General features: G+C 39.8%; 1 protein-coding gene across 1 annotated transcript; it reads right to left on the bottom strand.

Annotated features, from left to right (window-relative positions):
- Positions 1–36,216: 36,216 nt before the first annotated feature.
- LOC148454487 (complement C5-like) lies at positions 36,217–82,801 on the bottom strand (the record flags this gene model as incomplete). Its single annotated transcript, XM_088460912.1, has 24 exons — positions 36,217–36,355; positions 39,306–39,444; positions 41,096–41,179; positions 41,907–41,996; positions 43,151–43,237; positions 43,463–43,568; positions 43,651–43,725; positions 45,867–45,966; positions 48,478–48,541; positions 48,937–49,015; positions 50,111–50,173; positions 50,861–51,013; positions 52,532–52,737; positions 55,085–55,262; positions 61,122–61,217; positions 62,956–63,115; positions 66,510–66,585; positions 66,669–66,881; positions 67,287–67,376; positions 75,719–75,779; positions 77,162–77,386; positions 81,788–81,927; positions 82,471–82,553; positions 82,711–82,801. Coding segments are annotated over 24 exons (2,798 nt in total), but the record flags the coding sequence as incomplete, so codon positions are not given.
- Between the last annotated feature and the right edge of the window lie 49,466 nt (positions 82,802–132,267).

Genomic DNA, 132,267 nt, shown 5'->3' with positions numbered 1-132,267 from the left:
CCCTGGCCCTTCCCCATGAGGCCATGGTCCTCTCTCAGGTGCACTATATTATGTCCCTATTTATCCCCAGCATCTCCTGGCCTCCCCTATCTCTTCCCTGGCCCTTCCCCATGAGGCCATGGCCCTCTCTCAGGTGCACTATATTATGTCCCTATTTATCCCCAGCATCTCCTGGCCTCCCCTATCTCTTCCCTGGCCCTTCCCCATGAGGCCATGGCCCTCTCTCAGGTGCACTATATTATGTCCCTATTTATCCCCAGCATCTCCTGGACTCTCCTATCTCTTCCCTGGCCCTTCCCCATGAGGCCATGGTCCTCTCTCAGGTGCACTATATTATGTCCCTATTTATCCCCAGCATCTCCTGGCCTCCCCTATCTCTTCCCTGGCCCTTCCCCATGAAGCCATGGCCCTTTTTTTGGGTGCATTATGTCCCTTTGAAAAATGAAGGGGGCGCCAATGCTCTTTGTGGCACAGGGCACCAAAAAGTCTAGTTACGGCTCTGCAGCCAACTACCAGTCAACGAAGGGATCGCACCTCAACTAAATAATTGCACCCGGACTGGTAGCCTGCTGTTCTTTCCCGCCACAGCAAGGTTCTCCTCATAGAACCGCCGCACCGACGGTGTATATACAAAAAACTACCCCAATAACACAAAAACCCTAACAGATCCTCGACACACAGTGACAAACCCTCCTCCATTAAATGGGCCCCATCAGCCCTATACAGATAACTGAAACGAAATTGAATTCCTATATGAGGAACCACACGCCCATCATTGGCCACCACAAATTTAGCCGCCGCAAAATAAAAAAATGTCCGGGCCTCGTCTATAGCAGGAAAATCCCTAACCCCACGCCACACTTGGCGAGGTACAATGAAAGACGAAGCAAGTCGACACGAGGGCCAGGCCGACAGCACTCGTGACAAATCATTGATGATATCGAATCGTAACTCCAAAGTGGACCTCTGCCCCAAGTCATTGCCCCCTAAATGGGCCACCAAAATATGTGGCACACCAAGGCATCTTGCATACTCCAACAGTCTAGGACAAAAAAAATGCCACCTCTTACCTCTGAAGCCTAACTAACGGACTCTGGCAGAATCCGCAAAGACTGGTGCTCGATCTGAAGCCATAAACCTAGAAGCACAGAAAATATACGAGTGTCCTCTTACCCAAATGTCACGAACATCAAAGAGCAACCCTAATAGTGGAGGAAAAGCAATAAAGAAAAAAAAAACATTAGTAAATGTAGGAAAACTCTGCCAAAAAATAAAATTTTGCCCTATTAGTTGCCCACTTTACTAATTAAAGGGCTATGACAAGCAAAAAGACACTTAGGGAAAGAATGGGTGAGGGGGAATTAGGAAAAAAAGAGGTAAAATAAAAACCTGTTGAGGGACAAACTAGAACCGAAAGTTCAGGCAAAAATGCAAAATCCCTCAAGACTCCCATTGCCAGCAATGGCGAGTAGCTAATCCCTGAGTAGGATGGACAAGGGTAACAGACAAGACAAGACAGTAGACAAAATTGAACAGTGGACCATAAAACAAGACCATAAACATCACAATGTCATACTGAGACATAACTTTATACATGTGCCACTTTAACGACCGGGCCTAATGTAACTTTTGTAGCTGGCCGATTTCCATCATCCCAGGGCCTTAATTTCCGACGCCGAGAAACCCACTGCTGCTGCTGAAGTTGCCGCGCCGATCCTAAAAGAGTGCGTTCCAAAATCCTGAGGTGAGAGGCTGATACCTAACACACGCTGCAAACTGCTACTTCGTAAGTTCAGTCCTGTCCATATGTCTGAGCCATGAACCAGGAACATCCGGCCGCAATAACGAGTAACGCGTAGCTAGGGCCACAGGGCAGATTATTCGTCTCTAGATGGACCCAATGAAATCCACCTACCCCTACCAGTTTGGTCGGTCTTCGACCGTCATATCTTACAGAGAACAGATCTCTCACCCACAAGGACATCCGATCGGAGCATGGTGGCATCAACCCATTTGGAAGATGCCACTAGCTCCGAAACCCGCAAGGCACCATGAAATGCCACTGAAAATGCCAATTGAATCAGAACCAACTCGTACGCAGAGAAAGCCACCCCTTGAACTGCCCCTAATACTGATGGAAGCCTCCTGCAGTCAGCTACTGGCTGGGAGACCCGCGCCCAACCTTTTAAAGCCTTCACAATCAGAAAACATGATGTTACAGCGCAAACATGTCAGAACCAGCTGCGCAAGCAAATGCAAAACTAGCAGTGAAGCAACACGTTGCCGATTGATTGCGTGCACAACGCCCAGGTTGTCCCACTTGATCACAATGCTACGATTGCGCAATCTTTCACCCCAGATTTCCAAGGAAACCATTATGGGAAAGAGTTTGAGAAGGAGCAAATCCTTAGTCCAACCCTTCCCCACCCAGTCTTCCAGCCTACGCTCAGCACACCAGGCGCCGTTGAGGTAGCAACCGAACCCCGTGGCGCCTGCTGGATCGGTAAACAGCTGCATCTGGAAATTGTCAGTGGCTGGAGACATCCACAACCGAACGCCATTAAAATCCTGTAGAAACGAGTCCCAAACAGACAGGTCCTGCTTAATCTCTGAGGATAAACAAAGCAAATGTCTCGGCTTAGAGACTCCAGCCGTGGCCCTCTCCAGCTTTCGCAAAAAAAACTCTGCCCATTGGTATAACCTTACCGGCAAAGTTTAAAAGGCCCAGGAGAGATTGTGCCTGACGCAGCGTAACTTTACTGGAAGCCGTGCACTCCGCTATGGCATTGCGCAACTTGTCCACATTATCGCGAGGAAGGCGACAAGAACCGGCACAGGTATCAATCTCGATACCAAGGAATGATAAGCAAGAGGAAGGGCCCCCAGTTTTGTCCGCAGCAACAGGAACTCCAAAATGAAAAAACAGCGCTTGCAACGAAAACAAAATATAATTGCATCTGTCCGAATCGGAAGGGCCAACACACAGAAAGTCATCGAGATAGTGAGCTATCCCATGATCACCACAAGAAAATTCCACACACCAATGTAGGAAGGTGCTAAAACGCTCGAAAAATGCACATGACGCAGAACACCCCATATGAAAACATTTGTCTATGTAATATCCGTCATCCAGGCAAAAACCCATAAACCTGAAAGTCTCTGGGTGCACAGGGAGTAAAGAAAGGTTGACTCAACATTTATCTTAGCCACTAGTGCGCCCGGACCATAACACCTAATCACGTCCAAAGCATCGTCAAAAGACTGGTACATCACCAAGGTGACCTCAACTGGTTTAGCATAATTTACTGACGAACCTGGCGGATAAGACAGATGCTGAATGAGCCTGTAACTACCGGGAATTTTCTTGGGAACCACCCCCACCGGGGAAAGAACGAGATCCCACGAGGGGGGTTGAGGAAACGGCCCAGCCATACGCCCAAGTCTAACCTCACCTGACACCTTATCTTTCACAATGTGGGGCAAAAACAGATTTGACATTCCTAAGTGTACCTGTGTCAACAGCCCCGTAGATCGGTAAACGAAAATGATAACTAAAACCGTCTCGATACGAACAGGCGATGGAGCCTTACTTAGCACTTGCAACTTTTGGCTATCCAGACTGCTGTTGGGCACCCATCCTGAAGCACTTGGAAACTGGGTGGTTGCCCCCACAACGCAGGCAGAGGTGACAAAACCTTTCAGCAGGACAATGAACCCAAGCACAACATAAAGGTGAATGTTCTAAAATTGCCAAGCCAAAGTCTTGATCTCAGGCCTTGATTCAGAGCCGGACGCTCTGACAGAGCGCTCGCTCTGAATCAGGGCCGTCCCTCTTAGTTTTCAGAGCGGCCTCCTGGCCGCTCGCATAGCTGTGGGTGCCCACCCACAGCTATAGCGAGCGGCCAAAAAGATGGTCGCGATGGTCAAGACCATCACGACCATCGGGCTTGCGACGAGACCCTTGCGGTAGGGTCTCGTTCCCGCAAGCCCTGGAGTGCTTTTGGCTCTATCAAAGCCAAAAGCACTCCCTCTGACATCACTTGTGATGTCAGTGGGGCCGGCCCCAGACGGTAGGCGTTCCCCTCCGTCTGAGCAGCAACGCCACGGCACGCCCATCAAAGGGGGCGTGCTGTCACTCACCATCGACAGCACGCCCCCTTTGGTGCGAGACCCATAGCGACGGCTTGGCCATCGTTATTCGGGTCTCGCGCATGCGCACGACGGAGCCACCTCCGTCGTGCGCATGCGCACTTGGCCAACATCGACCCGCTTGCGAGCGCTCAGCGCTCGCGAGCGGGTCTGAATTAGGCCCTCAGTCCGATAGAAAATCTATAACATTACTGCAAAATTACAGTCCACAAGTGTCATCCATCCAACCAGAGCAACCTGGAGCAAATCTGCAAGGACGAATGGGCAAAAATCACCTCCAAACAGTGCACAAACCTGGTAGAAACTGACTGCCCGACATCGGCTATGCGTGTAATTAAGGATCAAGTCTACTGTCTGGAACACTCGGTACAGGTGCCATTTGTAATACAGATAAATCTGTGGTCTTTTTAGGGAGGTGAACACTTTTGCAAGCCGCTGTATATAATGATTTCTAATTGTAGAGGAAAAGGTTTAGCGTTCATTCACCGGTTTAATTGCAAACACTCAGGCGAAAGTTAATATTTAACGTTTCTCAGGGAGATGTTGGTATCAACTTGATTATCACATTGCTTACAAACTGCTTAATCATCCTAAATCTGTGTATGAAGCCAGGCGTTATGTAATACTAGGCGTTATGTAATACTAGGCGTTATGTAATACGAGACATGTACACGACACTTGTACTTGTGTTCTATAACTTTGGGCTATTTATATGCTTGCAATACGTTTCATGATGCCGTTTACAGCTTTCAAGGCTGTGAAAGTTTTGGTCACCACAGTCTGCAAAATAAACGACAGTCCTGGAGAGAATTTCTCACATACATTTTGCTTTTCCACGACACAACTAAAGTTATCTTTTTGGATTGACCCCATTTATATGGTTGAAGTTGTAAATGATAATCCTCCTGTCGAAGTCAAAAATATTAAATACACTCATATCCCATTCTTTAACATTAACTGGCATATTCTCATGGCATATTTCAAAAAGCCATAACCTGTGTGTATTTCTGTGATCTATACACATACATCACTTTCTTCAAAGGAACCTTATTCCAAAATATATGATTTCTTATCTGCTGATATCATGGCTCCTCTTTTGACCCATACTGGACAATAGACATGTCAGTTTATAATTACCAAAGGTACAATACTTTGATCCTGATTAGAACTGTAGGCATACACCTATGCATACCACTATATGTGTGCATTTTAAGTGATCTAGGTGCCTATTCATCAAACACTAAATTAACGTTTTTAAGGACATTTTCCTTAAATAACGTTATTTTAGTATTCATGAAGTATCGCAGGAGATATCACTGATATCTCCTTGCTAAGTCCCCCTGCGTTAATTTCCACACTCCCCATACATTAGTACATTAGTATGGGGATGTGGAAATTATGGCATTCATCAAATTCCGAAAATTATGAATTTTCGGAATTTGATGGAGTTACTATTCGCCACTGTGAGGTGGCGAATAGCAGGTGAAACTTACCTGCTTCCAGCTGGACAGGTCCCCCGACGTCTTCTGCTGGGAGACCATGTGACAAACCAGCAGGACGGAGCCGGAGGCTGCTGCGCGGACAGGTAAGTGCGGGACGGGGGGGAGGTGAGCGGAGGGGGGAGGGTGGAGGGGAGGGTTGGGGGGGCACACAAACTTACCGCCGCTGTAGGTAGTACTGCGCATGCGCTGGGTTTACGAATGTAAGAGCACATGTCCAGCACAGATTCCAGCTGCAGTAAGTTAGTGTAGACAGGGATAACTATCTATTTCCCGAAAAGCTGTCATCACAAAAATGACAGCTTTTCAGAATAGATAGTTATGGAGAGGAGGCAGTGGCGTAACTACTGCCCCCGCAGCCCCCGCGGTGGCTTGGAGGCGCTGGGTAGCTTGGGGGCGACGGGGCAGTAGTAGTAACTACGGAGGGTGCAGGTCGCACCCCCTGCACCCTCCATCTGCCGGTCACCCGCTGAGTGTGTTACCATCGGGCGCCCGGCTCCTACTCAAACCCCCGGCGGCAGCCGGAAGGACGGAGCTCCCTCCGTCTTCCGGGTCCCGCAGGGCACTATGGGAGTGACGTAATGACGTCACTCCCATAGTGCCGAGGAGCGGACGCCGGGGACGGAGCTCAGGAGTGAGCTCCGTCTTGCGGGTCCCGCAGAGCACTATGGGAGTGACGTAATGACGTCACTCCCATAGTGCCAAGGAGCGGACGCCGGGGTATGGACGGCAGCAGCACTGGAGCGGGGATAAAGGTAAGTGTTTGTGTTTTTTTCTTTTGTGTGTGTGTGTTTGTTTGTGTGCGCGCGGAGGGGGGGAGCAACTACAGGCGGCTAACTACAGGGGGCTAACTACAGGCGGCTAACTACAGGGGGCTAACTACAGGGGGCTAACTACAGGAGGCTAACTACAGGGGGCTAACTACAGGCGGCTAACTACAGGGGGCTAACTACAGGCGGCTAACTACAGGCGGCTAACTACTAGAAGGGGCACTACAGGGGGCTAACTACTAGAAGGGGCACTACAGGGGGCACTACTTTAATGGGCACTACTACAGGAGGCCCTGCATAATGGGCACTACTACAGGGGGCCCTGCATAATGGGCACTACTACAGGGGGCATTGCATAAGGGGCACTACTACAGGGGGCATTGCATAAGGGGCACTACTACAGGGGGCAATGCATAAGGGGCACTACTACAGGGGACATTGCATAATGGGCACTACTACAGGGGACATTGCATAAGGGGCACTACAACAGGGGGCATTGCATAAGGGACACTACTAAAGGGGGCATTGCATAATGGGCACTACTACAGGGGGCATTGCATAATGGGCACTACTACAGGGGACATTGCATAAGGGGCACTACTACAGGGGGCATTGTATAATGGGCACTACTACAGGGGACATTGCATAAGGGGCACTACTACAGGGGGCATTGTATAATGGGCACTACTACAGGGGACATTGCATAATGGGCACTACTACAGGGGACATTGCAAAAGGGGCAATACTACAGGGGGCATTGCATAAGGGGCACTACTACAGGGGGCATTGCATAAGGGGCACTAGTATAGGGGGCATTGCATTTTGGGGCACAACTACAGGGGGCACTGTATAAGGGGCACTAATTTGATACACAGTTTAAAGGTTATAAACTATGTTCCCAATAATCTGGTTCTACACGGACATAAAAACTGTGCAACCTGTCTTGAGCTGAGGTGACAGACTGGCAGGAGCAGAAAGGAGGGTTGGTGAAGTAGATCTGTCAGGGTGGGATGTAATGGGCATTACTGTTTGGCATAATGTGTATTTGGCATTACTGTGTGCACAATGTGCTATTAGGGGCATTACTGTGTGGCATAATGTGTAAGGGGCATTACTGTGTGGCATAATGTGTTGTATGTGGCATTACAGTGTGGCATAATGTGAAATAGGGGCATTACAGCATGGCATAAATTTGTTATAAGCGCTTTACTGTATGTCATTATGTGTTATATGTGGCATTATTGTGTGGGATGTGTAAGGGGCATTGCTGTGTGGCATAATGTGTTGTAAGGGGCACTCCGGTGTGGCACACTGTGTTATAAGTGGCATTACTTAGTGTGTCATAATGTGTAAGGCACGTTGCTGTATCATGTAACCACACACCTTAAACGTAGTCTTTGGGTGTGTTTGATCTTTGGGTGGGGGAGGGGGGCGCCTGAAACTTTTTTGGCATGGGGGAGCAAAATTTATAGCTACGCCACTGAGAGGAGGAATGATGGATTCCTCCGGTTATTAGGTAGAACTCCATGCGAGTTCTAAACCTAATTACCTCCATCGATATTTTAAGGTATGATGAATAGGCCCCCTAAGCAGTAAAAACTGTCTCTTATACAATGACCCATAGTCTCATTGTAAAACAAATACATCTACATGCATGCTACTAAACATATGACATATACAGTATATTCAAACCTATTTAATCTATTTCTCACTTTAAAATATATATATATACAGTCTATCTAAAATAACAATTAATGATGTTTTAATTCAGTATGTATATATAGAACGGATCAGACATTTATATTAGAATTAATAGTGACATGTCCAATGTATTACACATATAGGGCCTGATTCAGAACCTGACGGTATCTGCAGTCCGTTTGCAATTGCCGATGGTTGCTAAGCTGCGCGTGCGCAAACTAACAGTGCGATCAGAGATCCCTCGCTCGCCCAGCACAGCCAGCCCAGCAGAGAGAGCGACAGGAGAGGCCGTTTGTGGGTGGTGACAGGGGCAGTCCAGTAAAAACGGGGGATTGGAGGTGCGAACACAGGCATGCCCGAGTATTTCAACGCCGTTTTAGTGGCATGCATAATTAATAGGCAGCGTCATAGTACACGTCAACCGGCCATTTTTTTCCTCTGTTTTCCTCGCAATGCTTGCGGTAAATAAAGCTACCACAAGCACTGCCTTCACATCCGATAGTGGTCGATGTACCAATGTTTTCATAAACTTCCAGGAGATGACGTAGGGCAGTGGGCGTCTCTGCATACACTAAGGGGAGTCTGCATACACAAAGTGAATGCTCGTACAGGTACGATGGGTGTGCTTATGCCTTGGCGAGCGATCGCTCCCCGCCGCGTCACTTTCAAATATTTGCATACGCATCATGCGAGCGTACGCTCATAGCGACTGGGTCTGAATCAGGCCCATAGTCCAGGGATGGAACCACATGTTAACATCGTGTTTGGGGTCATAATGTACAGAATTGTGTTAGCAGTAATCCGGTGTTTGCGAATAGATTGTCGTACATTGCGGCAAGCAGATATTAGCAATGCCGGATTTATGTTTAATATCGCATATAACAATGGTTGATTTGAACTAGCTTTTTGGAGGGAACCCAGAAGTGAACTCCTGTAACAGCATTCAGAGCCTAGGCATCGCCCACTGTTTGAACCAACCAATGACCCCACGTTTTGGATAAGGCCAAGACTCCTTTTTCAATATTGAAAGTAGCCATACACCTTTCACAATAAAGAACGTCTAGTACCGAGGTCTTCCATTCACTCAACGTGGGAGAAGATCGCGAAATCCAATGTTTAAGTATCAATTGCTTGGCTACTGTTACCATAACAATCAAGGAGGGTTTCCAAAGACCCAAAGAGGATTCTACCTCCCAGGTGGAGAAATCAGCAAAAAGAAAATCCTTTTAATATTTAACAGACAGAGGTAATCTAAGATTTCCGCTGTGTGTCACTGGAACGTTGCGGTATCCATTGTCGGCAATGGGGACCTGGCAGCAGCCGTTCTGGATTCAGCTAAGGCTTCCAGGCACTACCGGCTCCCCACCGGGTTAATCAGTCAAGCATGCGCGCAGACTGACCATCGCACATGCGCATTACATTTTTTTTTTTATCATACTGTACTGTGGGTTCTCACGTTCCCTCATTTAAGAGCCGCAGCCACCCGCAGCCGCCCACACCGGTCATTTATCATTTAGCGTCCAATACTTTTTGTGTTTAGTTTGTTACTGTACTTTCTCTACTTCAGAACAGTCTGGTCAGACATCTAGGAGTTGCCAATTCCACCTGCGCCAGAGCTGTGACAATAAACTTGGGGGCTCGCCGTGTCCAAATTCTGGCTCTGCATCAATGCAGCTTCCTACAGAGCATTAATGAATATTCTGGCTCCGGTGTTCCTTACATCTGGGTGCTACTTTTTGTGCTGCATATTGGTGTCTTTTAAAAATGAAGGGAAGTAAAAACTTTGGGCCTGATTGGAGGGGGGTGCAGAAGTGGCTGAGTCTGTGCCTATTGCTGGACGTCCGTTTGCAACTTTATGCTAGTGCCGCTACGAAGCTCTTCTTTGGTGTACATCCATGCGTATGACTGTGCAAGGGCTGTCAGCGTCTGTAGGCGCTGTATACCACCTGGTGCATCTTTAGACGCCATAAATTGCCCTACATGCAGGCCAACCTGACGGTGAGACTGACGGACCCACGGGAGCGCGCAATGCATGACATAGTGCATACACATTAGACGATTTTGAATGACATGTTGTTCTGATGCGCCATAATAGGGCATATCGTTCTAAAAAAACTCTAGTGTATAGGTACCTTAAGCTGTGGCCATGCACTATGGATAGTTAGCAACCATCCATGGTCTGACACCGATGGTACATAGGTTTACCATTGATATTCGCAGATGGCGCAGATCATGCTGCGGGAATCCGATGACAGCCAGTACCCACTGTCTGTGCATACGTAACTCCGGTCTGCACATGTGGAGCTGCGGCCTTGGCATGCACAACCGGTGACAGCCGATGGTTTAGCAATCAATAGTTTTCCCCGGTGGTTTGAAACCATTGGTGGTTATGCCATTGGTGAGTATATTAGGGGTGGCAGGGCGGCTGTTCTAACCCTTCAGCTGTGTCTGTTGCCATCTGCAGGGTCTGGGGCAGGAAAATCGCGCTACATTTCCCAGTGATTATAACCCGCTGCACAAGTAGGAAGGATACAGTAGTGTGTGGTGTCAGAATCTGGATGTCGAACCTCTTCATAAACTTTAATTAACTAGACATACAATGGAGGCCTCAGTGGTCCCCCCCCCCGTGGTCCACGGGTGGGGGCTTGGCCCACCTTGGAGGGATGCCAGTTGCACAGCCCTGTCTGATGTTTTTCCTCGGGCCTCCGAAATGATGCATTACACACTGTGCTCTAATTGTGATGAATCATCCGGTTTCTTGGAAAAGAGAAGTGAAATTCACTTACGACTGCTTCTCTTTCACTTTATAAAACAGGAGAATATTTCAAATGAAAAAACAAGCCATGAAGTCGTGTAACTTTAGCCGTATAGGGCGACGGAAAGCGATCGGCTTTATGAATGAGAATAGACTCCCGGAGCTGAAGGAATTCTACACAGCAGAGAAATAAGATTAAGATGTAAGAGTTTCTAGTATATAACTAGCTTCAATAAAGCCCTTAGGACCTCATTCAGAGTCGGTCGAAGTGGCCGCACGGTCGTACGCCACCGATGTTCGCTATACTGCGCATGCGCAAAGTTCGCAATGCGCGTGCGCAAACTAGCCGCTACGATCAGAAATTTCTCTCTCCTTGAACACAGCCAGGTCGGGAGTTTGAGTGACAGATGGAGGCGTTTGTGGGTGGTAACAGGGGAAGGTGCTTGAAAACGGGGGAGTGGAGATCCGAACGCAGGCGTGCCTAATTATGCGAACGGCGTTTTATGGGAGTGCATACGGATTATGGGAGTGCATAATTAACAAAGTAGCGTCATGGCACACGTGACATGGGAGGTTTTTACACTGACATGATCATAGTGCTTAAGAGAGGGTATGGTCAACCTTAAGCTCTACGACCAGTTCCGATGGTTCCCGATGGTCTCGATTAATCCTTATATGCCCGGAGATGACGTGCAATGCGTACGAGAAGGGGGCGTTTTTTTTTGTCTTCCGACCGCTTCCTCCCCTTGGTCGGCCAGCTACCGATCCGAACTTAGGAACGCAACTTGCGAGGGAATCATTTGCATATACGGCCCCTTATCGCGTACAACCGACTCTGAATGAGGTCCAAAATCTGGAAAAGCAGCTAAAAATATGCACATTAACCTTATGAGCACAGAGTTACATTGCCTTCCCTCTGTATGTTAGGTTTACAGGTAAGCTCTCCCCTGGCTAACAGAAAGTTTAGGCTCCCCATTTCTATTGAAAGCATTGGCATAATAGGCATAGTGTAAAGTGGAGGATTTATGGTGATTTTAGTACAGTTTAAATCTTACATACGGCGATTTGCACCCCGACGGGAAATCGCCCCCCAAAAAAGAAAATCGGAGTCTATTATGTGCCCGCCTATTGTGTAACCATAGTGTAATGTCTGGTACTGTTCTGTTATTCGGAGGGAAGGAATACATGTTATATATAGTTCTACTCAGGGCTTAAAGTGGTCCTGCACTGCCTCCTCCCCCCCCCAAAAGAAAACATGTTCTATATCATCAGTGTAACTCTTTATTATTTTTCATCCTCCTACATCTCTCCAGCATCATCCCCCTACATCTCTCCAGCATCATCCCCCCTGTGTCTCACCAGCTTCATCCCCCTTGTCTCTAATCAGCATCATCCCCCTACATCTCTCCAGCATCATCCCCCTACATCTCTCCAGCATCATCCTCCTACATCTCTCCAGCATCATCCTCCTACATCTCTCCAGCATCATCCCCCTACATCTCTCCAGCATCATCCCCCTACATCGCTACAGTGCCATCCCCCCTGCTACTCATCAGCGCCATCCTCCCTGTGTCTCACCAGCTTCATCCCCCTTGTCTCTGATCAGCATCATCCCCCTACATCTCACCAGCTTTATCCTCCATGTGTCTCCCCAATGCCATCCCTTCACCGTCTCTTCAGCACCATCTTCCTGTGTTTCACAAGCATCAGCTCCCCCCCGCATCTCACCAGCGCAATTCCAGTGTCTCTTCACTCTAACACCAGTGCCCCTGTGTCTCTCCCGGTGTCCCCCATCATCAGCTCCCTGCCCCTGTGTCCCCAATCAGCACCTCCCTGACCCTGTTTCCTCTCCCACCAGTAGCTTATCCCCCCCATTGTCCTTCTAGAGCAGCTCCCAACCCCTGTGTCTCCTCTCCCACCAGCAGCTTGGCCCCACAAGGTGAGTGACAGGAGAGGAGGTTGGAGGGCGGAGGAGGGACGGACGTGGTAGAGGTGGAACTAGTTCCACCTACCATTAGAGGTGATGGAAGTCAGTTCCACCCAGTTCCAGACCACTTTAACCTCTGGTTCTACTTTATTTTATTTGTTCCCCAAGTGAAATCCTGAGTGCACCGTCTGCACTGAGGAATAGAACTCGTTACAGGTTTAACGTCACATAACGTATTTTACTTATGTCAAAACATTATTTGGAGGCATTCTGGATCTGGAGGATGAGAGACCACTTCTGATTGGCTGTCTATATAGGCATACAAATGTGTACAAATGTCCCGCTACATCCCGGTTATACCCCTTCAGTGGCAAGTGGAGAAGCATTCGATTTGTACACAACTCTGCGTCACCGGTAGATGCGAATGCTTAGAGCATGCTCGGGGTGAAAACACGCAAGACGTGCTCTTCGTTCATTTCGTGAATCCAGACAGACCTGAGCCGATTGACGTCACGGTTCTGATCTTCCCGCTGGTTTTTGGGGGATTTTAAATCTGAATTTCAGGTTTTGAATTAGAAAAATTACATGATTTTACGATTTTAGCAATGAGTATAGGTCCCATCACGGTGTTTTTTCAACGGCAGTATGGATTTGTGCCCTATAATAATGAATTTGACCCAATTATAACTTCAGGCGATCAAAACGGCTGCAACATATTTAGTTTTTATTACTATGTTACTTTGGAATATACTGTAACTTCTAAGTAAATTAAATTTATATCATATACAATCTCCCATACGCCAACGTCCAAAACATTGTTATGATGATCTTACTTCAGCAGCAACGGTAAAGTCCCGACACCATTAAATAACAAAAACTGCTCTGTATGGCCAACGACCACAGATATTAGTGCGGTGTATAATACACATTTGGCCTCCTCTGCTGGTATTTTCCTTGCATTTGTGGGATTTACATATCTGCTTTAGCTCTCGGATACTTTCCCAGGATATAAGTGTATTTCGTATCTGGAGAAGGCCAGGAGAATTCTGCGCCGTGGGTATTTAAACCCCACACAGGATTTTGAATATTCCCGCACAGGCATCTCTTACCTGTTATCAGTGCAAAATAGAAAAGAAAGCATTAGGATTATTCCCCCTATCGACTTTAGGTGTCTCAAGAGTAAGCTTAGAAATTATTATTATACCTATTTAATGGAGGAGTGGGATCTGAAAGATCCCTCTCCGCTACCTGACAATGGCCCTCATTCAGAGCCGCTCGTTAGCGGCAGTACGCTCGTTCCGAGCGATGTTTGCACATCTGCGCATGTGTACGGTTTTTAGTACGCATGCGCGAACCAGTCAGTGCGGCCTAAAATCGTTTGTACGCTATATAGCGAGTGCCTGCTATTTTGAGTGACAGAATGAGGCGTATGTGGGTGGTAACAGGGGAAGGTGCTTGAAAATGGGGAGTGGAGATCCAAACGCAGGCGTGCTTAAAGGTCAAAACGGGCGTATTATGGGTGTGCATAATTAATTCAGCAGCGTCATTGACCACGTCACTGGGTTATTTTATAGCCAGAACTGATCGCAAATTTGTGGTAGCAAACACCAACCACAAGAATAGCGAGCAGTTCATACGCTGGTCGATGTACTCGATTAATCTAATAAATAGCGGACATGACGTAGGATGCGAGCGGCCAGGGGGCGATTTTAACAAATAAACGAGCGTATGTTTTGCTCGCTCGTTCAGACTTAGAGGCGTGAACAGACTACAATTTGCGAACGGATCATTTGAATAGCCACCCCTTGTTTTTGAACGAACGACCGCAAATAGCGAACGGCTCTGAATCAGGCCCAATGACCGCATCTGTGTAGGAAGAATGCCGGGTCCAAATCTGGATGTAATGTGGTCGCAAACGTGGGTGCCAGCCAGCAGAGGGCGCAGCGAGGAAGCAGCCTGCCCACAACTCAGCAAGGAAACACAACTCAGCCCCCTGCGAGGCCACAGCACACACCCAATGAACTGATGAGGAAGGGTCTCTGCCTGGCTCCTCCTCCGCCCTGCTCCCAGGACACTCCTCAGTAACAGAGGAAGTGGGGGGCGATGTGCAGTTGCTAATGGCGTGGGTGCAATGTGTTGGGGGCGCTATGCACTGGTGCTGCTTACTAAATTGAATAGGATCAGTCCACCACCGTACACTTCACAGCCACAGGCTCCCATCCGCGCATGTGGTTTTTGATACGTTGCCTGAATTCATTTCTTATTGCCGCAACATGTGGCGCTAAAAAGTTATAATTACTGAAACTAAATTGTGTTTGTAGATAATTATGCCCCTAAGTGTCAGCGCTGTCGTATCTTGGAAGGGCTCAGATGATCATAGCGTTTGAGTGCATGAAACACTGGAATGTTTTTAGAATAATCTTATGTTTCTCTCCGAATGTTTGGATTGCTGGGAAACACCTATATTGTGGGGCAACCTGCTTAAATTGCAGGGACAAATGCAGAATTAGTACTGGGGGAGGGGAGTTTCCACAGTGGCGTAACTATAAATTTTGCTCCCCCATGCCAAAAAAGTTTCAGGCGCCCCCCCCCCCAAAGATCAAACACACCCAAAGACGACATTTAAGGTGTGTGGTTACATGATACAGTAACGTGCCTTAAACATTATGACACACTAAGTAATGCAACTTATAACACAGTGTGCCACACCGGAACGCTCCTTACAACACATTATGCCACACCGCAATGCCCATTACACATGCCACACAATAATGCCACGTATAACACATAATGACATACAGTAATGCCCTGATAGCAAATTTATGCCACGCTGTAATGCCCCTATTTCACATTATGCCACACTGTAATGCCACATACAACACATTATGCCACACAGTAATGCCACATACAACACATTATGCCACACAATAATGCCCCTTACACATTATGCCACACAGTAATGCCCCTAATAGCAAATTGTGCACACAGTAATGCCAAATACACATTATGCCAAACAGTAATGCCCATTACATCCCACCCTGACAGATCTACTTCACCAACCCTCCTCTCTGCTCCTGCCAGTCTGTCACCTCAGCTCAAGACAGGTTGCACAGTTTTTATGTCCGTGTAGAACCAGATTATTGGGAACATAGTTTATAACCTGTAAACTGTGTGTATCAAGTTAGTGCCCCTTATACAGTGCCCCCTGTAGTTGTGCCCCAAAATGCAATGCCCCTATACTAGTGCCCCTTATGCAATGCCCCCTGTAATAGTGCCCCTTATGCAATGCCCCCTGTAGTAGTGCCCATTATGTGGGGCCCCCTGTAGTAGTGCCCCATATGCAATGCCCCCTGTAATAGTGCCCCTTATGCAATGTCCCCTGTAGTAGTGCCCATTGTGCAGGGCCCCCTGTAATTGTGCCCATTAAAGTAGTGCCCCCTGTAGTTGTGCCCATATGCAGTACCCCTATAGTTGTGCCCCTTCAAGTAGTGCCCCCTGTAGTTGTGCCCCTTCTAATGGTGCCCCCTGTAGTTGTGCTCTTTTTAGTAGTGTCCCCTGTAGTTGTGCCCCTCCTAGTAGTGCCCCCTGTAGTTGTGCCCCTTTTAGTAGTGCCCTCTGTAGTTGTGCCCCTTTTAGTAGTGCCCTCTGCAGTTGTGCCCCTTTTAGTAGTGTCCCCTGTAGTTGTGCCCCTCCTAGTAGTGCCCTCTGTAGTTGTGCCCCTTTTAGTAGTGCCCTCTGTAGTTGTGCCCCTTTTAGTAGTGCCCACTGTAGTTGTGCCCCTCAAATGGTGCCCCCAGTAGTTGTGGCCTCCCCAAACCTCCTACTTACCTGACTCCATGCGCTGTCATCCAGGCTGTCTCTCCCGCTGCCACGCTGACTGAATCTAAATAGATCAAGCAGACGCGGCCGCGCAGGTTCCCCAGGTCGCGGGTGACGTTATGACATCACCCACGCACTGCATTACTGGGAACGCTGGCCTCTGAAGTGATCGGAGGCTTCCTTAACCTCCGATCACTTCAGAGGCCAGCGCTCACAGTTGCAGTGGCGTAACCACTGCCCCCATCACCCCCAAGCTACCCGGCGCCTCCAAGCCACTGCGGGGGCTGCGAGGGCAGTAGTTACGCCACTGAGTTTCCAAATGCCTGGTTGTAGACCGAGTGTAACCAGCCCATGACGAGGGCATAATTAACACTTAACAAGCTGTATAGTCTGCCTCATACAAAGTACAGTGTATGTAATACTTCATATATAATATAACCAGTAGGAGACAGAACTGTGATTCTAAGCACACATTCTCCCACTTCATTGCAAAGTGCCTGCCTCTTCTTGCTGGTAGCTGCTCTCTAGCCTCTCAGATCCAGTGTTCTGATTGAGCGCTCAGACACACAAACACATACACACATACACACATACACACATACACACACACACACACACACACACAGCAAAGTTAGTAGGAGAAGCTGCTGCCACTGGGCATAAGCAGCAGCACTAGTGGTGTATCTACAATCGGTGCAGTGTGTGTCCAGGGGGGCCCCGCACCGCACACCCTGCACCCATTTTATTTTAAACTTACCTGTCCGTGGTCCCACGGCGGGTCTCAGCGTTGCTCAGAACACCAGAAAATGGCCGCCGCAACCATTTTTCCGGTGTTCTGCGCATGCGCAGTAGACTCTGGGCACACTCTAGTGTCCGGAGTCTACTAACGCTCCGGTGCCTGGCCAGCCGCATCAGTCGGCTGCCGGCCACTGCGGAGAGAGGAGGGGGCCCCGCACAGGGAGTGCACACGGGCCCCCTCCTCTGTTAAGACGCCCCTGAGCAGCACCATTCTAGCCCTTATACTGCATGGTGTGGCTGCAGCTCTACTTATTAGCAGTTATCATACACAACTGCTATTGTGGTCATGATTTGAGCCGTTGGCCAGGTTGGAAAAGGTGGGTGATTTCCAGGCAACTGAAACCCCCCCCCCCTCTGCGTTTGCCTATCAAATGGAGGTCATTTGTGTAATGCTACTTTCTAGCTTTTATTCAGACAATTGTTATGCCACCACAAGAAGAGGCACGGCGGCAGAGTGGCTGTGAAGGTGATGGCTAGAAGAATACGGGATGAATGCATGGGTTAGTCCCTTTATAAAAACTGCAATTACAATTTAACAGCTAAATTCTTTCTCCGAAACCCTCTCCTAGGTAATGGGGAATTTTCCAGGAACGTCAGATGCATTAGCCCAGGATTGTGTTTTATATGACAGTTAGATTCATGGGATGAAGAGACAAGAGACCAGTCACATATAATAAGCATATAAAGTGCTGGCTATTATATATGATACATATAATAGCCAGGCCATTGATGGAGGCAGATAAATTGCTCCTGAGTCATGGCTGGGAATTAGGGGAGGACGAATGTGTAGCGCAGTCGGGAACTTTGCTACGTTTTGTATTTCATGTCAGTACTGAGCAATAACTGGGGGTCTTGTTCACCCTAAAATCTGTTCATTTTGCACAGAGGTCTTAGAGCGACTTATATTCTGCACCGATAGAGACACAAAGCACAGCTGGGGGATTGTCAATAGTGACGGTTTATGGGATCGTAAAAACGAACCTACCGTATACTTCACGCAAATAAAACGCACATGTTACAGAGATGAACGGGGGAAAATAATTAAAATATGTTCCAAAACTGGATAATGCTGACATTATCCAGCTGCACTTAAGTAATATAAAATACAGGAAGCTACTGTAGGTGCGTCACTTGTTTTTTTGGTGTCTGGAGAGGCTTCATGGTTTTTTAAATTTTATCAAAATGACGGTTTAGGGCTTTATATTCCAATAATGATCCCACACAGCCCTCACCTCTGGACACAATGCTTCTCTAGTCCGTTAAAGGCTACATTCAGCTGGGATATGCACAATTTAGTAGTGATTATCCATAAAAAGTTAATATTGGTGTAATACAGTTACATGGCCTGCTATGTCACCAGTGGTCTTAGAGCAGTGGTTCCCAAACTGTGCACCGTGACACTCTGGGGTGCCTCGGGACACTTGCAGGGGTGCCTCAGGTTGGTGGCCCAGCACCAAATCAAATTATTTATGGTCAATTTAATGTAAATATGTGAACAAACAGAAGCACAAACCTGTCCACCACTGTATAACTGAGCCTAAGGATGACCGGTCAGCACAATTTACTTCGCTTTACTATTTTACTAAAAAAAAATCGGAATTTCTCAATAACAAACTTAAACTTTGAGGTGCCGTGAAAACAATGCTGATACTCTAGGGCGCCGTGATTCCAAAAAGTTTGGGAACCACTGTCTTAGAGCCTCTAGTCTCCGGCTAAGAATCAGTGACATCTAGGGGTAAATTTACTAAGATTCGAGTCTGATCGAGTTTTTATTTTTTTTTAAACTTGATTTGCGTCGCCGAAGCTCAGGTGATTTTCCCCATTTTAAACTCGCAAATTTACTAAGAAGTGAGTTTAGCTGAGAGTGAGTTGGCCGATGGTGAAGCAGATCGAGATTTCTCCTCCGAGTATCAAGTTTAGATGAGATGCGTCACCCGAGATTGCAGTGTCTTCCCTCGGCAAAACTTTCCCGAGCAAGGAGCCTGCACATATCAGTGAGATATGTGAAGGCTGTTTGTGTGTTGTACCTGTAAAAACGGGTTAAATGTAAAAAGAAAATGACGTAGCCCCCCCCCCCAAAGCATATCCAGCCCCGGACTGCGCATCCAGTCCTGGTTTCTAAAATTACGGGGAACAAAACGAGTAGGGTTCCCCTGGAATGTAGGAACCAGCACCTGGCTGCAAGGCCAGTACTGGTTTTAAATATAGCGGGGAAAAAATGTGTAGGGGCCCCCCTACATTTAAAACCAGCACCGTATCCAAACCAACCGGGGTGTAATGCCGCAGCCAGGAGACCCTATAACCGGGGCTCCATGGCCACAGCATTCACGCCCCAAGCCAGTCTGCCCAAGCCGGGGATCTCAGGGGAGGTGGGACCCCCCCAAGAAGTGGGTCCCCCCTCTCCCGAAATCCCAGGCTTGGGCTTAAGCCCGGGGCTCTTCCCCGCACCCCTGGAGCGGTGGGTAGGGGGGTAATAATGTTGTATATAGTTCAAAACTATTATAATTTATAGTGGAACTACAGGTGCCAGCATGCCTTTGGCACTTGTGGAACTACAAGTGCCAGCAGGCGGGCGGCACCCATACCTCCACTGTAAATGAAATAGTTACAAAAACACAGTACACACACACCATCTAAAGTAAAACTTTATTACACACCTACCTACCTCACTCACACATGCTTACCTGCAGCCAGCTGGTCGGTCCCCTTCTCTAGTATAATTCGTTTAGAGTACCTGGAATAAAGTTCCTATACTCACCTCCACCCTCGCGCTGGTCTCCGTAGCATCCAGGGGTCTTAGCAACATAAAAAAATGGATTTAAAAACATATTAGATTTTCAGTGAAATAAGAGAGTGACTTCTTTCAGACTCTAAAGGGGTAAATTTACTAAAATTCGAGTTTGCAATCTCACCTGAGTTTTACGAGTGAGAAGAGAGAAATCTCTCCCAATCTCACCCGAGTTTGTCTTTAGTAAATTTGCGAGATGAAAAACATGCTTAAACTCACCCGAGATTGCAATCTCGCCCAAACTCGAATATTAGTAAATTTACCCCCTAGAGTCTGAAAGAAGTCATTGTATAGTATAACAAATAGGAGAAGCAACTGAGCAATAACCAGAATCAAAACAATTGTTCTCTTAGTTTCACAGAAAATCTAATATAAATATTCAATTTTTGCGCTTCTTTATAACGATCAGGCACATTATGGTTATTTTGCCTGATCTGATCTTTAAGTAACACTACACTCTATTGACAATTGTGCACAGCACCACTCACTGGTTGCACATGGTACTGCACTTTCATTAATTTGTAGAAGAGTTGTTCAGTTTTCCATCTGATGTGGGCAAACCCAAAGGCCAGTCAGGGAAGTACTGTCAGTTATCATTTTGTTACATCTTTCTCAAACAGATAACTAGTCTGCGTCTCTCCCTGAATATTACATTTTCCTGGGGCTGATTCAGCAGTGGACGCTGATGGAGCTACTCACGCAGATTCCCGATTATCAGGAATCTGCGCCTGCACAGGATCCATTCTCCGAATGTACTGTACGGGTCCTTAGAGAGCGCACGCAGACCCCCCTATGCCCCTATGCCTAGGCAGAGGCGTTTATGGGGAGTTGCGGGGGCGGAAACAGTCATCGTTATTTTAATTGGGGGAGTGTCGCTCACGTTTTTGGCGAGGAACAAGTTCAGGGTCTGCGTCTATGGACGCAGACTTCCTGGCCTCGCAAGCCGGCCAACCTGTGTAAGCTGAGGCTTACTCAGCTGGCCGGTAACGCACAACAACCAATGGCCGTGATGGTGATCCGAAACTGCGACCTCAGTCGCCGCGCTGGAATTGCAGAAGCTGACAAGAGGCGTCTCTTCACTTCAGACGCATCCTGCGCCATTTGAATTTGAGCAGGACAGAACTGCAATTCAGCTTGTATGCGCCTTTGCAATTCCGTCCGCCGCAGAATCAGCCCCAATGACCCAGCTGAGCTTCCGGGGAGCAGACAGACAGAATATATCAGAATTGTACTTTCCTCCAAGCAGTTACACTGATGTTTTTGGTTTTCTTTAGAAAATGGGATATGAGCTTTGACCGTGGCCGTTCAGTCTGCAAAGAGTTTAACCTTTCAGGTGACCTGGACGCTGACGTCATGGAGAGAATTTTCCACTTAGAGGCCCAGGCACAATGTGTCACATTACAGGGTAAGGATTCCTTAATATTCCCTTCCCGGATGCTGAGAAACCTTTATAGTGATCGTGCTGGAGGGATCGGATCAATAGAGAGAGTGCAATAAGAATTTCCAGCTCTCTATTGTTGAAAGTAGAAAAAGGATTTAAAATGTCAAAGATTGAAGACAAATATAATTTATTTGCTGCAGAATTCAACAGTACACACTGCTATGATCAAGATACATGTAACTGCCGGCATCCGATCGGTCATACTGTCATACAGACTACACAATGTGTGCGATATATCGTTTAAATCCGTGTCAGAACGATATATAGGGTTAGGATACTAACACCTATCGGTAAGTATCCAAACCCTACCCCTAAACTTAACCTTCTACCTAAAGCCTAACCCCAACCCTCCCCCTAGCGCCTATGCTTACAGTTGAGATGCCGGCGTTGGGATTCTGGGCCTGATTCAGAGCCGCTCGTAAGCGGCCGCTCGTTCGCTCCGAGCGATGTTGGCACATCTGCGCCAACATCAGTGCGGTCGGAAATCGTGTGCTCGCAAAATAGCGAGTGCCTGCTAATTTGAGTGACAGGATGAGGCGTTTGTGGGTGGTAACAGGGGAAGGTGCTTGAAAACGAGGAGTGGAGATCCGAACGCAGGCGTGCCAAACGGTCAAAACGGGCGTTTTAAGGGTGTGCATAATTAACAAAGCAGCGTCATCGACCACGTCACTTGGTTGTCTTTTAGCCTGAACTGCTCGCATGATTGCGGTAGGAAAATGCTACCACAAGAATTGCGAGCAGTTCATACGCCTTACGATGTACTCGATTAATCTAATAAATAGCGGAGATGACGTATGATGCGAGCGGCCAAGGGGCGTCTTTACAAAATAGCGAGCGCATGTTTCGGACGCTCGCTCAGACATAAAGGCGTCAACAGACCGCAAAGAGCGAGCGCTCTATTTAAATATCCGGCCCCTTTTTCAGAACGAGCGTCCGCAAATAGCGTCCGGCTCTGAATCAGGCCCTCTGACTGGTGTCGGGATTCTGGCACCAGCTTTCTAAGCACAGGCATCCCGATCGCCAGGATTTAAACTGCATCCCCTGAACGTTCCTGTGCTCTGCTTTTTCTGAAGATTGTAGTATAAGGAGATGAAAGGAATACACTCAATTAAATGTGTTAATAATAAATTGATTTATAAACCTAAGGGCCATTAAAAAACACGCACATAGATTATCTACCCTATAGTCTCTCACTTAGGTAAGTATTCTACTGTTCAGTATGGAGTTGTCTGAAGGTCCCCCGCAGCCCTATGTCACCACCCTGCTCCGTGCCAGCCCACTCGAAGTCCAGATCCCAGGTTTTGGGTTCTCCATTGAATTTGTCTCCATTAATGGTCAATGGCAGCTAATGGCAGCTAATCACCACTGGAAACCACCCACAGATTGGGGCAGAGCATGCTTAAAGGAAAGGACACCTGAAAGAAAAACAAACCCCCGGGCAGCAAGGAAGCCATCAGGCCCCCACCACTGATGGCACATCCAATGGCCAATTGAGCATCGACGGTGAGGTGACCCATCAATGGTTGTCAATTATCAACGGACAATCCCATCTTAGCTCTGCTCTGCAGTAAATACTTCTTGGTCAGTGGGCTCTGCACTGAATATGGTGCCGCTCTGCACTCCAGGGGTCATATTTACTAAAGTGAGAGTTTTTAGAAGTGGAGATGTTACCCAGAGCAACCAATCAGATTCTACTGCACCTTCTAGAAGATAATAGGTAGAATCTGATTGGTTACTATGGGCAACATCTCCAATTCTAAAAACTTCCAGTAGTTATACCCCCAGACAACCTAAATCAGGAGTGTGTATTGTTTTTGTTTCCTTGCTCTCTACGAGTCCCAGAGTGCCGCCATCATTCCGTGTGACTGTATATATATATATATATATATATATATATATATATAGCTGGTATACTGATAAATTAAAGCGATTGACTGATTTACAAATCCTCTTTCATCAATTTTTTTTGTTCAATGTATTCATTTCTGCTGATTCCATTTCTATGTAATAATTATCTCCCAGTCACAAAATGTACAATAGTACATAATAGTACATAATAGTACATAATAGTACATAATGTAATTGCTAAACAAATGATGCAATTTCTCCGTCTGTAGTGATGAGAGCGCCTCATTTCTCTATCTCCCAGGCAGCCTGGGAACAGGTTACAGTCAGGATTTTGCATACAGCCGTTACTGCACTATATTAGCACTAAATAAAGTGTCACTGCCCCTGCGTGGCGCCATGTTACACACTGTGTGTACTTGCTGCAATCTTCCATCCTGTCGTGTTCTGCACACGGCTGACACATGGTCACAGACAGCTTCCAGTTACCACTGCATCAGGGCCAGATTATCAATGGGGCGGATGGAGCTACAGAACCAGGACTCCATATAGAAATAGGCCCTTTATCATGACAGCTTGATAATGACCAGCTGGCCACAAATAAATCATAGGTATTAACATTTTATTTCTATGGTGGAATATTATGCTTTTAGCGTTTTACCTATTTATGGAGACATTGGGGCTGATAGTGTAAGAGGAATACACGCCCACATGGCATTGGCCACAACCACACAGCACAGGTCACACCCACACAGCACAGGTCTCAGCCAAACAGCACAGGTCACCCCCACACAGCACAGGTCACACCCACACAGCACAGGTCATGCCCACATGGCATTGGCCACAACCACACAGCACAGGTCACACCCACACAGCACAGGTCTCAGCCAAACAGCACAGGTCACCCCCACACAGCACAGGTCACACCCACACAGCACAGGTCATGCCCACATGGCATTGGCCACAACCACACAGCACAGGTCACACCCACACAGCACAGGTCACACCCACACAGCACAGGTCACGCCCACACAGCACAGGTCACGCCCACATGGCATTGGCCACAACCACACAGCACAGGTCACACTCACACAGCACAGGTCACACCCACACAGCACAGGTCACGCCCACACAGCACAGGTCACGCCCACATGGCATTGGCCACAACCACACAGCACAGGTCACACTCACACAGCACAGGTCACACCCACACAGCACAGGTCACGCCTACACAGCACAGGTCACGCCTACACAGCACTGGTCTCAACCACACAGCACAGGTCACACCCACACAGCACAGGTCACACCCACACAGCACAGGTCACGCCCACAAATCACAGGTCACGCCAACACAGTACAGGCCACACCCACACAGCACAGGTGACACCCACACAGCACAGGTCTCAGCCACACAGCAGAGGTCACACCCACACAGCACAGGTCTCAGCCACACAGCACAGGTCACACCCACACAGCACAGGTCACGCCCACACAGCACAGGTCTCAGCCACACACCACAAGTCACGCCCACACAGCACAGGTCACGCCCACACAGCACAGGTCACACCCACACAGCACAGGTCACACCCACACAGCACAGGTCACACCCACACAGCACAGGTCACACCCACACAGCACAGATCACACTCACACAGCACAGATCACACCCACACAGCACAGGTCACACTCACACAGCACAGGTCACACTCACACAGCACAGGTCACACCCACACAGCACAGGTCACACCCACACAGCACAGGTCACACCCACACAGCACAGTTCACAGCCACACAGCACAGGTCACACCGACCACACAGCACAGGTCACACCGACCACACAGCACAGGTCACGCCCACACAGCACAGGTCACGCCCACACAGGACAGGTCTCAGCCACACAGCACAGGTCACACCCACACAGCACAGGTCACACCCACACAGCACAGGTCACACTCACACAGCACAGGTTACACTCACACAGCACAGGTCACACCCACACAGCACAGGTCACACCCACACAGCACAGGTCACACCCACACAGCACAGGTCACACTCACACAGCACAGGTTACACTCACACAGCACAGGTCACACCCACACAGCACAGGTCACACCCACACAGCACAGGTCACACCCACACAGCACAGGTCACACCCACACAGCACAGATCACACTCACACAGCACAGATCACACCCACACAGCACAGGTCACACTCACACAGCACAGATCACACCCACACAGCACAGGTCACACTCACACAGCACAGGTCACACCCACACAGCACAGGTCACACCCACACAGCACAGGTCACACCCACACAGCACAGTTCACAGCCACACAGCACAGGTCACACCGACCACACAGCACAGGTCACACCGACCACACAGCACAGGTCACGCCCACACAGCACAGGTCACGCCCACACAGGACAGGTCTCAGCCACACAGCACAGGTCACACCCACACAGCACAGGTCACACCCACACAGCACAGGTCACACTCACACAGCACAGGTCACACCCACACAGCACAGATCACACTCACACAGCACAGATCACACCCACACAGCACAGGTCACACTCACACAGCACAGGTCACACTCACACAGCACAGGTCACACCCACACAGCACAGGTCACACCCACACAGCACAGTTCACAGCCACACAGCACAGGTCACACCGACCACACAGCACAGGTCACACCGACCACACAGCACAGGTCACGCCCACACAGCACAGGTCACGCCCACACAGGACAGGTCTCAGCCACACAGCACAGGTCACACCCACACAGCACAGGTCACACTCACACAGCACAGGTTACACTCACACAGCACAGGTCACACCCACACAGCACAGGTCACACTCACACAGCACAGGTCACACCCACACAGCACAGGTCACACTCACACAGCACAGGTTACACTCACACAGCACAGGTCACACCCACACAGCACAGGTCACACTCACACAGCACAGGTCACACCCACACAGCACAGGTCACACCCACACAGCACAGGTCACACCCACACAGCACAGGTCACACTCACACAGCACAGGTCACACCCACACAGCACAGGTCACACCTCCTCCGATTATCACAATCATAGTTGCCAAGTCCGCTTATAAAAAGTGAAATTGGGCTTATTTTTTTTGCAAGTTGCTTGTTTTTGGGCTTGTTTATTTTGTGTGTATTGCCGAGGCGCCCCTGGAGGTAAGTAAATGTGTGTGTGTCTGTGTGTTTTTTTGCACTGGTAGTGACTGAGGGAGGGGGGAAGGTTGTATTTGGGGAATAGAGGGCAGTAGCTGGAGTACAGTGTGAAGTTGGAGGGGGCAGGTAAGAGGGAGAGGTAAACTAGATGATAGAAATGAGGCAGGTACAGGGGGGTGCGTTACAATGACTCAGGCTGTTATAGTGAGGGGATAATGGAATTAGACAGGTGACAGGAATGAAGGAGGTAAGGAAGGGGTGAGAGAAATGGGGAGAAAAAGAGTCGGGTAAAAAAAAGATGGCAACACACTAGACAATACGTCGCCTGATCCTGCTGATTGGGCTGACATATCGTCCACATCGCCCAGTATGTACCCACTATGTGTGATCCTGCGCACTCCTGCGGGTCGTCCATCGGGGTCGTTCCGTCCACTGATGGAACGACCAAGATGCCGACGCTGGCATAGTGAATGAAGCATATCGGGTATTCGGTCACCACATCGTGCAGTATGTATCTTGCCCCGATATATATTGTATGTTTCCAGCTGAAGACTGGCAAGGGAATGAGGTATGAAAAGAGGGAGGAGGTAAGAATATGGCGGCTGATGTAGAGGGAGAAAAGCAATATAGGCAGATAATAAGACTGTGCATACACTAACATATTTAGGTTAGAGCAGAGGGGGAATAAAGGAAGTTAGGCAGGTAGGGAGTGAGGACAAAGAGACACCCCCATACATTGGGCTTTTTTAGATAGGTTTGGGCTTGTTCTTTACTTATAGGTTGCTTGTTTTCCATTTCAGAGTTGGCAGCACTGATCACAATAGATTCTTGATCATTTCCAACCCCAGGCCCACGTGGCCCTTAATCCGGCCCTGAACTGCAAAGCCTCTGTGTATGATTTTACCAGTACAGAATATGGTCCGGGAATAATAAAGCAAGAAAGAGCCAGTAACTTTGCCCCTTGGTAACACCATGTTGCGCTGCAGATTTAGAGCATACTTGTCTACACTCCCTGAAGTCGCGGGAGGCTCACGATTTTTCGGGTAGCCCCCCGCTCCCCTGGAAGCATCAGCAGAGCTCCCGCATCCCACCCACGATGTGTTATATACTGTATGTGTGGGGGATTATAGAAAGAAGCCATTCTGGCTAAATCATCTGTCCCGGGGGCCAACCTCCAGGATGTTTATATGATTGTACTGCGCAGTCTGTCAATACTGATAAAAAGGGACATTTTGGGGTATAATAATTTCCAGGGGCAAACCTTTAAAACCTGTAAAGACTGACTGGTGTTGGGTGAAGGTTGCCTGGTCTTGGGCAAAGACTACCTAGCGCTGGGTACAGACAGCCTGGTGCTGGGCCGTGCCTGCTTGGTCCTATAATATGCGATCAGTCCTTGCACAATCAGACGCACGGGTGTACACAATGGAGCTTGTATCGGCAATTTGCACAAATTCGCAGGCGGGCGGCTGCCAATAGTCGTTGCTGTGCGCGCTTCTGAGTGTGACTCACAATCAGCCCAGGTGTCTCTAAAACACAGGTTTTCAAACTCGGTTGCAGGACCACAAACAGTGCATGTTTTCCAGGTCTCCTCACAAAATCAAAAGTGAAATAATTGTCTCTACTAAATAAATGAATACACCTGTGTACCTGCTGGGTGACCTGCAAAACGTGACCTGTGTGGGGTCCCGAGGACCAAGTTTGAGAACCACTTCTCTAAAACCTTCGATTCGCCTTGTTTTATTGTGCAGGAAAATATGTGTAACATAAATCTCCCCTACAGAGTATTATTTTCTCTGTAACATTTAACCCCAGTAACAATTAAGAAATGAATGACCCCCTGTAACATGTTATTATCCACAATTCGGTGTCAGTGGCCACGTAGGCCAAAGACTCCGGAATGGCGCGGCTGACTGAGAAAGATGATGGAGAGAAGAGCTAATGCCTGTACTTAATATTTCCTAAGCTGTGGTTATGACGAACCGTTATTTAATCATGGAAAAATATAATGCTGCCTATAGACCGATGTGTAAGTGTGATTACTAACATGTGTCCGGGTCAGTGTCTGGACCATCAAATCTGCTAAACGCATTCACTCAGACCCCTAATATGCCGGACAAATTAGTAAAGTCATCGTGGATTTGTGAAGCGTTCGTTTGCAAGAAAACAATGGGAAAAACATGTTTTACAATGTACAAAAATAAATGATGATTTACAGCAGTGGTTCTCAAACTCGGTCCTCAGGACCCCACACAGGTCACGTTTTACAGGTCACCCAGCAGGTGCACAGGTGTATTCATTACTCACTGACACATTTTAAAAGTTCCACAGGTGGAGCTAATAATTTCACTTGTGATTCTGCGAGGAGACCTAGAAAACATGCACTGTTTGGGGTCCTGAGGGCCTGATTCTGACGCGCTCCCGAGCGTTCGCAAGCGGGTCGATGTTGCCGTAGTGCGCATGCGCACGACGGAGGCTCCGTCGTGCGCATGCACGAGACCCGAATAACGACGGCCAAGCTATCATTATGGGTCTCGCACCAAAGGGGGCGTGCTGTCGATGGTGATTGACAGCACACACCCATTGGTGGGCGTGGCTGCCCAGACAGAGGCGTTTCCATGGGAACGCCTACCGTCTGGGGCCGGCCCCACTGACATCACTAGTGATATCAGTGGGAGTGCTTTTGGCTCTGATAGAGCCAAAAGCACTCCAGGGCTTGCAGCATCGAGACCCTACCGCTGGGTCTCGTCGCAAGCCCGATGGTCGCGATGGTCTTGACCATCGCGACCATCATTTTGGCCGCTCGCTATAGCTGTGGGTAGTCACCCACAGCTATGCGAGCGGCCAGGAGGCCGCTTCAAAATGAAGGAGGGACGGCCCTGATTCAGAGCGAGCGCTCTGTCAGAGTGTCCGGCTCTGAATCAGGGCCTGAGTTTGAGAACCTGTGATTTACAGTTTTCAATGTTTATTTTATTTCCTTTCCAAGTTACACGAGACGTGCGCACTTACTTGGCTTCATGTTATTTTTCTTTTAGCTTTACTTTTATTCTAACCCTCTCATCCTATAGTCGTGTCTACCGCCCCTCCCCACACACTCACACGTACGCATACACCACACACACTCACTCATTCACTGCTGACCCCTCTGTTCTGCTACAATTGAGTTTGTGCCTCATCCAGAGGCGCAAGTTCATCCCAGACGCCTGGCTGGCTTCATGGGGCAGCAAATACTAGTTTTTCTATATATTTTTTAAAGAGGTGTTGCCATGCCCCCTTACATTAGGGTATCTATGCCCCCCAAAGTACCCGGGCCCGGCACAGCTCTCTATGGGCCTGGAGGCTCCCTCTGTATTTAGGATTCTGTCTGTTCTTCTCTTGTCTATTTGGTGCATTTTCATGCAATGTTTTTCCTGTTCCTCTGGGCAAGTCCTCGTTATGGCCCCTTCTCTCTGCGATGTCGCTGCGGCAGTCTCTGCCCGTTCTGCCTGTCACTGAGAGCTCTCCTGTAGAAATATCTGTTACACACTCACAGCTGGACTCTCTCCAGGAAGAGGAGCGTAAACTTATATCTTATATTGCAGAAGACTCAGGAGGCCTCTCCAAAGCGTATTTCTTGGCTGGAGCAGTGCAGTCTTCTTGTCTGTCTCTTACATACCACGTAATGTTCTTAGGGCTCGTTCGGACAGTGTGCGAGCCTGTACGCCACGTCTCTTCTGCACGGAGAAAGCTCCAGTTATCCAATATCCCGTAATCCCTACACTACATGCGTGTGTGACACATTATAAAATATACAATGATTCGCAATATGCGCACACCGCGTGTTTATCGCAAAGTATCACCTGATGTCACAACTCATGATACAGTAGTTCCTTCTTCCAGGACTTTTTTATTTTTCAATACCCTGTAATTAACTGAGCAACCGGTTATAGAGCGGAAATATTTTTCCAGTACCTCTTAGTTATTAATGCAAGTGACACATGGCTTAAAGGACCACTGTTAAAGGCCTAAATTATCTGACGTATAATACATGGATCAGTGTTACCCTGTGCCTGAGATTCCAAAGCAGCTCTGTTATAATGTATTATTATCCCCCCTCTCCACTAAAGACAAGTGAATCTGCTCCAGCATTACTGCAGCACAACGACGCATCTGATATTTAAAAAACTCTAAAATAAAATAAGGCTGCAGTCATCTGAGCTGCTGTGACATGCTGGCTCCTACTCCCGTGTTCGGATCAACCAATCTCCATACTGGATTTCTGCAAAGCAAGCTGACAAAGCTGTCAGTCATCCTGTGTCTGCTCTGTTAGAGTTGACATATCTAGTTATCTATAAACACTGCCAGAGGCGGATCAGAGCTCCTTGCCGCCCCCGTGACATCACAGGAAGGGGCGGTGCTGCTGGCAGGAGATAGACAGGAGGCTCAAGGCAACACTAATGGCTGCAGGGTGCCGTTCTAGACACCTTGCGAGCCAGGTGGAGGGGCCGTGGGGCAGCGAGAATGCCGCACCCATGGCCCTGCGCCCTGGGCATCGGCACTGCTTGTACACCCCTCCCTACATCCCCTGCACACTGCAATTATTATATGTGTGTTATTCAACTCCCTAATACAGTCTGTGATTTATATATTAATGTCAAATAGAGACATTGCTTGCTCTTTACATTATATATAGTATTGGGTGGTTATCACTATTTTAACATTAAAATGTAATCTACTTTAGATGTAGGCCTACTGACCCATCTACAAAATGGCTGCCTCCGCCCTGGCTCATGAGGTGCCTCAAGCCGACCATTATAAGTTTAACCCGACCATTGTAAATGTATTTGTTTATGCACTTAATTAAGACAATTCCAGACTTAATGCTCTAAGACATCAAGCAGTGAAACAATGAAGTCCAACCAATTACTGCCTTGGCTTGAACACCTTTGCCCACAGGCTTGGAAGCCAGAAGAGTCATTCTTATTCATTATTACTATATCATACATTCTACACTTAATTTGACAAATGCAATTTTAGTGGCCCTTTAAGGGTAATCTCTTTAAAGTGTGGGTTGACCTTCAGAGCGTGATGTAAATTTGGATGTACAGTGCATCCGGAAAGTATTCACAACGCTTCACTTTTTTCACATTTTGTTATGTTGCAGCCTTATTCCAAAATAGAATAAATTCATTTTTGTCCTCAAACTTCTACACACAATAATACCCCATAATGACAACGTGTAAAAATTTTTTTTTAGATTTTTGCAAATTTAATAAAAAAAAAAAACCACTAAGAAATCACATGTACATAAGTATTCACAGCCTTTGCCATGAAGCTCAAAATTGAGCTCAGGTGCATCCTGTTTCCACTGATCATCCTTGAGATGTTCCTACAGCTTAACTGGAGTCCACCTGTGGTAAAATTCAGTTGATTGGACATGATTCTGAAAGGCATACAGCTGTTTATAATAAGGTCCCACACTTGACAGTGCATGTCAGAGCACAAACCAAGCATGAAGTCCAAGGTATAGTCTGTAGACCTCTGAGGATTGTCTTGAGGCACAAATCTGGGGAAGGGTCCAGAAACATATCTTCTGCTTTGAAGGTCCAAATAACCACAGTGGCCTTCATCATTCATAAATGGAAGAAGTTTGGAACCACCAGGACTCTTCCTAGAGTTGGCGGGCCGTCTAAACTGAGCGATCGGGGGAGAAGGGCCCTACTTAGGGAGGTGACCAAGAACCTGATGGTCACTCTGTCAGAGCTACAGCATTCCTCTGTGGAGAGAGGAGAACCTTCCAGAAGGACAACCATCTTTGCAGCAATCCACCAATCAGGCCTGTATGGTAGAGCGGCCAGACGGAAGCCACTCCTTAGTAAAAAGCACATGGCAGCCCACCTGGAGTTTGCCAAAATGCACCTGAAGGACTCTCTGGTCTGATGAGACAAAAATTGAACTCTCTGGCGTGATTGCCAGGCGTTATGTATGGAGGAAACCAGGCACCGCTCATCACCAGGCCAATACCATCCCTACAGTGAAGCATGGTAGTGGCAGCATCATGCTGTGGGGATGTTTTTCAGCGGCAGGAACTGGGAGACTAGTCAGGATAGATGGAAAGATGAATGCAGCAATGTACAGAGACATCCTGGATGAAAACCTGCTCCAGAGCGCTCTTGACCTCAGACTGGGGTGACAGTTCAGCTCTCAGCAGGACAACGACCCTAAGCACACAGCCAAGATATCAAAGTAGTGGCTTCAGGACAACTCTGTGAATGTCCCTGAGTGGCCCAGCCAGAGCCCAGACTTGAACCCGATTGAACATCTCTGGAGAGATCTGAACATGGCTGTGCACCGACGCTTCCCATCCAACCTGATGGAGCTTGAGAGGTGCTGCAAAGAGAAATGGGTGAAACTGCCCAAAGATAGGTGTGCCAAGCTTGTGGCATCATATTCAAAAAGACTTGAGGCTGTAATTGCTGCCAAAGGTGCATCAACAAAGTATTGAGCAAAGGGTGTGAATACTTATGTACTGTACGTATGATTCTTAGTTTTTTTTATTAAATTTGCACAAATCGCAAAAAAACTTTTTTCACGTTGTCATTATGGGGTATTGTGTGTAGAATTTTGAGGACAAAAATAAATTTATTCCATTTTGGAAAAAGGCTGTAACATAACAAAATGTGGAGAAAGTGAAGCGCTGTGAATACTTTCCGGATGCTCTGTATATCTGTTTTTGGGACCTAATACTCTGTACTGCTGTGTGCGCAATAAAATGCGGCCAGGTTTTAATCTGAGAGTAATTGCACATGCAGCCGCCTACACCTGTTACTGCTACATGTTTATTAGGTTTATACCCCCAGGAAATGCTGCCCTGTGCGGACTGGACTGGGGATGGCTTCTCACTATGACAAAGGTCCCCATGTTCCAGGTCTCCTTGGCACAGTGTGAGCATGGTGTGATGGGCAATCTTTACCCTATAAGGGCACATTATGAGTATTTTTTGGGTTGACTTAGTGATGTGACCTTTCAGTGCCACCTGCGTAACAGCTTCAGATTGATGAACACAGCTAATGGCAACAATACTGCCACCTAGAGATGACTGGAGGGGTATTGCACACACCTATAGGTACAGCACAGCTAATGGCAACAATACTGTCACCTAGAGATGACTGGAGGGGTATTGCACACACCTATAGGTACAGCACAGCTAATGGCAACAATACTGCCACCTAGAGATGACTGGAGGGGTATTGCACACACCTATAGGTACAGCACAGCTAATGGCAACAATACTGTCACCTAGAGATTACTGGGGGGGTATTGCACACACCTATAGGTACAGCACAGCTAATGGCAACAATACTGCCACCTAGAGATGACTGGAGGGGTATTGCACACACCTATAGGTACAGCACAGCTAATGGCAACAATACTGCCACCTAGAGATTACTGGGGGGGTATTGCACACACCTATAGGTACAGCACAGCTAATGGCAACAATACTGCCACCTAGAGATGACTGGAGGGGTATTGCACACACCTATAGGTACAGCACAGCTAATGGCAACAATACTGCCACCTAGAGATTACTGGGGGGGTATTGCACACACCTATAGGTACAGCACAGCTAATGGCAACAATACTGTCACCTAGAGATTACTGGGGGGGTATTGCACACACCTATAGGTACAGCACAGCTAATGGCAACAATACTGCCATCTAGAGATTACTGGAGGGGTATTGCACACACCTATAGGTACAGCACAGCTAATGGCAACAATACTGTCACCTAGAGATTACTGGGGGGGTATTGCACACACCTATAGGTACAGCACAGCTAATGGCAACAATACTGCCACCTAGAGATTACTGGGGGGGTATTGCACACACCTATAGGTACAGCACAGCTAATGGCAACAATACTGCCACCTAGAGATGACTGGAGGGGTATTGCACACACCTATAGGTACAGCACAGCTAATGGCAACAATACTGCCACCTAGAGATTACTGGGGGGGTATTGCACACACCTATAGGTACAGCACAGCTAATGACAACACTGCCACCTGGGGATGGCTGGAGGGGTACTGCACACACCTATAGGTACAGCACAACTTATGGCAACAACACTGCCACCTGGGGATGGCTGGAGGGGTACTGCACACACCTATAGGTACAGCACGGCTAATGTCAACAACACTGCCACCTAGGGATGACTGGAGGGGTACTGCACACACCTATAGGTTCAGCACAGCTAATGACAACACTGCCACCTGGGGATTACTGGAGGGGTACTGCACACATCTATAGGTACAGCACAGCTAATGTCAGCACTGCCATCTAGGGATGACTAGAGGGATGCTGTGAACATCTATAGAAATGGTGCATCTGTCACCTACAGATACAGGGGGCATACTGCACATCTATTTGTACTGTAGAACACTGCTATTGGGGACAACACTACCAACTAGGGATGACTGGAGGGATACTGCACACACACACACCTATAGTACAACACTACCAATGCGGACAACACTGCCACATAGGGATGACTGAAGGTATTCTGCACACACCTAACTATAGGTACAGTACAACACAGCTAATATGTACAACACTGCCACCTAGGGATGCCTGGGGTGATACTGCACACATCTATAGGTACAGTACAACACAGCTAAAATGGACATCATTGCCACCTAGTAATGACTAGGGGGATACTGCTCACACCTATCTATAGGTACAGTACAACACAGCTATAGTAATATGGACAACACTGACACCTAGTGATGATGGGGGAATACTGCTCACATCTAGCTATAGGTACAGTACAACATAGCTACAGTAATATGGACAACACTGACGCCTTGTGATGATGGGGGAATACTGCTTACACCTAGCTATAGGTACAGTACAACATAGCTACAGTAATATGGACAACACTGACCCCTAGTGATGATGGGGGAATACTGCTTACACCTAGCTATAGGTACAGTACAACACAGCTAATATGGACAACACTGAGGTCTGTGTCGGACCGCTGCACCTGTGACCGCCAGGACTCGGAATAAGTCTCTGGAGCCGCTAAAGCTGCCGGGAACAAGGTAAGTGTCCGCTGGGCCACCTGGGACGTTAGGTCGACATTCCACCATGTCGACATGCGACCCGTGTAGACATAATGAATATTGTCATGGTCACTGCTGACATGCTAAGCACATTGCCATGATAAATGTCGCCCTAACATAACACACCCGTGGTAACCATGGCCGCTGCTTCCCCACCTCCTATATTTCAATTATGTGTAATATTAATTTAATTTCTTACAACATTTCATAAAAGTATGTTACAGAAAACACAAGGAATGAGAAGACAAATGTATAAAAAAAACACAATAAACATTCATCATTATTATCTTTGTGTTATTTCCTTTACATGTTACTTAGTAATTACTATGACGTAGGAAGGGGATTTGTAATAGATAATACTGAGAATGATACATCTGGAGGAAAGATAAGATGGAACAGATTGGTGGCAAAGTAATTCACTGACATCCGTTTAATGTTACGTCGTCTAAGAAATCTTCCACGCCAGTTATAAACTGGTCACAATTTGTACCGCTGCAGTCGGCTGATGTCGGCCACCATTCCACCCAAGAGCTGGAGTCCAGCGGGTATTCATACCTGCAAATGGGAAATCAGGGCGTAAGTACAGACTGCGGTCATGACCATAAAGTAAATTAATATTAAAGAGGAGAAAAAACTGGGCGTTTCAGTGTTAATCTGTTGTGGGGTACAAACTGCAGCTCACCAAATGGGGGTGGCAAACCCCTATCAAATGCAAGAACAAAGAAAACAAATATGGGGGCGCTGTGGAACCAGTATGAATGTATGTAATGTCTAAAATACAAAATATAAAATATCAATGTGAGCACAGAAATAAAAAACAGATCCTATAGGTACAATATAATTATAGTAAATGTCTGACCTAATGGAAGAACTAAATAAGTAAGCGACAATGTGGCCACATAAAAATAAACCATAAAAAATAAATATTAAGTAAAAAATAAAAAATATATATGCAAAATAGTCCACACAGAACCGATGAGGATCGCGAATATAGCTCCACTGTACTCCACTGTCCCCTTGAAGAATTCTGCTGTGGACGAAATGCGTTGGGGGCCTGCGCCTCACCTGACTTTGTCCTCCGTATATATGAAATAAGATAAGCTTTTTATTTTTACAAAGCTCTGTATTTATCTCTATTTTTTATTTATTATTTCTATAGTATATCTCTTTTTTAAATAGTGTCATTCATGTCTTTCCATTCATGTTTTTATGTTGGTTGTCTTTATTAAATTTGTACTTTTATATATATATTTTTTATGGTCTAGATCTATTTGTTAGACATATCCTACTTTATTTATTTATTTATTTAATTAGCGGTTTTTGCACATTTTCTGCACCACAAAGCACTTTAAGGCGCTCTGACCTAATCACGCTGTTCTCACACACATATATATATATATATATATATATATATATATATAGCTTCCTTTTTTACACATTATAAAATATAAAATTGCAGAATGCACAACCGTAAACATGTGAATAATAATTTTAGCACAGCTGCAGCTAACCGTCATTTTGCAGCGAACGCGACCAGGGGGCGTGGCTTGCGCGAGGCATCTGAGAGCCGAAAAGTGAGGAACTAAATATACCGAATATCTCTAGTGGTTAAGAAATCCTGGTCGTCCTGGATCAGCTGTCTGTCACTCAGATTCAATAAATATCTATTGCGGAAACGAAACAATCCTTCTATAAAGCGATCTTTCTCTTTCTTATATATAAGATATCACAAATATCGGTGATTGTTGATTGTTAGTATTCTGTAGAAACTGGAACCTATGGATTAGTTATCACACAGCTATTTATGGTCCTGGGTCTGAGCGGTATGTAAGTCTGAATGTGGCCGCACATACTGATTTTAGCTGTGTGCGCCTCCTGGGCTGTACATGGATCTTACAGCACCTTACTAGCAAATCTGACTTCATATCTAAAGGGGCACATCCACTAGACGATCCACTCCCTGTCCAATCTCTAAACGATTTTCCCTTGAAATTTTATCTTTCAGTCTGAACGATTTGCAAACGATCTTTAATATATCAAGTGAAATTGACCTGCATGTTCGGTCGACTGACGAGAAGATCAAACGACCAGCCGGAGCGCGCATCGTTGATCGTTAACGACCAAACACTGCACGATTTATAAACGATTTTTAAACGATTGAACGATAACGACGTCGTTATCGTTCAATCGCCTGCTAAAATCGTGTAGTGGATGCCCCCTTTAGGCTTTTCTCAGTATTGGGTGGAAGGGCATTACTTGACGGGCAAATGGACGGCAAAGGGGTATTTGCACAAAAGAGGAATGTACTGTGGGCATGTAACTCTTCATTCGACAATGTGTTTTGTGATTTATTCTCAGAACCTATATAGCCAATAGCAGCGGAAAGTGAGCTCCCAGACTGTCCCCTAGAGACGATGTTTATTTGTTAATGTGCTTTTTTATGGGATGTAGTTAGGAAGCCGACGGTCTAAATGCTGACTGCCGGCTTCCCGACTGTCTAATCCCGGCAAGGTACTAATCACAGGCGTCGAAATCCCGATGCCTGTCAGTAGACCTACGTCGGTACGAAGGTAAGCCGGGCACCGGGAGCGGACAGCCGGGGGGATTAGGTTTTAGGGCTCCTGGGGGAAATTAGGGTTAGGCACCCCCCTGGGGGGGGTTAGGGTTAGGCATCCCCCGGGGGGAGGTTAGGGTTAGGCACCCCCCTGGGAGACTTTAGACTGCGGGGAAGGGGAGGTTAGGTTTAGGCACTTAGAGGGGGGTTAGGGTTAGGTACTAGGGGGAGGTTAGGTTTAGGCACTTAGAGGGGGGTTAGGGTTAGGTACTAGGGGGAGGTTAGGGTTAGGCACCCCTAAGGAAGGGTTAGGGTAGGGAGTAGGGTTAGCAGCACTTACCTTAATTAGCGATCGGGATCTTCGCCCCTGCCGGGCTTCCGCTGTCGGGATTTGAACCTCCGGCTATGCGGACGGCGGTAATACCAACTACACCCCTTTTTTATATCCTGAATAATAATACAGTATAATAACGCCGCAGTATTACACTATCTTACCTCATTTCTACATGGTCACCAAAAAATGTGAGCATGTAATCAGTCGGCTGGCGTTTGGGTGCAGCGACGGTGGGCGTTACAGAAGTCGGGAGGGGTGTCGGCCCCGTTTGCTGGGCGTGCTCAAGCCAGTGGCTGCATCCTTGGATGCAGCTTCACTGGCCCCGGCCGCGTGATTTTGCCGGACATCCTGACTAAGCTGAGGGTTACACAGATGTCCGATGGTCACGCAGTTGGTCCGATGCAGCGGATCAGCGAAGTCGGCTGTGGGCGCGTTTTTACTTAAGACCCCTCTTGCGGCTTTAGCATATATTAGCACGCGCAAAGACACGGTGGCTGTGCTCACCAGTATAATGTAAAAAGTCTTTATTGAAGATATATATATATATATATATATATATATATATACTCAATACTAACGTGACATCATATAGAATAGTTAATACTAGTGTCACTTACTGAATATCTGGGTCATCTCGGATCTGGGTGCCTTCCTTCCCCATAAACAGATATTGTTGTCCCTCATCTATAATAAAGTCTGTGCACATCTTCTTCTTAATGTAGCGGATGTGTTTGTTGACTCTCACGGACGACTTGCCTGGATGTGAAATAAGCATAGAACATGGTATAGACACATGTAGGGGTACAGAGGGTTGCAGGTTCCCTCAGGCATTGCGTGCGCCTTGCCCCTGACATTCCATGGCGGCTTCAGGTCTGCCCAGTTCTGCCTCTTCCCATAGAGGGGTGGATTGGCTGGATCAGGGGAACGCCGATCCATGAACAAAATGATAGAATTCTTTTTACGAGACATAACGGTTTAAACAAAATGGAAGAGGTGGAGAAGGGGGTCATGTAAATGTATCCCCACCCACAAATGGGCTGAACGGTTATGCAGTGGGAAACCAGCATTATCTTATATATTCCAACTCCCTGGCATATTTCATAGAGGACTAGGGGGTATATCAATTCAGGGCTATGTTAGGCTGTGCACATTGCCATATATTCCCGGTAGCCAAACATGGTTAATTTTCCTGTGCACCTCTATGGACTATGAGGGAAAATAATCAAAACTACTGGTGACGAAGAGCCTCCGTCCCAACCGTTCAGGAGGCTGGTCACGCGTCACGGTCATCGTTCTGAATTTAATTCCCCCTCTTCGTGTATTTCCGCCACTGAAGGAAAACATATAAAGGTACCACAGCGGCGTATAGTTTATTTAGGAGAAATAGAAGTGGATGAGACCACCAGTTTCCTATTTTAAGGCCATGTTAGGCGATTGCACTGTTCAGGTTGTGTCACAAAGGGTCTGACCGGGTGGAAACTCATTTTCCATTATTTGCGTTTCCACGATACTGTAATCCCCTTAAAACAAATTTTTTTCAATTTGTAATTATTCTCTATAGAGATAAGCGGTTCAGCCTTAGGGCCTGATTCAGACCGGACGCTATGAGCGTACGCTCGCTGGCTAACAGGGGCCGGCTATTTAAATCATGTGCTTGCACTGCGTCGCGTAAAGCCGCCCACTAAGTAATAGCGAGCGTCCGCACTATGCCCTCGCGCCTGTATAAAGACGCCCCTTTGCCACTCGCAACACACGTCATCTCCGGCAGTTGTAGGAGTAATCGGGAACATCGAGAGCCATCGGAGCTGCTCGCAGCGCTTGTGGTAGCCTTTTCCCACCACAACATTGCGAGCAGTTCAGGCTAAGATACAACCCAGTCACGTGTGTAATGACGCTACTTTGCTAATTATGCACGCCCATTAAACGCCCTTCTGACGGTCGGGCACGCCTGCGTTCGCACAACCACACCCCCGTTTTTAAGCACCTTCCCCTGTTACCACCCACAAACGGCGCTGTCTGTCACTCAAAGTAGCGGCCCGACTGCGGGCTACGGGCGAGCACTTTCCGAACGCAATGACTGGTTCGTCCACGCGCATTGCGACTCATATGCATGCACAGATTGCGAAAAATCGCTCGATGCGAGCGAGCGCAGCTTACCGTCCGGGTCTGAATCAGGCCCTTACTCCGTTCTTTTCCATCAAATTAGCGTAAGTTCGGATTTATATGGGCTATCCAAAACACGTGATAGCCGGATAGCTAATAAGATTAGTTTTTCAGATCCGAACGTAACCGAGCCAAAACCAAAAGGCTCATCTCTAATTCTCGGTCAGATTTCTGCACCCAAACCCCCTGTTTAGTATAACCGGCCTCTCAGCTTCGGACCCTTGTTCCTGCTTATGGCTCATACCTTTATTAAAGAGCTTAAGAATTTTCGCTGTGTATTTCACAAAGTCGCCATCTTCTTCCGACTTCACGATCTGCACTTGACAAGCTGTAAGGGAGATGACAAGGTAACTGCTACGTTCTCAGAAACCCAACTTTGTGCCCGGGTGTAAGTCCGGGTACACACTAGACTCTAAAATGGACGATTTGCTGATTTTAGACAAATTGGGAGGACAAATCGTCCGCATCGTCTATTGCGCGCTCCCGTGCATCCTCCATCTCACCTTCTGATCGGCTGATCAGAAGTTATCGCCTGCGGGGCTGTGTAGTATAATGAAGGACGTAACAAGTGATCGTTCCGCCGTTCATTACATCTTCTAGTGTGTACCGGCAATCTTGCATGGTCCGGGGCAAAGGTAAATCACCCCGAGCAACGGCAAGATTGCCAGGTCATCTAGTGTGTACCCGGCCTAAGTGACTAGTAATAACATAAAAGTTACACAAACCTCCTGCCCTGAGATAGCTGCTCTATAGTGGTCAATAGCTGCATTTATAAAATCAGACCACAGCCTAAGGAAAAAGTTGTACCAGGTTTAAAAAATATGATGGGACGGGAGCATCACAGTGCTGGGGAATAGGCGCAACGCAGACGATTTTAACATATTGGTTTGAGCGCGCCCTCCTGCAACTTTTACTGGGAACTTCTGGCTGCAGATGCTACTTATTACCTGTGCTCCGTCATGCCGTGTCCAAGTTTTATATTTCCTCTCTGGTCACCAGGCTGAGAATAATATATATTATTATAGAGCCGTATGTTACTGATCAGGTTCTCTCACCGTATACGATGTCGCTCTTGCACGCAACGCTCTTTCTGTCCTCTATTGTTGTCCCCTGATCCAATTTAGTCTTCAGTTTGGGGCATTCACCTGTACGTAGAGGAGACATTAATTGTTACAATGTGTCAGAAACAGATACTGTATTATCTGCACCCTCACGTCTGACAGTGTTATATCTTATGTACAGTATCACACATCACTGCGGCTGTTACAGTATAAACGTACAGGACCAAACATATATATATATATATACACGTCCACACAGGCGGCACTCTGTCCTCCAAATATAACAATACAAGAGGTGTAACGTATAACATTGGTATATACATTGGTGTATACATTTCACCTCTTGTATTGTTATATTTGGAGGACAAAGTGCCGCCTGTGTGGACGTGTACATGAGAGGTCATCTTCGGTTGACCTTTTCTTGGAGGGCACCTGCTACAGTATTTTTCATACATGGGAGTGCCACCCTAAGGAGGACTTTATATATATATAATTGGAGACAGGCCTGGCAAAAAGAAAAGTTAAGTGTTACTGTATGTTCATGATTTTCCTTATGGGGTGTTTTCATAATAATAATAATAATAATAATAATAATTAATAATAATATACGGTTTGTGCCATAGTAAAGCTCAAAGGACGGTATCACCCCTGGGGGAATCGGTATGATTTACCGATGGACGCATGTCCGACGGTTCAAATCCCGACGCCGGAAGACCAACACCAGTGAAGATCCCGACAGCAGCTAAGGTAAGTATAAAGTAACCTCACCTAACCACCCCTAACCCTAACCCCCCCTTAGGGGTGCCTAACACTAACCCCCCTCCCAAGTGCCTAACCCTAACCCCCCTCTAAGTGCCTAAACCTAACCACCCCTTCCCCGCAGCCTCAACCTAAGTCTCCCAAGGCGGTGCCTAACCCTAACCTCCCCCAGGGGGTGCCTAACGCTAACCCTCCCTTCCCCTAGCCTAACCCTAAGTCCCCCCCGGGAGCCCCTAACATAACCCCTCCCCCCGCGGCTGTCCATGCCCAGCTTACCTTTGATCGGGCTCTTGGAGTAGGTAAAATGACAGGCGTCGGGATTTTGACGCCTGTCATTAGACCCTTACCGGGATTAGACAGTCGGGATGCCGATGGTCAGCATTTAGACCGTCGGCATCCCGACTGCATACCCCCTGGGTGGCATGGGTTCTGGCATGGTGTTGATATGAATACTGTATAATGGTTACATGGTAAAGTACCTTCAATGCATCTACAGGCGTCTCCAGTACACACCCGCACCAGGTTGTAGTCCGTGAAAGGATTGTAGAATATTGTGCACTGTTCATCTGAGGGAAGAGAGATGAGGTTGTGAGACCCCCGGAATTAGCTACAGATTATTGTGCGGCAGAAATGTCCCAACTGCTGCTGCGGCTGAGAGCAACGCTCTACCACCCGCCCCTACTGACTCATATCAGCACAGACAGCCTTGGTGCATCATGGGAAATGTCAGCTGGAGAGACACGGCCATAACTGAATAACCACCCGGTGTCCCCCAATCTGGCTGGCCGTACCTGTTTCGTGGAACTCATAGACTTTGAATACTCCGGGGCTCATCATGCCGACTTTGAACATATTCCTCACCAGTATCGTAGTGCAAATATACTCATCAGCTGGGATCTGCGGTAACACAAGACAAGGAGGGTCATTATGGGCAACGGCCCGAGGCTAAGCCGCGCGTCACCATCAAAGGCCGCCATACCCAGTCGTAATGGAGGATGACTTTCCCGTCTTCTATGCTGTATTCCGTAACGTACTGATCGACTCTCGACACGAGCTGTAAAAAAAGAAGAATGTATAATGGAGGAGCAACGGTGAAAGCGTAGCGTCATATTGCGCGGTGTCCATAATGGAGGGAACTGACGGTAATGGTCCGGAATCTGACTCCGAATGCGCCAAATGTCACAATTTTTACCAAACTGCGCATTCGCCATTTAGAGTTGCTGCGCGCAGTTCTGAGTCGTTCGCATCTAGTTGCGTTCGTGGGCATCTAACTAGAGTTGGGACTTATTCTGAGTTGTGTTAATGCAGAGCCGCAGACACGGAGGCCACGTTCGGATGTATAAACTGCAACTGCCATAGGGTTGGCGCAAGTGTCGAAGGTGCGCCGATGGTGGAGTGCTCAGAACCACCGGCGGTGTTACGCCACGCATGGGCCGTGAAAGTGGGAGTCTCAGGGCTTGCACATTCCGGCACACGCTAGTACACAAGGGGGAGGCGGAAAATAGAATTTGCATATTATCGCCACCGCCACTCCGCCAGTATACGCACCAGTGGCTGCAACTGCGTCCACTCTGAACCAGCATCTAAGTATCGCTTTAATCTAACAAAATCCAAATCCAGGGACAGAGGGCCTAATTCAGACCCGCTCACGATCGCTGAGCGCTCGCAAGCGGGTCGATGTTGGCCAAGTGCGCATGCACACGACGGAGGTGGCTCCATCGTGCGCATGCGCGAGACCCGAATAACGACGGCCAAGCCGTCGTTATGGGTCTCGCACCAAAGGGGGCGTGCTGTCGATGGTGAGTGACAGCACGCCCCCTTTGGTGGGCGTGCCGGGGGCGTTGCTGCCCAGACGGAGGCGTTCCCATGGGAACGCCTACCGTCTGGGGCCGGCCCCACTGACACGTGATGTCAGTGGGAGTGCTTTTGGCTCTGATAGAGCCAAAAGCACTCCAGGGCTTGCGGCAACGAGATCCTACCGCAAGGGTCTCGTCGCAAGCCCGATGGTCTTGACCATCGCGACCATCATTTTGGCTGCTCGCGATAGCTGCGGGTGGTTACCCACAACTATGCGAGCGGCCAGGAGGCCGCTCTTAATTTCAGAGGGATGGCCCTGATTCAGAGCGAGCGCTCTGTCAGAGAGAGAGACCCCTACCGGAACCCGTCCCTGAGGTGTGTTAGTAGTTAAGTGATTAAGTGTTTGCAAATGAGATAACTACTTCCAGGTTTGAGACCCGGCCACGCTACTGCGTAGGTATGCGCAGTCATCAGACCACGTGTGTGTGAGCTGCCATTGCGATCCATAGTCCAGAGGCTTCAATGGCTTATGCATTCTAGAGTTGGTAAATTCACCATTTTATCAGCCCCCATAATAACCCATGGGAGCTGCTTTTGCAAAGAAAAAGGGGGGACCGCAGCCAGGGGCGTATTGAGAGAGGAGGGGGCCCGGGTGCAGTCTCCGTCCGGGTCACCGTCCTCTCTCCGCGACGGCCGGCAGTAGACACTGGGCACTAGTCTGTGCCAGAGTCTACTGCACATGTGCAGGTCACCGGGGAAATGGCACGGCAGCCATTTTCCCAGTGATTTCCCTACTGCTCCTGCGCAAAACGCCAGGAAAATGGCCGTGGTAGACATTTTCCAGACGATTTGTACAGCGATGACATCACCGACGCGGGACTCCGGAGAGGTAAGTATTGAATAAATAATTGCACGGTGTGCTGTTGGGCTCCCCTGGCCCCAGGGGCTCGCATACACCACCTACCCTGCACCCATTATAGATACCCCCTGATCGCAGCTAATCTCTCTGGTATCTGCTGCAGTCCCCAGGGGCCCGCGTATGGCGTACACCACATATCCTGCACACATTATAGATACCCCCTGATCTCTCTGGTATCTGCTGCAGTCCCCAGGGGCCCGCGTATGGCATACACCACATACCCTGCACACATTATAGATACCCCCTGAACCTAGCTAATATCTCTGGTATCTGCGTCCCCTGCTCATACATCACTCAGTGGATCCTTAATATGATTACTTTTGGGATATTTTTGGGGATAAATATTCCCCTAACACGATTAATGACAATTGAGACACCTCATTCTCAGTAGCAGTAAAGTGTTGTCTGTGATCCTACAATGTAAACCACACACAAAAAAATCCACAATTATCTACATATATTTACAAGCCGGTGGCGACCTTATTTAATTGTTTTTCGTCGGCTTCCAGTCCCGTAACAAGCGTGATCTCCATGGCGGCCTGGCCAGAGTTGGGCAATTCATTTTCTTTGGCTCTGTACCTACAATGGAAGGAAATGGTGCTTACTACAGATGTCACTGTACAAAATGAATAACTAAAACTTTAGGAATACCTGGATGAAACTTGCGTAATTGAAAGCTGGAGGCGCTATTTATTTATATTACACATGGGGCAGAGAAATGTACTGTGACATGCACCCCGGACCCCGGCTCCAAAATGGGGAGGGGAGGGGTGTGTAGAATACACTTGCTCCCGATGCCATGGCCCCACACTACAACACTGCATACAGCCGCCTATGTACAGGATAATGATGCCACTGCACTTTGTCCGGCGATAGGATTACCTGGGTAACTGTCAGTGCAGGTAACATACACATGGGTGTACATTCTATTCTATGCAGGCCACGCCCCCTCCATATGATGTCACACAGGGCGGGGCTACAATCACCAGTGATTACAGCAATGCCAGGAGCATCCTGAAGATGCTCCGGGGAGCTGTAAGGGCAGGGGTGTGACCGTCTGAAGCGTCCTAATGACGCTGCTGGTGGCACTGCTGCATAGATTCTGGCTGCAGGGTGCCATTCTAGTCACCATGCTTGCCAGATGAGGCTAGCAGAAACAAGCTATGAGGGCCAGACAAAATGATACCGAGGGCCTTATACAGCCTCCGGGCCTGAGGTTCCCCACCCCTGCTATACAGGCATAATGTATATAAGGATAAAATTCCCTTACTGTAAAAGATAATGAGTTTTTGACGTCATCTCAGTGTTGTTACCTGCTGCGATCCCTCCATTGCCGCCGGCAGCCGCCGCCCCCATAGGTTTCTATGGGGGATGCGATGCTGCCAAATGTATCAATATCGGGAATTTGACCCCAGTAGCTAACGCCATCTGCAGATAGCGTTAGCCGCTGTGTCCTATGGGCACTTACTGCATTTTCAGCCGGTGGAAGGATCTTACAGATCCCTCCGCCGGCAATGGGCGCCGCTCATGTGCAGTCCGCGGGACTGCGCATGCGCAGCAGCCCGGAATGCGCTCCGGCCACATCGCAGGGACGGGCTCTTTTCGGAGCACGTCTCCGTGCATGTGCCGGGTCATACATTCGGCCGGTATGATCGCATTTTGCAATGCGATCATGGGCGGTACTGCATGCCCTGATCGCATTGCAAAATGCGATCCTTAATAAATGGGCCCCTATGTGAGGCCAGAAATACCTAAATGCATTTGTTAATAGCACAGTATTAGTCGCTGATTGTTAAATCTCACATATATCTCCTTTATGAGTCAGTGTGGATAATGGGGGAGATTAGTCAGGAGCTGAAATAACGGTTTCCCTTTAGAGCGTTCCCCACTTCCAGCCGCTCTGGCCAGAAACATTTTCAGTATCTTGTCCAACTTGGCAGGCGTGGGCCCTGCGTCTCCAGGAACAGAATTACCGGTTAACCCATTCTCCGCCGTACAACCAATGAGGGATTAGCAGTTTGCAATGAATCCGTAATGAATTAGCACCTGTAGAAATCTGGCCTCTCAGAGCAAATACGCTTCAATTCAACCTTATTTTCCTGTAGCTTTGCAGTGAGAATATGGACACCGCAATGGCGTCATCTAAACGCGTTTTCCTGCATCTCTTAAAATGAGCGGTAACTGCAAAGCCAATTATAAGTGAGGGGGGCTTATCCTCCCATAATACACAAGACAGCGCCCCTCACTCCCTGAATTATTAGAACTCCCAAGTCCCCGTTTATGAACAAAGCATCTTTCACAACCAAAGTTTTTATTTTTTTTACTCACAAAATCCCTTTTGGGACAAATCTGCTGAAAAAAGAAGATTTACTGGAAGTAGTTGTGTAAATATAAAACAAATCAGTTCCAGATTTTGCATTGGGGCCATAACTTTGCTGAATGCATTATCTGTGATTTGATGTAATCAGCTCTTCTTCTCTAGTGGAAAATATATTTATATTCCCACTGGAAATGTGCAAAACACGTATGAGGTCTGTTTAACTCTCACATCACCGTTATTTTCTTCAGAAAGTCAGATAACGATTATTAACCGACGGACATAGCGCAGCCATTTTTGTGGGTTAATCATCCAGGTGACTGCAGCCAATGACAAGCCTGTGACATCACTGACGCGATTCGGGGTTCCTTAATGCATAGATAACAAAAATTTTACAGTCACAAAATGGCTGCCCGCACTATGGGGCCGAGTCACTTATGCACGGGAGTTGGTGGAACGGCCTCTGACATGTTTGCACTTTGCTTCACAGAAGGTAGAATCTGCTGGCAATTTTTTTTTTTTAAATGGTGTGGGGTCCATCCCCAATTGTAAACCAGACTAAGGGGGAAATTTACTAAGAATCGTGTTGGTGCAATTTGGTGATTATCAGTGATAAACACTTACGCCGACTCAGGATCAGCGTTTCTGTGTTTTAAAACATCACCCAGCTTACATTCCCAATCCTAGTATATGTCACCCTAAAACCAGTCCGTTGCCCACATAGGAGCACAGGCTGCCTTATATATGAATACTGAGCAGTGACACCTGCTTACCTCGCGCAGGCTTCCAGGTGCATTATTTGGGAGGTATCGTCACTAAATATCGACTGTTCTTCAACTAAACATTATGGACAATGAGAAATGTGGCAGTTAGAAGAGAATGATTGTGAGGACATTTTCAGATACATGTATTACGATTAGGATCATTATGATGAATAAAGAACATTCCCAAAAACCCTTAACCCCTTTATCTCATTACAATAATCTTGCACCGTAAAATTAAATCTCCGCCCCTCTGCCTGTGCCCAATTCCAGGCATGCTACAGTAACGCTGCCTCTGCAGGCTGTGAGAGGAACTGCAGCTGCAGGTTCTACTGTAATAACTGTTCCATGAACTATATAGCCATGTAGTCATTCGCATGCCCAAAGGAGCTGAATGGACGTAATTAACCACAGGATGGGCCATCGGAACACCCGGGGGGCAGCGGGATGTATGAACGTGTGATACTTTACATGGGTTGGCTTTTCTCTCAATCTTCAGATCGAATCTGCATTTGCTTTGGGGTCTGAAAATGTTGTACTTCGTCAGCACCTGTAAGGACATAAATCCAGTTTGATTTGTTCTTTTCTGGTTTGTAAATAGCAATATTTAATACGTAGACGGATCCCATCAGGGACTTCCTTATAAGCTCCTCGGTTATTTTCTAACATATATAAATAATAAACAGTGCACCACCAGATAGGTCAGGGTAAACTAATGGAAATGGGTCTCATTGGTAACTGAATCTTAGCGGACAGGAATATGGGCTTTACCATGTCTACTTTACAGGTGACTTCAGAGCGAGGTCCCACCACGACTCGCGGTATATGGGTGATCTATAGCTAGTGGACCTAATAATTTAAACACTTGTATAAAAGTATTTTAATTGGGGCCAGCACAGTCGTTATACACCGGGCCTTTGTGTCTGCCAATGTCTGGGGTGCGGGAGGGATGCACCGATCTTAAACAAGAAAAACGATTCAACTGATGCCAGGTTGGTGGCGGTGGATGGTCCTGTAGGTTGGCGTCATATGGTGAAATGGTGCAGCTATTAAACTGAGCGCCAGGGCTGGATTAAGGTTTCGTGAGGGCCCCATCGCAACTAACTTGTGGGGGCCCTTACCAATGTGCCCCAGGTCATATTATACCACAGTGCCCCCATTTTACATTATGACGCAGTCCACATTATGCCACAGTGCCCCCCAGTTCACATTATGCCACAGTGTTCCCAGTTCACACTAAGCTACAGTGTCCCCAGTTCACATTATGATACAATGTCAATGGTGGTTCCTGAGACCTTCCTCCTCCCATCTGCACTAACAATGTCTCCTGTCACGGTATCATTGCAACAGCCTGCACCCTCAGGAGTCAGTCTGGTACTGGTGATGCCGCTATGTTGGTGGGGGGTTCACCTGTGTTTGGGCCCCCCGGGGCGATAGCCCCGGCTGGCCTGTTGTTAATCCGGCACTGCTGAGTCTATGTCATTAGATGCAGATGGAACAGAGTTCATGACTTTTAGTACTTCCTGTGGCCGCCTCCCAAGACAATTATACTATAATGTGCGTGTGCTGCTGTAGAATTAATTATATAGGAGTTGGAACGTTCATTCACTTCCCTGTAATTTATACACTTCTCTGTAATACATACATGTCCTGTGACAATACCGCTGAAACTTCTGGTAGATATAGTGAGATCTTCTGGAAGGGGCACCTGCAAATAAGAAAACACAGAGCTATAATGCACAAGTGATGATGTCATCACTTATATTTGGTGTGTAGTGATGTCACTGTGTCACATGACTCATTGGGAAAGTGCTCTAAATCGGAATGTATAACTGTCAGCAAAGGCTAAAAGGGTCAAACCACACAAGCAACGTGTTCGACATCAATAGGATAACTTTTTGCTCACGAACCTCATTTGCAAAAGGTATATAGGGCAGAAGAATCAGTCTGATATTACAGCCTGATGACGGCATATACAGCGCAAATCAGCCACTGACTTGAATAATAGTTTTCTCTGTACATTTCGAAAAGTTTATGCAATGAGCCACTCATAGGTGTATCTATAATAGGTGCAGGCCACACAGTACAACCTACACTCACACTCTATACTTACACCTCTGGCGTCTGTACTGCAGAAATCATAGAGAAAATGACGCAGCCGCCATTTACCCGAAGACGTGTACAACAGTGAATTCACCGGTAAAATGGCGCAGGCACCATGATCTCGTAGACCTGCACATGTGCGGTAATCTCAGCCTAGTGGGGAACTGCGCCAGCGAGAGGAGGGGAGGACCCACACAGAGCCGCCCATGGTCAAATGTAGCATGCGGGATGGACAGGCAGAGGGCGCCACCTGTTTCAGCAACAAATACTTTCCCACAGGTTCCATCATTACCTCCACAGGCTTCACAAAGGGTTCTTGCTCGGTCAGACGATAGCTTTGGAAGTCTCCTGCTTTTCTATAAGAGACTTTCACTTCCATATCCAATTTCAACTTTTTATCGAGGATGGCGACCTCTGTCAGAGCTTCTAGAGCGGTGATGGTGTCCTGGAAACACAACGGTCACAAGCACGTCAATTATCCTCCCTGTCAGCCATCTTTACAGTTTCATGCATTTTTACCTACTGAATATACAAGTAATGTTTTGGTCATCAAACTGCGGCCTTACATGTATGTGGTCCAAATCAAAATACAACATAGTGTACATACATACACATAGGCCGGGTGTACCAGTATATGCACTTACAGTATATCCATTGTTAGCGCCCTAGAGATATGGCTGTACAGAGTTATTGATACATTCTGAAGTCATATTACCCTATTTGTACGCAATATAGTAATGTAATGAAGTGTCACATGCACAAGAGCGGCTACATCTTGGGGTATAGGGGTCTATTCATCATCACTTCTACTCGGTGCGAGGGGCACCCGATAATAACATAATGAACGGACCTCATACTCATTGTTTACACCAGGCTGCCAGTGCCAGCAATAGACACATAACTTAAGAAGGGGATCAGGGAATGTGTCTAAGAGTCATTACACTATGCATCAAAGGGGGGGATGCAGTCAGGAAACCGCTGGTCGAAATGCCGCCCGCCGGCTTCCCGACTGTCTAATCCCGGCAGGGGTCTAATGACAAGCATCGAGATGCCGACGCCTGTCATTTTACCTACGCCGGGAGCCTGATGCCCGGTATAACAACTGAAGGTAAGCCGGGCGTCGGACGCGAACACCCGCGTTTAGGGTGAGTTGCAAGGGTGCACAGGGAGGCAACATTGTAGCTTAGCGCCTTTTTCGTATGTTAAAGTCCATGGTTGTTGGTGTGACATTTGTAAGGAAAAAAATAATTTTATATATATATATATATATATATATATATATACATACAGTATATAAAAATAATAAATGATAGATAAATAAAAAAAAGGAAAATGTTTGGCAGATGAAAGAAATAGCTTTAAGGCTGAGGTGGTGGGATAGCCAGTTCAGCCATTGTCACAGTCAAGGGCCAGGCATACTCGCCAGTAAATAGGCTGCACACCTGGCACCAACTTGATATGGCTGGGCCATACAGGAGACATGCCAAAAAAAGGGGGTATGCGCATGGTAGCTGGTCCCCAGGTTGAGAAAGGGGGTACGGCTACTTGCGGCTGTCAAGATGGGGCCGAGCACACCCCCCGTGTGAACAGAGAGAAGGGGGTGCGGCTTGTTGTGGCTTACAAGGTTGGGGTGAACACACCCCCATGTGATGGCAAGGGGGAGCGGCTTGTTGCGGCCTTCAAGGTTTGGCCGGACAAGCCCCCCAGGCACGTACGTACGTGCAACTATTAACAAATGATGCGAAAGCCTTGCTCATCAACTCTCCATGCTCTGTTTTTAAGTTTTTAAGTGTGCTGTGATTTAATAAAACTGTGACCGTTTGCCCAAAACAAATGCTTGGTCTAAGTTACTGCGTAGTGCATGGTACTGTAAAAGCGTGGCAACGTATAGTCGGCCTCTCCCCCTTGTACAACTGTCCCCGCTTTAATACCAGTCGTGGGCTGAACGGGAGGAACCGTTTACCTGCGTTGAGTAGAATCCGCCTCCGTATTGTTGCTGCTCTGTCAACCATCGAATAACTGGTTTAGCATAATCATTTTCACCTCGTTTCAGAACAGCCAGCAGGGCATAAGCCGTGGTCTCAACCATCTTTGCTGTCTCAGTGCCTGGCGCGGAGGCATCAAATTTTTTCAATGTATCCTTCCAATAGCGATAAATAGGGGGATCAACTGCAAGAGAAAGGGGTTTATCTGACATGTTTGCGACTACTCAATTCCGCCAACAAATACAGGGTGGGTGTTCGCTGCAAAGTCTTATTTTACAGTTTGATATATCAAAAGATTGCGCTACCCATGTTATAAGAAACCCGCTTCAGCGTATCCATCAGATGACAACTCCGCACATCCCTGGATCTAAGGAAGGACTCGGCTGGAGCTCAATCAGATGCGATGACGGAGGGCTGCTCTCACTGTACAATCTGATATCATTTGAATACTGAACGCTTGGGTCAAGCAGCCAGATCCCTTCCGGACAACATTAAGGCGGCTGATTCGGACATTTCCGTACAGCTGTGGGAGGCTCCTTACTGCTTCTGAAGATTCATGCGTTGGCCCTTGGAAGCCCATCCCGGCCTCTTCTTCAGGTTGAGAATCAGCGCAGAAGCCGAGTTACATGCCCACAACACACACACGAGACTGAGCGGTCCTGCGCCGCACGGTCAGACACCCTGCAAACTGTGTGCAGATACCATGGGGCAGCGACGATGCCGTCTGAAGGGCCCTGTGCGATGGCAATGCTTGAACGCCCCTAGTTATGGCCCTGTAGAATCAGATGACCTAGGAGCTGATTCAGACCCATTTGCTATGATGCGAACGCTCGTAGCTGGCTGATAGTCGCTTTCTGCGCATGTGTACGCATCGCAATGCGCGTGCACGAACCAATGCGAGAGATCGGGATGCGTTCACTCGCTGCGCATAGACTGCCCAGTAGAGTGAGTGACAGGAGAAGTCGTTTGTGGGTGGTGACATTGGCTGACCACTGGAAACGGGGGAATGGAGGTGCGAACGCAGGCGCGCCTGAGTGTCTCAACGCCGTTTCAGAGGCGTGCTTAAGTAAAAGGCAGCGTCATAGTACACGTCACTTGGTGGGATTTCACTCTGAAGTGATTGCAGTGCTTGTGGCATGGTACAGGCAACCTTAAGCACTGCGTTCGCTGCCGATGGTACCCGATGTACCGATGCTTGCATACACTTCCTGGAGATGACGTGCGCTTGTGGGCATCTTAAGACAAGCTGGTGGGCGTCTACATACACAAAGTGATCGCACGCCAAGACATAGTGGGCGTGCTTATGCCTTGTCGAGCGAGCGCCTGCCATGCCGTCACTTAGCTGAATTTGCATATGCTGGGAGCGAGCGGCCGCATCTAGCGAGCAGGTCTGAATCAGGGCCTAAGTCCCATTATAGGTATAAGACAATCCCGGTCTCTACCATCTCCAAGTCCCTCGGTTGAGCGGAAATGGTGACGCGCCCATCCACACAGCAGGGAAATTTCCCCATACCCGGGCTCCCTCCACCCCTTTCTCTCAGTGGAATCGTTGCTCATAGGAACCCAATCAGATTCTAGCATTCTTATTATAGCATGTACTAGATAAATGATAACTCGTATCTGATTGGTTGCCGTGGGGAACATCTCCACTTGTCCTCAGGTTACATACATCACCCCCTGAGGCACATTACACAACCAACGTGGATTTTGTGACACTTGGGGATTTGAAAATTAATCCGCAGGCAGAGACAGAGCAGAGGCCATCTGCAAACCACGTATACAAGGGAATACGCCTTGCCACCTTCACCTCTGTCCTCCGTCAGCCGCACCCGCCGCTGTATTGTGTCACTGGATGCTATAGGCAGCATTACTGCCGCATTGCGCCAAGTGAGGAGAGGTAGGGATGGACATCGGAAGCCCGGCATCAAATGGTTGCCAGGCTTCTGGCATCAAATCCAGCGATGCGATGGCAACTAGCCATCACATCGTGACCATCGCGATGGTTATACTGTGCGCATGCGCAGAAGCAGTCATAAATTTGCACGTTCACCGAAAAGGGGGCAAAGCCTCTGGGAATGGGGGCAGTGCCTCACTGCACCCCCCGTTCACATCACTGTGTGATGGGGGGGGGGTGCCCAGCAATCTCCGAGATGTTGGGCTGCACCCAGGCTACCCCTAACACTATGTATATCTATTCTCCCCACTGCTCACCCGCTGCTCTGCTATGCAGAATAGTGGTGTGTACTCCCCAAACAGCCAGCCATCGTATAACTGCATCCAGTGGCTGGCAACAATCGAATTCCTGCTAGTGCTTCCATTGAATCTGAAACTTCGATGGTTACTAACCATCGGCTTCCGATGTCTGTCCTTAAGGAGAGGATGTGGCCGGGAGAGTGACAAAAACGAAAATCAGAGACATTTTCTAAGTATGACAGACTACAATAGAGACTCACTGATAATACTGCAAATGTTACACATTTATCTGCTAATTATATAGCATAACAAACAAAGCAACGCTGACATTCGCTTACCATTTCCTTTAGATAAGGCTTCCCTTTTTAGTCTTAACATCGCTTTGTGTTGGCTTTGGAGAGACGTCTCAGATATTTGGAGAGCGTATGCCGCTACCGCCAGCGTGAAAGTACTCTCTGCGTTCTCTGCGACATTGGAGAGATACGCTATGGCTTTGTCTAATGCCTCCTTCACTTCCTGGAATACAGAAATATATTTAAACCCACCACTAAGCAAATATATGTAGATACTAGATAGATAGATAGATAGATAGATAGATAGACAGACAGACAGACAGACAGACAGACAGACAGACAGACAGACAGACAGACAGACAGATATAGATATGAGATGATAAATAGATATGAGATGATAGATAGACAGACAGAGTCAGACAGACAGACAGACAGATAGATAGATAGATAGATAGATAGATAGATAGATAGATAGATAGATAGGAGATAGATAGATAGATAGATAGATAGATAGATAGATAGATAGATAGATAGATAGATAGACAGACAGACAGACTATATGGACAAAAATATATGGAGGCCTGACCATTACACCAACAGGGGCTGTAAAGATTGCCCTTCACTGGAGATAAAGGGCCTAGCCCAAACCCTGAAAAACAGCCCAATACCGTTATCCCTCCTCCACCAAACTTCACAGTATGCACAATGCAGTCAGACAGGTAACCTTTTTCCAGCATCCGCCAAACCCAGACTCACCCATCTGACTGCCAAACAGAGATTCATTAATACCACACATCCTATCACAGTACCAGGCTTCCTATCACAGTACCACGCATCCTATCACAGTACCACGCATCCTATCACAGTACCACGCATCCTATCACAGTACCACGCATCCTATCACAGTACCACACATCACAGTACCACGCTTCCTATCACAGTACCACGCTTTCTATCACACTACCACGCATCCTATCACACTACCACGCATCTTATCACAGTACCACGCTTCCTATCACAATACCACACAACCTATCACAGTATCACACATCCTATCACAGTACCACGCATCCTATCACAGTACCACACAACCTATCACAGTACCACACATCCTATCACAGTACCACGCTTCCTATCACAGTACCACGCATCCTATCACAGTACCACACAACCTATCACAGTACCACGCATCCTATCACATTACCAGGCATTCTATCACAGTACCACACTTCCTATCACAGTACCAGGCATCTTATCACAGTACCACGCATCCTATCACAGTACCACGCATCCTATCACAGTACCACGCTTCCTATCACAGTGCCACGCATCCTATCACAGTACCACGCTTCCTATCACAGTACCACGCTTCCTATCACACTACCACGCATCCTATCACAGTACCACGCTTCCTATCACAGTACCACGCTTCCTATCACAGTACCATGCTTCCTATCACAGTACCACACTTCCTATCACAGTACCAGGCATCCTATCACAGTACCACGCTTCCCATCACAGCACCACGCATCCTATCACAGTACCACGCTTCCTATCACAGTACCACGCATCCTATCACAGTACCACGCTTCCTATCACAGTACCACGCTTCCTATCACAGTATCACGCATCCTATCACAGTACCACGCTTCCTATCACAGTACCAGGCATCCTATCACAGTACCACGCATCCTATCACAGTACCACACATCCTATCACAGTACCACGCTTCCTATCACACTACCACGTATCCTATCACAGTACCACGCATCTTATCACAGTACCATGCTTCCTATCACAATACCACGCATCCTATCACAGTACCATGCTTCCTATCACAGTACCACGCATCACAATACCACGCTTCCTATCACAATACCAGGCATCCTATCACAGTACCACGCTTCCTATCACAGTGCCACGCATCCTATCACAGTACCACGCTTCCTATCACAGTACCACGCTTCCTATCACACTACCACGCATCCTATCACAGTATCACGCTTCCTATCACAGTACCACGCTTCCTATCACAGTACCACGCTTCCTATCACAGTACCACGCATCCCATCACAATACCACGCTTGAAGTCACTGAGCTCTTCAACGACCCATTTTGTATCACAAATGTTTGCAAATGGAGGCTGCATGGCTAGGTGCTTGAGTTTATACACCTCTGGCAATGGGTCTGATTGAAACACCTCAATTCAATAATTAACAGATGTGGCCAAATACTTTTGTCCATATAGTGTATTTATATTTATATGATATAACAGGCGACAAGGAGCCTAAGCCTGGGAACCACTGTGCCTGGAATGGGGTAAGTTTATATAACCGGGAGGGGGGTGGAATATCAGCAGGGAGGGGCCAGAGTGGAGTGAGGTAATGGTGAGATCCACGAAGAGTTACCACACCTTGCTGCTCTGGGAATACAACCCTGGTGGGGCTGAAGCAGCGAAGCCAGAAGGCCAGTGGCAGGACTTTGAGACTTGGAGGCTTATGTAATAGGGTGCGCCTTGTGGTCACTGCAGGAACTACAGCGAGTCTTCCTGTATTTATAAAGCGCCAATCATTTTTGAATATTTATTTTATTGAATTGTCAATATAAATGACAAGTACATGAAACATAAACACGACTAAGACAGGTGAGTACAGAAGATTTTTTGATGAAGAAATGCCGCTAGTCATTTTGTCTCAAAGTAGAAATAGTATAAACTTAAATACAAAATTAGATACTACATATCAGATCTGTATAGTTTGCTTATAATAATAGATCTTTGGAATACTATACTAACGTAATAATAAATCACATCAATCAAATGTGAAACATACATTCTTCCAAAGATAAAGAAAGAAAAAAAGGAAAGATACAGACAATTTAACGTAAACTAAATCAACTAAACACCAACAGACAAGACAAGATAGGAGGGGGGAACTACAATAGGAGAAAATAGGAACGAAATGGGAGGGAGTGGAAACATTACCCAATTTAAGTAATCTCCAGTAGATGTTCAACAATTAGTGGAATAGAATTACTGAATGTTTCTGAGAAGGAACCAATTAGCATTTTTAAAAATACCTAATTTACGATTTTGAAACAAGGAATCTAATGATTCTATATATGCCCCCCATTTCTTGTAGAATCTTAAAACTCCTCGTTCCACTTCTGGTAGTGTTTCTTGTCTCTCAAAATAAAGAGTTTTCAATAACATGAGCTTAACCGTTTCAAGTAAAGGGGCTTTTTTAGAAATCCACTTCTGCAGAATCACCTTCCTTGCAATGGTAACTATGGCCCTCATTCAGAGCCGCTCGCTATCTGCGGTCGTTCGTTTTCTAAAAAGGGGTGGCTATTCAAATGAACCGTTCGCACTTTGCATTCTGTTCACGCCTCTAAGTCTGAACGAGCGAGCAAAACATGCGAACGTAAATTTGAAAAATACGCCCCCTGGCCGCTCGCACCATACGTCATGTCCGCTATTTATTAGATTAATCGAGTACATCAACCAGCGTATGAACTGCTCGCTATTCTTGTGGTTGGTTTTTTCAACCACTATTTTGCGAGCAGTTCTGACTATAAAACAACCAAGTGACGTTGTCAATGACGCTGCTGGATTAATTATGCACTCCCTTAAAACGCCCGTTTTGACCTTTAAGCACGCCTGTGATCGGATTTCCACTCCCCGTTTTCAAGCACCTTCCCCTGTTACCATCCACATACGCCTCATTCTGTCACTGAAATTATCAGGCATTCGCTATTTTCCGAGCACATGAATTTCGACCGCACTGACTGGTTCGCGCATGCGTATAACGAATGATCCGTACGCATGCGCAGTTGGGCAAACATCGCTCGGAGCGAACGAGCTGCCGCTTACGAGTATCTCTGAATCAGGCCCTATGATTGTTAGAATAGGCAATAAGGGCCTCATTCAGAGGCGGTCGTAGGATGCAAGCGGTCACTCAGAAACAGGGCGGCCGCTTGCATCCTGAACGGCCACCTCCATGTCGGTCGTTAGGCTGTGGGTTAACACCCACAGCTCTAACGACCGCTAAGGGAGATGGTCGCGATGGTCAAGACCATCGCGAGCATCGGGGCTTATGACGAGACCCTACGGTAGGGTCTCGTCAACCTTAAGCCCCGGGGAGCTTCCTGCTGTGTTTCAGCAGGAAGCTCCCCACTGTCATCACTGATGGTGTCAGTGTGGCCGCCCACAAAACGGTAGGCGTTCGTAAAGGAACGCCTCCGTTTTTGAAACCACCCCCCCGGCCCACCTACCAAACGGGGGCAGCTGTCGATCAACATCGACAGCCGCCCCTTTGGTAATGAGCTCCAGAGCGACAGAGTTTCCCTGTCGCTCCGGGGCTTGCGCACGCGCAGTGCGGCCGCTGCGCGTGCGCAGGCCAAACCAGCGAGTCGGTTACGGTCGCATCGGCGCTCGCGACCGACTCTGAATGAGGTCCTAAATGTGTAAGGGAATGTGAGGCCTCCCAATTTCAGAAATCTGCGCATAAAGGTGCTAAAGGATCTAGAAATATATGAATTCCAAAGGTTAAATTTATTAAGTTGATAATTTTGTGCCAAAAACGCTTAACTTTTGAACAGCTCCAAAAGTTATGATGGAAAAGCGCCTTTTGGGCTGGGCATTTTGGACATTGGCCAGACTCAGGGTCTCATTCAGAGCCGCTCGTAAGCGGCCGCTCGTTCGTTCCGAGCGATGTTCGCACATCTGCGCATGCGTATGGGTTTTAGTACACATGCGCGAACCAGTCAGTGCGGTCAGAAATCGTGTGCTCGCAATATAGCGAATGCCTGCTAATTTGAGTGACAGAATGAGGCGTTTGTGGGTGGTAACAGGGGAAGGTGCTTTAAAACGGGGGGTGGAGATCCGAAAGCAGGCGTGCCAAATGGTCAAAACGGGCGTTTAATGGGTGTGCATAATTAACAAAGCAGCGTTATCAACCACGTCAGTTGGGTGTCTTTTAGCCTGAACTGCTCGCATGATTGCGGTAGGAAAAACCAACCACAAGAATAGCGAGCAGTTCATACGCTGTTCGATGTACTCGATTAATCTAATAAATAGCGGACATGACGTATGATGCGAGCGGCCAGGGGGCGTTTTTTACAAAATACCGACCGCATGTTTTGTTTGCTCGTTCAGACATAGAGGCGTCAACAGACCGCAAAGAGCGAACAGTTAATTTAAATAGCCACCCCCTTTTTCTGAACGAGCGAGCGCAAATAGCGGCCTGCTCTGAATCAGACCCTCAAAGCGGCAATCATTTTAAAGGTAAAACCAAACTGGTAGCATAAAACCATCATTTATTTTTGCAAACATGGGAAAGCTGTATGGTGACAAGTGGCGTCACTAAAGTGTCAGCCTCCGAGGGGGTGACACAAAAATGCCAGTTCCTGTGATATTGTTTCCCAGGTCTCCTCGCAGAATCTCAAATTAAATAATTATCTCCACCTGTGGATTTTTTCAAAATGTGTCAGTGAGTAATGAATACACCTGTGCACCCTGGCAGGAAACCTGGAAACCATGCACTGTTAGTGCTCCCTGAGGAGCAGCATCATATACCGATTGGTGCATACACACGGTCAGAATTGCTAGAACAACGATGAACGATTTGAACGATTTTACCAACGATCTCATTAACGGTGAACAGTGAACGATTTCTGACACTATTTAAATGATAAAGTCGTCCAAGTTCCACTGCAAACACAGATAACTTCAGATATCGTTATCTGACATGCGGACACGCGCATCCTTGGTTGATGCATACCAAACATGTCAACGATATGAACGATGTAACGATTTTTTCCATCGTTATCGTTCATATCGTCAAGAATATCTGACTGTGTGTACCCTGCATTAGTGGTTACATCCGGTGGTTTTCAGGCCTACTTCAGCATGCTAAAGTTACATCAAAATAACATTTAATTATTTATATGCTTGCGTATCCCAGTCATGATATCACAGCCAGTGTGACTTCCTGGGCCAATGGTGACCGACCGGAGAGGTAATCAGTACATGACCACATGAGTTGATTCCAATATGTTACTTGTGCAGAATGTTGCTACTTACTAGAATATTACACATGCGAATGGACTTCTGAATTCCAATGATAACATAGGCTGTTAAGTACAGGGCTTTCTCAGCAGCTTCATTCGGGATCGTTCCCTGAAAATAGAGTAATTTGAAAATAAGAAATTAAACTTAGTTACACATTTATGATGCTGTAATCAAGACTATTCCGCAGAAAGCCGAGACATACAGTAGGAGTCCTACAGATAATTCATACAAAATACTATTTTCTCTTAGAGGGCTTAAATCAAACAGGAACACCCCCTAAAGACTGAGGTATTGGACACTAACAATGGTCAGAAAACAAACTATATAATTTCAATGGAAGAAGACATTTTGCGGTATGAACCAATATCTGTTCTATCAGCTTACTGAGGCACTTTGAGTCATATCACTAGTTTCTAGTGGGGGATAGGCTACATTCTTAGTGATGTCACTGGCTCCAGGTGAATAGATAGACTGCATTCTCAGTGATGTCACTGGCTCCAGGTGAATTGATAGGTTACATTCTCAGTGATGTCACTGGCTCCAGGTGAGTAGATAGACTGCATTCTTAGTGATGTCACTGGCTCCAGGTGACTGCATTCTCAGTGATGTCACTGGCTCCAGGTGAGTAGATAGACTGCATTCTTAGTGATGTCACTGGCTCCAGGTGAGTAGATAGACTGCATTCTCAGTGATGTCACTGGCTCCAGGTGACTGCATTCTCAGTAATGTCACTGGCTCCAGGTGAATAGATAGGCTGCATTCTCAGTGATGTCACTGGCTCCAGGTGAATAGATAGACTGCATTCTTAGTGATGTCACTGGCTCCAGGTGAATAGATAGACTGCATTCTTAGTGATGTCACTGGCTCCAGGTGAATAGATAGACTGTATTCTTAGTGATGTCACTGGCTTCAGGTGAATAGATAGACTGCATTCTCAGTGATGTCACTGGCTCCAGGTGAATAGATAGACTGCATTCTCAGTGATGTCACTGGCTCCAGGTGAATAGATAGACTGCATTCTCAGTGATGTCACTGGCTCCAGGTGAATAGATAGACTGCATTCTCAGTGATGTCACTGGCTCCAGGTGAATAGACTGCATTCTTAGTGATGTCACTGGCTCCAGGTGAATAGATAGACTGCATTCTCAGTGATGTCACTGGCTCCAGGTGAATAGATAGGCTGCATTCTCAGTGATGTCACTGGCTCCAGGTGAATAGATAGACTGCATTCTTAGTGATGTCACTGGCTCCAGGTGAATAGATAAACTGCATTCTCAGTGATGTCACTGGTTCCTATGGGTAAATTTACTAAAATTTGATTTTGGTTCCATTTAAAATCAACCAAATTAGAACTAACATCACAAAAAAAAATTGTCCACAGTGTTTCTATTCAAAATAGATCATTTACTAACAGTCGGTTTTGGGTCCCATTCTGATTTCGATGGTGGTTTCTATTTGAAGTTCTATTTGAAGATCTAAATGTGTTCTATTCACCAAAATCAACCAAAAATCGAGCCACAATTATACAACAGCATTCCTATTGGCCAAAACATGTCACATGCACTGTATTACCCACAAAACCTTTATCCCAGTGCTACTTTGCATATCCACGATTTAAAAAAAAAAAAAAAAAGGATAGGCTGCACTCTCAGTGATGTCACTGGTTCCTTGTGAAGGGATAGGCTGTACTCTCAGTGATGTCACTGGTTCCTAGGGAATGGATAGGCTGCATGGTCAAAACGTTGGTTCAGCCAGCGGTATGGAGACCAAAAGAGACCAAACCACAGCTTTTTTTTTCTGATTAGAACAATTAAGGAAACACAGTAAGAAACAATACGACTGGCACCTGTAGTTTGACTGGTAGAGGAGCTGACTTTTCTACAAAGCTTCCCGCAGGGGTTTGGCACTCCTTTATCAGCCAGAGCAGACTGTTACACACGGACATATGATCGATCTCCACATAGTTCTGAACGGCACCAAAGATTCGAAGTGCAAAAGCCGTTAACCTGTTAAACAACGGAACACTTAGGGGTAAATTTATTAACATTCGTGTTGGTCCCGATTTGCATTTTCGGGTGATAATATCACTTTTTTGCAAATCGGGAATTTACTATCATTGAAGTCGGGTGATTACTTTCATTTTTTTCAGGTTGAAATCGGGTGGTTTAATGCCGCAAATTCGGCTGTTTTGAACAATAGAAATTATATCACCATCAGCTCAAATCGATGTACTTTTCACTTTTTTAATATAAATCGTGAATTTACCATTATTCATTTTGCTAAAGTTGGCCGTTTTACACTCAAATCGGGGACTCAATAGAAGTTTTAAATGCACCACCTCCTGAGCTGCGAGCTGCCATCGAACATATACAAATCAGTATGATTTGTGTATGTTTCTGAATGGCAAGTGTGTTGTAAGGGTTAATTAAAAAAAAATGTCTTGTGGTCCCCTCCCAAAAGGCTAACCAGCCCCGGACTTGCCAGCCAGTCCTGGTACCTAAAATTACGGGGAACAAAACGTGTAGGGTTCCACCGTAAATTAAGTACCAGCACCAGGCTGCATGGCCAGTCCTGGTTTTAATTATAGGGGGAAAAAAATTGCGTAGGGGTCCCTCTATAATTAAAACCAGCACTGGACCCTTTCTAGCGAGGAGCTGATGCCACAGCCAGGGGAGCCCTTTCACCGGGCCCCCCAGCCGCAGCATCAGACCTGACCGCTAGTCAGCTCAGGCCAGGAATCCCCGGGGAGTTGGGGACCCCCCCAATAAAGGGGTCCCCCTCTCCAGGGCACCCATGGCCCGGGGCTATCCCCGCCACCCTAGGGAGGTGGGTGGCAGGTTAATAGTGTATGTAGTGTGTAAAAATATTACTGTTCTCTCCTGGTGTAACCCAGGCACATATACTACTGTTCTCTCCTGGTGTAACCCAGGCACATATACTACTGTTCTCTCCTGGTGTAACCCAGGCACATATACTACTGTTCTCTCCCAGGCACATATACTACTGTTCTCTCCTGGTGTAACCCAGGCACATATACTACTGTTCTCTCCTGGTGTAACCCAGGCACATATACTACTGTTCTCTCCTGGTGTAACCCAGGCACATATACTACTGTTTTCTCCTGGTGTAACCCAGGCACATATACTACTGTTCTCTCCCAGGCACATATACTACTGTTCTCTCCTGGTGTAACCCAGGCACATATACTACTGTTCTCTCCTGGTGTAACCCAGGCACATATACTACTGTTCTCTCCTGGTGTAACCCAGGCACATATACTACTGTTCCCTCCTGGTGTAACCCAGGCACATATACTACTGTTCCCTCCTGGTGTAACCCAGGCACATATACTACTGTTCCCTCCTGGTGTAACCCAGGCACATATACTACTGTTCTCTCCTGGTGTAACCCAGGCGCATATACTACTGTTCACTCCTGGTGTAACCCAGGCACATACACTACTGTTCTCTCCTGGTGTAACCCAGGCACATACACTACTGTTCTCTCCTAGTGTAACCCAGGCACATATACTACTGTACTCTCCTGGTGTAACCCAGGCACATACACTACTGTTCTCTCCTGGTGTAACCCAGGCACATATACTACTGTTCTCTCCTGGTGTAACCCAGGCACATATACTACTGTTCTCTCCTGGTGTAACCCAGGCACATATACTACTGTTCTCTCCCAGGCACATATACTACTGTTCTCTCCTGGTGTAACCCAGGCGCATATACTACTGTTCTCTCCTGGTGTAACCCAGGCACATATACTACTGCTCTCTCCTGGTGTAACCAAGGCACATATACTACTGCTCTCTCCTGGTGTAACCCAGGCACATATACTACTGTTCTCTCCTGGTGTAACCCAGGCACATATACTACTGTTCTCTCCTGGTGTAACCCAGGCACATACACTACTGTTCTCTCCTGGTGTAACCCAGGCACATACACTACTGTTCTCTCCTAGTGTAACCCAGGCACATATACTACTGTACTCTCCTGGTGTAACCCAGGCACATACACTACTGTTCTCTCCTGGTGTAACCCAGGCACATATACTACTGTTCTCTCCTGGTGTAACCCAGGCACATATACTACTGTTCTCTCCTGGTGTAACCCAGGCACATATACTACTGTTCTCTCCCAGGCACATATACTACTGTTCTCTCCTGGTGTAACCCAGGCGCATATACTACTGTTCTCTCCTGGTGTAACCCAGGCACATATACTACTGCTCTCTCCTGGTGTAACCAAGGCACATATACTACTGCTCTCTCCTGGTGTAACCCAGGCACATATACTACTGTTCTCTCCTGGTGTAACCCAGGCACATATACTACTGTTCTCTCCTGGTGTAACCCAGGCGCATACACTACTGTTCTCTCCTGGCGTAACCCAGGCACATACACTACTGTTCTCTCCTGGTGTAACCCAGGCACATACACTACTGTTCTCTCCTGGTGTAACCCAGGCACATACACTACTGTTCTCTCCTGGTGTAACCCAGGCACATATACTACTGTTCTCTCCTGGTGTAACCCAGGCACATATACTACTGCTCTCTCCTGGTGTAACCCAGGCGCATATACTACTATTCTCTCCTGGTGTAACCCAGGCGCATATACTACTGTTCTCTCCTGGTGTAACCCAGGCGCAAATACTACTGTTCTCTCCTGGTGTAACCCAGGCGCATACACTACTGTTCTCTCCTGGTGTAACCCAGGCACATACACTACTGTTCTCTCCTGGTGTAACCCAGGCACATATACTACTGTTCTCTCCTGGTGTAACCCAGGCACATACACTACTGTTCTCTCCTGGTGTAACCCAGGCACATACACTACTGTTCTCTCCTGGTGTAACCCAGGCACATATACTACTGCTCTCTCCTGGTGTAACCCAGGCACATATACTACTGTTCTCTCCTGGAGTAACCCAGGCACATATACTACTGTTCTCTCCTGGTGTAACCCAGGCACATATACTACTGCTCTCTCCTGGTGTAACCCAGGCACATATACTACTGCTCTCTCCTGGTGTAACCCAGGCGCATATACTACTGTTCTCTCCTGGTGTAACCCAGGCACATATACTACTGTTCTCTCCTGGTGTAACCCAGGCACATACACTACTGTTCTCTCCTGGTGTAACCCAGGCGCATATACTACTGTTCTCTCCTGGTGTAACCCAGGCACATACACTACTGTTCTCTCCTGGTGTAACCCAGGCACATATACTACTGTTCTCTCCTGGTGTAACCCAGGCACATACACTACTGTTCTCTCCTGGTGTAACCCAGGCACATACACTACTGTTCTCTCCTGGTGTAACCCTGGCACATATACATACAGTATACAGGCACCTCTTATCTGGTAGAGTGTATGTAGTGCGTACGTACCAGGTGCTGGAATCGCCGTTCCTCCACACACTATATGAAAAGTCTATTTTTCTAAAGGACAGGATACTAGAAACACCTAGAAATAATCAGAGATTATTACAGAGCTGCTGATTATTACACAAGAGATGGGAGATATACTTGCCCCCGGTGTGCACTTACCCTCTCTCAGCTTCCTCTTCATGGTAACCTGTGACGATAAGGTGTTGGGGCCCAGCAGATGCCATTCCTTCTTGGTTTCCAGGTAGTGGTAAAGGTAGACTATTGGCGCAACTCGCATGAGCTCCGTCTCCGAGTTGCCCGGAACGCGGTTAACCAGCTTGTCCACGCCTTCTTTGCTAAGGACTATGGCAATCAGATCGCCCAGGACGTTCCCTGTGTTTATCGTGCAGACAAAGGTACAGGTGACGCAAGATTGGCAACTCACAATGCACACGTGTTAGAAAAACGCTGGGATGCTTGGTACAGTGTAAAGATGGAGCAAGCTGTCATAATGTTACAGGATACTTTTAGATCCATTCTTGCTTTTTTCCTATAGTACAGGCCTTGGGCCATGTTTGGAATACTGTAATACTGTATGGTGAGTACTAGAGCCTGGGTTGCTTAGTGGATGGTCTGGGTTCCTCTGCTGCCAGTTGTCCAGTAGCGGCAAATAAAGTGTCAAGTGTTATTAAACACCCATTGTAATGCTGCCCTTCTATTGCCTAGACGGCTGTCAGCAAGAAGAAGGCTTTATACCTGGCAGAGCTGCTGGACCACACAGCAGAAAACAAGCATTACCTTTTATAAAGAGCGTGCGGCTGATCTTGGATTTCGGCACAATATTGCCCGGTACTCTGTAGCTCAGTTCAAATTGTCTCTTTGTTGAACCTAAAATACAGAAAGTAAAAAGTAACCATTAAAGATATTTTTTTTTTATTTCACTCATTACTTACTGCTCTCGGCTCTTCACCCAGTCACTGAGCCAGCAAGGCAGGCTACTGCCACTGCTGGGTGTCCACCCACGGGCAGGGAGGGACTGGGAACTCCACTCTCATCTTCTTCAGCGAACCAACAGGTCAGGTCAGTGTTCTGTGAGGGGCAGAGGCGCCGAGAGGGGGGGGGGAGCGGGTACTAATTACCCGGGTCCAGGCTTGCTGGAGGGGCCCGGGTCTGACGCTGCCCCCCTCCTCTCTGTCAGCTGAGCAGCCCAGCACACGTTGATCTGTGCTGGGCTGCAAAGGGAGACTGCTTGCTGCTGCATATCAGTAGCAGCAGCAGCAGTCTCCTCTGCCTGTGGGGTGGAGCGATCATCCTGATCACGCCTCCCCTTGATATGCGCTGGGCTGAGGGGCTCACAGTGCCCCCCTCCCAAGCGCAAAGCGATGCTTTGTGGCCCTGCAACAATGGTTTTCTTTCTAAATTAAGGGGACGTGGCCACACCTCCCACAATTAGGTCACACCCCCTTCAACCGGGCCTTGCGCAGCTCTTGGTGGGGGGGAGGCTGGGGCAATTAATGTGTGTTGTTCTTTTTTTCCTGTGGAGGCCTACAGTATGTGTGTTGGGTTTTTTTCCTGTGGAGGCCTACAGTATGTGTTTTTTTTTTCCTGTGGAGGCCTACAGTATGTGTGTTGTTGTTTTTCCTGTGGAGGCCTACAGTATGTGTGTTGTTGTTGTTTGTCCTGTGGAGGCCTACAGTATGTGTGTTGTGATTTTTTTTTTCCTGTGGAGGCCTACAGTATGTGTGTTGGTTTTTTTTCCTGTGGAGGCCTACAGTATGTGTGTTGGTTTTTTCCCCTGTGGAGGCCTACAGTATGTGTGTTGGTTTTTTCCCCTGTAGAGACCTACAGTATGTGTGTTGGTTTTTTTCCTGTGGAGGCCTACAGTATGTGTGTTGTTGTTTTTCCTGTGGAGGCCTACAGTATGTGTGTTGTTGTCTTTCCTGTGGAGGCCTACAGTAGGTGTGTTGTTGTTGTTTGTCCTGTGGAGGCCTACAGTATGTGTGTTTTTTTTTTTTTTCCTGTGGAGGCCTACAGTATGTGTGTTGTGATTTTTTTTTCCTGTGGAGGCCTACAGTATGTGTGTTGGTTTTTTCCCCTGTGGAGGCCTACAGTATGTGTGTTGTTTTTTTCCCCTGTGGAGGCATACAGTATGTGTGTTGGTTTTTTTTCCTGTGGAGGCCTACAGTATGTGTGTTGTTGTTGTTTTTCCTGTGGAGGCCTACAGTATGTGTGTTGGTTTTTTCCCCTGTGGAGGCCTACAGAATGTGTGTTGGTTTTTTTTTTACCTGTGGAGGCCTACAGTATGTGTGTTGTTGTTTTTCCTGTGGAGGCCTACAGTATGTGTGTTGTTGTTTTCCCTGTGGAGGCCTACAGTATGTGTGTTGTGATTTTTTTTTTCCTGTGGAGGCCTACAGTATGTGTGTTGGTTTTTTCCCCTGTGGAGGCCTACAGTATGTGTATTGTTTTTTTCCCCTGTGGAGGCCTACAGTATGTGTATTGGTTTTTTCCCCTGTGGAGGCCTACAGTATGTGTGTTGTTTTTTTTCCTGTGGAGGCCTACAGTATGTGTGTTGTTTTTTTTTCCTGTGGAGGCCTACAGTATGTGTGTTGTTGTTTTTCCTGTGGAGGCCTACAGTATGTGTGTTGTTGTTGTTGTTTTTCCTGTGGAGGCCTACAGTATGTGTGTTTTGTTTTTTTTTCCTGTGGAGGCCTACAGTATGTGTGTTGTTGTTTTTCCTGTGGAGGCCTACAGTATGTGTGTTGTTGTTTTTCCTGTGGAGGCCTACAGTAGGTGTGTTGTTGTTGTTTGTCCTGTGGAGGCCTACAGTATGTGTGTTTTTTTTTTTTTTTTCCTGTGGAGGCCTACAGTATGTGTGTTATGATTTTTTTTTCCTGTGGAGGCCTACAGTATGTGTGTTGGTTTTTTCCCCTGTGGAGGCCTACAGTATGTGTGTTGTTTTTTTCCCCTGTGGAGGCATACAGTATGTGTGTTGGGTTTTTTTCCTGTGGAGGCCTACAGTATGTGTATTGTTGTTGTTTTTCCTGTGGAGGCCTACAGTATGTGTGTTGGTTTTTTCCCCTGTGGAGGCCTACAGAATGTGTGTTGGTTTTTTTTTTACCTGTGGAGGCCTACAGTATGTGTGTTGTTGTTTTTCCTGTGGAGGCCTACAGTATGTGTGTTGTGATTTTTTTTTTCCTGTGGAGGCCTACAGTATGTGTGTTGGTTTTTTTCCCCTGTGGAGGCCTACAGTATGTGTATTGTTTTTTTCCCCTGTGGAGGCCTACAGTATGTGTATTGGTTTTTTCCCCTGTGGAGGCCTACAGTATGTGTGTTGTTTTTTTTCCTGTGGAGGCCTACAGTATGTGTGTTGTTTTTTTTTCCTGTGGAGGCCTACAGTATGTGTGTTGTTGTTTTTCCTGTGGAGGCCTACAGTATGTGTGTTGTTGTTGTTTTTCCTGTGGAGGCCTACAGTATGTGTGTTTTGTTTTTTTTTCCTGTGGAGGCCTACAGTATGTGTGTTGTTGTTTTTCCTGTGGAGGCCTACAGTATGTGTGTTGTTGTTTTTCCTGTGGAGGCCTACAGTAGGTGTGCTGTTGTTGTTTGTCCTGTGGAGGCCTACAGTATGTGTGTTTTTTTTTTTTCCTGTGGAGGCCTACAGTATGTGTGTTATGATTTTTTTTTCCTGTGGAGGCCTACAGTATGTGTGTTGGTTTTTTCCCCTGTGGAGGCCTACAGTATGTGTGTTGTTTTTTTCCCCTGTGGAGGCATACAGTATGTGTGTTGGTTTTTTTTCCTGTGGAGGCCTACAGTATGTGTGTTGTTGTTGTTTTTCCTGTGGAGGCCTACAGTATGTGTGTTGGTTTTTTCCCCTGTGGAGGCCTACAGAATGTGTGTTGGTTTTTTTTTTACCTGTGGAGGCCTACAGTATGTGTGTTGTTGTTTTTCCTGTGGAGGCCTACAGTATGTGTGTTGTTGTTTTCCCTGTGGAGGCCTACAGTATGTGTGTTGTGATTTTTTTTTTCCTGTGGAGGCCTACAGTATGTGTGTTGGTTTTTTTCCCCTGTGGAGGCCTACAGTATGTGTATTGTTTTTTTCCCCTGTGGAGGCCTACAGTATGTGTATTGGTTTTTTCCCCTGTGGAGGCCTACAGTATGTGTGTTGTTTTTTTTCCTGTGGAGGCCTACAGTATGTGTGTTGTTTTTTTTTCCTGTGGAGGCCTACAGTATGTGTGTTGTTGTTTTTCCTGTGGAGGCCTACAGTATGTGTGTTGTTGTTGTTTTTCCTGTGGAGGCCTACAGTATGTGTGTTGTTGTTGTTTTTCCTGTGGAGGCCTACAGTATGTGTGTTGGTTTTTTCCCCTGTGGAGGCCTACAGAATGTGTGTTGTTTTTTTTTTTACCTGTGGAGGCCTACAGTATGTGTGTTGTTGTTTTTCCTGTGGAGGCCTACAGTATGTGTGTTGTTGTTTTCCCTGTGGAGGCCTACAGTATGTGTGTTGTGATTTTTTTTTTCCTGTGGAGGCCTACAGTATGTGTGTTGGTTTTTTCCCCTGTGGAGGCCTACAGTATGTGTATTGGTTTTTTCCCCTGTGGAGGCCTACAGTATGTGTGTTGTTTTTTTTCCTGTGGAGGCCTACAGTATGTGTGTTGTTTTTTTTTCCTGTGGAGGCCTACAGTATGTGTGTTGTTGTTGTTTTTCCTGTGGAGGCCTACAGTATGTGTGTTGTTGTTGTTTTTCCTGTGGAGGCCTACAGTATGTGTGTTGTGATTTTTTTTTCCTGTGGAGGCCTACAGTATGTGTGTTGTGATTTTTTTTTCCTGTGGAGGCCTACAGTATGTGTGTTGGTTTTTTCCCCTGTGGAGGCCTACAGTATGTGTGTTGGTTTTTTTTCCTGTGGAGGCCTACAGTATGTGTGTTGGTTTTTTCCCCTGTGGAGGCCTACAGTATGTGTGTTGGTTTTTTTTCCTGTGGAGGCCTACAGTATGTGTGTTGGTTTTTTTTCCTGTGGAGGCCTACAGTATGTGTGTTGTTGTTTTTCCTGTGGAGGCCTACAGTATGTGTGTTGTTGTTTTTCCTGTGGAGGCCTACAGTAGGTGTGTTGTTGTTGTTTGTCCTGTGGAGGCCTACAGTATGTGTGTTTTTTTTTTCCCCTGTGGAGGCCTACAGTATGTGTGTTGGGTTTTTTTTCCTGTGGAGGCCTACAGTATGTGTGTTGTTGTTGTTTTTCCTGTGGAGGCCTACAGTATGTGTGTTTTGTTTTGTTTTGTTTTTCCTGTGGAGGCCTACAGTATGTGTGTTGTTTTTTTTTCCTGTGGAGGCCTACAGTATGTGTGTTTTGTTTTTTGTTTTTTTTCCTGTGGAGGCCTACAGTATGTGTGTTGTTTTTCCTGTGGAGGCCTACAGTATGTGTGTTGTTTTTCCTGTGGAGGCTTAAGGTATGTGTGTTGTTGTTATTAATAATAATAATAATAATAATAATAATTAAGGTGTTAATTACAGTTTGGGGTGGGGGTCACACAATTTCTCACAAAGGGGGTGCATGCTAGCAGACCAGGAACTGGCCCTGTGTATCCCACCTGGACAGGTTTATTTTTACACTGCAGCCTAGATTTGATATCTAATGTCTCTGTACATATTACATGTGCCCCCGCCTGCAGCACAATGTTGTTTTAACCAGATGCAAAGTTACTGGCTCTTTTTTGCTTTATCCCAAAAGGTCTGATTTACAGATGGAGACATTTGCAGCAGCGACTGCACTTTATTCCGGGTGACCTGGGGATATTTGTTTAATAAACTGTAGATAGAATTAATTTTGCCAATAAAACAAATCAGCCGACTAATCAGGGCTGTATTGATAAACAGGCCCCACCACTTTCATTCACAGATGTGAGCAGACCCCCGTGTTTTTGTTTTGTTTCTAAGGGGTAAATTTACTAAGATGGGAGTTCTATTAAGAAGTGATGTTGCCCATAGCAACCTAACAGATTCCAGGTATTATCTTCTAGAAGGTGCTAGATAAATGAGAAGCAGAATCTGATTGGTTGCTATGGGCAACATCACTTCTTAATAGAACTCCCATCTTAGTAAATTTACCCCTATATCTTTGTTGTGTTTTGGCAAAACCATCGTCAAATGTTTTGGTTTTCTTTAAAATTTATAAAAACAGCTAAAATCATGTAATTTGGTCCTGTCTTTCTACAGTATTAACATCAATAACATTAAATTCCAGTCAAATTTGACCACCTCAGCTCACAATATTGTTGCCATCCATATTGGCCAAAGGCTGCAGCGAGCTGGCTGGCTACAGTATATTAAGTGACAGAGCAGCGGCACAAACACACGGCAGTTAAAAAGAATATAGCACATCTATGAAACATAGTGACACTGCAGTGGCAAATAGGATGGCAGTACAATAAACTGTATGACCCTATAGAATGTTTTATTTAATCAGATTCCAGAACCTATAGTCTAAAAGTAAAAGCCTAGTAGAAAATATAATATATTACCAACACATTTCTCCAAACAGCAAAACACAGGCCTCAGGCCAGTACAGGTAAATGGAGATGGAATAACAGGCTAGTAGTCTTTACACCAATACAGCAAAGTGGGCAAAGCCCATAATGAAAAGTGATGCATGATGGAACTGTCCTTGATGTCTCCTACCCACCCTTATGTTGTATATTAAAAAGGACATGCACAGTTTAACAAACCAAGCACTTCAGGAATAGGGACTGCCACTTTTGTGGCTGAAGTGCTTGGTTTGTTTGGGCCACCAAAATCAAGCTACCAATTGGTTTAAGGTGGCTAGCAGTGTTGTTAGTCATCATCACAGTTGGAAGCTGTCATCCTCACCCTCATCATGGTGTTAATATCATCACACTGCAATCCACAGTTACAGAAGTCTCTGTACTTTGTTGTAATTGGCGGCAAATGTCTTCCTCGTAGGATTTGTAGTTAATTTTATGAACATCAGTTTTTCCAGAAGGTTCCCGGCTGTGCTAAACACTGTTTCCGAGCCCACACTGGATGGCGGCCAGCTTAGCAAAGCTAGTTTGTACAAGGGGCTTCAAATTGCCTTATCTTTCCTCCCAGTATTAAAATTAAAATAATTCTCCACCATTCTATTGATGCTTACTGCATCAAATTAAGGGAATGATTCGCTATGGATCGCAACTGCGATCACGGCTGCGATTACGCACGCAGTCTGACTGCGATGAAATGCTAATCCATTGCGATCGCTATGCCGTCGCAGTACTACACAGGGACGCCCACCTTACCTTATCCACATCCTGTAATGATTAATAATAAACCATTGGTAACATCGAGTACAATTGGAGGCTCACGCACACTTGCACAAGGTCTGACCTTACTCAGGAATTGCTAACCTCATCGCACGCACTGAGTACTCGAGCTGAGTATGGCATTACAGTGGCTAATTTAGGCACGCCCCTGCAACGGCGTTCAAACGCCCTGGCATGCCTGCATTATGACAATCATCCTTCCCTCACCTCCCACAAATGACACTTCCTGTCAATCACTCTGCGAGAGATCTGCGTAGATCACAGTGGCCGATTCGCGCACGCGAACTGCAATGCATACGCATGCGCAGATCGCAACAATCGGCTGATAGCGAGCGTAATCGCAGTTGCGATCCTTGCTGAATCAGGCCCTAAGTTACGGCAGAGGTGTCAAGAATTATGAGCAACTCTTTTAAGCCTAATCAGATGTTATAATGATGTTTCACTATGAGTTGCCTCCTCATCAGCACCAGCGGATCTCTTGGAAAAGGTCACTTTTTTTCTGGAAGCAGCATTTGCAGGAGAAACTGAAGCAGGAGACGTCATGTAATGTAATACTTGAACTGACAACTCGCTCGTCAGGTGCTTTTTGCATCTGTTAAGATCTGTGTCAGTTGGAAAGGAAGACATTACTTAGGACTTAAACTTAAAATCAAGCTTGGTTGCCAAAATGTACTGATCCAATTGCAAGATGTTGCAAACCCTTTGGTCCTGGTGAGAGTATCCTACCTGTGAATGAGCAGGTGTTGTGTGTTAGATGCTGCTGCTCCTGAAGGCAATACGCCAACCCAGTGGGCTGTCACAGTCATGCAATCTTTTGTTTGATCAGTACCGATTGTCCACATATCTGTAGATGAGTGTACAGCGGTATTTTCTAGGCAAAGAATAACTTTTTTTTTAAAACGTCCCGGTACAGGTGAGGAATTGCTTTTCTTTTGAGATGGTGGGGGTCATTCAGACCCATCACAAGCACCGATGTGCTCGCAACCAGGTCGATGGGTAGCCCTGCACAAGCGCAGCGGCCGCACTGCGCATGCGCAAGCCCTGGAGGGAGAGAGAAACTCTACCGCTCCGGAGCTCGCTACAAAAGGGGCGGCTGTCGATGTTGATCGACAGCTCGCCCCGTTTTGTAGGCGGGCCGGGGGGGTTATCAAAATGGAGGCGTTCCTTAAGGAACGCCTACCGCTTTGTGGGCGGCCGCACTGACATCATCAGTGATGTCAGTGGGGAGGTTCCTGCTCGATTAGAGCAGGAAGCTCCCTGGGGCTCGCAAGTGACCAGACCCAACCTTGGCCATCGTGACCATCACCCTGCTCGCTAGCTAAGCTGTGAGTGGTAACCCACAGTTTAGCTTGCGACCAGGAGGCCACACAAAAAAAAAGAAGCGCCCACCCTCATTCAGAGAGAGCGATCGCTTCTTGTGACCGCCTCTAAATGAGGTCCGGAATTTGGTAGCAAGGACACATGACCTCAGATGTCTGTTTAAAACCAGATGCATTGATGGCGGATATTGGACGCAGATCTAATCCTAACATATTCATCATGGCTTCTGTGATCTGCTGTGCAACAGGATGGCGGCTGTCATACTTGGTTCCTCTTGCAAACGCTTGTTTCACAGTCAGTTATTGTTTGAAACTACCAGTCTTCTTGGTCCCCTTCTGTGATGAAGATTCACCCTCAGCAGCAGCATCCCTAGTGCGCCAGGATTCTTCTTGGGAATCCTGGATAGGAATAGACGTACCGAGCCAGCACCTTTAGAAATGACACTTCCTACTGTATTCCTTATGTTACCCTGATACACGACTAATTGGGTGAACTAAGTTCTGGGCTAGGCCCCTGAATAATGCAATTATAGCACTGATAGATAATGTGAAAGAGGACATTAGCTCTACAGAATGTAGACATTGTAAAATCTCAGGACGCCAATACGTACCGCGAAGACCTTGAGGATCCAGCGTAAATCCAGCGCTGCCCTCGCCTTTAATGCCTTCCGGCTGCATTGGGAAAAAATGGTAGAAGTCCAGTTACCGTCACTCCTTAATAAAAAGCAATTAGCAGAATACAATTAGCAGAATACATTTGTGACCTGATTGTCGGAAGCGAGCGGAAATGCGCCCGGATTTCAGCATACTGCTCATGCGCCAAAGTTAGAAATGATCTATCTTAATCAGGCAAATGCATACGATCAGCGATCGCTAGTGCGCACGGATTGATCCGTCCATCTGCAATACTAATGATGACGGCTGTGGACATAAAGCAGTGGGAGGGATACAGGGACGTGTGAAGAAATGTGTGGTGCTGTCTCCCACGCCGCAGGGACCAGAGGCCGGCACTGTTGTTAGCCCCACGGCCCCTGCATCTGGCTAGCAGGATGCCTGGAATGGCGCCCTGCGGCCAGTGGCTACTGCAGTCCTGCTCGGAGCATCCATCCAAAGGAGGCCATGGGCACGCAGCCTACAGTGTGTAGTGCCGGCCGGAGCGTCCGGGCAGGTATACACTTTCTCCTGCCATCGGCCCCGCCTCCTGACATGATGTCACAGGTTCAGGGGCAGGGCCAGCACACGGTGTCCGTGAGCCCTGCTCCGGCTCTAGTGGCATAGACCAGAGATGCCGACACTCTGGCTGCCCCTTCCGGGAGGGGGCAGTCAGATCGGCAAAATCGGGGGGGCGTGACCGACGGTTGTGGGCGAGCGGGGAGCGTGGTCACACGGTTGCGTAATTTTTGCCCTTCCCCTGCTACACAGTGCCGATAAATCCAGTCATTGTGAAGCAGGGAGCGGGGCCAAAATGATGTGATACAGCGTGAATCGCGTCACAGGTCCTCATGTAATCGCGGGGGTGGCAGGAGGGGTCGGTAGCTGCCGGGAGGCTTGCCTGCCTTCCCGGGAGGCTGGGAGCAGCACCAGATTTTCGTGAGGCTCCCGACCAAATCGGGAGGGTAGGCAAGTATGTCATAGACTTACACGCGTGGATACACGGATCTTTGACACGATAGCGGATTCTCGCACTAGCCTAAGGGAGCGTGTAGCCTGCAGCGGCCGTAGGGATGTCCTCGACTCAGAACCAGCTCATGTATGAATTTCTGGGGAGCATTTGTAAACAGAGAACATGGAATTTTGCCTTCTCCTGAAAAGAAAATCTGGGCGCTCCAATGAAAAGGGTGACCAAAAACTAACAAAAACATTGAGGGACCTTAAAAGCAGAAATAAATGTCAGCATGGAATTGGGTGTGCGAGACAATCGGAGAGTAGATCACTGATTATATAAGATCTGTGAAGTGGAGGTGCGTGTTTATTATAACTTTGTAGGGCATCCGTCTTGTCTACTTGTTATACTGATTTATTTGCAGATTATTAGACAAGCTGAGAGTACTTACCACAACCCGTAACGGCTTCACCACTATCTCGCTCCCGGACAGACTTTTTAATGTGAAGCTGATATTATGGATACCCAGTTCCAGAGGCAGGATGGTGTATGTGTAAGATTTTGGCAACAATGGGAAAATATCTTCATAACAACTAGAGATTCTTGAAGATGATCTGGTGTCGGAATCTTTAGTAACCAGACATATTTCTTTCCCCACTGACACAGAAACACAGCCCTGAAATGTAACAGATCATTGTCAACAGCAAAACTGTGGCTCTTCGTTACTATATTATACGGAGCTCTTTTGTTTTTATTTATTTATTAACAGTTTCGTATATAGCGCAGCATATTCCGTTGCGCTTTACAATTGTAAACATGAATTTTAACAAAACAGGGTAATAACAGACAGATATATAGGTATATAGGTAGGAAGGCCCTGCTCGCAAGCTTACAATCTATAGGGAAATAGGCGTTGATACACAAGGATAGGTGCTATATATTGCATTTTGGTCGAGCCAGAATGCACAGTTGCTTGGTGGGCTGCATGATCCAGTCACACCGGAATGACGGCCAAATGTCAGGAGGATGTGAAAGACAATGTGTGAGGCAGTGGCGTAACTATGGAGGGTGCAGGGGGTGCGGTTGCTATGGGGCCCGGCGGCGTAAGGGGCCCGGCGGCCCAGCGATCGCACCCCCTGCACCCTCCATATGCCAGGCACCCGCTGAGACTGTGTTACCAGCGGACGCCCGGCTCCTACTCAAATCCCCGGCGGCAGCCGGAGGACGGAGCTCACTCCGTCTTCCGGGTCCCGCAGTGCACTATGGGAGTGACGTCATGACGTCACTCCCATAGTGCTGAGGAGCGGGCGCCGGGCGGACGGCGGTTTCACAGGAGCGGAGATAAAGGTAAGTGTTTTTTTTTGTTTGTGTGTGTGCGCGCGCGGGGGGAGGGGAGGCAGCTACTGGGATCTCACTACTGGGGGCAGCTACTGGGATCTCACTACTGGGGGCAGCTACAGGGGGTCACTACTGGGGGCAGCTACTGGGATCTCACTACTGGGGGCAGCTACTGGGATCTCACTACTGGGGGCAGCTACAGGGGGCTCACTACTGGGGGCAGCTACAGGGATCTCACTACTGGGGGCAGCTACTGGGATCTCACTACTGGGGGCAGCTACAGGGGGCTCACTACTGGGGGCAGCTACAGGGGGCTCACTACTGGGGGCAGCTACAGCGGGCTCACTACTGGGGGCAGCTACAGGGGGTCACTACTGAGGGCAGCTACTGCGGGCAGCTACTGGGATCTCACTACTGGGGGCAGCTACAGGGGCTCACTACTGGGGGCAGCTACAAGGGGTCACTACTGGGGGCAGCTACTGGGATATCACTACTGGGGGCAGCTACTGGGATCTCACTACTGGGGGCAGCTACTGGGATCTCACTACTGGGGGCAGCTACAGGGGGCTCACTACTGGGGGCAGCTACATGGGGTCACTACTGAGGGCAGCTACTGGGATCTCACTACTGGGGGCAGCTACAGGGGGCTCACTACTGGGGGCAGCTACAGGGGGTTCACTACTGGGGGCAGCTACAGGGGGCTCACTACTGGGGGCAGCTACAGGGGGTCACTACTGAGGGCAGCTACTGGGATCTCACTACTGGGGGCAGCTACTGGGATCTCACTACTGGGGGCAGCTACAAGGGGTCACTACTGGGGGCAGCTACTGGGATCTCACTACTGGGGGCAGCTACAGGGGGCTCACTACTGGTGGCAGCTACAGGGGGTCACTACTGAGGGCAGCTACTGGGATCTCACTACTGGGGCAGCTACTGGGATCTCACTACTGGGGGCAGCTACTGGGATCTCACTACTGGGGGCAGCTACAGGGGGTCACTACTGGGGGCAGCTATTGGGATCTCACTACTGGGGGCAGCTACTGGGATCTCACTACTGGGGGCAGCTACAGGGGGCTCACTACTGGGGGCAGCTACAGGGGGTCACTACTGGGGGCAGCTACTGGGATCTCACTACTGGGGACAGCTACAGGGGGCTCATGACGGGGCAGCTACAGGGGGCTCACTACTGCGGGCTTTACAGGGGGCTCACTACTGGGAGCAGCTACAAGGGGCTTACTACTGGGGGCAATTACAAGGGGCTCACTACTGGGGACATTACAGGGGGCTCACTACTGAGAGCAGCTACAAGGGCTCACTACTGGGGGCAATTACAAGGGGTTCACTACTGGGGGCAATTACAAGTGGTTCACTACTGGGAGCACTACAGGGGGCTCATAACTGGGGGCAACTACAGGGGGCTCACTACTGGGGGCACTGCGTAACTGGTACCATTTCAGTGGGCATTGCATAAGGGGCACCATTACAGTGGCCATTTAATGTTTTAGGGGAACTACTGTGGTTATTGTGTAAGACCTAAGTTAGGGGGGCCCCTTAAAAATGTTGCTATGGGGCCCAATAAATTCTAGTTACGCCCCTGGTGTGAGGTTGTGTGTGGACTGTGAAAGAGGATGTAATTAGATATGGACGCTATAGAGGGTATGTGGGTGGTTCCGGAATCTGATGAGCTTGCCTGAAGAGGTGAGTTTTCAGGGAACGCTTGAAGGATTAAAGTCTAGAGGAAAGTCTTATTGTGCGTGGTAAGGCTGTGGGCTCGCAAGCTGCTCGACTGTTGCCCACTGTGCATGCACTGCGTCCGGCGTGCGCATGCACGAGCCCCGCTGAGCGACTGAACTTCAGTCGCTACGGGGCTCGCAACAAGACGGGGTGACTGTCGATGTTGATTGACAGCTCGCCCCGTTTTGTGGGCAGGTAGCGGTGGTGGCCGAACAAACACAGGCGTTCCCTTAGGAACGCTTGGCGTTTGTAGGTGGGGTAACTGACATCACAACTGAAGTCAGTAGTGGACTTCCTGCTCTATTAGAGCAGGAAGTCCACTCGGGTTTGCGGAAGCTAGACCCTACCCCAGGGTCTCGTCGCAAGCCCTATAGTCACGATAATCGTGACGGTCTCCAGTCTGCTCGCACAAGCTGTGGGTGGGCACCCACAGCTTTGCGAGCGGCTGGAGACAAAAAAAAAAATGTCCAGATTCAGAGCGAGCGCCCGCCAGCAGCGAGTGGCTCTGAATCAGGCCCTGAGTCTCTCTTTTATAAAGAGGAGATTTGAATTTGGCACCAAATGTGTCTTGGTAGGTGCGCACTTCCTGTTTAAATTTAAAACACTCCAACGGAGCCGTAACCGCCTGCAACACAGTGGAGGGACCAGGGAGGAAGAGGCGGCTGCGGTATGTCACCACGGCTGGAGCTGCATGATATAATGATACCGTGAAGCTGCTTTACAGAACATCTGCTGGCACTGGCCGGTGTCTCTAGCGAAGGTAACTGCAGGGGGAATACAAGATGGAGGGAGGGTGGAATTGCAAAGGAGAGTAGAGGTTTGTAATCAGACTAAAACCTACAGTATGGGATTCTGCCAATTTATTATAACCGGGTTGGCATCGGGTCTCGCTGACGGTGGCCACCGCTTGGGCCCTCCTGAGATAGATTCCCTTCATACCTCGCAATTAATAAGGACAGTGGCGATACCTGTCCTATGTTATCGACATCTCAGGATGGCGACAGCATATACAAGAAATTTTTATTTTTTTTTTAAACTTTTTTAAATTAAAATAAAGCATTTTTTCTTCTCAAAAATATCTAAAAATATTTCTTAATATATAATTTAAAAAAAATATATAAAAAAAAAATAATAATTTTTTAGTAATTTTTTTTTTTTTTTAAAATGTATTTGCACCGGAGTCCCGTGACTGAGCTTCCTGGTTCAATGCGCTTGGATGATCCAGCAATGCCAGGTCACATGTGAGAAACAGTGACCCCCAAGGGACTGACGATGTGGTGAGTCACTGCTCAATGCTGGTGGACATTATCGCTGGGGAGATGGGTGTCGTTTTTTGTTTGTTTAGTAAATAGCCCTAAAAATGTTTTATATAGAAAAGATATAAAATCTGTCTTTTTCACAATAAAGCCTCTAGAGGGTTTATTTATTAAAGAAATGCTTAGGCCTGGTGCATGCATGAAAAACTAGCAGCTAAACTCATCTTCTTAATGAATATTGAAATTGAAATATTGAAACCCTCAATAGTTTGCTGACACGAGCAGGGCCCTCTTCCTTCATGTACTCTTCCTTGCCTCACTTTTGGTATTATCCCCCCGTGCTAACAATGGGCCTGAACTGCCTGCTGCACCCATAATTTAGGGAACATGTTTCAGCCAGCAGCGACTTAATTGATGACTATATATATGCAATTATTTGTTATTTATATCCCGTTATGGTTGCATTCTATCTGAATATCTCCTCGGTAAGCTGCTGCGGACTCTTGTTGCCCTATAAATATTTCTAAAACTGAGGGGCAAATGTGTCAAACCTTCCAAAGATTGACGAAAATAACAAGTGATAAGTAACCCAGAGCAACCAATCAGCTTTGAGGTAGCATTTATCAAGTCTATAAAATGGAAGGTACAAGCTGATTGGTTACTATTGGAAACTTCTCCACCCTTTTGAAGGTTCGGTAAATCTCCTCCTAAACGCGGCGGAAGCTTAGTAGTGGCGTGGGTGAACTTGCCTTAACTTTGTAGTTTAGGTAATTGTAAGCGGTGACTTGAACTTCCAGTTGTTCCCCTCGGACAACGGAATACGGTAGCTGAACATCTAGAAATAAGTCTTTAAACACCGTTATCCGGACTGGATCCGCCACACAGATACCTAGAAAATCCCATAGACAATAGTTAGTTGCCGCACGGTCTGATTTCATCCGCACTGTTCCGCAGGACTCAGAAATCCCCATAAGGGCATTTACGAAGACCATCATCAGTATACAGAATGGCGTGTGCCCATGTGTCCCCCAACACAAGTACAAAAAAAAACAATTACGACGTATCAATGTTCCCAATTTTTTCCATGTGACTGTTTGGTCCTGGCCCCAGGATCGGTTGTTTGTAGCTGTGGTGAATTTACGGGCACACTTGCAAAATTGGGGGGGGGGGGGAGGGGTTTGTGTTAGGGTTTAGAAGTGAAGATGTTGTCAATAGAAGCCAATCAGATTCTGCTTATCATTTATCTGGTGCCTTCTAGAAGACAATAGCTAGAATCTGATTGGTTGATGAGCATGAGCTCATGGCCTTTGACATGGCAATAAGAAGCTGATTGGCTGGTACTTTATCTACATCCAAAGCTTAGTAAATAGATCCCTGAATTATTTATGTGCCACGCGCTCACGCTCGGCCTCATTGCGTTACCGATGCTTACCTCTATCAGACATGCCTATCCCTTGGATCTCCCATGTGGTCAGTGAATCTGGAAGAGTGGTGGTGAGCCTCATAGAGTCTTGCCTACGGAGAAAGCAGATAATTATATCGCTATTGTCTGTGTGATAATTAAGTATAGTTAGATTAGCTTCTCCTGCGTCCCGGCTCCTGCTCGCAGACCTCCGTGGCGGCCAGCTCCTTATACGCTGGGATGTGTCAGATAAATATACATCATCATTACCTGTCTCTAATCACATGCTCTTCCCATAGCCAGCTCTCCGGGAAGTAGCTCCGTACTTCTGGCTCATCTATATCCAGTATGGTTCTGATATCTAAAACAGAAGACAAAAACTACAACTACACAAAGGCCTAAAGACATATATACGTTACAGTAACATCATCTAACAGCAAAACGAACGGGTTATATTTATAGTGTGTGCCAGGTTCATCAGCACGGAAACTATAGGTGACATTGTGGCTCTGATTGAAGGGAAAATCCATATAGCAATGTAGCATATAGCAATGTAGCTTATATAGCAATGTAGCATATATAGTAATGTAGTATATATAGCAATGTAGCATATAGCAATGTAGCTTATATAGCAATGTAGCATATATAGTAATGTAGTATATATAGCAATGTAGCATATATAGCAATGTAGCATATAGCAATGTAGTATATATAGCAATGTAGCATATAGCAATGTAGTATATATAGCAATGTAGCATATAGCAATGTAGTATATATAGCAATGTAGTATATATAGCAATGTAGTATATAGCAATGTAGCATATATAGCAATGTAGCATATATAGCAATGTAGTATATATAGCAATGTAGTATATATAGTAATGTAGCATATATAGCAATGTAGCATATAGCAATGTAGTATATATAGCAATGTAGCATATATAGCAATGTAGCATATATAGCAATGTAGTATATATAGCAATGTAGCATATAGCAATGTAGCATATATAGCAATGTAGCATATAGCAATGTAGCATATAGCAATGTAGCATATATAGCAATGTAGTATATATAGCAATGTAGCTTATAGCAATGTAGCATATATAGCAATGTAGCATATAGCAATGTAGCATATAGCAATGTAGCATATAGCAATGTAGCATATATAGCAATGTAGTATATATAGCAATGTAGTATATATAGCAATGTAGCATATATAGCAATGTAGTATATAGCAATGTAGCTTATATAGCAATGTAGCTTATATAGCAATGTAGTATATATAGCAATGTAGTATATATAGCAATGTAGTATATAGCAATGTAGTATATATAGCAATGTAGCATATAGCAATGTAGCATATATAGCAATGTAGCATATATAGCAATGTAGCATATAGCAATGTAGTATATATAGCAATGTAGCATATAGCAATGTAGTATATATAGCAATGTAGTATATATAGTAATGTAGTATATATAGCAATGTAGTATATAGCAATGTAGCTTATATAGCAATGTAGTATATATAGCAATGTAGTATATATAGTAATGTAGCATATAGTAATGTAGCATATATAGCAATGTAGTATATATAGCAATGTAGCATATATAGCAATGTAGCTTATATAGTAATGTAGCATATATAGTAATGTAGTATATATAGCAATGTAGCATATATAGCAATGTAGCTTATATAGCAATGTAGTATATATAGCAATGTAGCATATATAGCAATGTAGCTTATATAGCAATGTAGTATATATAGCAATGTAGCATATATAGCAATGTAGCTTATATAGCAATGTAGTATATATAGCAATGTAGCTTATATAGCAATGTAGTATATATAGCAATGTAGTATATATAGCAATGTAGCATATATAGCAATGTAGCATATATAGCAATGTAGTATATAGCAATGTAGCATATAGCAATGTAGCATATATAGCAATGTAGCATATAGCAATGTAGTATATATAGCAATGTAGCATATAGCAATGTAGTATATATAGCAATGTAGTATATATAGTAATGTAGTATATATAGCAATGTAGTATATAGCAATGTAGCTTATATAGCAATGTAGTATATATAGCAATGTAGTATATATAGTAATGTAGCATATAGTAATGTAGCATATATAGCAATATAGCATATAGCAATGTAGTATATATAGCAATGTAGCATATATAGCAATATAGCATATAGCAATGTAGTATATATAGCAATGTAGCATATATAGCAATGTAGCTTATATAGTAATGTAGCATATATAGTAATGTAGTATATATAGCAATGTAGCATATATAGCAATGTAGCTTATATAGCAATGTAGTATATATAGCAATGTAGTATATATAGCAATGTAGCATATATAGCAATGTAGTATATATAGCAATGTAGCATATATAGCAATGTAGCTTATATAGTAATGTAGCATATATAGTAATGTAGTATATATAGCAATGTAGCATATATAGCAATGTAGCTTATATAGCAATGTAGTATATATAGCAATGTAGCATATATAGCAATGTAGCATATATAGCAATGTAGTATATATAGCAATGTAGCATATAGCAATGTAGTATATATAGCAATGTAGAATATATTTCAATGTAGCATATGTAGCAATGTAGCTTATATAGTAATGTAGCATATATAGTAATGTAGTATATATAGCAATGTAGCATATATAGCAATGTAGCTTATATAGCAATGTAGTATATATAGCAATGTAGCATATATAGCAATGTAGTATATATAGTAATGTAGCATATAGCAATGTAGTATATAGCATTGTAGTATATATAGCAATGTAGTATATAGCAATGTAGTATATATAGCAATGTAGTATATATAGCAATGTAGCATATATAGCAATGTAGTATATATAGCAATGTAGCATATATAGCAATGTAGCATATATAGCAATGTAGCATATATAGTAATGTAGCATATATAGCAATGTAGCATATATAGTAATGTAGCTTATATAGCAATGTAGTATATATAACAATGTAGCATATATAGTAATGTAGCATATATAGCAATGTAGCATATATAGCAATGTAGCATATATAGCAATGTAGCATATAGCAATGTAGTATATAGCAATGTAGCTTATATAGCAATGTAGCATATATAGCAATGTAGTATATATAGCAATGTAGTATATAGAGCAATGTAGTATATAGAGCAATGTAGCATATATAGTAATGTAGCATATATAGCAATGTAGCTTATATAGCAATGTAGCATATATAGCAATGTAGCATATATAGCAATGTAGTATATATAGCAATGTAGCATATATAGTAATGTAGTATATAGCAATGTAGCATATATAGCAATGTAGCATATATAGCAATGTAGCATATATAGCAATGCAGCATATATAGTAATGTAGCATATATAGCAATGTAGCTTATATAGCAATGTAGCATATACAGCAATGTAGCATATACAGCAATGTAGTATATATAGCAATGTAGTATATATAGCAATGTAGCATATATAGCAATGTAGCATATGTAGCAATGTAGCATATATAGCAATGTAGCATATATAGCAATGTAGCATATATAGCAATGTAGTATATATAGCAATGTAGCATATATAGCAATGTAGCATATAGCAATGTAGTATATATAGCAATGTAGCATATAGCAATGTAGTATATATAGCAATGTAGCATATATAGCAATGTAGTATATATAGCAATGTAGCATATATAGCAATGTAGCATATAGCAATGTAGTATATATAGCAATGTAGCATATATAGCAATGTAGCATATAGCAATGTAGTATATATAGCAATGTAGCATATAGCAATGTAGTATATATAGCAATGTAGCATATATAGCAATGTAGCATATAGCAATGTAGTATATATAGCAATGTAGCATATATAGCAATGTAGCATATATAGCAATGTAGCATATATAGCAATGTAGTATATATAGCAATGTAGCATATATAGCAATGTAGTATATATAGCAATGTAGCATATATAGCAATGTAGCATATATAGCAATGTAGCATATATAGCAATGTAGTATATATAGTAATGTAGTATATAGCAATGTAGTATATAGCAATGTAGCATATATAGTAATGTAGTATATAGCAATGTAGTATATATAGCAATGTAGTATATATAGTAATGTAGTATATATAGCAATGTAGTATATATAGCAATGTAGTATATATAGTAATGTAGCATATATAGCAATGTAGCATATATAGCAATGTAGTATATATATATCAATGTAGCATATATAGCAATGTAGCATATATAGTAATGTAGTATATAGCAATGTAGTATATAGCAATGTAGCATATATAGTAATGTAGTATATAGCAATGTAGCATATATAGTAATGTAGTATATAGCAATGTAGTATATAGCAATGTAGCATATATAGCAATGTAGCATATAGCAATGTAGTATATATAGCAATGTAGTATATATAGCAATGTAGCATATACAGCAATGTAGTATATATAGCAATGTAGCATATATAGCAATGTAGCTTATACAGCAATGTAGCATATATAGCAATGTAGTATATATAGCAATGTAGTATATAGCAATGTAGCATATATAGTAATGTAGTATATAGCAATGTAGTATATATAGTAATGTAGCTTATATAGTAATGTAGTATATAGCAATGTAGCATATATAGTAATGTAGCATATATAGCAATGTAGTATATAGCAATGTAGCTTATATAGCAATGTAGTATATATAGCAATGTAGTATATATAGCAATGTAGTATATAGCAATGTAGTATATATAGCAATGTAGCATATACAGCAATGTAGCTTATACAGCAATGTAGTATATATAACAATGTAGTATATATAGTAATGTAGTATATATAACAATGTAGCATATATAGTAATGTAGTATATATAACAATGTAGCTTATATAGCAATGTAGTATATATAGTAATGTAGCATATATAGCAATGTAGTATATATAGTAATGTAGTATATAGCAATGTAGCATATATAGCAATGTAGTATATATAGTAATGTAGTATATATAGCAATGTAGCTTATATAGCAATGTAGCATATATAGCAATGTAGTATATATAGCAATGTAGTATATATAGCAATGTAGCATATATAGTAATGTAGCTTATATAGCAATGTAGTATATATAGCAATGTAGCATATATAGTAATGTAGTATATATAGCAATGTAGTATATATAGCAATGTAGCATATAGCAATGTAGTATATAGCAATGTAGCATATATAGCAATGTAGCATATATAGCAATGTAGCATATATAGCAATGTAGTATATATAGCAATGTAGCATATAGCAATGTAGTATATAGCAATGTAGCATATATAGCAATGTAGCATATATAGCAATGTAGCATATAGCAATGTAGTATATAGCAATGTAGCATACATAGCAATGTAGCATATATAGCAATGTAGTATATATAGTAATGTAGTATATAGCAATGTAGTATATAGCAATGTAGCATATATAGTAATGTAGTATATAGCAATGTAGCATATATAGTAATGTAGCATATATAGCAATGTAGTATATATAGCAATGTAGCTTATATAGCAATGTAGTATATATAGCAATGTAGCATATACAGCAATGTAGTATATATAGCAATGTAGTATATATAGTAATGTAGTATATAGCAATGTAGTATATAGCAATGTAGCATATATAGTAATGTAGTATATAGCAATGTAGTATATAGCAATGTAGCTTATATAGCAATGTAGTATATATAGCAATGTAGTATATATAGCAATGTAGCTTATATAGCAATGTAGTATATATAGCAATGTAGTATATAGCAATGTAGTATATATAGCAATGTAGCATATACAGCAATGTAGCTTATATAGCAATGTAGCATATATAGCAATGTAGCATATATAGCAATGTAGTATATATAGCAATGTAGCATATATAGCAATGTAGCTTATACAGCAATGTAGCTTATATAGCAATGTAGCTTATATAGCAATGTAGTATATATAGCAATGTAGTATATATAGCAATGTAGTATATATAGCAATGTAGCATATATAGTAATGTAGTATATATAGCAATGTAGTATATATAGTAATGTAGCTTATATAGCAATGTAGCATATAGCAATGTAGTATATATAGCAATGTAGCATATATAGCAATGTAGCATATAGCAATGTAGTATATAGCAATGTAGCATATATAGCAATGTAGTATATATAGCAATGTAGCATATAGCAATGTAGTATATAGCAATGTAGCATATATAGCAATGTAGCATATAGCAATGTAGTATATAGCAATGTAGTATATATAGCAATGTAGCATATAGCAATGTAGTATATAGCAATGTAGTATATAGCAATGTAGTATATATAGCAATGTAGTATATATAGTAATGTAGTATATATAGCAATGTAGTATATATAGCAATGTAGCATATAGCAATGTAGTATATAGCAATGTAGTATATATAGCAATGTAGCATATATAGCAATGTAGCATATATAGCAATGTAGCATATAGCAATGTAGTATATAGCAATGTAGCATATATAGCAATGTAGCATATATAGCAATGTAGTATATATAGTAATGTAGTATATATAGCAATGTAGTATATAGCAATGTAGTATATATAGCAATGTAGTATATAGCAATGTAGCATATATAGCAATGTAGCATATATAGCAATGTAGCATATAGTAATGTAGCATATATAGCAATGTAGCATATATAGCAATGTAGTATATATAGCAATGTAGCATATATAGCAATGTAGCATATATAGCAATGTAGCATATATAGCAATGTAGTATATATAGCAATGTAGCATATATAGCAATGTAGCATATAGCAATGTAGTATATATAGCAATGTAGCATATAGCAATGTAGTATATATAGCAATGTAGCATATATAGCAATGTAGTATATATAGCAATGTAGCATATATAGCAATGTAGCATATAGCAATGTAGTATATATAGCAATGTAGCATATATAGCAATGTAGCATATAGCAATGTAGTATATATAGCAATGTAGCATATAGCAATGTAGTATATATAGCAATGTAGCATATATAGCAATGTAGCATATAGCAATGTAGTATATATAGCAATGTAGCATATATAGCAATGTAGCATATATAGCAATGTAGCATATATAGCAATGTAGTATATATAGCAATGTAGCATATATAGCAATGTAGTATATATAGCAATGTAGCATATATAGCAATGTAGCATATATAGCAATGTAGTATATATAGTAATGTAGTATATAGCAATGTAGTATATAGCAATGTAGCATATATAGTAATGTAGTATATAGCAATGTAGTATATATAGCAATGTAGTATATATAGTAATGTAGTATATATAGCAATGTAGTATATATAGCAATGTAGTATATATAGTAATGTAGCATATATAGCAATGTAGCATATATAGCAATGTAGTATATATATCAATGTAGCATATATAGCAATGTAGCATATATAGTAATGTAGTATATAGCAATGTAGTATATAGCAATGTAGCATATATAGTAATGTAGTATATAGCAATGTAGCATATATAGTAATGTAGTATATAGCAATGTAGTATATAGCAATGTAGCATATATAGCAATGTAGCATATAGCAATGTAGTATATATAGCAATGTAGTATATATAGCAATGTAGCATATACAGCAATGTAGTATATATAGCAATGTAGCATATATAGCAATGTAGCTTATACAGCAATGTAGCATATATAGCAATGTAGTATATATAGTAATGTAGTATATAGCAATGTAGTATATAGCAATGTAGCATATATAGTAATGTAGTATATAGCAATGTAGTATATATAGTAATGTAGCTTATATAGTAATGTAGTATATAGCAATGTAGCATATATAGTAATGTAGCATATATAGCAATGTAGTATATAGCAATGTAGCTTATATAGCAATGTAGTATATATAGCAATGTAGTATATATAGCAATGTAGTATATATAGCAATGTAGTATATAGCAATGTAGTATATATAGCAATGTAGCATATACAGCAATGTAGCTTATACAGCAATGTAGTATATATAACAATGTAGTATATATAGTAATGTAGTATATATAACAATGTAGCATATATAGTAATGTAGTATATATAACAATGTAGCTTATATAGCAATGTAGTATATATAGTAATGTAGCATATATAGCAATGTAGTATATATAGTAATGTAGTATATAGCAATGTAGCATATATAGCAATGTAGTATATATAGTAATGTAGTATATATAGCAATGTAGCTTATATAGCAATGTAGCATATATAGCAATGTAGCATATATAGCAATGTAGTATATATAGCAATGTAGTATATATAGCAATGTAGCATATATAGTAATGTAGCTTATATAGCAATGTAGTATATATAGCAATGTAGCATATATAGTAATGTAGTATATATAGCAATGTAGTATATATAGCAATGTAGTATATATAGCAATGTAGCATATAGCAATGTAGTACATAGCAATGTAGCATATATAGCAATGTAGCATATATAGCAATGTAGCATATATAGCAATGTAGTATATATAGCAATGTAGCATATAGCAATGTAGTATATAGCAATGTAGCATATATAGCAATGTAGCATATATAGCAATGTAGCATATAGCAATGTAGTATATAGCAATGTAGCATACATAGCAATGTAGCATATATAGCAATGTAGTATATATAGTAATGTAGTATATAGCAATGTAGTATATAGCAATGTAGCATATATAGTAATGTAGTATATCGCAATGTAGCATATATAGTAATGTAGCATATATAGCAATGTAGTATATATAGCAATGTAGCTTATATAGCAATGTAGTATATATAGCAATGTAGCATATACAGCAATGTAGTATATATAGCAATGTAGTATATATAGTAATGTAGTATATAGCAATGTAGTATATAGCAATGTAGCATATATAGTAATGTAGTATATAGCAATGTAGTATATATAGTAATGTAGTATATAGCAATGTAGCATATATAGTAATGTAGTATATAGCAATGTAGTATATAGCAATGTAGCTTATATAGCAATGTAGTATATATAGCAATGTAGTATATATAGCAATGTAGCTTATATAGCAATGTAGTATATATAGCAATGTAGTATATAGCAATGTAGCATATATAGCAATGTAGCATATACAGCAATGTAGCTTATATAGCAATGTAGCATATATAGCAATGTAGCATATATAGCAATGTAGTATATATAGCAATGTAGCATATATAGCAATGTAGCTTATACAGCAATGTAGCTTATATAGCAATGTAGCTTATATAGCAATGTAGTATATATAGCAATGTAGTATATATAGCAATGTAGTATATATAGCAATGTAGCATATATAGTAATGTAGTATATATAGCAATGTAGTATATATAGTAATGTAGCTTATATAGCAATGTAGCATATAGCAATGTAGCTTATATAGCAATGTAGTATATATAGCAATGTAGCATATATAGCAATGTAGCATATAGCAATGTAGTATATAGCAATGTAGCATATATAGCAATGTAGTATATATAGCAATGTAGCATATAGCAATGTAGTATATAGCAATGTAGCATATATAGCAATGTAGCATATAGCAATGTAGTATATAGCAATGTAGTATATATAGCAATGTAGCATATAGCAATGTAGTATATAGCAATGTAGTATATAGCAATGTAGTATATATAGCAATGTAGTATTTATAGTAATGTAGTATATATAGCAATGTAGTATATATAGCAATGTAGCATATAGCAATGTAGTATATAGCAATGTAGTATATATAGCAATGTAGCATATATAGCAATGTAGCATATATAGCAATGTAGCATATAGCAATGTAGTATATAGCAATGTAGCATATATAGCAATGTAGCATATATAGCAATGTAGTATATATAGTAATGTAGTATATATAGCAATGTAGTATATAGCAATGTAGTATATATAGCAATGTAGTATATAGCAATGTAGCATATATAGCAATGTAGCATATAGTAATGTAGCATATATAGCAATGTAGCATATATAGCAATGTAGCATATATAGTAATGTAGTATATATAGCAATGTAGCATATATAGCAATGTAGTATATATAGCAATGTAGCATATAGCAATGTAGCATATATAGCAATGTAGCATATATAGCAATGTAGTATATATAGTAATGTAGCATATATAGCAATGTAGCATATATAGCAATGTAGCATATATAGCAATGTAGCATATAGCAATGTAGCATATATAGCAATGTAGCATATATAGCAATGTAGCTTATATAGCAATGTAGTATATATAGCAATGTAGCATATATAGCAATGTAGCATATATAGCAATGTAGTATATATAGCAATGTAGTATATATAGCAATGTAGTATATATAGCAATGTAGCATATATCAATGTAGCATATATAGCAATGTAGCATATATAGCAATGTAGCTTATATAGCAATGTAGCATATATAGCAATGTAGTATATATAGCAATGTAGCATATATCAATGTAGCATATATAGCAATGTAGCATATATAGCAATGTAGCATATATAGCAATGTAGCATATAGAGCAATGTAGCATATAGAGCAGTGTAGTATATAGAGCAATGTAGTATATAGAGCAATGTAGCATATAGAGCAATGTAGTATATAGAGCAATGTAGCATATAGAGCAATGTAGTATATAGAGCAATGTAGCTTATACAGCAATGTAGTATATATAGCAATGTAGTATATAGCAATGTAGCTTATATAGCAATGTAGTATATATAGCAATGTAGTATATAGCAATGTAGTATATAGCAATGTAGCATATATAGCAATGTAGTATATATAGCAATGTAGTATATAGCAATGTAGTATATAGCAATGTAGCTTATATAGCAATGTAGCATATATAGCAATGTAGCTTATATAGCAATGTAGCTTATATAGCAATGTAGTATATAGCAATGTAGTATATATAGCAATGTAGCATATAGCAATGTAGTATATATAGCAATGTAGTATATAGCAATGTAGTATATATAGCAATGTAGCATATATAGCAATGTAGCATATATAGCAATGTAGTATATATAGCAATGTAGTATATATAGTAATGTAGTATATAGTAATGTAGCATATATAGTAATGTAGCTTATATAGCAATGTAGCATATATAGCAATGTAGCATATATAACAATGTAGTATATATAGTAATGTAGTATATAGCAATGTAGTATATATAGCAATGTAGTATATATAGCAATGTAGCATATATAGCAATGTAGCTTATATAGCAATGTAGTATATATAGCAATGTAGTATATAGCAATGTAGTATATATAGCAATGTAGCATATATAGCAATGTAGCATATATAGCAATGTAGCTTATATAGCAAAGTAGCATATATAGCAATGTAGCATATATAGCAATGTAGCTTATATAGCAATGTAGCATATATAGCAATGTAGCATATATAGCAATGTAGCATATATAGCAATGTAGCTTATATAGCAATGTAGCATATATAGCAATGTAGTATATATAGCAATGTAGTATATATAGCAATGTAGTATATATAGTAATGTAGTATATATAGCAATGTAGCATATATAGCAATGTAGCATATATAGCAATGTAGCATATATAGCAATGTAGCATATAGCAATGTAGTATATATAGCAATGTAGTATATAGCAATGTAGTATATATAGCAATGTAGTATATAGCAATGTAGTATATATAGCAATGTAGTATATATAGCAATGTAGCATATACAGCAATGTAGTATATATAGCAATGTAGTATATATAGTAATGTAGTATATAGCAATGTAGTATATAGCAATGTAGCTTATATAGCAATGTAGTATATATAGCAATGTAGTATATATAGCAATGTAGCTTATACAGCAATGTAGTATATATAGCAATGTAGTATATATAGCAATGTAGTATATAACAATGTAGCTTATACAGCAATGTAGTATATATAGCAATGTAGCATATAGCAATGTAGTATATATAGCAATATAGCATATAGCAATGTAGTATATATAGCAATGTAGCATATAGCAATGTAGTATATACAGCAATGTAGTATATAGCAATGTAGTATATAGCAATGTAGTATATATAGCAATGTAGTATATACAGCAATGTAGTATATAGCAATGTAGTATATATAGCAATGTAGTATGTATAGCAATGTAGTATATAGCAATGTAGTATATATAGCAATGTAGTATATATAGCAATGTAGCATATATAGCAATGTAGCTTATACAGCAATGTAGTATATATAGCAATGTAGTATATATAGCAATGTAGCATATAGCAATGTAGCTTATATAGCAATGTAGTGTATATAGCAATGTAGTATATAGCAATGTAGTATATATAGCAATGTAGCATATATAGCAATGTAGCTTATATAGCAATGTAGCATATATAGCAATGTAGCTTATATAGCAATGTAGCATATATAGCAATGTAGCTTATATAGCAATGTAGCATATATAGCAATGTAGTATATATAGCAATGTAGTATATAGCAATGTAGTATATAGCAATGTAGCATATATAGCAATGTAGCATATATAGCAATGTAGTATATATAGCAATGTAGTATATATAGCAATGTAGCATATATAGCAATGTAGTATATATAGTAATGTAGTATATATAGCAATGTAGTATATATAGCAATGTAGTATATATAGTAATGTAGTATATAGCAATGTAGTATACAGCAATGTAGCATATATAGCAATGTAGTATATATAGCAATGTAGTATATATAGCAATGTAGCTTATATAGCAATGTAGCATATATAGCAATGTAGTATATATAGCAATGTAGCATATAGCAATGTAGTATATATAGCAATGTAGTATATAGCAATGTAGCATATATAGCAATGTAGTATATATAGCAATGTAGCATATAGCAATGTAGTATATATAGCAATGTAGCATATATAGCAATGTAGTATATAGCAATGTAGTATATATAGCAATGTAGCATATATAGCAATGTAGCATATATAGCAATGTAATATATATAGCAATGTAGTATATATAGCAATGTAGCATATATAGCAATGTAGTATATATAGCAATGTAGCATATATAGCAATGTAGCTTATATAGCAATGTAGCATATATAGTAATGTAGCATATATAGCAATGTAGCTTATATAGCAATGTAGCATATATAGCAATGTAGCATATATAGCAATGTAGTATATATAGTAATGTAGTATATATAGCAATGTAGTATATATAGTAATGTAGTATATATAGCAATGTAGCATATATAGCAATGTAGCATATATAGCAATGTAGCATATATAGCAATGTAGTATATATAGTAATGTAGCATATATAGCAATGTAGCATATATAGCAATGTAGCATATATAGCAATGTAGTATATATAGTAATGTAGTATATATAGCAATGTAGCATATATAGCAATGTAGCATATATAGCAATGTAGTATATATAGCAATGTAGTATATATAGCAATGTAGCATATAGCAATGTAGCATATATAGCAATGTAGCATATATAGCAATGTAGCTTATATAGCAATGTAGCATATATAGCAATGTAGTATATATAGCAATGTAGCATATACAGCAATGTAGTATATATAGCAATGTAGTATATATAGTAATGTAGTATATAGCAATGTAGTATATAGCAATGTAGCATATATAGTAATGTAGTATATAGCAATGTAGCATATATTGTAATGTAGCATATAGCAATGTAGTATATAGCATTGTAGCATATATAGTAATGTAGCATATAGCAATGTAGTATATAGCAATGTAGTATATATAGCAATGTAGTATATATAGTAATGTAGTATATAGCAATGTAGTATATAGCAATGTAGCATATATAGTAATGTAGTATATAGCAATGTAGTATATATAGTAATGTAGTATATAGCAATGTAGCATATATAGTAATGTAGCATATATAGCAATGTAGCTTATATAGCAATGTAGTATATATAGCAATGTAGTATATATAGCAATGTAGCTTATATAGCAATGTAGTATATATAGCAATGTAGTATATAGCAATGTAGTATATATAGCAATGTAGCATATATAGCAATGTAGCATATAGCAATGTAGTATATAGCAATGTAGTATATATAGCAATGTAGTATATATAGTAATGTAGTATATATAGTAATGTAGCATATATAGCAATGTAGCATATAGCAATGTAGTATATAGCAATGTAGCATATATAGCAATGTAGCATATATAGCAATGTAGTATATATAGCAATGTAGTATATATAGCAATGTAGCATATACAGCAATGTAGTATATATAGCAATGTAGTATATATAGTAATGTAGTATATAGCAATGTAGTATATAGCAATGTAGCATATATAGTAATGTAGTATATAGCAATGTAGCATATATAGCAATGTAGTATATAGCAATGTAGTATATAGCAATGTAGCATATATAGTAATGTAGTATATAGCAATGTAGTATATATAGCAATGTAGTATATATAGTAATGTAGTATATAGCAATGTAGTATATAGCAATGTAGCATATATAGTAATGTAGTATATAGCAATGTAGCATATATTGTAATGTAGTATATAGCAATGTAGCATATATAGCAATGTAGCATATATAGCAATGTAGCATATATAGTAATGTAGTATATATAGTAATGTAGTATATAGCAATGTAGTATATATAGTAATGTAGTATATAGCAATGTAGCATATATAGCAATGTAGCATATATAGCAATGTAGCATATATAGTAATGTAGTATATATAGTAATGTAGTATATAGCAATGTAGTATATATAGTAATGTAGTATATAGCAATGTAGCATATATAGTAATGTAGTATATAGCAATGTAGTATATATAGCAATGTAGCTTATATAGCAATGTAGTATATATAGCAATGTAGTATATATAGCAATGTAGCTTATATAGCAATGTAGTATATATAGCAATGTAGTATATAGCAATGTAGCATATACAGCAATGTAGCTTATACAGCAATGTAGCATATATAGCAATGTAGCTTATATAGCAATGTAGTATATATAGCAATGTAGCATATATAGCAATGTAGTATATATAGCAATGTAGCATATATAGTAATGTAGTATATATAGCAATGTAGTATATATAGCAATGTAGTATATATAGCAATGTAGCATATAGCAATGTAGCTTATATAGCAATGTAGTATATATAGCAATGTAGTATATATAGCAATGTAGCATATATAGCAATGTAGTATATAGCAATGTAGCATATATAGCAATGTAGCATATATAGCAATGTAGCATATAGCAATGTAGTATATAGCAATGTAGCATATATAGCAATGTAGCATATAGCAATGTAGTATATAGCAATGTAGTATATATAGCAATGTAGCATATAGCAATGTAGTATATAGCAATGTAGTATATATAGCAATGTAGTATATATAGTAATGTAGTATATATAGCAATGTAGTATATATAGCAATGTAGCATATATAGCAATGTAGTATATATAGCAATGTAGCATATAGCAATGTAGCATATATAGCAATGTAGCATATATAGCAATGTAGCATATAGCAATGTAGCATATATAGCAATGCAGCATATATAGTAATGTAGCATATATAGTAATGTAGCATATATAGCAATGTAGCATATAGCAATGTAGTATATAGCAATGTAGCACATATAGCAATGTAGCATATATAGCAATGTAGCATATATAGCAATGTAGCATATATAGCAATGTAGCATATATAGCAATGTAGTATATATAGCAATGTAGCATATAGCAATGTAGCATATATAGCAATGTAGCATATATAGCAATGTAGCATATATAGTAATGTAGCATATATAGCAATGTAGCTTATATAGCAATGTAGCATATATAGCAATGTAGCATATATAGCAATGTAGTATATATAGCAATGTAGTATATATAGCAATGTAGTATATATAGCAATGTAGCATATAGCAATGTAGTATATATAGCAATGTAGCATATAGAGCAATGTAGTATATAGAGCAATGTAGTATATAGAGCAATGTAGCATATAGAGCAATGTAGTATATAGAGCAATGTAGCATATACAGCAATGTAGCATATACAGCAATGTAGCTTATACAGCAATGTAGTATATATAGCAATGTAGTATATAGCAATGTAGCTTATATAGCAATGTAGTATATATAGCAATGTAGTATATAGCAATGTAGTATATAGCAATGTAGCTTATATAGCAATGTAGTATATATAGCAATGTAGCATATAGCAATGTAGCATATATAGCAATATAGCATATATAGCAATGTAGCATATATAGTAATGTAGTATATAGCAATGTAGCTTATATAGCAATGTAGCTTATATAGCAATGTAGCATATATAGCAATGTAGTATATAGCAATGTAGTATATATAGCAATGTAGTATATAGCAATGTAGTATATAGCAATGTAGTATATAGCAATGTAGTATATATAGCAATGTAGCTTATATAGAAATGTAGCATATATAGCAATGTAGTATATATAGCAATGTAGTATATATTGCAATGTAGCTTATATAGCAATGTAGCATATATAGCAATGTAGTATATATAGCAATGTAGCATATAGCAATGTAGTATATATAGCAATGTAGTATATAGCAATGTAGTATATATAGCAATGTAGTATATATAGCAATGTAGCATATATAGCAATGTAGCTTATACAGCAATGTAGTATATATAGCAATGTAGTATATATAGCAATGTAGCATATAGCAATGTAGCATATATAGCAATGTAGTATATATAGCAATGTAGTATATATAGCAATGTAGCATATATAGCAATGTAGTATATATAGCAATGTAGTATATAGCAATGTAGCTTATATAGCAATGTAGTATATATAGTAATGTAGCATATATAGCAATGTAGCATATAGCAATGTAGCATATATAGCAATGTAGCTTATATAGCAATGTAGCATATATAGCAATGTAGCATATATAGTAATGTAGTATATATAGCAATGTAGTATATATAGCAATGTAGCATATATAGCAATGTAGCTTATATAGCAATGTAGCATATATAGCAATGTAGCATATATAGTAATGTAGCATATATAGCAATGTAGCATATATAGCAATGTAGTATATATAGCAATGTAGTATATAAAGCAATGTAGCATATATAGCAATGTAGCATATATAGCAATGTAGTATATATAGCAATGTAGCATATAGCAATGTAGCATATAGCAATGTAGCATATATAGTAATGTAGTATATAGCAATGTAGCTTATATAGCAATGTAGTATATAGCAATGTAGCTTATATAGCAATGTAGTATATATAGCAATGTAGCTTATATAGCAATGTAGCATATATAGCCATGTAGCTTATATAGCCATGTAGTATATATAGCCATGTAGCATATATAGCCATGTAGCATATATAGCCATGTAGCTTATATAGCCATGTAGCATATATAGCCATGTAGCATATATAGCCATGTAGCATATATAGCCATGTAGCTTATATAGCCATGTAGCTTATATAGCCATGTAGCATATATAGCCATGTAGCATATATAGCCATGTAGTATATATATAGCCATGTAGCATATATAGCCATGTAGCATATATAGCCATGTAGCATATATAGCCATGTAACTTATATAGCCATGTAGCATATATAGCAATGTAGCATATATAGCAATGTAGCATATATAGCAATGTAGCTTATATAGTAATGTAGCATATATAGTAATGTAGCATATAGCCATGTAGCATATATAGCCATGTAGCATATATAGCCATGTAGCTTATATAGCCATGTAGCATATATAGCCATGTAGCATATATAGCCATGTAGCTTATATAGCCATGTAGCTTATATAGCCATGTAGCATATATAGCCATGTAGCATATATAGCCATGTAGCATATATAGCCATGTAGCATATATAGTAATGTAGTATATATAGCAATGTAGCATATAGCAATGTAGCATATATAGCCATGTAGCTTATATAGCCATGTAGCATATATAGCCATGTAGCATATATAGCCATGTAGCATATATAGCCATGTAGCTTATATAGCCATGTAGCTTATATAGCCATGTAGCATATATAGCCATGTAGCATATATAGCCATGTAGCATATATAGCCATGTAGCATATATAGCAATGTAGCTTATATAGTAATGTAGCATATATAGTAATGTAGCATATATAGCAATGTAGCTTATATAGCAATGTAGTATATATAGCAATGTAGCATATATAGCAATGTAGCATATATAGCAATGTAGCTTATATAGCAATGTAGTATATATAGCAATGTAGTATATATAGCAATGTAGCTTATATAGCAATGTAGCATATATAGCAATGTAGCTTATATAGCAATGTAGTTTATATAGCAATGTAGTATATATAGCAATGTAGCATATAGCAATGTAGTATATATAGCAATGTAGTATATAGCAATGTAGCTTATATAGCAATGTAGTATATATATAGCAATGTAGCATATATAGCAATGTAGCATATATAGTAATGTAGCATATATAGCAATGTAGCTTATATAGCAATGTAGCATATATAGCAATGTAGCATATATAGTAATGTAGCATATAGCAATGTAGCTTATATAGCAATGTAGTATATAGCAATGTAGCATATAGCAATGTAGCTTATATAGCAATGTAGTATATAGCAATGTAGCATATAGCAATGTAGCATATATAGCAATGTAGTATATATAGCAATGTAGTATATATAGCAATGTAGCATATAGCAATGTAGTATATATAGCAATGTAGTATATATAGCAATGTAGCATATATAGCAATGTAGCATATAGCAATGTTGCATATAGCAATTTAGTATATATAGCAATGTAGTATATAGCAATGTAGCATATAGCAATGTAGTATATATAGCAATGTAGCATATAGCAATGTAGCATATAGCAATGTAGTATATATAGCAATGTAGTATATATAGCAATGCAGCATATATAGCAATGTAGTATATAGTAATGTAGTATATATAGCAATGTAGCATATATAGCAATGTAGCATATATAGCAATGTAGTATATATAGCAATGTAGCATATATAGCAATGTAGCATATATAGCAATGTAGCATATATAGCAATGTAGCTTATATAGCAATGTAGCTTATATAGCAATGTAGCATATATAGTAATGTAGCATATATAGCAATGTAGCTTATATAGCAATGTAGTATATATAGCAATGTAGTATATATAGCAATGTAGCATATATAGCAATGTAGCATATATAGCAATGTAGCTTATATATAGCAATGTAGTATATATAGCAATGTAGTATATATAGCAATGTAGTATATATTGCAATGTAGCATATATAGCAATGTAGCATATATAGCAATGTAGCTTATATAGCAATGTAGTATATATAGCAATGTAGCATATATAGCAATGTAGCTTATATAGCAATGTAGCATATATAGCAATGTAGCTTATATAGCAATGTAGTTTATATAGCAATGTAGTATATATAGCAATGTAGCATATAGCAATGTAGTATATATAGCAATGTAGCATATATAGCAATGTAGCTTATATAGCAATGTAGTATATATATAGCAATGTAGCATATATAGCAATGTAGCATATATAGTAATGTAGCATATATAGCAATGTAGCATATAGCAATGTAGCTTATATAGCAATGTAGTATATAGCAATGTAGCATATAGCAATGTAGCATATAGCAATGTAGTATATATAGCAATGTAGTATATATAGCAATGTAGCATATAGCAATGTAGCTTATATAGCAATGTAGTATATAGCAATGTAGCATATAGCAATGTAGCATATAGCAATGTAGTATATATAGCAATGTAGTATATATAGCAATGTAGCATATATAGCAATGTAGTATATATAGCAATGTAGCATATAGCAATGTAGTATATATAGCAATGTAGTATATATAGCAATGTAGCATAAGCAATGTAGTATATATAGCAATGTAGTATATATAGCAATGTAGCATATAGCAATGTAGTATATATAGCAATGTAGCATATATAGCAATGTAGTATATATAGCAATGTAGCTTATATAGCAATGTAGTATATATAGCAATGTAGTATATATAGCAATGTAGCATATATAGCAATGTAGCATATAGCAATGTAGCATATAGCAATGTTGCATATAGCAATGTAGTATATATAGCAATGTAGCTTATATAGCAATGTAGCATATATAGCAATGTAGTATATATAGCAATGTAGTATATATAGCAATGTAGCATATATAGCAATGTAGTATATATAGCTATGTAGCATATATAGCAATGTAGTATATATAGCAATGTAGCATATAGCAATGTAGTATATATAGCAATGTAGTATATATAGCAATGTAGCATATAGCAATGTAGTATATATAGCAATGTAGCATATAGCAATGTAGTATATATAGCAATGTAGTATATATAGCAATGTAGCTTATATAGCAATGTAGTATATATAGCAATGTAGCATATAGCAATGTAGTATATATAGCAATGTAGCATATAGCAATGTTGCATATAGCAATGTAGTATATATAGCAATGTAGCTTATATAGCAATGTAGCATATATAGCAATGTAGCATATATAGCAATGTAGCTTATATAGCAATGTAGCATATAGCAATGTAGCATATAGCAATGTTGCATATAGCAATGTAGTATATATAGCAATGTAGTATATATAGCAATGTAGCTTATACAGCAATGTAGCATATATAGCAATGTAGTATATATAGCAATGTAGCATATAGCAATGTAGTATATATAGCAATGTAGCATATAGCAATGTAGTATATATAGCAATGTAGCATATATAGCAATGTAGCATATATAGCAATGTAGCATATATAGCAATGTAGTATATAGCAATGTAGCATATATAGCAATGTAGCATATATTGCAATGTAGCTTATATAGCAATGTAGCATATTTAGCAATGTAGTATATATAGCAATGTAGCATATATAGCAATGTAGCATATATAGCAATGTAGTATATATAGCAATGTAGCATATATAACAATGTAGCATATATAGCAATGTAGCATATATAGCAATGTAGCATATATAGCAATGTAGCTTATATAGCAATGTAGCATATAAAGCAATGTAGCATATATAGCAATGTAGTATATATAGCAATGTAGTATATATAGCAATGTAGCATATATAGTAATGTAGCTTATATAGCAATGTAGTATATATAGCAATGTAGTATATAGCAATGTAGTATATATAGCAATGTAGTATATATAGCAATGTAGTATATATAGTAATGTAGCATATAGCAATGTAGCATATATAGCAATGTAGTATATATAGCAATATAGCTTATATAGCAATGTAGCTTATATAGCAATGTAGTATATATAGCAATGTAGTATATATAGCAATGTAGCATATATAGCAATGTAGCTTATATAGCAATGTAGCATATATAGCAATGTAGCATATATAGCAATGTAGCATATATAGCAATGTAGCATATATAGCAATGTAGTATATATAGCAATGTAGCATATAGCAATGTAGTATATATAGCAATGTAGCTTATATAGCAATGTAGTATATATAGCAATGTAGCATATATAGCAATGTAGTATATATAGCAATGTAGCTTATATAGCAATGTAGTATATATAGCAATGTAGCATATATAGCAATGTAGCTTATATAGCAATGTAGTATATATAGCAATGTAGCATATATAGCAATGTAGCATATATAGTAATGTAGTATATAGCAATGTAGTATATATAGTAATGTAGCTTATATAGTAATGTAGTATATAGCAATGTAGCATATATAGTAATGTAGCATATATAGCAATGTAGTATATATAGCAATGTAGCATATATAGCAATGTAGTATATATAGCAATGTAGTATATAGAGCAATGTAGCTTATAGAGCAATGTAGTATATATAGCAATGTAGCATATATAGCAATGTAGCTTATATAGCAATGTAGCATATATAGCAATGTAGCATATATAGCAATGTAGCATATAGCAATGTAGTATATATAGCAATGTAGTATATATAGCAATGTAGCTTATATAGCAATGTAGCATATATAGCAATGTAGCATATATAGCAATGTAGCATATATAGCAATGTAGCATATATAGCAATGTAGCATATAGCAATGTAGTATATATAGCAATGTAGTATATATAGCAATGTAGCATATATAGCAATGTAGCATATAGCAATGTAGTAAATATAGCAATGTAGTATATAGCAATGTAGTATATATAGCAATGTAGCATATATAGCAATGTAGCTTATATAGCAATGTAGTATATATAGTAATGTAGCTTATATAGCAATGTAGTATATATAGTAATGTAGCTTATATAGCAATGTAGCATATATAGTAATGTAGCTTATATAGCAATGTAGTATATATAGTAATGTAGCTTATATAGCAATGTAGTATATATAGCAATGTAGTATATAGCAATGTAGTATATATAGCAATGTAGTATATAGCAATGTAGTATATATAGCAATGTAGTATATATAGCAATGTAGCTTATATAGCAATGTAGTATATATAGCAATGTAGCTTATATAGCAATGTAGTATATATAGCAATGTAGCATATATAGCAATGTAGTATATATAGCAATGTAGTATATATAGTAATGTAGTATATATAGCAATGTAGCTTATATAGCAATGTAGTATATATAGCAATGTAGCATATATAGCAATGTAGTATATATAGCAATGTAGTATATATAGTAATGTAGTATATATAGTAATGTAGCATATATAGCAATGTAGCATATATAGCAATGTAGCATATAGCAATGTAGTATATATAGCAATGTAGTATATATAGCAATGTAGTATATATAGCAATGTAGTATATATAGCAATGTAGCATATATAGCAATGTAGCATATAGCAATGTAGTATATATAGCAATGTAGTATATATAGCAATGTAGTATATATAGCAATGTAGTATATATAGCAATGTAGCATATATAGCAATGTAGCTTATATAGTAATGTAGCATATATAGTAATGTAGCATATATAGCAATGTAGCATATATAGCAATGTAGCTTATATAGCAATGTAGTATATATAGCAATGTAGTATATATAGCAATGTAGCATATATAGCAATGTAGCATATATAGCAATGTAGTATATAGCAATGTAGCATATATAGCAATGTAGTATATATAGCAATGTAGCATATATAGCAATGTAGCATATAGCAATGTAGTATATATAGCAATGTAGCATATAGCAATGTAATATATATAGCAATGTAGTATATATAGCAATGTAGCATATATAGTAATGTAGTATATAGCAATGTAGCTTATATAGCAATATAGCATATATAGCAATGTAGTATATAGCAATGTAGTATATATAGCAATGTAGTATATATAGCAATGTAGCATATATAGTAATGTAGTATATAGCAATGTAGCTTATATAGCAATGTAGCATATATAGCAATGTAGCATATAGCAATGTAGTATATATAGCAATGTAGTATATATAGCAATGTAGCATATATAGTAATGTAGTATATAGCAATGTAGCTTATATAGCAATGTAGCATATATAGCAATGTAGTGTATAGCAATGTAGTATATAGCAATGTAGCATATATAGCAATGTAGTATATAGCAATGTAGTATATAGCAATGTAGCATATATAGCAATGTAGCTTATATAGCAATGTAGCATATATAGCAATGTAGCATATATAGCAATGTAGCTTATATAGCAATGTAGCATATATAGCAATGTAGCATATATAGCAATGTAGCTTATATAGCAATGTAGCATATATAGCAATGTAGCATATATAGCAATGTAGCATATATAGCAATGTAGTATATATAGCAATGTAGCATATAGCAATGTAGCATATATAGCAATGTAGCATATATAGCAATGTAGCATATATAGCAATGTAGTATATATAGCAATGTAGCATATATAGCAATGTAGCATATATAGCAATGTAGCTTATATAGCAATGTAGCATATATAGCAATGTAGCATATATAGCAATGTAGCTTATATAGCAATGTAGCATATATAGCAATGTAGCATATATAGCAATGTAGTATATATAGCAATGTAGCATATAGCAATGTAGCATATATAGCAATGTAGCATATATAGCAATGTAGCATATATAGTAATGTAGCATATATAGCAATGTAGCATATATAGCAATGTAGCTTATATAGCAATGTAGCATATATAGCAATGTAGTATATATAGCAATGTAGTATATATAGCAATGTAGCATATATAGCAATGTAGTATATATAGCAATGTAGTATATATAGCAATGTAGCATATAGCAATGTAGCATATATAGCAATGTAGCATATATAGTAATGTAGCATATATAGCAATGTAGCATATATAGCAATGTAGCTTATATAGCAATGTAGCATATATAGCAATGTAGTATATATAGCAATGTAGTATATATAGCAATGTAGCATATAGCAATGTAGCATATATAGCAATGTAGCATATATAGCAATGTAGTATATATAGCAATGTAGTATATATAGCAATGTAGTATATATAGTAATGTAGCATATAGCAATGTAGCTTATATAGCAATGTAGCATATATAGCAATGTAGCATATAGCAATGTAGCATATATAGCAATGTAGTATATATAGCAATGTAGCATATAGCAATGTAGCATATATAGCAATGTAGTATATATAGCAATGTAGTATATATAGCAATGTAGCATATAGCAATGTAGCATATATAGCAATGTAGTATATATAGCAATGTAGCATATATAGCAATGTAGCATATATAGCAATGTAGCATATATAGCAATGTAGCATATATAGCAATGTAGCATATATAACAATGTAGCTTATATAGCAATGTAGCATATAGCAATGTAGCATATATAGTAATGTAGCATATATAACAATGTAGCATATATAGCAATGTAGCTTATATAGCAATGTAGCTATATAGCAATGTAGTATATAGTAATGTAGTATATATAGCAATGTAGTATATATAGCAATGTAGCTTATATAGCAATGTAGTATATGTAGCAATGTAGCATATATAGCAATGTAGTATATATAGCAATGTAGCATATATAGCAATGTAGCATATATAGCAATGTAGCATATATAGCAATGTAGCTTATATAGCAATGTAGCATATATAGCAATGTAGCATATAGCAATGTAGCATATAGCAATGTAGTATATATAGCAATGTAGCATATATAGCAATGTAGCATTATAGCAATGTAGTATATATAGCAATGTAGCATATATAGCAATGTAGCATATAGCAATGTAGTATATATAGCAATGTAGCATATATAGCAATGTAGTATATATAGCAATGTAGTATATATAGCAATGTAGCATATATAGCAATGTAGCATATAGCAATGTAGCATATATAGCAATGTAGCTTATATAGCAATGTAGCTTATATAGCAATGTAGTATATATAGCAATGTAGTATATATAGTAATGTAGTATATAGCAATGTAGCTTATATAGCAATGTAGCTTATATAGCAATGTAGTATATATAGCAATGTAGCATATATAGCAATGTAGTATATATAGCAATGTAGTATATATAGTAATGTAGTATATAGCAATGTAGCATATATAGCAATGTAGTATATATAGTAATGTAGTATATATAGCAATGTAGCTTATATAGCAATGTAGCATATAGCAATGTAGCATATATAGCAATGTAGCATATATAGCAATGTAGTATATATAGTAATGTAGTATATATAGCAATGTAGCTTATATAGCAATGTAGCATATAGCAATGTAGCATATATAGCAATGTAGCATATATAGCAATGTAGTATATATAGCAATGTAGTATATATAGTAATGTAGTATATATATAGCAATGTAGCATATATAGCAATGTAGTATATATAGCAATGTAGTATATATAGTAATGTAGTATATAGCAATGTAGCATATATAGCAATGTAGTATATATAGCAATGTAGCTTATATAGCAATGTAGTATATATAGTAATGTAGTATATAGCAATGTAGCATATATAGCAATGTAGTATATATAGTAATGTAGTATATATAGCAATGTAGCTTATATAGCAATGTAGCATATATAGCAATGTAGCATATATAGCAATGTAGCTTATATAGCAATGTAGCATATAGCAATGTAGCATATATAGCAATGTAGCATATATAGCAATGTAGCATATATAGCAATGTAGTATATATAGCAATGTAGCATATAGCAATGTAGCATATATAGCAATGTAGTATATATAGCAATGTAGCATATATAGCAATGTAGCATATATAGCAATGTAGCATATATAGCAATGTAGCTTATATAGCAATGTAGCATATATAGCAATGTAGCATATATAGCAATGTAGCTTATATAGCAATGTAGCATATATAGCAATGTAGCATATATAGCAATGTAGCATATATAGCAATGTAGTATATATAGCAATGTAGCATATAGCAATGTAGCATATATAGTAATGTAGCATATATAGCAATGTAGCATATATAACAATGTAGTATATATAGCAATGTAGCATATATAGCAATGTAGCATATATAGTAATGTAGCATATATAGCAATGTAGCATATATAGCAATGTAGCATATATAGCAGCAATGTAGCATATATAGCAATGTAGCATATATAGCAATGTAGCATATATAGCAATGTAGTATATATAGCAATGTAGCATATAGCAATGTAGCATATATAGTAATGTAGCATATATAGCAATGTAGCATATATAGCAATGTAGCATATATAGCAATGTAGCTTATATAGCAATGTAGCATATATAGCAATGTAGTATATATAGCAATGTAGTATATATAGCAATGTAGCATATAGCAATTTAGCATATATAGCAATGTAGCATATATAGCAATGTAGCATATATAGCAATGTAGTATATATAGCAATGTAGCATATAGCAATGTAGCATATAGCAATGTAGCTTATATAGCAATGTAGCATATATAGCAATGTAGCATATATAGCAATGTAGCATATATAGCAATGTAGCATATAGCAATGTAGCATATATAGCAATGTAGTATATATAGCAATGTAGCATATAGCAATGTAGCATATATAGCAATGTAGTATATATAGCAATGTAGCATATAGCAATGTAGCATATATAGCAATGTAGTATATATAGCAATGTAGCATATATAGCAATGTAGTATATATAGTAATGTAGTATATATAGCAATGTAGCATATATAGCAATGTAGTATATATAGCAATGTAGTATATATAGTAATGTAGTATATAGCAATGTAGCATATATAGCAATGTAGTATATATAGTAATGTAGTATATATAGCAATGTAGCTTATATAGCAATGTAGCATATATAGCAATGTAGCATATATAGCAATGTAGCATATATAGCAATGTAGCATATAGCAATGTAGTATATATAGCAATGTAGCATATATAGCAATGTAGCATATAGCAATGTAGCATATATAGCAATGTAGCATATATAGCAATGTAGTATATATAACAATGTAGTATATATAGCAATGTAGCATATATAGCAATGTAGCATATAGCAATGTAGCATATATAGCAATGTAGCTTATATAGCAATGTAGCTTATATAGCAATGTAGTATATATAGCAATGTAGTATATATAGTAATGTAGTATATAGCAATGTAGCTTATATAGCAATGTAGCATATATAGCAATGTAGCATATAGCAATGTAGCATATATAGCAATGTAGTATATATAGCAATGTAGCATATAGCAATGTAGCATATATAGCAATGTAGTATATATAGCAATGTAGTATATATAGCAATGTAGCATATAGCAATGTAGCATATATAGCAATGTAGTATATATAGCAATGTAGCATATATAGCAATGTAGCATATATAGCAATGTAGCATATATAGCAATGTAGCATATATAGCAATGTAGCATATATAACAATGTAGCTTATATAGCAATGTAGCATATAGCAATGTAGCATATATAGTAATGTAGCATATATAACAATGTAGCATATATAGCAATGTAGCTTATATAGCAATGTAGCTTATAGCAATGTAGTATATAGTAATGTAGTATATATAGCAATGTAGTATATATAGCAATGTAGCTTATATAGCAATGTAGTATATGTAGCAATGTAGCATATATAGCAATGTAGTATATATAGCAATGTAGCATATATAGCAATGTAGCATATATAGCAATGTAGCATATATAGCAATGTAGCTTATATAGCAATGTAGCATATATAGCAATGTAGCATATAGCAATGTAGCATATAGCAATGTAGTATATATAGCAATGTAGCATATATAGCAATGTAGCATATATAGCAATGTAGTATATATAGCAATGTAGTATATATAGCAATGTAGCATATATAGCAATGTAGCATATAGCAATGTAGTATATATAGCAATGTAGCATATATAGCAATGTAGTATATATAGCAATGTAGTATATATAGCAATGTAGCATATATAGCAATGTAGCATATAGCAATGTAGCATATATAGCAATGTAGCTTATATAGCAATGTAGCTTATATAGCAATGTAGTATATATAGCAATGTAGTATATATAGTAATGTAGTATATAGCAATGTAGCTTATATAGCAATGTAGCTTATATAGCAATGTAGTATATATAGCAATGTAGCATATATAGCAATGTAGTATATATAGCAATGTAGTATATATAGTAATGTAGTATATAGCAATGTAGCATATATAGCAATGTAGTATATATAGTAATGTAGTATATATAGCAATGTAGCTTATATAGCAATGTAGCATATAGCAATGTAGCATATATAGCAATGTAGCATATATAGCAATGTAGTATATATAGTAATGTAGTATATATAGCAATGTAGCTTATATAGCAATGTAGCATATAGCAATGTAGCATATATAGCAATGTAGCATATATAGCAATGTAGTATATATAGCAATGTAGTATATATAGTAATGTAGTATATATATAGCAATGTAGCATATATAGCAATGTAGTATATATAGCAATGTAGTATATATAGTAATGTAGTATATAGCAATGTAGCATATATAGCAATGTAGTATATATAGCAATGTAGCTTATATAGCAATGTAGTATATATAGTAATGTAGTATATAGCAATGTAGCATATATAGCAATGTAGTATATATAGTAATGTAGTATATATAGCAATGTAGCTTATATAGCAATGTAGCATATATAGCAATGTAGCATATATAGCAATGTAGCTTATATAGCAATGTAGCATATAGCAATGTAGCATATATAGCAATGTAGCATATATAGCAATGTAGCATATATAGCAATGTAGTATATATAGCAATGTAGCATATAGCAATGTAGCATATATAGCAATGTAGTATATATAGCAATGTAGCATATATAGCAATGTAGCATATATAGCAATGTAGCATATATAGCAATGTAGCTTATATAGCAATGTAGCATATATAGCAATGTAGCATATATAGCAATGTAGCTTATATAGCAATGTAGCATATATAGCAATGTAGCATATATAGCAATGTAGCATATATAGCAATGTAGTATATATAGCAATGTAGCATATAGCAATGTAGCATATATAGTAATGTAGCATATATAGCAATGTAGCATATATAACAATGTAGTATATATAGCAATGTAGCATATATAGCAATGTAGCATATATAGTAATGTAGCATATATAGCAATGTAGCATATATAGCAATGTAGCATATATAGCAGCAATGTAGCATATAGAGCAATGTAGCATATATAGCAATGTAGCATATATAGCAATGTAGTATATATAGCAATGTAGCATATAGCAATGTAGCATATATAGTAATGTAGCATATATAGCAATGTAGCATATATAGCAATGTAGCATATATAGCAATGTAGCTTATATAGCAATGTAGCATATATAGCAATGTAGTATATATAGCAATGTAGTATATATAGCAATGTAGCATATAGCAATTTAGCATATATAGCAATGTAGCATATATAGCAATGTAGCATATATAGCAATGTAGTATATATAGCAATGTAGTATATATAGCAATGTAGCATATAGCAATGTAGCATATAGCAATGTAGCTTATATAGCAATGTAGCATATATAGCAATGTAGCATATATAGCAATGTAGCATATATAGCAATGTAGCATATAGCAATGTAGCATATATAGCAATGTAGTATATATAGCAATGTAGCATATAGCAATGTAGCATATATAGCAATGTAGTATATATAGCAATGTAGCATATAGCAATGTAGCATATATAGCAATGTAGTATATATAGCAATGTAGCATATATAGCAATGTAGTATATATAGTAATGTAGTATATATAGCAATGTAGCATATATAGCAATGTAGTATATATAGCAATGTAGTATATATAGTAATGTAGTATATAGCAATGTAGCATATATAGCAATGTAGTATATATAGTAATGTAGTATATATAGCAATGTAGCTTATATAGCAATGTAGCATATATAGCAATGTAGCATATATAGCAATGTAGCATATATAGCAATGTAGCATATAGCAATGTAGTATATATAGCAATGTAGCATATATAGCAATGTAGCATATAGCAATGTAGCATATATAGCAATGTAGCATATATAGCAATGTAGTATATATAACAATGTAGTATATATAGCAATGTAGCATATATAGCAATGTAGCATATAGCAATGTAGCATATATAGCAATGTAGCTTATATAGCAATGTAGCTTATATAGCAATGTAGTATATATAGCAATGTAGTATATATAGTAATGTAGTATATAGCAATGTAGCTTATATAGCAATGTAGCATATATAGCAATGTAGCATATATAGCAATGTAGTATATATAGCAATGTAGTATATATAGTAATGTAGTATATAGCAATGTAGCATATATAGCAATGTAGTATATATAGTAATGTAGTATATATAGCAATGTAGCTTATATAGCAATGTAGCATATAGCAATGTAGCATATATAGCAATGTAGTATATATAGCAATGTAGCATATATAGCAATGTAGCATATATAGCAATGTAGTATATATAGTAATGTAGCATAAATAGCAATGTAGCATATATAGCAATGTAGTATATATAGTAATGTAGTATATAGCAATGTAGCATATATAGCAATGTAGTATATATAGCAATGTAGTATATATAGCAATGTAGCTTATATAGCAATGTAGCATATAGCAATGTAGCATATATAGCAATGTAGCATATATAGCAATGTAGCTTATATAGCAATGTAGCATATATAGCAATGTAGCATATATAGCAATGTAGTATATATAGCAATGTAGCTTATATAGCAATGTAGCTTATATAGCAATGTAGCATATATAGCAATGTAGCTTATATAGCAATGTAGCATATATAGCAATGTAGCATATATAGCAATGTAGCTTATATAGCAATGTAGCATATATAGCAATGTAGCATATATAGCAATGTAGCTTATATAGCAATGTAGCTTATATAGCAATGTAGCATATATAGCAATGTAGCTTATATAGCAATGTAGTATATATAGCAATGTAGTATATATAGCAATGTAGCATATATAGCAATGTAGTATATATAGCAATGTAGTATATATAGTAATGTAGTATATATAGTAATGTAGTATATATAGCAATGTAGCATATATAGCAATGTAGTATATATAGTAATGTAGTATATATATAGCAATGTAGCATATATAGCAATGTAGTATATATAGCAATGTAGTATATATAGTAATGTAGTATATAGCAATGTAGCATATATAGCAATGTAGTATATATAGTAATGTAGTATATATAGCAATGTAGCTTATATAGCAATGTAGTATATATAGCAATGTAGTATATATAGTAATGTAGTATATAGCAATGTAGCATATATAGCAATGTAGTATATATAGTAATGTAGCATATATAGCAATGTAGCTTATATAGCAATGTAGCATATATAGCAATGTAGCATATATAGCAATGTAGCTTATATAGCAATGTAGCATATAGCAATGTAGCATATATAGCAATGTAGCATATATAGCAATGTAGCATATATAGCAATGTAGTATATATAGCAATGTAGCATATAGCAATGTAGCATATATAGCAATGTAGCATATATAGCAATGTAGTATATATAGCAATGTAGCATATATAGCAATGTAGCATATATAGCAATGTAGCTTATATAGCAATGTAGCATATATAGCAATGTAGCATATATAGCAATGTAGCTTATATAGCAATGTAGCATATATAGCAATGTAGCATATATAGCAATGTAGTATATATAGCAATGTAGCATATAGCAATGTAGCATATATAGCAATGTAGCATATATAGCAATGTAGCATATATAACAATGTAGCATATATAGCAATGTAGCATATATAGCAATGTAGCATATATAGTAATGTAGCATATATAGCAATGTAGCATATATAGTAATGTAGCATATATAGCAATGTAGCATATATAGCAATGTAGCATATATAGCAATGTAGCTTATATAGCAATGTAGCATATATAGCAATGTAGTATATATAGCAATGTAGTATATATAGCAATGTAGTATATATAGCAATGTAGCATATATAGCAATGTAGCATATATAGCAATGTAGTATATATAGCAATGTAGCATATAGCAATGTAGCATATATAGTAATGTAGCATATATAGCAATGTAGCATATATAGCAATGTAGCATATATAGCAATGTAGCATATATAGCAATGTAGCTTATATAGCAATGTAGCATATATAGCAATGTAGTATATATAGCAATGTAGTATATATAGCAATGTAGCATATAGCAATGTAGCATATATAGCAATGTAGCATATATAGCAATGTAGTATATATAGCAATGTAGTATATATAGCAATGTAGCATATAGCAATGTAGCATATAGCAATGTAGCTTATATAGCAATGTAGCATATATAGCAATGTAGCATATATAGCAATGTAGCATATATAGCAATGTAGCATATAGCAATGTAGCATATATAGCAATGTAGTATATATAGCAATGTAGCATATAGCAATGTAGCATATATAGCAATGTAGTATATATAGCAATGTAGTATATATAGCAATGTAGCATATAGCAATGTAGCATATATAGCAATGTAGTATATATAGCAATGTAGCATATATAGCAATGTAGTATATATAGTAATGTAGTATATATAGCAATGTAGCATATATAGCAATGTAGTATATATAGCAATGTAGTATATATAGTAATGTAGTATATAGCAATGTAGCATATATAGCAATGTAGTATATATAGTAATGTAGTATATATAGCAATGTAGCTTATATAGCAATGTAGCATATATAGCAATGTAGCATATATAGCAATGTAGCATATATAGCAATGTAGCATATAGCAATGTAGTATATATAGCAATGTAGCATATATAGCAATGTAGCATATAGCAATGTAGTATATATAGCAATGTAGCATATATAGCAATGTAGTATATATAGCAATGTAGTATATATAGCAATGTAGCATATATAGCAATGTAGCATATAGCAATGTAGCATATATAGCAATGTAGCTTATATAGCAATGTAGCTTATATAGCAATGTAGTATATATAGCAATGTAGTATATATAGTAATGTAGTATATAGCAATGTAGCTTATATAGCAATGTAGCATATATAGCAATGTAGCTTATATAGCAATGTAGTATATATAGCAATGTAGCATATATAGCAATGTAGCATATATAGTAATGTAGTATATAGCAATGTAGCATATATAGTAATGTAGCTTATATAGTAATGTAGTATATAGCAATGTAGCATATATAGTAATGTAGCATATATAGCAATGTAGCATATATAGCAATGTAGTATATATAGCAATGTAGTATATATAGCAATGTAGCTTATATAGCAATGTAGTATATATAGCAATGTAGCATATATAGCAATGTAGCTTATATAGCAATGTAGCATATATAGCAATGTAGCATATATAGCAATGTAGTATATATAGCAATGTAGTATATATAGCAATGTAGCATATATAGTAATGTAGTATATATAGCAATGTAGTATATATAGCAATGTAGCATATATAGTAATGTAGTATATATAGTAATGTAGTATATATAGCAATGTAGTATATATAGCAATGTAGTATATATAGCAATGTAGTATATATAGTAATGTAGCTTATATAGCAATGTAGCATATATAGCAATGTAGCATATATAGCAATGTAGAATATATAGCAATGTAGCATATATAGCAATGTAGCATATATAGCAATGTAGCATATATAGCAATGTAGTATATATAGCAATGTAGCATATATAGCAATGTAGCATATAGCAATGTAGTAAATATAGCAATGTAGCATATATAGCAATGTAGTATATATAGCAATGTAGCATATATAGCAATGTAGTATATAGCAATGTAGTATATATAGCAATGTAGCATATATAGCAATGTAGCTTATATAGCAATGTAGTATATATAGTAATGTAGCTTATATAGCAATGTAGTATATATAGTAATGTAGCTTATATAGCAATGTAGCATATATAGTAATGTAGCTTATATAGCAATGTAGTATATATAGTAATGTAGCTTATATAGCAATGTAGTATATATAGCAATGTAGTATATAGCAATGTAGTATATATAGCAATGTAGTATATAGCAATGTAGCATATATAGCAATGTAGCTTATATAGCAATGTAGCATATATAGCAATGTAGCTTATATAGCAATGTAGTATATATAGCAATGTAGCATATATAGCAATGTAGTATATATAGCAATGTAGTATATATAGTAATGTAGTATATATAGCAATGTAGTATATATAGCAATGTAGTATATATAGTAATGTAGCATATATAGCAATGTAGCTTATATAGCAATGTAGTATATATAGCAATGTAGTATATATAGCAATGTAGCTTATATAGCAATGTAGCATATATAATAATGTAGCATATATAGCAATGTAGCATATATAGCAATGTAGCATATAGCAATGTAGTATATATAGCAATGTAGTATATATAGCAATGTAGTATATATAGCAATGTAGCATATATAGCAATGTAGCTTATATAGTAATGTAGCATATATAGTAATGTAGTATATATAGCAATGTAGTATATATAGCAATGTAGCTTATATAGCAATGTAGTATATATAGCAATGTAGTATAGATAGCAATGTAGCATAGATAGCAATGTAGCATAGATAGCAATGTAGTATATAGCAATGTAGCATATATAGCAATGTAGTATATATAGCAATGTAGCATATATAGCAATGTAGCATATAGCAATGTAGTATATATAGCAATGTAGCATATATAGCAATGTAGCATATAGCAATGTAGTATATATAGCAATGTAGTATATATAGCAATGTAGCATATATAGTAATGTAGTATATAGCAATGTAGCTTATATAGCAATGTAGCATATATAGCAATGTAGTATATAGCAATGTAGTATATATAGCAATGTAGTATATATAGCAATGTAGCATATATAGTAATGTAGTATATAGCAATGTAGCTTATATAGCAATGTAGCATATATAGCAATGTAGCATATAGCAATGTAGTATATATAGCAATGTAGTATATATAGCAATGTAGCATATATAGTAATGTAGTAATGTAGTATATAGCAATGTAGCTTATATAGCAATGTAGTATATAGCAATGTAGTATATAGCAATGTAGCATATATAGCAATGTAGTATATAGCAATGTAGTATATAGCAATGTAGCATATATAGCAATGTAGTATATAGCAATGTAGCTTATATAGCAATGTAGCATATATAGCAATGTAGCATATATAGCAATGTAGCTTATATAGCAATGTAGCATATAGCAATGTAGCATATATAGCAATGTAGCATATATAGCAATGTAGCATATATAGCAATGTAGTATATATAGCAATGTAGTATATAGCAATGTAGCATATATAGCAATGTAGCATATATAGCAATGTAGTATATATAGCAATGTAGCATATATAGCAATGTAGCTTATATAGCAATGTAGCATATATAGCAATGTAGCATATATAGCAATGTAGCATATATAGCAATGTAGCTTATATAGCAATGTAGCATATATAGCAATGTAGCATATATAGCAATGTAGCATATATAGCAATGTAGTATATATAGCAATGTAGCATATAGCAATGTAGCATATATAGCAATGTAGCATATATAGCAATGTAGCATATATAGCAATGTAGCTTATATAGCAATGTAGCATATATAGCAATGTAGCATATATAGCAATGTAGCATATATAGCAATGTAGTATATATAGCAATGTAGCATATATAGCAATGTAGCATATATAGCAATGTAGCTTATATAGCAATGTAGCATATATAGCAATGTAGTATATATAGCAATGTAGTATATATAGCAATGTAGTATATATAGCAATGTAGCATATATAGCAATGTAGTATATATAGCAATGTAGCATATAGCAATGTAGCATATATAGCAATGTAGCATATATAGCAATGTAGCATATATAGCAATGTAGCATATATAGCAATGTAGCTTATATAGCAATGTAGCATATATAGCAATGTAGTATATATAGCAATGTAGTATATATAGCAATGTAGCATATAGCAATGTAGCATATATAGCAATGTAGCATATATAGCAATGTAGTATATATAGCAATGTAGTATATATAGCAATGTAGTATATATAGTAATGTAGCATATAGCAATGTAGCTTATATAGCAATGTAGCATATATAGCAATGTAGTATATATAGCAATGTAGCATATAGCAATGTAGCATATATAGCAATGTAGTATATATAGCAATGTAGCATATAGCAATGTAGCATATATAGCAATGTAGTATATATAGCAATGTAGTATATATAGCAATGTAGCATATAGCAATGTAGCATATATAGCAATGTAGTATATATAGCAATGTAGCATATATAGCAATGTAGTATATATAGCAATGTAGCATATATAGCAATGTAGTATATATAGCAATGTAGCATATATATAACAATGTAGCTTATATAGCAATGTAGCATATAGCAATGTAGCATATATAGTAATGTAGCATATATAACAATGTAGCATATATAGCAATGTAGCTTATAGCAATGTAGTATATAGTAATGTAGTATATATAGCAATGTAGTATATATAGCAATGTAGCTTATATAGCAATGTAGTATATGTAGCAATGTAGCATATATAGCAATGTAGTATATATAGCAATGTAGCATATATAGCAATGTAGCTTATATAGCAATGTAGCATATATAGCAATGTAGCATATAGCAATGTAGCTTATATAGCAATGTAGCATATAGCAATGTAGTATATATAGCAATGTAGCATATATAGCAATGTAGCATATATAGCAATGTAGCATATAGCAATGTAGTATATATAGCAATGTAGTATATATAGCAATGTAGCATATATAGCAATGTAGCATATAGCAATGTAGTATATATAGCAATGTAGCATATATAGCAATGTAGTATATATAGCAATGTAGTATATATAGCAATGTAGCATATATAGCAATGTAGCATATAGCAATGTAGTATATATAGCAATGTAGCTTATATAGCAATGTAGCTTATATAGCAATGTAGTATATATAGCAATGTAGTATATATAGTAATGTAGTATATAGCAATGTAGCTTATATAGCAATGTAGCTTATATAGCAATGTAGCATATATAGCAATGTAGCATATATAGCAATGTAGTATATATAGCAATGTAGTATATATAGTAATGTAGTATATAGCAATGTAGCATATATAGCAATGTAGTATATATAGTAATGTAGTATATATAGCAATGTAGCATATAGCAATGTAGCATATATAGCAATGTAGCATATATAGCAATGTAGCATATATAGCAATGTAGCATATATAGCAATGTAGTATATATAGTAATGTAGTATATATAGCAATGTAGCATATATAGCAATGTAGTACATATAGCAATGTAGTATATATAGTAATGTAGTATATAGCAATGTAGCATATATAGCAATGTTGTATATATAGTAATGTAGTATATAGAGCAATGTAGCTTATATAGCAATGTAGTATATATAGCAATGTAGTATATATAGTAATGTAGTATATAGCAATGTAGCATATATAGCAATGTAGTATATATAGTAATGTAGCATATATAGCAATGTAGCTTATATAGCAATGTAGCATATATAGCAATGTAGCATATATAGCAATGTAGCTTATATAGCAATGTAGCATATAGCAATGTAGCATATATAGCAATGTAGCATATATAGCAATGTAGCATATATAGCAATGTAGTATATATAGCAATGTAGCATATAGCAATGTAGCATATATAGCAATGTAGCATATATAGCAATGTAGCATATATAGCAATGTAGCTTATATAGCAATGTAGCATATATAGCAATGTAGCATATATAGCAATGTAGCATATATAGCAATGTAGTATATATAGCAATGTAGCATATAGCAATGTAGCATATATAGCAATGTAGCATATATAGCAATGTAGCATATATAGCAATGTAGCTTATATAGCAATGTAGCATATATAGCAATGTAGTATATATAGCAATGTAGCATATATAGCAATGTAGCATATATAGCAATGTAGCATATATAGCAATGTAGTATATATAGCAATGTAGTATATATAGCAATGTAGCATATAGCAATGTAGCATATATAGTAATGTAGCATATATAGCAATGTAGCATATATAGTAATGTAGCATATATAGCAATGGAGCATATATAGCAATGGAGCATATATAGCAATGTAGCATATATAGCAATGTAGCTTATATAGCAATGTAGCATATATAGCAATGTAGTATATATAGCAATGTAGTATATATAGCAATGTAGCATATAGCAATGTAGCATATATAGCAATGTAGCATATATAGCAATGTAGCATATATAGCAATGTAGTATATATAGCAATGTAGTATATATAGTAATGTAGCATATATCAATGTAGCTTATATAGCAATGTAGCATATATAGCAATGTAGCATATATAGCAATGTAGCATATATAGCAATGTAGTATATATAGCAATGTAGCATATAGCAATGTAGCATATATAGCAATGTAGCATATATAGCAATGTAGCATATATAGCAATGTAGTATATATAGTAATGTAGCATATATAGCAATGTAGCATATATAGCAATGTAGTATATATAGCAATGTAGTATATATAGTAATGTAGTATATAGCAATGTAGCATATATAGCAATGTAGTATATATAGTAATGTAGTATATATAGCAATGTAGCATATATAGCAATGTAGCATATATAGCAATGTAGTATATATAGCAATGTAGCATATATAGCAATGTAGCATATATAGCAATGTAGCATATAGCAATGTAGTATATATAGCAATGTAGCATATATAGCAATGTAGCATATATAGCAATGTAGCATATAGCAATTTAGTATATATAGCAATGTAGCATATATAGCAATGTAGTATATATAGCAATGTAGCATATATAGCAATGTAGCATATAGCAATGTAGCATATATAGCAATGTAGCATATAGCAATGTAGTATATATAGCAATGTAGTATATATAGCAATGTAGCATATATAGCAATGTAGCATATAGCAATGTAGTATATATAGCAATGTAGCATATAGCAATGTAGCATATAGCAATGTAGTATATAGCAATGTAGTATATATAGCAATGTAGCTTATATAGCAATGTAGCATATATAGCAATGTAGCATATAGCAATGTAGTATATATAGCAATGTAGTATATATAGCAATGTAGCATATATAGTAATGTAGTATATAGCAATGTAGCTTATATAGCAATGTAGTATATAGCAATGTAGTATATAGCAATGTAGCATATATAGCAATGTAGTATATAGCAATGTAGTATATAGCAATGTAGCATATATAGCAATGTAGTATATAGCAATGTAGCTTATATAGCAATGTAGCATATATAGCAATGTAGCATATATAGCAATGTAGCTTATATAGCAATGTAGCATATAGCAATGTAGCATATATAGCAATGTAGCATATATAGCAATGTAGCATATATAGCAATGTAGTATATATAGCAATGTAGCATATAGCAATGTAGCATATATAGCAATGTAGCATATATAGCAATGTAGCATATATAGCAATGTAGCATATATAGCAATGTAGCTTATATAGCAATGTAGCATATATAGCAATGTAGCATATATAGCAATGTAGCATATATAGCAATGTAGCTTATATAGCAATGTAGCATATATAGCAATGTAGCATATATAGCAATGTAGTATATATAGCAATGTAGCATATAGCAATGTAGCATATATAGCAATGTAGCATATATAGCAATGTAGCATATATAGCAATGTAGCATAAATAGCAATGTAGCTTATATAGCAATGTAGCTTATATAGCAATGTAGCATATATAGCAATGTAGCATATATAGCAATGTAGCATATATAGCAATGTAGCATATATAGCAATGTAGCATATATAGCAATGTAGTATATATAGCAATGTAGCATATATAGCAATGTAGCATATATAGCAATGTAGCTTATATAGCAATGTAGCATATATAGCAATGTAGTATATATAGCAATGTAGTATATATAGCAATGTAGTATATATAGCAATGTAGCATATATAGCAATGTAGTATATATAGCAATGTAGCATATAGCAATGTAGCATATATAGCAATGTAGCATATATAGCAATGTAGCATATATAGCAATGTAGCATATATAGCAATGTAGCTTATATAGCAATGTAGCATATATAGCAATGTAGTATATATAGCAATGTAGTATATATAGCAATGTAGCATATAGCAATGTAGCATATATAGCAATGTAGCATATATAGCAATGTAGTATATATAGCAATGTAGTATATATAGCAATGTAGTATATATAGTAATGTAGCATATAGCAATGTAGCTTATATAGCAATGTAGCATATATAGCAATGTAGTATATATAGCAATGTAGCATATAGCAATGTAGCATATATAGCAATGTAGTATATATAGCAATGTAGCATATAGCAATGTAGCATATATAGCAATGTAGTATATATAGCAATGTAGTATATATAGCAATGTAGCATATAGCAATGTAGCATATATAGCAATGTAGTATATATAGCAATGTAGCATATATAGCAATGTAGTATATATAGCAATGTAGCATATATAGCAATGGAGTATATATAGCAATGTAGCATATATATAACAATGTAGCTTATATAGCAATGTAGCATATAGCAATGTAGCATATATAGTAATGTAGCATATATAACAATGTAGCATATATAGCAATGTAGCTTATAGCAATGTAGTATATAGTAATGTAGTATATATAGCAATGTAGTATATATAGCAATGTAGCTTATATAGCAATGTAGTATATGTAGCAATGTAGCATATATAGCAATGTAGTATATATAGCAATGTAGCATATATAGCAATGTAGCTTATATAGCAATGTAGCATATATAGCAATGTAGCATATAGCAATGTAGCTTATATAGCAATGTAGCATATAGCAATGTAGTATATATAGCAATGTAGCATATATAGCAATGTAGCATATATAGCAATGTAGCATATAGCAATGTAGTATATATAGCAATGTAGTATATATAGCAATGTAGCATATATAGCAATGTAGCATATAGCAATGTAGTATATATAGCAATGTAGCATATATAGCAATGTAGTATATATAGCAATGTAGTATATATAGCAATGTAGCATATATAGCAATGTAGCATATAGCAATGTAGTATATATAGCAATGTAGCTTATATAGCAATGTAGCTTATATAGCAATGTAGTATATATAGCAATGTAGTATATATAGTAATGTAGTATATAGCAATGTAGCTTATATAGCAATGTAGCTTATATAGCAATGTAGTATATATAGCAATGTAGCATATATAGCAATGTAGTATATATAGCAATGTAGTATATATAGTAATGTAGTATATAGCAATGTAGCATATATAGCAATGTAGTATATATAGTAATGTAGTATATATAGCAATGTAGCATATAGCAATGTAGCATATATAGCAATGTAGTATATATAGCAATGTAGCATATATAGCAATGTAGCATATATAGCAATGTAGTATATATAGTAATGTAGTATATATAGCAATGTAGCATATATAGCAATGTAGTACATATAGCAATGTAGTATATATCTTAATGTATTATATAGCAATGTAGCATATATAGCAATGTAGTATATATAGTAATGTAGTATATAGAGCAATGTAGCTTATATAGCAATGTAGTATATATAGCAATGTAGTATATATAGTAATGTAGTATATAGCAATGTAGCATATATAGCAATGTAGTATATATAGTAATGTAGCATATATAGCAATGTAGCTTATATAGCAATGTAGCATATATAGCAATGTAGCATATATAGCAATGTAGCTTATATAGTAATGTAGCTTATATAGCAATGTAGCATATAGCAATGTAGCATATATAGCAATGTAGCATATATAGCAATGTAGCATATATAGCAATGTAGTATATATAGCAATGTAGCATATAGCAATGTAGCATATATAGCAATGTAGCTTATATAGCAATGTAGCATATATAGCAATGTAGCATATATAGCAATGTAGCATATATAGCAATGTAGCATATATAGCAATGTAGTATATATAGCAATGTAGCATATAGCAATGTAGCATATATAGCAATGTAGCATATATAGCAATGTAGCATATATAGCAATGTAGCTTATATAGCAATGTAGCATATATAGCAATGTAGTATATATAGCAATGTAGTATATATAGCAATGTAGCATATATAGCAATGTAGCATATATAGCAATGTAGTATATATAGCAATGTAGTATATATAGCAATGTAGCATATATAGTAATGTAGCATATATAGCAATGTAGCATATATAGTAATGTAGCATATATAGCAATGGAGCATATATAGCAATGGAGCATATATAGCAATGGAGCATATATAGCAATGTAGCTTATATAGCAATGTAGCATATATAGCAATGTAGTATATATAGCAATGTAGTATATATAGCAATGTAGCATATAGCAATGTAGCATATATAGCAATGTAGCATATATAGCAATGTAGTATATATAGCAATGTAGTATATATAGTAATGTAGCATATATCAATGTAGCTTATATAGCAATGTAGCATATATAGCAATGTAGCATATATAGCAATGTAGCATATATAGCAATGTAGTATATATAGCAATGTAGCATATAGCAATGTAGCATATATAGCAATGTAGCATATATAGCAATGTAGCATATATAGCAATGTAGTATATATAGTAATGTAGTATATATAGCAATGTAGCATATATAGCAATGTAGTATATATAGCAATGTAGTATATATAGTAATGTAGTATATAGCAATGTAGCATATATAGCAATGTAGTATATATAGTAATGTAGCATATATAGCAATGTAGCATATATAGCAATGTAGCATATATAGCAATGTAGTATATATAGCAATGTAGCATATATAGCAATGTAGCATATATAGCAATGTAGCATATAGCAATGTAGTATATATAGCAATGTAGCATATATAGCAATGTAGCATATATAGCAATGTAGCATATAGCAATGTAGTATATATAGCAATGTAGCATATATAGCAATGTAGTATATATAGCAATGTAGCATATATAGCAATGTAGCATATAGCAATGTAGCATATATAGCAATGTAGCATATAGCAATGTAGTATATATAGCAATGTAGCATATATAGCAATGTAGCATATAGCAATGTAGTATATATAGCAATGTAGCATATAGCAATGTAGCATATAGCAATGTAGTATATAGCAATGTAGTATATATAGCAATGTAGCTTATATAGCAATGTAGCTTATATAGCAATGTAGCATATATAGCAATGTAGCATATATAGCAATGTGGTATATATAGCAATGTAGCTTATATTGCAATGTAGCTTATATAGCAAGGTAGTATATATAGCAAGGTAGTATATATAGTAATGTAGTATATAGCAATGTAGCTTATATAGCAATGTAGCTTATATAGCAATGTAGTATATATAGCAATGTAGCATATATAGCAATGTAGTATATATAGCAATGTAGTATATATAGTAATGTAGTATATAGCAATGTAGCATATATAGCAATGTAGTATATATAGTAATGTAGCATATATAGCAATGTAGCTTATATAGCAATGTAGCATATAGCAATGTAGCATATATAGCAATGTAGTATATATAGCAATGTAGCATATATAGCAATGTAGCATATATAGCAATGTAGTATATATAGTAATGTAGTATATATAGCAATGTAGCATATATAGCAATGTAGTATATATAGCAATGTAGTATATATAGTAATGTAGCATATATAGCAATGTAGCATATATAGCAATGTAGTATATATAGTAATGTAGTATATATAGCAATGTAGCTTATATAGCAATGTAGCATATAGCAATGTAGCATATATAGCAATGTAGCATATATAGCAATGTAGCATATATAGCAATGTAGTATATATAGTAATGTAGTATATATAGCAATGTAGCTTATATAGCAATGTAGCATATAGCAATGTAGCATATATAGCAATGTAGCATATATAGCAATGTAGTATATATAGTAATGTAGTATATAGCAATGTAGCTTATATAGCAATGTAGCTTATATAGCAATGTAGTATATATAGCAATGTAGCTTATATAGCAATGTAGTATATATAGCAATGTAGCATATATAGCAATGTAGTATATATAGCAATGTAGTATATATAGTAATGTAGTATATAGCAATGTAGCATATATAGCAATGTAGTATATATAGTAATGTAGTATATATAGCAATGTAGCTTATATAGCAATGTAGCATATAGCAATGTAGCATATATAGCAATGTAGCATATATAGCAATGTAGCTTATATAGCAATGTAGCATATAGCAATGTAGCATATATAGCAATGTAGCATATATAGCAATGTAGCATATATAGTAATGTAGTATATATAGCAATGTAGCATATAGCAATGTAGCATATAGCAATGTAGTATATATAGCAATGTAGCATATACAGCAATGTAGCATATATAGCAATGTAGTATATAGCAATGTAGTATATATAGCAATGTAGCATATATAGTAATGTAGTATATATAGCAATGTAGCATATATAGCAATGTAGCATATATAGCAATGTAGTATATATAGTAATGTAGTATATATAGCAATGTAGCTTATATAGCAATGTAGCATATAGCAATGTAGCATATATAGCAATGTAGTATATATAGCAATGTAGCATATATAGCAATGTAGCATATATAGCAATGTAGTATATAGCAATGTAGCATATAGCAATGTAGCATATAGCAATGTAGTATATATAGCAATGTAGCATATATAGCAATGTAGCATATAGCAATGTAGTATATATAGCAATGTAGTATATAGCAATGTAGTATACAGCAATGTAGCATATATAGTAATGTAGTATATAGCAATGTAGTATATATAGCAATGTAGTATATATAGCAGTGTAGCATATATAGCAATGTAGCATATAGCAATGTAGCATATAGCAATGTAGTATATATAGCAATGTAGCATATAGCAATGTAGCATATAGCAATGTAGTATATATAGCAATGTAGTATATAGCAATGTAGCATATATAGCAATGTAGCATATATAGCAATGTAGTATATATAGCAATGTAGTATATATAGCAATGTAGCATATAGCAATGTAGTATATAGCAATGTAGTATATAGCAATGTAGCATATAGCAATGTAGCATATAGCAATGTAGTATATATAGCAATGTAGTATATATAGCAATGTAGCATATAGCAATGTAGCATATATAGCAATGTAGCATATAGCAATGTAGCATATATAGCAATGTAGCATATAGCAATGTAGCATATAGCAATGTAGTATATAGCAATGTAGCATATAGCAATGTAGCATATAGCAATGTAGCATATATAGCAATGTAGCATATATAGTAATGTAGCATATAGCAATGTAGTATATAGCAATGTAGCATATAGCAATGTAGTATATAGCAATGTAGCATATAGCAATGTAGCATATAGCAATGTAGCATATAGTAATGTAGTATATAGTAATGTAGTATATATAGCAATGTAGCATATAGCAATGTAGCATATAGCAATGTAGTATATAGCAATGTAGCATATATAGCAATGTAGCATATAGCAATGTAGTATATATAGCAATGTAGTATATATAGCAATGTAGCATATAGCAATGTAGTATATATAGCAATGTAGCATATATAGTAATGTAGCATATATAGCAATGTAGCTTATATAACAATGTAGTATATATAGCAATGTAGCATATATAGCAATGTAGCATATATAGCAATGTAGCTTATATAGCAATGTAGTATATATAGCAATGTAGTATATATAGTAATGTAGTATATATAGCAATGTAGCATATATAGCAATGTAGTATATATAGCAATGTAGTATATATAGCAATGTAGTATATATAGCAATGTAGCATATATAGCAATGTAGTATATATAGCAATGTAGTATATATAGCAATGTAGCATATAGCAATGTAGCTTATATAGCAATGTAGCTTATATAGCAATGTAGCATATAGCAATGTAGCTTATATAGCAATGTAGTATATATAGCAATGTAGTATATATAGTAATGTAGCATATAGCAATGTAGCATATAGCAATGTAGTATATATAGCAATGTAGTATATATAGCAATGTAGCATATATAGCAATGTAGTATATATAGCAATGTAGCATATAGCAATGTAGCATATATAGCAATGTAGTATATATAGCAATGTAGCATATAGCAATGTAGTATATATAGCAATGTAGTATATATAGCAATGTAGCATATAGCAATGTAGCTTATATAGCAATGTAGCTTATATAGCAATGTAGTATATATAGCAATGTAGCATATATAGCAATGTAGCTTATATAGCAATGTAGTATATATAGCAATGTAGCATATAGCAATGTAGCATATAGCAATGTAGCATATAGCAATGTAGTATATATAGCAATGTAGCATATAGCAATGTAGCATATAGCAATGTAGTATATATAGCAATGTAGTATATAGCAATGTAGCATATATAGCAATGTAGCATATATAGCAATGTAGTATATATAGCAATGTAGTATATATAGCAATGTAGCATATAGCAATGTAGTATATAGCAATGTAGTATATAGCAATGTAGCATATAGCAATGTAGCATATAGCAATGTAGTATATATAGCAATGTAGTATATATAGCAATGTAGCATATAGCAATGTAGCATATATAGCAATGTAGCATATAGCAATGTAGCATATATAGCAATGTAGCATATAGCAATGTAGCATATAGCAATGTAGTATATAGCAATGTAGCATATAGCAATGTAGCATATAGCAATGTAGCATATATAGCAATGTAGCATATATAGTAATGTAGCATATAGCAATGTAGTATATAGCAATGTAGCATATAGCAATGTAGTATATAGCAATGTAGCATATAGCAATGTAGCATATAGCAATGTAGCATATAGTAATGTAGTATATAGTAATGTAGTATATATAGCAATGTAGCATATAGCAATGTAGCATATAGCAATGTAGTATATAGCAATGTAGCATATATAGCAATGTAGCATATAGCAATGTAGTATATATAGCAATGTAGTATATATAGCAATGTAGCATATAGCAATGTAGTATATATAGCAATGTAGCATATATAGTAATGTAGCATATATAGCAATGTAGCTTATATAACAATGTAGTATATATAGCAATGTAGCATATATAGCAATGTAGCATATATAGCAATGTAGCTTATATAGCAATGTAGTATATATAGCAATGTAGTATATATAGTAATGTAGTATATATAGCAATGTAGCATATATAGCAATGTAGTATATATAGCAATGTAGTATATATAGCAATGTAGTATATATAGCAATGTAGCATATATAGCAATGTAGTATATATAGCAATGTAGTATATATAGCAATGTAGCATATAGCAATGTAGCTTATATAGCAATGTAGCTTATATAGCAATGTAGCATATAGCAATGTAGCTTATATAGCAATGTAGTATATATAGCAATGTAGTATATATAGTAATGTAGCATATAGCAATGTAGCATATAGCAATGTAGTATATATAGCAATGTAGTATATATAGCAATGTAGCATATATAGCAATGTAGTATATATAGCAATGTAGCATATAGCAATGTAGCATATATAGCAATGTAGTATATATAGCAATGTAGCATATAGCAATGTAGTATATATAGCAATGTAGTATATATAGCAATGTAGCATATAGCAATGTAGCTTATATAGCAATGTAGCTTATATAGCAATGTAGTATATATAGCAATGTAGCATATATAGCAATGTAGCTTATATAGCAATGTAGTATATATAGCAATGTAGCATATAGCAATGTAGCATATAGCAATGTAGCATATAGCAATGTAGTATATATAGCAATGTAGTATATAGCAATGTAGCATATAGCAATGTAGTATATATAGCAATGTAGTATATATAGCAATGTAGCTTATATAGCAATGTAGCATATAGCAATGTAGTATATAGTAATGTAGCATATATAGCAATGTAGCATATATAGCAATGTAGTATATATAGCAATGTAGGATATATAGCAATGTAGCTTATATAGCAATGTAGGATATATAGCAATGTAGTATATAGCAATGTAGTATATATAGTAATGTAGTATATATAGCAATGTAGCTTATATAGCAATGTAGCATATATAGCAATGTAGCATATATAGCAATGTAGCTTATATAGCAATGTAGCATATAGCAATGTAGTATATATAGCAATGTAGTATATATAGCAATGTAGCTTATATAGTAATGTAGCTTATATAGCAATGTAGCTTATATAGTAATGTAGCTTATATAGTAATGTAGCATATATAGCAATGTAGCATATATAGCAATGTAGCTTATATAGTAATGTAGTATATATAGCAATGTAGCTTATATAGCAATGTAGCTTATATAGTAATGTAGTATATATAGCAATGTAGCTTATATAGCAATGTAGCATATATAGCAATGTAGTATATATAGTAATGTAGTATATAGCAATGTAGCTTATATAGTAATGTAGCATATATAGCAATGTAGCATATATAGCAATGTAGCATATAGCAATGTAGTATATATAGCAATGTAGCTTATATATAGCAATGTAGTATATAGCAATGTAGTATATATAGCAATGTAGCTTATATAGCAATGTAGTATATATAGCAATGTAGTATATATAGCAATGTAGT

This window comes from Taudactylus pleione, unplaced genomic scaffold (genome assembly GCF_031769625.1).
Source record: "Taudactylus pleione unplaced genomic scaffold, aTauple2 ptg000988l, whole genome shotgun sequence".
Lineage (NCBI taxonomy): Eukaryota > Metazoa > Chordata > Amphibia > Anura > Myobatrachidae > Taudactylus > Taudactylus pleione.
This window is presented reverse-complemented; position numbering and strand designations above follow the sequence as displayed.